At 34.3% G+C, this 144,179-nt stretch overlaps 2 pseudogenes; both read right to left on the bottom strand.

Annotated features, from left to right (window-relative positions):
• Positions 1–67,147: 67,147 nt before the first annotated feature.
• Positions 67,148–94,928, bottom strand: LOC110195953 (phosphoglycerate mutase 1-like; annotated as a pseudogene).
• Positions 94,929–105,711: 10,783 nt separating this feature from the next.
• LOC110195918 (S-formylglutathione hydrolase pseudogene) lies at positions 105,712–143,680 on the bottom strand (annotated as a pseudogene).
• Positions 143,681–144,179: the final 499 nt, after the last annotated feature.

The following is a 144,179-nucleotide window of genomic DNA, read 5'->3' as shown; positions in this document are numbered from 1 at the left end:
TAATATAATAAAAATGGTGGTGATACACACACACACACATACACACACACACATAAATATACATATACACATATATAGACACACATACACACACATGATGATGCTCCATAAATTAACTTATAAGACTTAGTTCTTTGCAATCAAACTGCCAAGGGTATGTAATAATGCAATTTATTTTGATGAATAAAAGATTGAGAATCCCCCAGAAAATAAAAGGAGAACAAATAGGAATGAACCTAGTATTACAAGGTTTCAGATCATATTACAATGAAGCAATTATGTATAGTATTGGTTAAAAAATAGAAAAGGAGACCAGTAAGACTGGCTTAAGAAAGGTATGTGACCCAGGATCCAATAAGCTTATTGAAGGACAAACAATTCAAATAACCCCCTGTTTGAGAAGAATGTTAGGAGAACTAGAAAGCAGTTTGTGAGAAAACATGTTTATATGAGCCATTTACACCACAGGGATATGAACAGTGATTGCATTGCTATTAAGGATTCCTAAATGAGGAAACTCCCTCCACCAAGAGAGGTTGGTGCCTTCTTTGCCAATTACATTGTAAAAAAGCTGCCTAGAGCATTGCAGAGTTAAATGACTTACCCAAAGACATAGCCAGTAGGTTGAACCCAAGTCTTCCAAGTTTATAGGCTAGCTATTCATATACTGTGACAGACTGCCTCTCAACAGTCTAATATATTCCACGTTATTTCATGATGAAATCTCTAATGAAATTGACTTACATGTCTATTGATTGTGTAATAACTGAACACATTGTGGTTTCCAAATGTAATGGAATATTATTACTCATAACAATAATATGAGGAATTCAGAGAAATGCATAAAGATTTGTATGAAATAATGTAGATGGAAGAGAACAGAACCAGAGAACAATATTTGAAATGTTTCAATAACGTAAAGTAAAATTGAAACAGCACATCCCAGATTAACTGAATTAGGCAATCTTGGTCTCAGAGAAAAAATGATGAAACACATTCCCCTCTTAGGGGAAGTCAGAGGTACAACACATTGCCTATTCTCAAGGAGCTTGAGAATATGATACAACACACTATAATATAATACAATATAATATAATACAATATAATATAATATAATATAATATAATATAATATAATATAATATAATATAATATAATATAATATAATATAATATAATACAATATAATATAACATAACATAACATAACATAACATAACATAACATAACATAACATAACATAACATAACATAACATAACATAATATAACATAATATAACATAATATAATATAATATAATATAATATAATATAATATAATATAATATAATATAATATAATATAATACAATATAATATAATATAATATAATATAATATAATATAATACAATACAATATAACATAACATAACATAACATAACATAACATAACATAACATAACATAACATAACATAACATAACATAACATAACATAACATAACATAACATAATAATATAATATAATATAATATAATATAATATAATATAATATAATAATATAATATAATATAATATAATATAATATAATATAATATAATATAATATAATATAATATAATATAATATAATATAATATAATATAATATAATACAATACAATATAACATAACATAACATAACATAACATAACATAACATAACATAATATAATATAATATAATATAATATAATATGATATGATATGATATAATACAATATAACATAACATAACACAATATGACATGGCATGACATGATGTAACATAATATAACATAACTTTGCTATGAAAGAGAGTAAATAAATGTAAAGAAGTCAAGACGCAGTGCTGTGAGAAAGGGAGTTATTTCATCTGTGAGTAGACGAAAGGTAAGTTTCAATGGAAGAGATTGGGGGGGGATGAATCCTTTCTGTACATGAGGGAGGAAAGAATTATATAGTAAAAGGAGGATAATGTAAACAGCAATGTCATACAGGTTGTTCCTGAGAGAGGGACATGTAGAAGATAGCTGTCATGTTGTTTTGGTGTTGTTAATTAGTTAGAAAGAGAAAGACAGAGACACAGTGGCTGTTTTCTTTTTATATGGCAAAAGAAAATTACTGAGTAAACTACCAAAGACCAAAAAAGGTAAAAAAAAAAATTAGTTTGCATTTCAAGTGTCTCTTGCATGAGGTGTACAAAACAATTAAGGGTCATTCAAACTTGTGCCAAAACCTTGAAGTTAAATCATGTAAATCCAAAATTAATTGATGGGTAGAACGATAAGGTTCTTTCTACATTTTGAGTAGGCAAAGTATTGTGCGAGATTCTGTATGGAATGCAAAAAAAAGTACAAGTCTTAATCCCTTATGAATTCTATAGTATAAAAGCAAAGAATAAGGATAAACACTGAACCTATGCTTTCTTTCATATACATAAAAAAACCCCACCCTCTATCGGTGTAGGTTGACACCTTATCTGCAATTTGTAGTGTTAAATATTACCTAAGACCCTGGGAGCTCAAGTAACTTGTCTGGAGTTATATAGGATGTGAGTCAGGATTGAAATCCAAGCATACCTACCTTATAACCCAACTCTCTAACTACTATGTCATACTATCAAAGCAAAATACATGGGACAATACTTAAAATAAAAGACTTTCCCCAACTCCACCTGCAGCTTACAATTTTTTCTTATCCTTAGATTGTATTCACTCTTATGTAGATGGGCACTACAGTTTTCAAAAAAATGAAAATAAGTATCACCCAGAGGATATTGAAAAACTGCATAATGGATGTGAGCAGGCTGAAACATCTGACAAGTAAGGAACTATGAAGAAAAACTTGTGTAAATGATGTTACCAAATATATACACAATCCTAAGTGTATGGTCTCCTAAGTAGCCAAATATTTTACTGATTATTATCACAATGTTAGGAAAAAAAGTAAGAAAGGTGCTTGGATTATTCCTTCCTGTGCTGAACTTACCAGAGTTCATGGACAGGTGTTGAACATAATAGGCAGGAATGGACGGCTGTTGTTTGGCCTATGATTTTGAAGAGGACCAATGAATCACAAGGTAAATTGGATTTAAGTAAGATAGAGTTGCACAAAGTCACTCTCTCTTCCAGAATTATTAAAATCCAGTGGAAGATAAAAGTCAAGACAATTGATGATGGCCTGGATATGGTGGATAACCTTGGAGTCTTCAATAACTGAACAAACTCTAAGCACTCCACAGCACTTGGTTCAGCTATCTTTATGGGTTTTGCATCAAATTATTTTCATCCACCCATTTTTCAGGAGGAAGTTTTCACATTTTTTGAGTAGACACCTCCTTAACTCACTGATGGCTTTGAAGCCTATCAGTTTCCCTTAACCTGGTTTAGCCAAGATGGTTTACTGGGGTATTACAAATTAAAGGATATTTTTTAATAAAATAAGTAATCATTATCTCTCTTTCAAAGTTTAAGACATTTTTATCATTCATATTTTCTTAGTTGTTTTTCTCAAAAAATCCACCCAACCTGTAGGTTATTGACCATCATGAGACAAAAAGGTAACTTTCTACAGAAATTTATCATATTCTTAGGTTACATCTTTCTCATGGAGAGAGGATTGAAATAACAAGGATTAAGTATCAAGAATTCAATCAGCTATATATTGGTTATAGTACACTGAGAAGCTTATTGAAATAGTTTCTAATGCCATACTCTCTCAGAGCAAGATTCAAACTTCAAATCTTTATATGACATATATGTTTACCAAAGTCACAAACTGTTGAATATGTGAACAAGTGAATATAATAATATTTATCTGGAAATGAATTTAATTTTGTCTCAAAGAATTCCTTTTTCTTTCTTCTTTTATTCCTGGTCAGAGTTGTAACAGGATTTGGAAAGCTGGAGTTTTGCTGCAAGTATTAACTTGTTGGAGTAGGTGAGGATGATTTTTCTTTAAAGAAATGTGCTTTTTCTGAACTACAATCCAGACAAGAACATCCCCATGTCTAGTGAATTGTGACCCTTTACCAACCTATGTGTTACAGGAGTTGGGATTTACTTTACAAAGCATGAATTCATAAAATGTTAGAATCAAAAGGGTCCTCAAACTTCATCTAGTCCAATGTCTACCTGAAGAGGAGTCCCTCCTACAACATCTGTATTCTCAGCCTGATGAAGATGTCACTGCCCCTTCAGTCAGAACTCTGGGATAGCTCTAAATGTCAGGGATTTTTCTCTATTGAGTCAACATCTTCCTTTCTGCAGCTTCCACCCATTACTCACAATTCTGTCCTTTGGACACAGCCTTTGAAATATATGAAGACATTACCAACATTTATAAACCTTACCCCAAAGCTCTTCTCCATCCTAGATATCACTGGTTCCTTGAACATATCCCTCTATAGAGTTCTTTAAATCCCAGGAAATTAACAGATCAGAGAAACATAGACAAAACTCAGAAGTCTTTCCATTTTTACAAAAAAAAAATGGAAATAAATTTTAAAAGATTTTTGAAATGAGAAATTTCATTGTCATATTTTTTAAATTATGACTAGTTAACCTCTCAAATCATATTTCTGTTTAAATAATTCATGAGTAGAAGTTTTTGTTAAAGGAGGGCAAAAGAATTTTTAAAAATAAAGATTTTATATACACATACAACTATTAGAACTAATCTAATGTTTGTGCCTGGTTAGGTTCACCTGAGACATGGAGCTAGCTTATATTTTTGGTGTTCATAACTAAGAAGTGGCAAAACACATGTTTTGAAAATGCATTTTTAAAAAGCCAAGAAACCAACCCATGGAATTTATTCTTCTCCCTGTGGTTGCCAAACTGCAAAAGCAGAGATCTATAATACTAAATGCCATTAGAAAGATTTAACTGTAGCAAGAACACAAACTGGTGGTATAATGGCATTTGCAGTCTAAGAGACTAAAGCCTCATTTATTTCTCATGTGCCTTGGAAAAGGCAAAAGGCTTTTCAAAGACAGATTTCATTACATGTGAGTCCTTTAGGAGTTTGCTCACTCTCTCAGCTTGGAGTAAGTTATAGGGGTGAAAAAAAAAAGCCTCTTTTCCCACTGAGAAGAATCCTCTAATACTTTGACTGAGCTGCAAAATCTTCTCATAAAATGTACTCTACATAAAAATGGACTTGCCATTTTCAGACCTTGGATATTTATTGGTTATTTCTACCATCAGCTATTGCTTTCAGTGGAATGCTCTATCTGCTTTTTTTTTCTCTAGTAGAATATTGGTACATAAATTCTGCAAAACTATGCAAAAGCCATATTTTAAACCTAGGCAGTATAAGGTGGTTTCCAGATTTAAATCTTGAACTGTCTCTCTGGGCCAAAAGGTTTTTTTTTTACATTTTTTGTTATTTTCTGTGTAGTAAAAATTCAATTGTTTTGGTCAAGCTGACGGACGTGTTTAAGGAAAAACATGTGATGTCCTTTAGATGTACTGTGGGCGTCCCACCCCAGAAATAAGGAATATTTAGTTTGGTTTGTAGCTGGAAAAATTGCATTCATAAGTTCACATGTAGCCATTCCCTTTAGCCTCAAGATCTTTCATCAAAGTACGTGGTATTTTCTGAAGAGTTAGGTTTTCTCCTTTTCTTTAACAAAACAAAACAAAATACAAACTAATAAAATGTTAAAGTCAATTTAAAAAATGATGTGTTTTTTTTTGTTTGAGTTCAAGATTTTCTTTAGAAATATATTTCTTTAGGAATGTAATAAATGTGCATGAAGCATTTATTATATTTAGATTTTAAAAAGTGGTAAGAATTAACATTCCGATTTTTAAAATTTGAGGTGAATTTACTATAATCTGATGAATGAAAAGTTATTTTATTATTAATAATGACATTTATAGTTTTTTATTATTTGAAAATGTGTGTTTGAATATGTATACATATATATATACTTTTTTCTCATTTGATCTTTACGACTGTATGAAATAGATATGATTAATATGGAAACCCACAGCTACTACATTTATGAGGAAGGATTTGATACCACATCCAAGGTTTAATTTACTATGACACCTACAAAGCATCATGTTTTTTGGGTGAATATAAATTACTAATTTCAGCACACTTCTTCTTTCCTCCCCCCCCCAAAAAAAATCAACAGAATCGATGTGTCCAAAAATGTATGTCTTATTCTGTACTCCTTTGTAACAGGTTCATAGTTACCAAGTTCCCCTCAGAATAACCTGTGTCCTAGTTTCATCTCTGTTGCTTATTGGCTGTGTGGCTAGGAAAGACACTAGCCTCTCAGTGCTTCTAGGCAGCTGTGTAAGATTACAATTTGCAGTAAGATGCTGACTTGAATTGGTAGAGGGACTTTCCTCATCACAGTTCCATATACTGATGAAGGAACATGACCAATTCATTGCTATGTGACCATTCATATTAATGAAACAAGATGATTTAGAACAGATTGTGATGTATAATATTAACTCTTGGTCTAATTCTGATTTCTGTCAAAATCATTTGTAGTTATTCTTATGTATCCTTCAACTCAGTACTTATTGTACCTAATGTTATTTAACCACATCTTACCATTTGCTTTGATTCCTTCGTTTCCAAATCTGTTCCACTGATCAACTTTTTTTAAAGTTTCTTTTATTGAAAAAGTATCTAATAATATTAATGATTATTATTTTAGAATAGAGTTTCAAATCTCATAGAGTTGATGTGTTTCATTGCTTCTTTTTAATTTTTTTCTTTCATTGCATCTTCTGAAATTCCTTATGTTTCACATACCCAGTTTAATTTTATTCTAATTATGTCTTTCTAGTTCATTAAAGTAATCCCATTGGTAGCTTGATAAGGATAACATTCAATATATAAATTAATTTGAATTGTATTTTTTATTTAATTGGCATGTGTCAACCATGCATAATTAATATTGCTCTAAATATGTGATTGTATCAAATATTTTTGCTTGTATTTATATATCTTGTGTTTATCTAACTCATATATTTTATGGATTGTGTACTTATTTTGAATGCAGTTTTTCCTCATGTCTCCTCCAAGGTTTGGTTGATTATGTACAGAAAAGCTGATATGTTTTGCATTTTTTTCCCTTTATATGCTCCTACTTATTGAGGAGTTATTGTTTCAATGATTTTTTGGTTGTGTGTTTAGGAGCAGCCAAGTAAAACTTCCTATAATCTGATGTGTGTGTGTGTGTGTATGTGTGTGTGTATGTGTGTGTGTATAAATAGTCTTTTTATCTGTCTCAATACTTTTATCTCATATTATTACATTCCTAAAACTAAATTTAATATTTTTAAAAATGTCAATACAGGGATGGAATCTAGATGGTGGATTAGTGAAAAACCAGCTGTACTCTTTCAACATTCCCCTCCAAACACCTTTAAAATAATGCCTCAAATCAAATTTTGGAGCAGCGGAACCAACAAAAGGTCAGGGTGAAGCAAATTTTCCAGCCTAAGAAAATTTAGGAAGTTAGCAAGAGAAATTTGTGACTGGGGCAAAGCATGTCAGATCCAACAGTGTACCTAATTTCCATGATTCCTTCTAGCATTTGTCATTTATGACAGATGTTAGGTTATATCTCAGAGTTTTTTTCATTTTCCTTTCTCTAATCACCAGTGACTTAGAGCATCTTTTCATATAACTATGGAGAGCTTTGGTTTCTTCTTCTGAAAACTGCCTGCTAATGTTCTTTGACCATTTATCTACTGAAGAATGACTCTTATTTTCAGAAATTTGACTATTTCTGTACACAGTATGTATTTGAGAAATGAGGCCTTTATCAGAGAAATTTACTATAAAGTTTTTTGGTTATTTCATTGTCTGTGTGACCTTATATCAAAATGTAGCTTTCTTGCTTATTTCTTCTTTATTTTATTTTATTTTTGCTTTTGTTTTGTCTGGGATCATGATTCCTACCCCTGCCCTTTTTTAGTTCAGTTGAAGTGTATTAGATTCTGCTAAAATCCTTTATTTTAACTCTATGTGTGTCTTTCTGTTTCAAGTATATCTCACAAATAAGATATTGTTAGATTTTGGTTGCTAATCTATTCTGCTACCTGCTTCTATTTTATAGATGAGGTTTTCTAATTCCCATTTATAATTAGGATTACTAACCACATATTCCATTCTATTTTCTTTGGGTTTTTTCTTCCCTCTTTCTCTTTTTACCTTGATCCTCCTCAAAAATCTATTTTCATTCTAACCACTGCCTGCCTTAATCCACCTTCCCTTTTATCCTCTCCACTTACCCATTCAAACATTGCCCATCATCCTCTCCATTTCCCCTCAAATGTAAAAGCTCTTACTTGGTTGACTTTCTTATATGAAAAAAAAAATTCTCCATTCTACCTCTACTCTTTCCCTTATTCCATTAAATCCCTTTGTCACTGATTCATATTTTTTCTGATTATCCCAAACTAATTGTCCCACATGCATATCCTCTGTTTATGCAAGCACATGTTAGCTGATCTAATAAGAAAAAGTTCATAGATATTACACAACATAGGAAAGTAAAAGTTTAAATTGCTGTTAGCTCAAGGCAGAAAATAGAGTTCAATGTAGATATCTGAGAATTATCTGCAAAAGGATGATAATATAAGTTGTGAAAGCTGATGAGACTACCAAGAGAAATAGTATCAACAAGTCCTGGAGGTGGTGGTGGTAGGAATCTGCCTTTTGTTGACATGGCGGATACTGATCCAGCAAAAAAGACAGAGGACTGGTCATACAGATAGAAGGAAAACCAAAAGAAAACATAATTGTGTTGTGAGGTAAGAAAACAATGAAAGGAATAGTTTCAGAGAGATTTAGAAAGACTTACATGAACTGATTCAAAGTAAAGTTAAATAGAACCAGAAGACAAAAAATACACACTAATGTGTGTATGTGTGCAAAAATCAACATTATATAATAAAAGTTTTGGAAGATTTAGAAATTTTGATCAATATAATGATTATCCATATCAATCATGATTCTCAGAGAACTGATTAGGGAGAATTCTTACCACTACCTGACAGAGAGGATATGGACTAAATATGCAGACTAAGATAAACATCTGTGAATCTATGGTCAATATGAGAATCTACTTTGGTTGATTATGCATAATTCATATTTGTTGTAAGGATTTTATTTTTAATTTATCTTCCCCATGTAAGAAGAGAGATATGGAAGGGAAATAAAGGTAATGCTTTTTAATTTTAAAAAAATTGAAAATAATATTCAAGAGGGAAAAAAATGGCCAACAGAGTCAGATGAGCAGAGAGAACAAGAACTTTGATGATTGATGAAAAGATTTTTGTAATTAAGAGAATATTGATAACTTTGGAAAGAGAAGTTCAGTTGAATTGTGAATTGAGAAAACAGAATGAATAGGGTTTAGAAGAGAAAGAGAGAAGAAGAGATAGAGGCCATAAGCCAAGAAGGCATTTTCAATAAATTTATCTGAGAAAAGTTAAGAAGGAGGACAATAACTATATTTCTATACTATAATAGCTTTTAAGGATGAGGGGGATGTGTGGACATGTTAATAGGCAGCAATGGACATAGAAACATTGAAGATTAGAAGGCAAATTGGAATGATAGTGGGGAGGGGGGTGAATGGAGCAAATGGAAAATAATGACTCTATGAGAAATCAAGGAATTATAAAACAAATCCAAAAGAATGGAAAAAAAAAACAGAAGGAAATGTGAAATATTTCATTGGAAAAACAACTAACCTGGAAAATAGATGCAGGAGAGATAATTTAAAGAATTTGGGACTACCTGGCTATGATGAAAAAAAGATTCTAGACATTATCTTTAAAAAAATTATCTAGTAAAACTACCCTGAAATTCTACAACCAAAGGGTAAAATAGAAATTGAAAGAATCCACCAATCACCTCCTGAAAGCAATCCCAAAAGGAGAGGACCCAGGAATATTATAGCCAAATTTCAGAGATCCAAATTCAAGGAAAAAATATTGAAGGCACCAGAAGGAAATAATTCAAGCATGGTGGAAACACAATCAGGATAACACAAGATTTAGCAGCTTCTACATTAAGAGATCAGAGGGCTTGGCATGTGATATTATACAGGGCAAAGGAGCTAGGATTAAAACCAAGAATCACCTACCCAGCAAAACTAAGTATAATTTTTCAGGGGAAAAATGGACACTCAATGAAATATAGGAATTTCAAACATTCTTGATGAAAAGACCAGAGCTGAATAGAAAATTTGACTCTCAAATACAAGACTCAAGAGAAGCATGAAAAGGTAAACAGGAAAGAGAAATTATAAGGGACTAATTAAAGTTGAAATGTTTACATTAGTATGTGGAAAGATGATATTTGTAACTCCTGAGACCTTTACCAATACTAGGGTAGTTGGTGGGTGTATATTACATGTGTGTGTATGTTTATATATATATATATACATACATACATACATATATATGTGTATATATACACACACATATAACATATACATATATATGCATATGTATATGGGTATATATATATGTGTGTATGTGTGTATATATATATACATATTTATATGTATATATACACACATATACATATACACATATATGTGTATATATATATATATATATATATATATATATATATATATATATATATATAAACATACACACACATATATGCAGAGGGCACAGATTGTGTTAAATATAACAGAAAATATCAAAAAAATAAAATTGAAGCGTGAGAAAGGGATGTACTAAGAGAAGGAAAAAGGGAGAGGTAGAATGGGGTAAATTATTTCTCATAAAGGAGGCACAAGAAAGCTTTTACAGTGGAGGATAGGAGAGGAGAGGTGAGAGGGAATGAATAAACTTTACTCTCACTGCATTTGGCTTAAGGATGGTATAATATACACACTCAACTGGGTATGGAAATCTATTTTACCATGCAGGATAGGAGGGAAGGGGATAAGAGAGGGAGAGATGATAGAAAGGAGGGCATATTGGGGGAGGGGTAATCAGAAGCAAACACTTTGGAGGAGGGACAGGGTCAAAAGAGAGAATAGAGTAAATGGGGGGGTGGCACAGGAAGGAGGGAAATATAATTATTCTTTTACAACATGACTATAATGGAAATGTTTTTTATGACTACACATAAATAATCTATGTAGAATTGCTTGCCTTCTCAATGAAAGTGGGTGGGGACGGAGGAAAGGAGATAATTTGCAACTCAAAGTTTAAAAAATGAATGTTAAAAATTGTCCTTACATGCAACTGAGAAATAAGATATGCAAGTGGTGGCATAAAGAGCTCTATCTAATCCTACACGGTAATAGAAGTGGAAGGAGATAAGGGGGGTGATAAGAGAGGGCAGATTGATAGAAGAGGTAATCAGAATGCACACTGCCATGGTGTGTCGAAAGGGGTGAGATGGGGAGAAAATTAAGAATTAAAAATCTTGTGGAAGTGAATGTTGAAAGTTAAAAAGAAATAAATTGGAAAAAAAAAAGAAATATAGTGGAATCCCTCTTCTCTATAGAAGGATTGGCCTGAGAATTCCTCTGATGAGTGGTATCTACCCCCCAGATAGATCTCCATCATTACACTGCTATTGCTTTTCCATGTGTACCATCACAGTTTCCTAGAGGGTTGATTTTCTAAATCTCAAGGTCAAAGGTTCTAAAACTGTCAGAGAAGCATAGATTTAGATCAAGAAGAGATTTTTAGGGCAACTACCCCAATTCACATGCTTATAATAGAGAAAAGTGAGAAGCAGAAATATTAAGTGACTCCCTTAGGTCACAAAATTAGTAAATGGCAGAGCTGGAATTTGAACTCATATCTATTGACTACAAATCCAGAACTCTTCCCATTGAATCATAACATACATATTTCCATCTCAGGAGAAAGAAGATTTCAAGAGTTAAGTTTATAGGGAAAAGATTCTTCCTGTCCTCCCCCAAGCCCAATCTCTGCGTGTAGCCCCCTTCACATTCAAAGTGTCTCCATACTCATTTTGCTACTAATAGTGCCTAGAACCTCACAAAAATCCCAGTCCTCTGCCACATCAGGGCATGAGAATGACCATGGGTTCTCAAAATCAGTCAATAGTCACTGATTAAGTGCCTACTATATGCAAAACACTAATCACTGGGATTACAAATAAAGGCAAAAATAAAATTATAAATCTGTCTACAAAGAGATAGATTAGATAGATAGATAGATAGATAGATAGATAGATAGATAGATAGATTTATAGTTGTATGTACACACACAGATACATTTCAGGCAGAAGGAACTAAGGTTAAGCAGGACCTGAAAGATGACCTACAGAAAATGGCACTTTACCTGAAACTTAGAGGAAGCACAGGAAGTCAAGAAGCATAAATGAGGAGGGAAAGTGTTCCAGGCATTGTATAAATCTAATGAAAATGCTGAGAGTTGGGAGATGGACTGTTTGTTCAAGGAATATCAAGGATATCAGTATCACTGGAATGTAAAGTATGTGGAGGAGTGTATAGAATAAGAAAACTGAAAGAGTAGAAAGGTGCAGGATCATGAAGAGCTTTGAAAGCAAGATGAGTTTATATTTATTTCATAGGTAATTGGGAACTACTTGAATTCACTGAATTTTTTGGAGGGTCATGTGATTGAATCTAAGATTTAGGAGGATGAGTTCAATAGTTGAACAGAGGAGAAACTAGATTGAGGATAGAGTTGAGGCAGAGACTGACAAGGAAGCTGTTAGAACACTGGACATATTGTGATGATGGCCTATATCAGGTTGGGGGTAGTGTCAGTGGAGAGAGGGGGATTTTATGATAGTAAGAATGACAGGATTTGGCAGCATAGTGGACTTGAGGTTGGGGATGAGAGAGAGAGAGAGAGTGATAATTGAGGATACATTTAGGTTGCAAGCCTGATTGCCTGAGAATATGAGGTTACCTTTAACAGTAATAAAAAAAAAGTTAGCAAGAGGAGGGAAATATAAATTCATTTTTGGACAAGTGATCATAAGATGTCTATGTAATAACTAGTAGGAGGTAAAAAATTGGAGGTCAGTAGAGGGTTTGGAGCTGAAAAAAAAAGAGAACTGAGAATCATGTACATAGAGATGATAATTGAATCCTTGGAAAGTGATGATATCATCGAACTAAATACTATATGGGGATAAGAGAAGAGAAACCAGGACAGACCTTTGGGGAATGCCCATGATTAGTGGGAGAGACCTAGATGAAGGAAGAACAAGGGAGACTGGGCAATGATCAGAGGGATAGAAAAGAATTCAGGAGAGGATATTGCCATGAAACCTGGAGAAAAGAGAATGTCAAGAAGAAGGTGATCATTAGTGCCAAAGACTTCAGTGTTCAAGAACAATGATGTCTAAGAAAAAGTCTTTTGATTTGCCAGTTAAGAGATCCACTGGCAAACTTGGAGAAAATAGTTTAAATTGACTGATGAGGTGAGAAACCAAACTGTACATCATTCTGAAGAGTAAGAGAAAAGGAATTAGAGGCAACAATTGTAGATTGATTCTCCAGGAATTTAGACATCAAAGGGTGGAGGGATATAGGATGATAACTAGCAGGAATGAATGATAGTGAAAGTAATTTTGAAGCAGCTTTTTTTTAAATCTCTCTTAGTTCTTACCATTCTGTGAAGATTGAAGCACTAGTGTGGCAATAGGCCATCCCACCTAAGGCATAAAAAGGCTCAACCTAGGGGGAATTAGGGTCAAAGGTTTTAGTGTGTCTCCTTCTGCAATGAAAGGAATGCATTACTGATCTAGCAGTGTTTACTTGCTATGATGACTGGAGGTGAGATAGCATTCTATTTCAGTCAATATTCTTTTTACTGAGCAATTGAAATTATATTATTTTAATTTCTTATAGTAGCTTGTTTTTATTGTATTTATGATCCAAGAGTGCTTCATTTTATTTTGCTCTCCAAATCCGAATCATTGTAGTGGTCTAGGTTAGGTGCAGAGCAGATGTGCTAAAATGTCATTACTCATTACCTTAATGTGACTTTTTTTTAAAGAAATGACCAAGTAAAATTGACATACTATTTGAGGAATGGAATCATATCAATACTTACCCATATGCCAAGACTTCTATCCCTGTATTTTTAATAAGAATATACAGAAGTATTGATAGCATCTGTCACGGAAACATGAAAAAGGAACCAATAGGCAAAGAAAATTTTAAAATAGCCTTTATCTTGCCCAGACTCACACATAGTAAGTGTCTGACACTGAATTTGAACCCAGGAAAATGAATCTTCTTGACTCCAGGCCCAGCACTCTACTTTTTTGAGAATATCCTGTTCAACATTTCTTATAACACAATAACATTCCATTACAATCATTTATCACAACTTATTCAGCCATTTCCCAACTGGTGAACATCCCCTCAATTTCCAATTAATTGACAACACAAAAAGAGCTTCTATCAATATTTTGTACACATGGATACTTTTCTATTTTATTTCATCTCTTTGGGATACAGATCTAGTAGTGGTATTGCTGGATCAAAAGGTGTTCACAGTTTCATCACCCTTTGGGCCTAATTCAAAATTGTTCTCCAGAATGGTTAGATCATTTTAGAAAATGTTGAATTTCTTAATTCGTTCTTCCATATACTAGAATTTACAGCTTTATCACTCTCTTAATCACTTTCTCTTTGAATTTATGTACTTTATTTTTTTAAGTATACCTAAAATCCAAGACAATAGACTGATTAAAGGAGAAAACAGAGGAATAGAGGAATTTTCTTCATTCACTTCCCTTTCCAAATTTTATCTGTATGATCTTAGGCTACACATTTTACCTCTCTTACCTCAGTTTCCTCAACTGCCATAATAAGAATTTGACAAGATAACTTTAGAAGTACCATTCAGTTGGCTAAGCAGAACTAACTTAAGACTCATTGCATAGAACATGTGATCTTAACTTGGAGACTGAACTTATCTCATTTTGTTTTGTTTCTTAAACTATATTTCAATATTGTGCTTTCTTTGTGATCCTTTGTATTTTATCTTATAGATTAAAAAAAAAATCTGAAGAGGGGTCCATAAGCTTCACCAAATTGCTAAATGGCTCCATTAAACACACAAACTTAAGAGCCTCTGCCTTAGAGAATGATTTTAGTATATATGAAGTTTAATTTGTTATCAATTTAGAAATGACATTCACTTTCTTGGGGGGGGTGAATAGGTGAAGCGCTGCATGACCATTCTCCCATTCATGTGCTATATAGTCATTTTCCCTTAATTGACTTTTGACACGTTTGAAAAAACATCACTAAAGATTTAATAATTACGGGCTTTTACATATTGCAGCTGACATATTTCAAAATGGAAATGGTGTATTTACAAAGTTGTAGCTTTTCTGCTTTCCTGTCACACACTGGAGGGTGGGGTGGATCATGGTCATTCAGGGCCTTAACTTTTATTTTTTTGTTTTTATTCTTTTTCTAATTTTCTTCTTATTAGTTCTGAAGAGTATTTTTAAAGCACATGCAAACATAGTTTTCAACATTCATTTTTATAATTTATAAGATTTTGAGTTTCACTTTTTTTATCTTTTACTCCATTCCATCTCCATTCCCCAAGACAGCAAGCAATCTGATATAACTTATAACCTGCAATAATGTAAACATATTTCCACATTAATCATATTGTGAAAGAAGGAGAACAAAAGGGGGGAAAGCCACAAAAAAGTGAAATAGTTAGCTTTAGGTTTCATTCAGACTCCATAGTTCTTTCTTTGGATGGGAATAGCATTTCCCATCATGACTCTTTTGGAATCATTTTAGATCATTTCTGAGAAGAGCTAAGTCAATCATAGTTGATCATCTCACAATGTTGCTGTTACTGTGTACAATATTCTCTTGATTCTGCTTACTCCACTTAGCATCAGTTTATGCAAGTCTTTCCAGGTTTTTCTGAAATCCACCTGCTCATCATTTCATATAGTCAAATAGTATTCTATTATATTCACATATGGCAACTTGTTCAGCCATTCCCCAATTGATGGGTATCTGCTCAATTTCCAATTCTTGGCCACCATAAAAAGAACTGCTATAAATATATTTTTGTGTGTTTGTGTGGGTCCTTTTCCACTTCTTTGTGTTTCTTTGAGAGACAGACTTGGTAGTGGGATTGCTATATCAAAAGGTATACGTAGTTTGATTATCCTTTGGGAATGGTTCCAAATTGTTCTCCAGAATTGTTGGATCAGTTCACAACTCCACCAATAATATATGTGTTCCAATTTTCCCACATCTTCTCCAAAATTTACCATCTTCCTTTTCTGTCATATGAGCCAATCTGATAAGTGTGAGGTGGTACCTCAGAGTTGTGTTAATTTGCATTTTTCTAATAAATTGTGATTTACTGCATTTTATATAACTATAGATAGCTTTCATTTCTTCATCTGAAAATTTCTTGTTCACATCCTTTGACCATTTATCAACTGAGGAATGATCAGTGTACTTATAACTTTAACTCAGTTATCTATATATTTTAGAAATGAAGCCTTTATCAGAGACATTGGCTTTAAAAATTGTTTCCCAGATTTCTGCTTCTCTTCTAATCTTGGTTACATTGACTTTGTGCAAAACCTTTTAAATTTAATGTAATCAAAATACTCTATTTTGCATTTCATAATATTCTCAGTCTCTTATTTGATCATAATTTCTTACCTTCTCCACATATTTAACAGTTAAACTATTCCTTGCCTTCCAAAATTGATCACCCTTTATATCTAAATCACATATCCATTTTCACCTTATCTTACTATGGGTTGTGAGATGTTGTTCTACACCTAGTTTCTGCTATACCATATTCCAATTTTTGCATTAGTTTTTGTCAAATGGTGAGTACAAATTCCAGAAGCTAGAGACTTTGGGTTTATCAAATAGTAGATTACTATAATCATTTATTACTGAATCTTATGTACCTCTGTTCCATTCACCCATCACTTTATTTCTTAGCCACTGCCAAATAGTTTTGATCATTGCTGCGTCATATATAGCTTCAGATCTAGTATAGGTAGGACACCTTCCTTTGTATTTTTCACTAATTCCCTTGATATTCTTGAACTTTTATTCTTCCAGATGAATCTTGTTATTTCCTTTTCTAGCTCTGTTTTTTTTTTATTAGTTTGATTGGTATGGCACTATATAGGTAAATTAATTCAGGTGAATTGTTATTTTTTATTTTATTAGTTCAGCGTACCTATGAGCATCTATATTCATTAGGGAAATTGGTCTATAATTTTCCTTCTCTGTTTTATCTTTTCCCGGTTTAGGTGTCAGCACAAAATTTTTATCATAAAAAAGAATTTGGACTCCTTTTTTGCCTATTTTTCAAATAGTTTATATAATATTGGAACTACTTATTCATTAAATATTTGGTAGAATTCTCTTATGAATCCATCTGGCCCTAGGGATTTTTTTCTCCTTAAAGAGTTCATTAGCAGGTTGTTCAATTTATTTTTCTGAAATGGGGTTATTTATTTTATTTCCTCCTCTGTTAATCTAGGTGATTTATATTTTTGTGAATGTTTATCCATTTCACTAAGTTTGTCAGATTTATTGCCATACAATGGGGCAAAAAAGCTAATCATTATTGTTTTAATTTCCTTTTCATTGGTGATCAATTCATCCATTCCATTTCTGACACTGGTAATTTGGTTTTCTTCCTTTTTTAAAATCAAATTAACCAAAAGTTTATCTATAATTTTTGCTTTTTCCCCCCACAAACCAGCTCTTAGTTTTATTTTTCAATAGTTATCTTACCTTTATATTTATTAATCTTAAGGAAGTTATAGGAAGAAATAGAAAACAAAACTATACTAGTGGGGGACCTCAACCTCCCCCTCTCAGAAGCAAATGAATGTAACCATGGAATAAACAAAAGGAAGTTGAAGAAGTGAACATACGGTAGATGGGATAGACCTCTGGAGAAAACTGAATGCAGATAGAAAGGAACATACCTTTTTTTTCTCAGTGGTACATGGCACCTACGCAAAATTGGCCATGTATTAGGGCATAAGAACCTCATGATCAAATGCAGAAAGGTGAAAAATTAAATGCAACTTTTTCAGATCATGATGCAATAAAAATTACTGATAATGAAGGGACATGAAAAAAATAAGCTTAAAAGCTAATTGGAAACTAAATAATTTAATCCTAAAGAATGAATGAATCAAAAACAAATCATGGAAACAATCAATATCATCAAAGAGAATGCCAACAATGAGACAACATAGAAAAACTAACAAGATGCAACAAAAGCAGTTCTTAAGGGAAATTTTATATTTCTCAGTGCTTACATGAACAAAATAAAGAAAGAGGAGGTCAATGAATTAGATGTGCAACTAAAAAAAGCTAGAAAAAGACCAAACTACAAAATCCTGATTAAATACCAAATTAGTAATTCTAAAAATTAAAGAAAATATTAATAAAATTGAAAGTAAGAAAACATTTGAGGTGATAAAAACTAAGAACTGGTTTTATAATATATGTATATGTATATGTATATGTGTGTGTGTGTGTGTGTGTGTGTGTGTGTGTATAATATATATACACAAAACTTTAATTTGATTATTTTTATAAGAGAAGAAAACCAAATTACCGGCATCAAAATTAAAAGGGTGAATTCAGCAATACTGAAGAGGAAATTAAACAATAATTAGGAGCTATTTTGCCCAACTATATATGAAAAATCAAACAATCTTAGTAAAATGGATGAATATTTTCAAATATATATATATATATATATATATATATATATATATATATATATATATATATATATATATATATATATATAAATTGTCCACATTAATAGAACAGGAAATAAATTACTTAACTCCATTTTAGAAAAAAAAAAAAGAAAGAAAGTAAAAAGCCATCAAAGAACTCCCTAAGAAAAAATCTCCTGGGTTAGATGGATTTGCAAGTGAATTCTACCAAACATTCAAAGAAAAAAAATAATTGCAATATTATATAAAATATTCAGAAAAATAGATAGAGCCCTATTAAATTTCTTTTATGGCACAAATATGGTGCTGATATGTAAACCAGGTAGAACCAAAACAGGGAAAAAAAGCTATAGAACAATTTCCTTAATGAATATTGTTGCAAACAATGTAAATAAAATATTTGTAAAGAAATTACAGCAATTTATCATGAGATAATATGGTATGACCAGGTGGGATTTATCTCAAAAATGCATGGCTGGTTCAATATTAGTAGAACTACCAGGATAATTGACCATATAAATAACAAAATTAACAGAGCTCATATGATTATCTCAATAAATGCAGAAAAATAATTCAAGGAGCATTTGATGGAAGTGAGATGCACACAGTGGAGGCAAATATTAAATACAGAAAGAGAATCACTCAAGGCCAGAAGAAGATTCAAGGAGTAGAAATCCTGGTCACAAAGAAGAAAGCTAGCTATGATCTCAAAAAATTCTTCTCCTGTCATTTGCTAGTTTAACTCTTTGATGAGTACATTAAGAGAGAAAGGTAGTAAGGTTTTAGATTGTGGGTTGCCTTAGCAACATATGTTCCCAAAATATGTGACTGACAAATTATATTCTAAGTTTTACCCACATAGTGACCATAGATGGTGGTCACTTTGTGAATGTGTGGGAATGTAGCTAAAATACATGCGGAGAAATACTATTTTAGTAACTATTTTTATTATGCTATGTTAGCAAATGACTGCTTTGAGGTAATTGTGTCTCCTGAACAGTTATGAGGAAGTGCACCATTGGAATACTTGTGAGATGTATTTTCAGAAATACAGACTCAGAAGCTAAGCCTAAATCTTGAAACTAGTAGCCATCCTCTGGGGGAGTGATTCACAGGTAGAGTTAGATAAAGATGATGCCACATTGAGAAAATAACACAATGCATGCAAAACATACATACACATAAATTTTGTTTTAATAAATGCAGAAAGCATAACATCTATCTATCTATCTATTTATTTATTTATTTTTTATTCATTCATTCATTTATTTATTTATTCATTTATTTATTTATTTATTTATTTATTTAATTTTGGCTAGGCAATGGGGTTAAATGACTCGCCCAGGGTCACACAGCTAGTAAGTGTTATGTGTCTGAGGCCGGATTGAACTCAAGTCGTCCTGAATCCAGGGCCGGTGCTCTATCCACTGCACCATCTAGCTGCCCCAACATCTATTTATTTTATAATTCATAAAAAGTATAGGCATAGAAGAATCTTTTTTGTTATGGTAAAAGTATTTATATAAAACCCAAACCAATTCTCTTTAAAATACATGAGTGTGAACTTTTAATAATCATAATTTAAAAGTTAACAGAAAGGATATATTGACTTGCACGCAAAACTCTCAAACTCACAAAAATGACATTGAAAAATTGTATAGTGGGTTTTCACGTGTGCATTTGATGAAAAGAGAGATTAATTTTCACTAATTCTCCATAAGCAGAAATAGTTCATTGGATCATATATTTGTAGATGGGAAGGACTTTCTTGGTCATCATTCTAATGCAATCTTTTCACGGTATATCTGAACTAAATGAAGCCTAAATATTAAATAACTTCTCCAAGGTTTCACTTGTATGAAAAGACAAATGTGGGATTTGAATCCAGACCTTCTGATTTGAAATGCAGCATTCTTTCCACTATTTGAATATTTACTACATGCTGTCTACTGTTATTACGTTCCATTCAAGATTAAAATATTATTCAATATGCCTGGTTTTTAAATTGTGCTTTAAAACTTAAAAACGTTTTGCAAAGGTTTACTATTTTTGTCATGTGGTTTTATCAATTTCATTGAATTTGTGACAATTCCAAAAATGTCAGACATGAATTTCTTCCAATTTAAGTATGAATGTTTTATAGTCAAATATTAATGATTTCTAAATTATTGACTCTTTTACTCAGATGTACTTTTTTCTCTTTAAATGGTACAGAGAAATTGAAAATCAACTGTAGTCCAGATTCCTCTTTTTTCCATTTTTAATCAATTTCACTTAAAAGCATTTTAAGTAAATGATTCATTTCCCAATTAACAAAAATTGTGATTATCATTCCAAATTCTCATAATAAACAATAATATAATTTAGTTGAATTTTGACTAAAGTCTGGTGTCTTGATTATATAGCAAATTTCAAAATGAAGTTTCATGTAATTATTTATCTTTACATCTACATCTGTACTTATATATCTGTCTGTCTATCTATCTATCGGTCTGTCTGTCTGTCTGTCATGACACAATGAATACATATTTGTACTCAAAGGAAGGAAGACCAAAATTCAAGTCCTGTCCCTGAAACATAAGGTCTGTGTTACGTAAGGAGAGCTATTCATACTCTCAGTGATTTGGGGTCAGCATGCTTTGGTGGAAGGTGTTTTCTCACTGAAAGCTACCTATACCAATGAAATGATAGATCTAGTCCTTATTTCTGTTATCATCCAGACAGATAATAGAGAGATTGATAGATAGATGGATCATGAATGGTTAGATGGATGGATGGATGGATGGATGGATGGATGGATGGATGGATGGATGGGTGGATGGATGGATGGATGGGTGGATGGATGGGTGGATGGATGGATGGATGGGTGGATGGACAGATAGATATGGTGGGTAGGGACTCGACCTACATATAGATAGATATATCTGTATGTGTGATTTTCTAAACTAAGCATCTATAAATTCCATATCTGAGTACCTCATGATGTCAGGGAAATGATATTGAGCTTATGGAGGCTATGTCAGTGAAATCCAAACTGTTAGTTCAAGGCAGGCTGGGAATGTGTTGTCCAAGGACCAATCCAGTGAAATTCCAAGAGGATCATATCCAGGCTGGCTGCATGGTGATGGACTTCTTAGCTTCCGTAGCTATTCAAGATCATTTGTTAAGTTATAGGAGGTTCAGTCTGTAACAATGGATTGACACTGCTAACTCTATATCTTTGAAATATGGAACCTAAATTAATGGACAAGGATTAACAATTGAAAAAGAATAATAACATACCTAGAGAAATGTAAACAATATAAAGTTTTTTTTTAATCACCCAATAGTTATTTATCCCCTAGTCTATGCATAAAATCGTATTAGGCCATGAGGAACGTGCAAAGTTGACATGACAAGGTCTGGACCTCATAGAAATCACAATCCACTAGGGTGATAGGATATAATCAGAGCTAACAAATTAACTATAATGTGATAAGGACCTTAGAGACTGAGGCAAACAATCAAATATTAGTACATTATAGAAAAAAAAAAGAAGAAAGAATATTGAACTTTGAAACTGTGTAATAGGTATAGGAATGATCTCATAGGAGGTGATCATGAGCACATTGAAAGCAGTTTTGTTTTCTCCAAGGAATAATGAAGAGAATATAATTAGTTAGTCAATAAACATTGATAAAGCACAAATTGTATGTACAAAATAGTGCAAAGAACTAAGGTGAAATATAATTTTTTATGTCATAAACCCTCATGTATCTTCCTTACATATAGCCCTGATAGGGATACATGATAGTATCATGGTTAGCTATAATACATTATATCACATGGAAAAGATGTTTAGACATCTACAAAACAAGGACATATTAGGTTAGAAAGTCTGCAATAGACGTCCTATTGATAATGAGGCTAGAGAGGAAATAGGCTAATGGATGATATTTTAGGATATATTAATGAAGACTTGTCAATTGAATGGCTAGATGACATGTTTAGAAGATAAAACCAACAATATCCCCAAATTTTCAACAGGGGACATTAGATGTATTTTGATGACATAGACAAAAATAATGAATTTGACATGAGGTTCAGTTTGCAGAAAAGGGAAAAAAAGACCATAAAAGGCTCATCCTATATTATCACCCCTTTCCTAGTATAATACAATGGCCTTCTAATTGGTCTCCTTGTCTTGAATCTCTCATAATCCAGTCCATCCTGCACAGAACTAACTAATGGGGATACAATTAACAAAAAGAAATAGAGTCCCTGCTCTCAGGGAGCAAATAATCTAAAGGGGGAGTCAACAAACAACAATAACAACAACGCTAAAAGGAGGCAGGAAAGCAAGGGTGAGAAGTACACAAGAATGTAGCCAGTATGAGAGCATCATCAAACATCAAAGCCCTGCTTTGTAGTATTCGCTGATTTCTGAGGTGTAAATGTCCAAACTGAAAGTTTAATAATCATTCTGGAAGAACTCATTGGAACTAGCTCCAGTACATTCCTAATATGTACAGAAAAGGGCAAATAGGTGGATGAGGGGACTTGAAATAAAGGGACCTTCATGAAAAAACCTGGAACTAAAGGAGAAGACTTGCAGGAATAAGGATGACAAAATAATAGTCTTCAAATATGTCAAAGATTATAATTGAGGAAAACAGATTAAAACATGGTTTGGACTTCTGCTTTGCTGTTAGGCAAATACATAGAAGTCACAGGAAAGCACGCTTTAGGTCAACATAAGAAAAACATTTCTAAATTACACAAATACTTTAAAATGAAAGTTGTTATCTCAGAAGTTAAGGGCAGGTAGGTGGTCCAATAGATAAGTTACCTGGGGCAAATCATTTAACTTCTGTTTACTTTAATCCACTGCAGAGGGAAATGGCATACCACTCCAGTGTCTTTGCCATAAAAAAACTCTATGGCATGCTATGGTCCATAGGGTTAACATGACTCAGAGTTCAACATGACTAAATGAGTACACAACAACAGCAATAATGTTCAGAAGTGTTCTCCATTCCATTCTTGGCCACTACTTCCTTAGGTAGTACAAACCAAGGAATTGTCCAGTTGTGGGAGCTTGAGGCCCAATGCATTCTAGTAGAGTATTATTCTTTAAGGGCAGAGATTATTTCATTTTTATATTTGTAACTCTTTTGCCTAGTATAGTCCCTGTCATATATTAGGCACTTAATATGTTTTGTTTTGTTTTGTTCTGTTTTCTGGCTGATTATTGACTGCAGGAACACAATAATATATGCTCTGTTTTTATCCAACTTCTCTAAGACTTGGAGTCTGCTCTGCCCTCGCATAGGTCCACTGTCATGAATATTATCATTTGTCCTCTCATCTCTATTCTGTCTGACTACATGTTAATTTCCCTTACTTCTTTCCAACAACTCCTATTTTTTTTTCCTTTTGTCTGAGACTTCCAGATTCAAGATTAACACACATAATCACTTAAGACATTTTAGCTGATTGAGGTCAGGGATGTTTTTTTTTCCTCTTTTTGAATGTCCAATGCTTATCACAGTGCCTGGAAAACAGTGGGTATTTGATAAATGTTTATTGATTGATTGAATAGCTGATTTTAGTTATATTGCTGTTAATTCTTTTGTTGTTTCAACGCCGTGATCCACATTTTTCACATGCTGAAATCAGTCTTTCTACATTGCTTCTATGTTGTTCTACCTTTCATAATAAGGCTTCTGATGATGAAGTGTGTTGTTAGAATGCATCCTCTTTATTAAGAGAAGTCTTACTATACATGTAGGAATATTCTATTTGCAAATATACCATAGACACAAATAAGTCATCTTTACATCCTTTCCTTTGAGCTACTCATACCAACATCCCTCCACCCTTCTTGTTTTACTAGTATATTTCAATAGGGGTTATCTGTTTGAGTCATTATGTCTTACAGTCTTTCTTCCACCTTAGTGGAATCACACAAAAACTATGCTCCCTGACTTTTCCTCTTTCTTCACTGCTACTCAATTAATTTTGCTTCTGACAATATCTTTCTCAATTCATTCTTCCTCTTATTCCTCTTTTCTTTATCCCTTTGAACTTTTGTGAAGTTACTGCAGGTCAATTTCTTCCTCTCTCTATTTCCTTTACTTCTAAAACAAACAAAAAACTAGCAAACCAACAGGATCATGACTGATCAATAGAAGAACAGAACTGCTGATAACAGAGGCTTTACAGATGGGAAACACAAAGAATTAGATTATTTTCTGTGTCCTACCAATATTTGAAGTGCTTGAAATTGCCCAGTGACTTTAGAATTGTCATAAAAACTCCTACTTTTATTCTAATTTTTTATTCAGCTTGTATTTTCTTGAGTAACAAAATTAAAATGTCATTAAAAGACTTCAGTTATAGTGCTTACTGGGTGTTATTCACTTGAAGGACATTTTTTGAGTACCTACTACAAGACACTGTATTACAGCAAGGCACTGCATTCTTTGTCTACAGGCAAAGAAAGGGGAAGGAAGAGAAAAGCAATTATATGCTTATATCTGCCTACTATGTTCCAGGTACTGTGCTCAGAATTTTTTTTAATACATATTATGTCATTTGTCCTTCACAACAATCCTGTCTGTATTTTGAAAACATTTTGAATCCTATAGATTGGAGATTACTGTTATTTGTTTTGACAGTATCTGTTAAAAAGTTATTCTTAATTTTTTATGGATCAATGTTGCATCTGGGTGATTGTAATCAACTTTTTCCTTTTTTTTTTCTTTAGGCAATTGGGGTTAAGTGAGTTGCCCAGGGTCACACAGCTAGTAAGTGTCAAGTGTTAGTCTAAGGCCGGATTTGAACTCAGGTCCTCCTGACTTCAGGGCTGGTGCTTTATCCACTGTGTCACCTAGCTGCCCCTTGTAAGCAACATTTTGTTTTATAATAATAGTTTGCTCTCAGTACAGCTTATTGGTTGAGTTCTCAAGGATATTTTGTGGTCTATTGTACTATGGGACTATATTATCCACCAGTCCATGAGATAGGTAATTCATGTCTTGCTACATATTGAGTACTTATATTTTTCCAGTTTGTAGTGATATGTAGTAACTTTAACATTTCCTTTCATAATCTACATTGATTATTAAATTGGGGCTCCTTAAACATAATCCTATTGTATTGTTTCAATGACTAAATCCTGAATTTTCATCACAAAACCTTCTATTCCTATAATATTTCTATAAATAAGAAAGAGAATATACAGATGTGCCTGGTGGCATGGCGATAACAAAGGAGTGTTGTAGAGGCTGGGTTGTGAAATAAAAGACCAAATATGTCTTATCAAATCCAGTAGTAGGGTCCAATTCTAGCTCCAGAAAGCTATACTATGCTTGATATTGCATAGAGTAAATTACTTTAAGTGTTTTTTTTTCCATTAAGCTTTGATTATTTTTTTTTTTTTTAGGAAGTGACCCATACCTTCCTCCTAAAGAAGTTTATAGTCAATATTTCTTGCCTAGAGAAGACCATGGTATTTGTAAATATCATCTTTGTCCACTGGTTCAATTTGTCCTCTATATTCAATCTCTAAATCTCTAGTCTTTGCATTCCCTTGATGTGAATTAAAGAACTTGTATTTGTCAAGTCCAAATGTCATTTTATATCATTTTACATCATATATTGAAGAAGCAGTTTAATGTGCTTGTCAGAGGAGCCATATGGCTTCAAGACTTCCATGTACTCCAAGTGATTAATAGGATAGTTTGGTCTTACTCCATCTTTAACTTGGAACCATAGTTAATTGTACTTAGGAAAGATTGTAATGGATTTAAATCTAGACAGAATCATAATGAGCTTAAATTGAGTCCCTGAAAAATACTACATTTTTAATCAATTGTTCTTGACATTTTTGAAGGCATATTATAAATAGAGAATAATTTTCCATCTGAATCTCAACTACTGCAGCATTTAAATACTACTTGTGTAATATTTGTATTACGTAGATAACCCATGAGTGAAGAACTCAAACTCTTAACTGTAATCAATAAAGAAAAAATATAATACCTTCAGGTAACTGGTTCAATGATTACTGATTCAATAATAAACTGATCATTATATTCCTAGAACTGTTCCCTGTCTCCTCTCCCCTCCCTGTAGAAGATATGCTCATAGATATTTCCTAGCTTATGTGAATTTTTCTGTGATACTTTTTACCCTGCTCAGCCTAGCATTCTTAAAAAGCCAGCTACAAAAATAACAAACATTTATACCATACTTTAAATTCTAAAATTACTTTGCTTATATATGTTATCCTATCACTTTGCTTACACATGTTATCTAAATTGAATCTCTCATTAAGCTTGTGAGATTGAAACTATATTCATTGTTATACTCACTTTCATATAAGTCCTAGGGGAACTGTGGAGACAGAGTTTAACTGACTTGTCTAGATTTACAAAGCCAATTTACAGCAAAGGCAGGGTTTGAACCCAGGTTTTCCACATTCTGAGAAAAGTGCTCTAACCATTCAGCAAACTGATGTCAGCACTTCTTGTCATGTATATATCATAGCCCCTCATCAACCTTCAGGATTCAGTAAAATCTTGAAGGCAGGAACAATACAATTTTCCATCTTTATTTTCATTATGAATAATGAAAACTTGCAAAGGGAAGAATGATGATTCCCCATTCATCTGATAGCAGTGACTCATTCACTTGGTTTTACCTGCTTTTTCAGACTGGTGCACAAATGGTCATTTTCTTGTGTGTGCTATCTTCTAGTGAAATGTAACATTTTCTGAAATAAATATATGGACTAATTGTTTGAAATCTCACATTTTGAAAGGAAAGAGACTTAGGGAAACACAATTATCAGATATGAATTAAGCTATATACCCAGAAATTTCTTTCTGAAAGATTTGAAAAATATCACATGTTGGAAGACAAATCTTAGCTATGAAGAGAAATCAAATATATATAAAAGTGAATCCCTCTAGAAAAATGCCATTTTATTCCTCTATGAGGAATGTGTGGCATACTTTACTCACTGTGTATAAGCCAAATTCAAACTAAAAAACAAACAGAGGACACTGTGTTGCGTGAAGCACCTGAAAAGAAAGCTTCTCATCAAGCCAAAATGTCTACAGAGTTGAGAAGATGCCCAGTCTGGTGTCTGAAGTTTAAAAAAAAATATTATCCCTTCAGCAGAATGTCCAATTTTTGGACAAAAGTACTTTTAGCAGGCCATGGTAAGTAAATATATTTTAGGACTTTATAACACGATGTCCTTTTAAGACAAATAGAAAGGAAGATACTTGACAAAACTAGCACACTTTCTTCTTATTATATGCTTGGTTGTAATAGCTGTTAAGGTCAAAAGACAAATAATAACTACAAAAGGGCCTATTAGCCACCCCTTATACTTTGCAGATGCCAGAAAAAGACTATAATCACAGATGTTAAATGTTTTCCAATTGGCTGGCTCTGAGAAATCTCCCAAGGAGAATTATAGGTGAAATACGAGCATACATATTGGAAAATGAAACCTTCAAAGAAAAACAAAACAATCACAAAATTTTTCATCAATTGAATTCTATTTAAGTGAATCTTGAATTTAAAGCTGGAAAGTTCTGTATATGTTGTAGATTAAAAAGTAGGCAAGCTTTTTTCCACACCCTTTTGCTTTTCTCAGATAACTAGAGATTAACCTTGCAGATGTTAGATAAAACATCTCCAGGGTAGCTGGGAGAAGCCATGATGCACCTGCAGAGGTCCTTCTGGGAGTTGAGAAAAGGATAATATCTTTTAAACCTTAATTCAAATTCCATCCTCTCAATGAAGATGATTAGTCTGGAAAGTTTTGGCATTTTCCCTCATCTTGAAGCCCTTATTTAATTTATCAAGTCTCCGGTACACTTGCCAGGTATTGGTTTTTATGATAGCAGTCTAACATATGTAGAATGTATCCTCTGGCAGGGCAGGAAGTGAATATTGATTAAACTTGATATTCTTCTCCATCTCTTGGTAGCATGGCATAGAAGACAGAGTGCCTGACTTGGAGTCGGGAAGATCTTTGTTCAGATCCCACTTCAAATTCTCAACAGCCAAGTGACCCTGGCCTCACTCACTTCCTTATCTTATAACTGAAGACATTGGAACTAAATAACTTCTAAGGTATCTTTCATCTCTAAATCTATGATCTTTCTTGAAATCTATGAACTATGCTTTGCAAACTGCAAACACCAAAGAAGTAGTTCTTCTCTTATGAATTAATCATAACTGGAATTGCCACTAAGGTTGTTTCAGGTAAATTCACTATCAGTAGCCTCTCTTTATTAAGCACCCACTATGTGTCAAGCAATATGGAGGAAGAGACAGAAAGTTGACCTTAGAATTAAAAAGTCTTGGGTTAAAGTATCACACATAACACAAGCTACCTGGGTGACTCTTGGAAAATCATTTAAATTTGCAGTCTGCTGAGCAGCAGAACAGTGGCTGATCTGCATTGGTACAGAGAATTTCCATTCTGGGAGGTCATTATATCCATGAGAGCATAGGTGAAAAAGTAAAAAAAAAAAAAAAGAGGAAGGTGCTGGGGATGAGAGGACAATAATGAACCAGTCCATACACTTGAAGGGATTCACTTTTACTTCAGATCAACAGTATGAATAGAAGCATCATTCAAACATAGCAACAAATAACCATAGCACCCAAAGCAAAATCAAGTATGTGTCCATCAGAATAAAAAATACAGAAAATAAAGGAAAAAATGGTCCTTTTCCTCCTCTCACATTCAAACCTTTCTACTCACACAGTTGCCATATTAGTTTAGACCAGGGCTGGGAAACCTGTGGCCTTGGAGCCACATGTGACACTCTAGGTCCTCAAATGTGGCCCTTTGACTCAATCCAAACTTCATAGAACAAACCCCCTTAATAAAAGGATTTTTTCTGTCAAGTTTGGATTCAGTCAAAAGGCTGCAGCCAAGGACCTAGAAAGCCAAATGTGGCCTTGAGGCCACAGGTTCCCAACCCCTGATTTAGATCTTCACCACCTTTTCCCTAGATAATTGAAATGCCATCTTAATTGGTCTCCCTTCATCAATTCTCTTCACCCACCACATATAGCTGCCAAAATGTTTTCCTTAAGAGCAGATCTTACTTTGCAACTCTCTTAGTCAACAAAGTCTGATGAATCCCTATTGTCTCTAAGGAAAAAAAAAATCAGAGGAATGAAATTCTGTATTCTCCTCTTTTCTCCTACCCTAGAGATCTTTGAGGAAAGAAAAAACAAAGTCAAGGGCAAAAGAGAAAGGAGGTGAGATCCCTTCTCTATATTACCCAATCACCATTCCCTGTAAATTTCAGGTCTTGACTGTATTAGACATAAAATCTTTTCCCATAGAATTTTATCACAATTTGGTATGTGTTATTACTGATTTCCCAATAAAAAAAAAGAGTACCTCTTCTTGACACTTCTCCTTGAATTTCCAATGGGCTTTTCTCTGACAAATACAATTTGTCTGCTTTTGGGGAAGTCTTATAAATATACACAAACCAACTAAATCTCTACTGGATCTCCATGTGTATGTGAACTCAAGCCACTCTTGATGGGCTGTCTTTCCCCGGGCATAATCAATGATTGTGAACAAGGCTGCTTGACTATTGTTAAATATTTCAGAGAGCTGTTGACTTCTGCTTTACTAAACCTAAGATCAGCCAGAGTTTAGCCTTTAGCTATGAAATATGTATTTGTAAATAGCAGTCCTTTCCACTCCCATAAGCCCCACTAATATTACCCATTATGCTTACTACCAAACATGTTGTTAGTACAACGGGAAGGCAATGTGGCTGAATCACGGAAGCAAGATTAAGTTTTATCCTAGGCTTTATACCAATATCAGGGGACACATTTCTGTCCTACACTAACTGCTTTCTCCACATATTATCTTGTGAAATTCTGGGCCCCATTACCCAGAACGTTCAGAGGAAATGACCATCCCATCTCTTAGCAAATCTCTCCCCATAGTCAGACTGTCCTCTTTGACATAATTACTTTGCCCTCAAATGAGATATTGTAAAGTGTTTATTTAGCATAGTGCTGTGTATAAAGTAGGAACCTTATAAACATTTATTCTCCTCCTCTGCCTACCCAATTGAAATGATTCAAGTAGAGTTGTCTCAAGTTACTTAAGAGTAACTCGAATGGTGGTTACTAGTAAAGGAACACTATAAATGATTCCTTTAAATAGCTTGGTCTTATGTTTCCTCTTTTACTGGCAAGTGAGCTTGACTTGATACAAGATTGGGCATTCTCCCTAGCTTTAAACAAAAGAGAGAGAGAGAGAGAGAGAGAGAGAGAGAGAGAGAGAGAGAGAGAGAGAGAGAGAGAGAGAGAGAGAGAGAGAGAGAGAGAGAGAGAGAGAGAGAGAATCGGAGGGACAGAGACACATGAAAAGACAGACAGATATAGTCATAGACAGAGAGAGAGAGAAGAGGGACAGAGGCAGAGAAATGTTATCTTCATTGTCCTTTGCCAACAAGAAAAGTACAATTGATGGATGCTGCTTTGATAATCAGAAAGGACCCAGAGAAAGTGGAAAGAGAAAGAGAAATCTCAAAAGATGTGTCTCTTTGTAGGCTACGAAGGTCAAATTTAATTATTTTGCTTCTTGCTACAGACTATGCCTGCCATTCAGCACTGTCTGTCTTGTGGTTATTATCATGAATATTACATTATAAGTTGTCTAACAAGTTTTCTAGCATACTTTCACGTCTAAGTTGTCCAAGAACTAGTAGAAGATTCCCACCGTCTTTCAAATGGCAAATTATCTTTTTATTCAGGGAGCTGTGACCCATTAATAACACCCTACACTTCCCCCTCAGCAGTCATAACTCAGTGGTACCTATTTTCCTGAGACCTATTTTTATGGCTGGACCAAAAGGGCTAGAGCTAAGTCCCTCTACCTCCCTTTCTAAGCAAAGAGAAGGTAGCTCAGGGATAGTTGACAATTGTGATATTGCCAATGATGGTGAAACAGGTAGGCATTTTCAGGCCTCTACAGGAACAATACTCTTCAGAATGGATAGCTACATGGCAGTAAGCAGGGACAATTCAATATACAATTTGAATTTAGTAATTTGAAAGAAAGTGATGTATTATACTTTTGAATTTTTAACACTTTATTTTGCTCCTCTGTAATAAATTTATTTAAAAGTTTACAATTACACATGATATTTTTAAGTTTTCATGTGATTTTCCTGAGACTATAAGCTCCATGAAATGAGGAGATATCAAATATTGACATGTCAATATTTGAGATATGTCAAATATTGATGCATCCTTAGCTATCTCTAGCTTGGTATTCTCTGCGCAGGAAATACTTAATAATCTTTCATCAAACTGAACAAATAAGTTGAATTCATTTTTGTATTTTTCTCAATATTTTATTAACCATTATGAGTTATAAATAATTCATTTTTTCTCATCTTTCAGATTTGTAAACTTATCATCTTCAACTCCTCAGTCTCTCTTGTCCCACTCATTTGTTAAATTTTGTCATTTCTATATCCACAAAGCTTTCATATTTAATCCTTTCTTTCTACTCACACAGCTGCCAGCTTTAGATCTTCATCACCTCTTTCCTTGATAATTACAATAGTGTCCTAATCGGCTGCATTGCTTCAATTCTATCCCTCCTCCAATCCATCATACATATAGCTGCCAAAATGTTTTCCTTAAGAGAAGATCTTACACTAGACTCTAATACTCCATGAACTTTAATATCTCCCTATTGCCTCTAAAGGAAAAAAAAAAGGTCTCTGTGATGTACACCTTTCTGTAACACTTAATAGCTGTGGGACCACAGGTAAGTCATTGAACTTCTCTTGATGTTAAATAGGCATAATAATAGAACTTAACACTTCTTCTTTTCTTCTTTTCCTTCCTTCCTTCCTTCCTTCCTTCCTTCCTTCCTTCCTTCCTTCCTCCCTTCCTTCCTTCCTTCCTTCCCTCCTTCCTTCCTTCCCTCCTTCCTTCCTTCCTTTCCTCCCTCCTTTCCTTCCTTCCTTCCTTCCTTCCTTCCTTCCTTCCTTCCTTCCTTCCTTCCTTCCTTCCTTCCTTCCTTCCTTCCTTCTCCTCCTTTCCTTCCTTCCTTCCTTCCTTCCTTCCTTCCTTCCTTCCTTCCTTCCTTCCTTCCTTCCTTCCTTCCTTCCTTCCTTCCTTCCTCCTTTCCTTCCATCCTTCCCCTCTCCCTTCCTCCTTCTTATGGAAAACGAAAGTATGAATTTGCAGCTAGTGTTCTTAACATTTCTTGTGGGTGATGGACTTCATTGGAAATCTGTTGCACCCTGAGGAGGTTGGAATACACAGTGTTATAGTTGTTAAGTATGTGTTTCACTCTGCATCTCTTCACGTAAATATTTTCAAGCATCTCTGTATTTATCACATACATCATTTCTTACTACACAGTAATATACCATTATATTCATAGACCACAATTTCTTTATCAGTTCCTCAATTTATGAGCATCTATTTTGTTTTCAATTCTTTGTTTTCACTAATTCTTTGTTTTCTTCTCATTGATGTCCCCTTGGTGTATAAGCCCAGTAATGGAATCACTTGTTCAAAAGTTATGAACATTTTTAATAATTTTATTTGCATAATTCCAAAATGTCTGTATCCTCTTATTTGGGATTCCTGGAATTTTCTTACTCCAACCCATTTTTTTTTTGTCAAGCAATTGATGTTAAGTGACTTGCCCAGGGTCACACAGCTAGTAAGTGTCAAATGTCTGAGGTCTGATTTGAACTCAGGTCCTCCTGACTCCAAGGCCAGAGCTTTATCTACTGCACCATCTAGCTGCCCCACCAATCCATTTTTCTATACACCCACCAAAGTACTTTTTTCTAAATCCCAGGTCTGATCATGCCATCCCTCTTCTCAGCATATAATTACTGTTAACTTTAGGGTAACTAAAAAAATTCCTCAACTTGACACTCAAACCTCTTTACAATGTGAATCCTTTACTTTCTAGTCTTCTAATTTTATATGTAATCCAGTCATACTCATTTATCTATATTAATCTTTCTCCCATCTCTGTTTTTGTATTTCCTCACCTCCAATTTTTGGAGTAGTGTTCAATTAACTCCAATATTTAACTGAGATGGTACTGTCTACAGAAAGCCATTTATTCTGAACCCCCTCGTTACTGGCAATTCCCTCCCGTAACATATTTTTATTCATCTTGCATATATCATATTTCTATGCACATGTATACATATATGTTCGTATATACATATATGTAAATATATGTGTGTATATATGTATGTATGCATATCTTCCCTTCTTAGAATGTAAATTCCTTGAGGGAAGGCATCATTTCACTTCTGTTTTTCTTTCCTCCTTGCTAAGTACGGTGCCTGAAGTAAATTACTAAGTACTTAATGAATGTTTGCCAACTCTCACACAATTTCCTGTTGACATCCATCCTTTATTCTTTGTTTTCTGAAGCTCCTTATCTATTGCATGTTGTAACCTGAGTACTCTTACACTGTATGTCAGATACCTTGCACCGCTCTATTATCCTCTGTGAGATATTAATTTTCAGTTCTTCAGACACTAGTGTTTCAGCCATTTATTACTGATAGAACATTGGTATTGCTTTAAATGGGATCCCATTTCTAGGAGAATTGCTGGAGTCAGTAAAGGAGTTTTACAATGTTCTAAAGAGAATCCAACTGCTTTCCTCCTCTTCCTTGATGCAGCCACTTCTTCCATTTTCCCACTTAAATGAACTGATTCATAACTCTAGAGTTTATCTGTATAACTGTATGGTATAGGTTTTGGTAATAGAGTATTTTCATTCACTTAATTTTCTGTGCTGTACGAAATTCATTTGAGTGATTACAAATTTCTTCCAGAAGGCTCTGCAATGTTCTAGTGTGTAGAATAGGCATAAGAGTGTCATTCACAATCAGCATTTTGTGGAGGGTCTCAATATGCAAAGGAAATTATTATTATTAGGATTCTCCTTGGGTTCACATCTATCATAATAAAGACACATTTGGCAAGCCTATATTTCCCTATTTTATGCTTCTCCTGATATTGATTAAGGAAGGTTCAAATCAAATCAGGTTACCTCTTGTCAAGTTTTTTCAAGAAATATTGAATAATTTTGACATATGGATGAGAGACATTGACTTGCAAGAGAGTTTTTAAGGTGGCATTTCATTCTAAAGAACCCATTTTATTTTTTATGATGAATAAAAGAAACATAGATTGTACACTGTCCTCAGTTTTTAATTGTATAAGAATAAAGATTTTAATCCACTGTGAAATCTGGGTTTATTTTTCACAAAAGTCTATCTTTTTGCAATTCATGACCTTACAACGATGTCTTTGTTGTGTATTATCATTATTCTCATTAAAAAAAATATGGATAGATAAAAAAAATAAGCATAGGACCATAGTTGCTTATATTTGTTGCATTTTTCCCATTTTAATATAGTCCATTATTTTTATGACATATTTTATTATCTTTCCCTCCAGCATATGTATTATGTAATAATCTTTTACCATTATAACATTCAACGTGGATTTCCTCCATGCATATTTTGTCTAATGCAGATGCTTTTGCAGTATATGAGCTCTTTAGTGCTATTTTTACTTCCTCTATAAAAAAATCTGGAACCATTATATTAGAGGTCAAGTATGGTAGTACAATTATCATTGATAGTAGAATTTGTCATTTCAAATATGTACGTATATATATATAATATATATATATATATATATATATATATGTATATATATATATATATATATATATATATATATATAAACATACTGATCTCACATTCATTTTTTCTTGTCCTTCTATTTTCATCCTTAAAAACCCTTAAGTTATTTGTTTTTATTTCCAAGTTTTCTTTCTTTGTCTTTTTTCTTATTAATGCATTTTGAGATATCAATAACTACTTCCATAAGCTTTTGAGTTTTAATTTTTCCCTCTCCCTCCCCACCTCTCTCCACAAGATGGTGAACAATCTGATATAGGCTGTACATATACATTCTTATTAAACATATTTTCACATTAGTCATGTTGTAAGTAAGAATTAGAACCAACAGGAGGAACCACCAGAAACAGTAAACAAAACAAAACAGAAGAAAAGAAAGAGCAAATAGTATGCTTCCTTCTGCATTCAAAATCTGTAGTTCTTTCTTTGGATATGGATAGCATTTTCTATCATGAGGCCTTTGGAGATGTCTTAGATCCTAGCATTGCTGAGAAGAGGTGAAATCTATCAATATTAGCCATTTCACAATGTGGCTGTTACTATGTACAATGTTCTCCTGGTTCTGCTCACTTCACTCAGCAGCAGTTCATGTAAATCTTTCCAGGTTTTTCTGAAGTCCACCTGTTTATCACTTCTTATAGCACAATAGTATTCCATTACATTCACATACTGCAACGGATTCAGTCATTCCCCAGTTGATGGGCATCCTCTCAATTTCCAACTATTTGCCACCACAAAAAGAGCTGCTACTAATATTTTTGTTTTCTTTGACCTGATTTTATCCTCCAGGATCTATCTCTGTTTTATGAATCAACACCACTCATAATCTATTTAAAAAAGACTTTACAAACAAGTTTATATTCTGTAGTGGTATTGCTTTTGGCTGACATATTTTTCTGCATAGACAATGTCAGACATTTGCTGTCTGAGATACTTTTTGCATAAAATTTTTATAAACACTGTTCATTATCAGTAACTACTTTCAAAGATCATTATTTCATTGTTGTGATGACTTGCCATATATATTTTTTCTTTTCTTTGTTTTGTTGTTATTGTTTAGTAATTTCAAATATTTTGTTGTTGTTGTTGCAAAAATAGTGGAGTGATTTGCCATTTCCTTCTCCAGCTCATTTTACATATTTACATATAAGTATATTGTTTACATATATATATATATATATATATATATAATATACATACCTATATATATACACCTATATATATGTGTGTATATATATATATATATATATATATGCATATACATATATATACATACACACACACACACACACACATATATATATATATACACACATATACACACACATATATAGATGTATGCATATATAGGTGTGTATGGGTGTGGGTGTGTGTGTATGAGGCAAAGAGGGTTAAGTGACTTGCCCAGAGTTACACAGCTACTAAGTGTCTGGGGACAGATTTGAATTTAGGAAGATGAGTCTTCCTGACTTCAAACTCAGCACTCTATCCATTTAGCCACCTAGTTCCCCCTGCTTTTATTTAGCTTTATTTTAATACTGTCTTTTCTCCTAATAAATCTGTGCTATGACTACACTTAAAGGGCTGATCCAGTGATCATTTCCTCATCAATGTGTATTATTATCTTTTCATTAGAACATAACCAATTTCATTTATATTATTCGATGCTTGTCATGTCCATAACTTAATTCTTCTTTAATAGAGTGTATTAATGATGTAAAATGTCATGTCTTCTGTGAAATATATATATATATATACACACACACATAATATGTATATATACATGTATATATATTATTAATAATATATATTAAATCTCTTTAATTTTTCTTTCTTAATCTATGCTTTCTATTTCATACCTATTTGGTAGTTTCGCATCAAAATAATCAAGCAGCCAAATACTTGTTGATTTAATTTGAAGAGGTTTATAAAATTCTTCATATAATTTCTCTCTTCAATGCATCATAAGATGCATTTATTTTCATGGTCTTTTGTCTACTAGTACTTATTTTAGGCACTGTTATATGAGATGACTAAATGCCTCTCAAAATATGTGTTTGAGCATTAGATAAAATCAACTCCAACAATTCATTTCTTTTTTTCTCTGAGAACTCCCTTTGGATAGGTTTTCACTTATGTGAAATTATATCCTTTCTTCAGAATTTACCTATACTAAGAATGTCAATATTGATATGATTCACTATTTCTAGTAATATATCAACTCACCAATAATTGGATGAAAATCTCACATTTTAGAAACAGCAGTCAAGGTAAAACATATAGATGCTCTAAAGAAAGCTGATAGGTAACGCATTTATTAAGTACTTGCTATCTCTCATATATTTTTCTAAGCTCTATAAATACAAACACAAGCATGCAAGTTAGCCATTGACCTCAACTTATTAAATCTTATATTCCAAAGCAAAAAGACAACAATTAATAGGGACCTGTGAAGGGAGGGAATATGTTGGTATTGTATGGAAATGTTGGGGAAGTTCTACTATTGAAACCCAGACCTGAACAAGAAAAGATCAAAAGATGCTTATCACAGCCCAGAATGTTCCCAATGCCAGACTCCAAATTCTGGATGGGGAAGAAAGACATAGATGTGATTATCTGAGTTGATACTGTTTGGCATAGTGATGACTGGAAAACTCTCACCTTCCCTCTGCTCACTTTCCCACCACTTCACCAATATCAGAGAACAGGAAGGAAGACAAACAAATGAGAGCATTTTGTTTTTTGAAATTTTTTTTTCATCAGTTGCCACGGTCAGAGAATTCATCTAAAAATGACCAGTGTTTTAGCAATGAGTCTCTCTATATGTAGATATGCTGCTCTGCAGCAAACTTAGTCTGTTGATGGAGACAAAGTTAAACCCTTTCCAGAACACTAAATCATACAGGCCACAAGCTTCAGTGGCAGAGTCTTTGAGTAGCTAAGGTTACACTCCAAAGAGAAGGAACACTGTATGGAGAAATTTAAGAATAATCACTATATTTTTGAAGTTACCACTTTTAGTTATACTGTATTAAAAAGAGTAAGAAGAAAAAAGAAGATGAGAAGAGGGAAGATGGGAGGAGAAGGAGAAGAAGAATGAAATGAAGAAGAAGAAGAAGAAGAAGAAGAAGAAGAAAAAGGAGAAGAAGAAGAAGATGATGATGATGATTAAGGAATAGGAGGAGAAAATGGTCATATATTAGAAATTATAATTTCAATATAAAAACTCACAGAAAAAATGATGATTGTCTTACTTTGGAAATGAAGGCTTAATCTATATAAATGGGAGAATATTTAACATATAAGTTTTTGTCTCTTTTTTTCTTTTAATGAGGCAATTGGGGTTAAGTGACTTGCCCAGGGTCACACAGCTAGTACTCATCATGTGTCTGAGGTCAAATTTGAACTCAGGTCCTCCTGACTCCAAAGCCGAGGCTTATCCACTGTCACATATCTTTAAAATTAACATTTTGCAATTGCTTATTTGCAGTACCATAAGCATTGTCTTTGAAATAACAGTGTATTTCTTTCAATAAATTATTTTGCCAAATACATGAATACCTAGGATAAGATGTACATCAGCCAGCAAAGTTTCAAACAGCCAATACAGTTTACCACTAGTAGCAGCAACAGGCAAAACCCTAGAGGTGAAAACCACACTTCCACGATTTCTGCCCAGCATGCTTGTCAAAGAGGAAAGTAAAAGCTTCCCAGAGAAAATACGCAATGAACTGGAATCCCGATTTCATTATCCTTGCAGAAGGAGAAAGATGACTGATATAGAAAACTCTGTTAGATTGATGAGATGACAGTTTCTTTCCTTTTTTTTTTTCCTGAACTTATTAGAAAATTTCCTTTACAGGGGTCAGTAAGGCAGCTGATTGTCCTCGGGTCAGATGGTGAATTTTCTGCTGAAGAAGACCGTGGTTGAAACTTGACACATATAGATCACCTCTGGTAAGAATGCAGTGAAGCAAACAAACAAAAAGCATTAATTATGCACTGTTTTAAGGATACCAAGTTCTGTGGTAGCACCTGATTCAATTTAGCATTAATACTCCTACGGGAAACATTGCTAGTAACAGTGTTCACTTGTTCAGTACACAGCAATAACAGTAACATTAAAAATATGCTAAGGTTTTAGCATATAAGACATAGGCTTTGAGCAAGACACACTTATACCGGGTAAAACTGTTGTTTACATATATAGAGTATAATCACCTTGAACACAGGGTTCATTGTGTATTTTTTTTTATCTCCAGCAACCAGTAAAGTAGGCACTAAATGAATGCTCATTAAATTGAATCCTGCTGATTAGCACTAAGCCATGAAGTTAGTTTGAAAGTATTTTAAAACAACTGAAATACACCATAATTAATGGCCATTTTGTTATTTCTTTTAAAATTCTGACTTTTTTTTGGCAAGGCAATTGGGATTAAGTGACTTGCCTAGCGTCATACAGCTAGTAAGTGTCAAGTGCCTGGTCTGAGACTGGATTTGAAATCAGGTTCTCCTGACTCCAGGCTTGGTGCTGTATCCACTGCACCATCTAGCTGCTCTAAAATTCTGACTTTGACAAATATTATGTACAATGAAAATTTCCACATATGCAGTAGGTCAGAGAGGACTGAAAATGAAACTGTGAATCTTCATCATGTAAAACTTGTTTTTCTTCTTAAATATGCAATATATTTAACAATAAACTATAAAATAATTATTTTACAAGAGTCTATCATCTCTCCTCACTGCCTCCTCCCCAACTGGACAATAAAAATTGTAAAACTAAATTCTTATAACAAATGTACATAATCCATCAAAACAAATTCCCCTTTTCTTCACTTTAAAAATATGTGCTTGATACAGTATTTTTAGAGTTCGTTGCTTTATTTGTAGGAAGTAAGTGGTGTGCTTCATCTTCAGTTTTCTCAACTCACGGTTTATCACTGCATTGATCAGAAATATAATCTTTCACTTTTTTTTTACATAAATATCTAAATTTTTAAACTCTTCCACATGTCAATGATTCTGCTTTTTATTTTTAACAAAGGGAAGATTTGAATATTACTTTTGATGTTATCACATACATGTTGCTACATATACATATAGATATGTATATCTATCTATCTATCTATCTATATGTATACACACACACACACACACATATACATATGTGTGTGTGTGTGTGTGTGTATAATGATAATCATTTAAGATCCGCTGAGCCCTAATAAGGGCCAAAAATCTGAATTAATCTTTTCTTCTTGAGTGAACTGAGAATGCCCCTTCCTGTGTCAACAGCTAAAGCTGATCAAGAGCATTCTTATGTTTATGACCACTAAGGGATCTTTAACCCAGACACTACCTTGATGGTGGTAAAGGATCTGACATTTGCCTATCTTATTTAAATGTCTTTTCTCGTGCTCTGGTTAAACATCTTTTATCTTTTAGATTTTTTAGATTTTTGATTTTAGAATAGGCCATTCTAAAATGTCTCGTTTGTGGTAGAAGCTGTCAAATCTTGCATGATCCTAACTGCATTTCCTTGGTACACAAATGGCTTCTTCCTGAATGCTTGTGCTGTAGCCATCAGAACTATTTTTGCAATGATATTTTTGCCACTTGTCCTTTGGGGGTTCTTTAAGGAGGTCATTTTTAACTTTACTTTCTAGTTCTAAAACATTTGGAAATTTTTCACTTATGATTTCTGGAAATATATTTTCCAGGCTTTTTTCTTTATAGATTTCAGGTAGTCTACTAATTCTTAAATTATGTCTTCTTGATCTGTTTTCTGGGTAACTTTTTTAAATATATATTTTGCATTTTTTTCTACTTTTTCCAGTTATTAACTATGTTTTTATATGTCTTCTGTTTCATGGACTCATTAACTTCTGTTTGGTCCATTCTAATTTTGAAGGAGACTATTACTTGAGTAATATTTTGTAACCCTTATGCTAAGATATTAATGTTTCTTTCAATGATTTCTTAATTCTTTTCCATTTCTTTTCTCTAGTGTTCTGTTTTCATATTATTATTATTATGTATTATTATAACAACAACAATAACAACAAAACCTTCCTTCATTTCTTCTATAAATTCTAATGGGTGCTTTGACCACAGTGTTTTTTCTTTGAAGCTTTGCTTTTGGAGATTTTGGAGTTATTTTCTTCTTCTCTTTTTGTGTCTTGAAATTAGTCAATACAATAATAGCTCTTTATCACAGGAATCTTTGTTTTACTTGTTAACTCATTTGTCTGATCTTACTTTCCAATTTGGAATCTTGTGTTAGGACCAGCTTCCAGTATTCCTAGAAGGAGGGTGAGGAACTTATTTGGTCCTGATTTGGGGGGGCTGTCCTGGTCCTTATTTTTCTGGATATTGAGTACTGTGTTCTTCAAGTATCAGAGAGACATCCTGGGCCAAGGAGCTGAAAAATTTCAGTGAGCCATTACATGTTTGATATAGGCTTTTGTCTGATAATTTTCCTGCTGGATTCTCCATATACCATGTCCAGTTTGGGTCTAAGACAATACAGCTGAAGACTTTCCCCTGGTTAGAGATCGAGTAGACATTTATTTTCCCTATACAATATCAGCTGGCTAGAAAGCTGTGGTTTAGAATGACAGCGCCTCTGTTATATCCTGGCTCTGAATCTATAAGATGAATCCTGAAGTACTACAGGTATTCAAAGACACATCCCTTCAGGTCTACCTTTGTTCCACATATACTGTACTGGTTCAAGATGAATCATTGTGGTTTCTTCTAATATTATTTTGGATCCATTGCTCTTATTACAGTTTTATTGGAGTAGTTTTCAGTGGTTCTTGGCTTCCTCTTACTTCACCATCTTTCTTAGCGCTATTCAACCTTTTTCCCATCTTCTCCTTCTAAAATTATGAACTGGCTTACCCACTTCTAAAGCTCTAATATCATTGTTGTCAGGAATTTGAAGGCCCCAGGGCATCTTTGTCTTATCTCTGTGGTTTTGATTCCCCTGGAAGAGCCACTGAACTTTGAAAATCTTATTTGTGTCAGGTATTACGAAGGATCCCCAATACTAGTTACCCACAGGTTGCACCCCTTGGTCTCCATGGATGCTTCCAATCTAGGCTGAATTTAGAGGATTGTAAGCATGCATGCGGGGATAGGATTAGAGACCACTTGTTTAGTGATTTATTGCAAGCCAATTGACACTTTCTGTGGCTCTAACAAGCCAGATTTATTATTCACACAGTTTTAGTCCATATTTACCAGAGATCAGACTGATTTCAATCCTTGTAGTATGCTCCTGATGAAATCAAACTTATGGCTCATCTTCTCATACTGCCCTGGAAAGGATAGAGGAACTATCTGGTATTTCTCATCAGTTTTATTGATCAACACTTCACCTACCCTTTTAAATCTTTGCTTGGTAATTTCCTGTTGCAGATTCACTTTGCTGTAACCTCTGTTATTACCATCCTTACTAGAAGTCTAGAATGGACATTCAGGGGAACTAGTGCCATGAAGACTTGTATTTCATAATACTTAGAATGTGATTGTCATGACTGAACTCAACATAAGTTTCACAGTCTAAATAAAAATAGCTGACATTTATGGCATATTTAACAATGTACTAAAGGCTGCTGCTGAAGTCCTGCCCTGTGGCTTCATCATGGTGGGGAAGTAAGCCTTGACTTTTGAAGGTGATACCAGTGAAATGCCATTTCTAGTATGTCTTATGAGCCAGAAAGGGTTCAAGTACAACTTGGAGATAGGCAATATTTCATTCATTGCAGGACTGGCACTACTAAATTCTGAGAGGCAAATTGCCAAGTTGGCTATAAGATGATGAAAATGTTCATCCCAAAACCTCTCAAAAATCAAAATTGGCTACGAAACTACAGATATGTAGCAATCCTCCTCAATAAAAGAGGTTCCCACACCAACGAAATACAGGATCCTGAAAGCCTTGAGTTATTTTTATAGAGAATAAGATGCCTTATGTATGTTATCTCATTGGAGATAAATTAATTGCTCAGCAGGAAACTCTGAGGATTTTATTCATGTGGATGTCTATTATGTTTTATTTTGCTATCTTATGTTTTGAATTATGTCATGTTACATCATAGTGGTACAATGTAAAGTTAATGGGATCCATAATTGGAAGACTGGGATTCAAATTCAACTTCTAATGTTGCTACCTGTATGTCCTTGGGCAAACTGTTTAATTTTTCCAGTCTGCTTATGCCTTATTCCCTGAAGCATTCAGTGACACTGACTTCCTGGCTTGTCTCACAAGCAAGACCCTCCATCTCTCAAATCCAAGTATTTTTTTTTTCCCTTTCTCTCCCCCATGTTCACCTTTCTCAGTTCTACCTACTAATTCCCACAGCTTCCTTTACTTTTCAATTAAAATTCTATCTTTTACAGGATGTCATTCCTATACACTCTTAATTCAAATACCTTCCCTCTATTATTTCCAATTTACACCTGTATATAGCTTACTTTGCATGTTTATTTGCATGTTGTCTACCCCAAGAGATTATGAGCTCCTTGAGGGTAAGGACTGTCATTTGTCTCTCTTTGTATTCCCGGTGCCTTGCATAGTGCTTGGTACATAACAGGCACTTAGGAAATATCAAGTGATTGATTAATTGATTTCCTTAAGCCTGTTTCTTTAACTATAAAATGGTGAGGTTGGAATATACAGCATGTGAAGTCTTTTCTAACTCTAAATCTATGATCCTATGAGCTAAGCATTTTCTTACCTCCTCCTCTCCACAGGAGGACCTGTCCTCCAAAAGTGCCTGTTTTCAGCTACTTTGTATATATTCATTTTTATTCACTTTATATCTAGGCTATATATACTTTGTACTTATTATCTTTTCCATTTTGTAAGCTTTCTATAAAGTAGGGATTGTTTTGTTCTTGGTACTTGTAGGCTTAGTACCTAGCACAGAATCTGGCAAATAGCAGGTTTTTATGAAATATTTTTGGTTGATTGATTAATGATTCATTCATGGATATGGAAGAGAAAGTGGAACATTTAAGTGAGTTCAAATCCTGCTTCTGATACTTAGTACTGGTTTAACATTGGACAAGTAACTTCACTTCTCCAGGCTTTAGTGACTTTATATACAAAAAGATGAGGAGGTGCAACTAGGTGACCTCTGGGGTCACTTGAACTAATATTACTACTATCCACAATAATATATTTATTCATTTTGGATGTCTATTTATGCTTTACCCATTTTGAGATGCTATGGTTGTATGCTGCTGTGGTTTCTAGGATGGGATTTTGGCCAAAGAATTTTTGCAGCAATAACAGGACTGTCATGTGAAAATCTACTTACCTCTTGGCTATTTACTGATCCCAGATCCGACATAGGAACAGACCAGACAGGTTCAGCCTAATTAAAAACTCAGACATAGTCTGCTGGCAGGGGAAATAGGAATGAGAAGGTAATGAGGCACTTTATATAGACCCATAGGTTAAAGGTTAGCAGGCAAGTCTTCAGCAACTTTATTAGGTAGACAAACACAATGGTCTAGTCATGCACATACATAGGGCCAATCTGAGGAAAAATTGTGAAGTAAATACAATTTTCTCTTATGCCTCAAGCTTCTCTCAATTGTCATATTTTCCCCTCCATCATCAGATATTAGTTATTGTTGTTGTTGTTTTTAATACCACAATGCTAGTTTTAACCAGTGTTCTCTCTCTCAAGGCTTTTGGCATTTTAAACTTACGATTGTGTAATTAACTTATATAATGCTTTGGTAGTCTAGATTTAGATATGAAGGTGAAGAAGCAGGGTTTACTAGGAATAGGATGCATGAAATTTGAGGGAACTCGGGGCCAAATATGCAGGCTCTGGGGATGACTACGCGTGGAGTCATTACAAGAGTTTGGCATCAGCTTCTATGACTTGTTATTTGGAGAGTCAACATGGCATAGCAGATAGATTTCTAGGTTTATAGTCAAGAAGACAAGAGAGCAAATCCCACATCTGAAATTGACTCCCCATGACACCAAGGATAGCTATTTTAAGCTCCCTCAGTCTCAGTTTCCTTATCCTTAAAATGACGGTCATTATAATACCTTCTGGGATACTTCCTAAAACTTTTATTCACATTAGAACTTTGGGTCCCTAGAAGGGTAACTACAAAATAAACATTTTTAATACCTCTGGGTGGTCAGTCAAAATATTACAACTTATGAGCCCCATCCCCATCAACAGTTAACCAGCACAAACCTCTCTCCTTTTTTAAAATTTTATTTCATTTTCTCAAATATATATAAGAAAAAATATTTTCAAACATTTGCTTTTAAAAATTTTGAATTCTACATTATTTTCTTCCTTCCTTTCTTCCCCTTGCCCTGTCAGAAGGCAAGCAATTTCATATAGATTATACTTGTGAAGTCGTGCAAAATGTATTTCCACATTATCTTGTTGCAAAAGTAAACTCAAACCAAAAAAGAATAAAGAAAGAAAGAAAGAAAGAAAGAAAGAAAGAAAGAAAGAAAGAGAAAAAGAAAGAAGGAAGGAAGGAAGGAAGGAAGGAAGGAAGGAAGGAAGGAAGGAAGGAAAAGAAAATACAGTAAAAAAAAAATGTATGTTTCAATCTGTATTCAAACTCCATCAGTTCTTTTTTTGTTTTCTAGAGGTGGTTAGAATTTTTATCATGAGTTCTTCAGAATTGTCGCAGATTATTGTATTGCTGAGAATATCAATATGACTCATTCATGGTTGATCATTGTATGATATCATTACTGTTTATGATGGTCTCCTGCTTCTGCTCATTTTACTCTCCATCAATTCATGTGAAATTCTTTCTTAACAAAAGATATTTGCTAAGGCGGCATAGTAATAATAGTTGCTACAAAACATTCCCCTCAGAGACTTGAAACACACTTTCCCATTAATACAAAAAGAATGGATATGAAAAGTGGGCACGCAATTAATGACAGTGGAAATGATGAAAGGAATGCATGCAGCCAAGGGAACTCCCAAAAGCTACATTGGAAGAGTGGAAGGACCCACTCCTTTGTAGAATTTACAAAGCCATCCCACACTAGGAGAAGCTTCTCTTCTGATCACCTTGATCTGCTGGCCTCTCAGTGTCTGCTCTCCACAGTTCTATCTTGAATCCACAGCTAACTCCTTTTTTTGGTTTGTTTGTTTGTTTGTTTGCAGAGAGGTCCTCCTCTCTGAGAGTCTTTGCCACCCTGTATAACTCCCTGCCTGTATTAGAGTTTGCATGGAGTTCTCTCTCTGTCTCTCTGTCTCTGTCTCTGTCTGCTTCTGTCTCTGTCTGTTTCTGTCTCTGTCTGTCTGTCTCTGTCTCTCTCTGTCTCTGTCTCTCTCTTTCTCTTTCTATATTTGTGCATATATGTTTATATAATCTATTTTTGCTCTCTTCTAGATCCTTGCTGGATTCAGGGATTCAGTGTTTCCCATTGGTTGGGAGCAGGGAGGAGATAAATACTCTCCCCTTCTTTACCTGAGGCAAGTCCTGCATTGTAAGTAAATTTTAAAAGCACTTAGCTCTTACAAACCTTGCTACGTAGGTCCAGTGCTTGATTTTAAAGTAGGATTGGCCCTTTCTTACTTATCAGTGAGAGGTGTTTTCACTTCCTAATGATCAAATGAGATAATAATTGTAAAGCATTTAGCAAAATGCCTAGAATATAATAGGTGCTTACTACATGCTTTTCATTTCCCATTCCCTTCATAATGGGATTATTACCTCTCTAACCACATCAATTATGAATGTGTATATGATGGAGGGGGCAAAAATTCTCCCTCTTTTGCATTTTAATAACTATAGAACCCACCTCAGGATTACTTTGGAAAATTCTAAAGTTTTCTGTCAATGTCATATATTATTTTTATTTGAAACATCAAGGAGCCATGAATGGAGGCATTTGGTGCATTAATGAAAGTTGTTTGGGTCCATAAATGCATTATGACTAAGTCGCCATTAATGGATTTAATGAATATTTGAAACCATTGCCTCATCCCAGTATGTCAGGAGATGACATAAGCTTTCTATGGTAATGTTCCTACAAGGCATCTACTATGTGTTTGGTATTTAGCGCTCTCCAGTGCCTGGGCAGCGAGGTCATAGAGTGGATAGAGTGCCAGTCCTGGAATCAGAAAGAATCTTCTTCCTGATTTCAAATCTAGCCTCAGACACTTACTAGCTCTATGTCCTTCAGAAAGTTACTTCACCCTGTTTGCCTCAGTTTCCTCATCCATATAATGAACTGGAGAAGGAAATGATAAATCACTCTGGCATCTTTGCCCAGAAAACCCCAAATGGGGTCACAGAGAGTTGAACATAACTGAAAAACAACTAAACAACAAAAGTGTCTAAGATCTCTGATAACCTGAGAAGAACCAGATGACTTGGGAATGAAATGTTTTGACGCTTATTCCTGAGGGATTATAGGAGTTATATTTAGGATAGGTGGAAAGGTTCTCTGAAATCACACTCTATAGCTACCTAGAGGGCCAGCCTTGAGCTTTGGAGGAGCATAGCTTAGTAATCAATTTCAAAATCTTCTGGGATGCACTGAATGTCTAAACTTTTTTAAGAAAACCCTTGAAAGAAAAACAAAAATGATTTGTTCAGAAAGATGTGATACATTTTTAAAAATTTTCCTGTACTGTCTCAATGTGTAATGGCTCTGCCCCACATTTCTTTTTCTTCACATAATTTCTGCTGTCAATTTCCATTTACATTTCTCTATCTTTAAGCCAAAAGGACAGATTTCAAATTTAATATAAATTCTTCAGCCAGAAAAAAAAAATGCTTGTGACATAGGAACATAGTTTATTTCATAATCATTCATATTTTTAAAGTTTTTCTTTTCTCCCCCATACACCCATCAACAAATTTTCCTTCGCTCTCTTCTCCTAGATTTCATTTCTATGTGTTTACCCTCCCCCCAGCTTTTGGATTATTTCACATTTTTATGTGGCAGTTTTCAATTTGTTTACTCATAGATTCATATGATTATAGCTGGAAGAGACTTTCGGGAGAAGAGGTCTATTCTGACCTCATTATTTTGAAAATAAGGTAATTGAGGACTAGAAAAGGGCAGCAATTTGGTCAGGGTCCTTCGAGTAATGACATGCACTGATTGGATTTGAACTGACATCCTTGGCTTCAAATCCATTCCTCTTTACCCTACACTAACCCTGTTTTTCTATGGCTACTCATATGCTCTAGATTTTTCCTGTCCGATTAATCTATCAAAAGATATAATTTATTTAAAAAGTATTTATTTTGTTCCCCATTTCCCAATATTTCAAAAACTTTCATTACTTCAGGCACCCTTCTAATGGATATCCTCCTTTTAACAACAAGAATGTAAAAGTTAGCACTTGAGCAAATATCCATAAAGTTCAGAAAAGTACTACAAAATCAACTGTGCATATGGCAAGTGATTCAGAAAATGAATTGCTTATGTACAGGTGGCCCACAGCCTAGACCCCTGTGCCTATAACCTACACATAATTTCCCATGGACCTTTTCCTTTCTGCCTAATAAGAGTCTTCCAGAATCTATGTAAGAAATGTATTGAGCACAAACAGTACAAACAACCTGAAAATGTATGCCATAGAGAAGAGGAAGCCTATTCATTCCTTTGAATGGAGAAATATTTTTTTTTTTGTTGTTGTTGTACATTGTAAGGTAGATCACAAGACTTTAAGTGGGGAAGGGAACAGAGTTAAATAGAATCTCCTTTTCCTTTCCAATTATCAACTGTTTGACCTCACAGCGAAATTTAGAGATACACGATGCTATCTATAAACATCCCTTCACTTATATTCTTTTCAATTTGGAAATTAAAATGATAATGAGATGACTAAAAAGAATAAAATTGCCAAATAGCTGAGCTCACCTTTACTTGGCTCAGTAAAAAAATTCTATAATCTTTTCTCTCGGCATTTCTAGATTGTTCTGGTTAACATGAGAATGATTCTTACCAAGTCAGTGAGGAGTGGTCGCAGTCAGTTTGTACTGATGTCTAATGACATATTTCAGTGGAGGCATTTCATTTTTTTTTAATATCCCTTTAAGCAGGTACAAATGGTATTCTTTGAGACCATGGCTGCAGTTTCAACTTTTGTAATGACTTTGCATTATGATATTCCTTTGGGGATTATAAATTGAATTGCATATGACTAGGAATCTGGGGTTGTGGTATGTCTGTCTGAACTCAATTTGGGGTGGGTAGGTGGCACAAAAGCAGTACAAACTGCCTGGAGTAAGAAACATGTAGAATGATAATAGGATAATAATATTAATCAAAATCATGATAAACAGCTAGCATTTATACAGCACTTTGAAGTTTGTAAATTACTTTACAAGTATTATCTCATTTTATCCTCAAAACAAACATGAAAGCTAGGTGCTGTTATTATCCATTTTACAGATAAGGAAAACTGAGGAAGACTGTGTTGAAATTACTTGCCAATGGTCACAGAACTAACGAGTGTATGAGGCTGGAGTTGAATTTAGGTTTTCAAGTGATCTCAGGCAATTCAGTTAACTTCTCTGATTACCATTTTTCTCATTTCTAAATTCAGAGGTTTGGACTACATGAGTATTTAATCTTTGGGAAGTCCTTTTATTTAATCATAAGGTTCTTCCTCTGTGAAATGATGGGGCAAGTTTAAACTCATCTTTAATATCCTTTCAAGCTTAAATCTATGATTCTATGAATTCTATGATGCTATGTAATTCTTTCCCATCCTAAATATACATATTAAAACATTATAGATTTGTTTCAAACCCTAAAAATAGTTGTACTGAAACAAAAAATAGGACTATGGGGCATTTAGCAATAATATGCTGGTTTCATATGGTGATTTTTTTCTGGATTGAAAATGTTCAGTTCAATAAACATTTACTTAGAGGAAGCATAGTCTAGTGGATAGTGGCATTGGGAGTCAGGAAGAGATGGACTCAATTCTACTTGAGATACATAGTATCTCTGTGACCACATCTAAAACACTTATCTTTTCATTGCCTTAGGGTACTCAATAAAATCCTAAGTTACAGATGAAATGTTGATATGTTTAGTGAGAAGATTTCCACAATGAGAGCTGAAACAAAACAAAGAGTTTCTCTGAATCAAAAGATTTAGTAAGTCATATGTCAGGCACTGTCTTGGCAGAGTGAACAAAAATGTGAAAAACATCTTTATTTCTATACCCCAAGGTGCTATGCTTTGGTGGAAGAGAGAGAGAACTGGAGAAAAGATTTATGCAGATAAGCATGTTAGAGTGAGATCTATTTAAGAACAACACAGATAAAGTATTCTAGAACAATTTGAGGAAGAAGATTGCAGTGTAGTAAAAAAAATAGTGAATTTATAATTAAGACTTGAGTTCAAGAACAAGGTGTCATAAGTACTATCTAAGTGGCCTTGGGCCAGAATCTAACTTCCTTGGACCTCTCTTTTTTAAAATGAAGATGTTAGAGTATTTAAACCCTAAAGTCCTTTCTGTATATTTACCTATTAGTATATGAAGTAATCTCCATCAAAGAAAACCAAGGGGGGATTCATGGAAGAAGGGTTAGAGCATGAAGAATAGAAGGATTTTCCTGGGCAGGCAGGAGGGGTGAGTGAATTCCAGATACAAATGATAATCTATGGGGATTCATGAGGAATAGGAAGGCATAGAATGAGATCAGGAAATATCTTGTAATCTAGTCTGCCTGGAAAATAGGGTATGTGAAGAGAAATGAAATAGAAAAAAAATGTTAAAAACCTAGGTTAAAGCCAGCCTGAAAAGAGCTGTAAATGGCAGGTAAAATATTTTTTTTCTTTCTTTATCATGAAGATAACAATAATGGGAGGGTGTACTGAAGGTTTTTGAGCAGGGGATTGAAATAATCAGGCCACCTTGTCAATGGCATTCTTATCTGTCATTCTAGATGAAATCTGAGGGATGAATGGCCAAATGACTGCTAGCAAATTTTTTTGTTCTCATCAATAAGACTTTGAAAATTGATTAACCTAGATGTAGGCACTTAATCAATATTTACTAATTGATTGATTGATTGACTGATGTACTATCAGTATATCATATAGGTGTAATACAGAGATGCTACATTGACTTTCAGGATCAAATGCAATTTTCAATTGCATAATTAACTGGTTTTGTTTTACTGTACTTTCCCAAATGTGCATATGCATACATCATTTTACATGTATTTAAAAAGGAAACCCTCAAAGAAATGCAAGATAGGAAAAAGGTGGACTGGTCCTATGGTGAGAGCAAGAGGTAACCAAAGGGCAGCCTGAATACCATATTGGTATCATTGTGCTGCCAAGAAACTCTGAAGTAAGTATTCTGAAAAGGTTAATCCTGTGAATAGCTTATGGGAAGACACAAACAAAATTTAACAGAGTGAGAAGGCATGAAACTTTTATAATTTGCATCGTTGAGGTGAACATTGACAAAAAATGAGATCACAGTTCCACTGGAACAATAGAGGACTTGATATATAGATGTGTATGTGTGTAAATATATGTGTATGTGAGAGAAAGGAAAGGAGAGAAGTGGAGAGGCAGAGAGGCAGAGCCAGGAAGGCTTGGCTTCAACCTCAGCTTTAGATTTATAGTGGCTGTGTCACCCTGGACAATTCATTTATCCTTTCAAAAGCCTAGCATCTGTAAGACTTTACATTGCAGAAGAGTTGCTGAACTGCATTGATTGAGAAACTCCTCACTGACAAAATTGCAGATTCAGATAAAAAAATACACACATTGAAGTTTCCATGTGTGTGTGTATATATGTGTGTGGTGGTAAAACAGAAACACTGGAAATAGGTTGTGCATCTAAATCTTAATGAATGTATCTTTCCTTGCTTTTGTATCTTTTTTTTTATATTTTTCAGAATATTTTCAAATTTATTTGATTAGTGAATCAATCAACTCCATTTAATGCAATCTTTACATTTTTTTTGTCAAAAGGCAAATGCAATTGACAAAACCCAAACAGAAAATGTGCAGGAGACCAAGAAATGCCAAGAAGACTTGAAATGGGATGTTAACACTCTATGTAGGGAGACTAAGCAGTTTCTATGGAAATTTTATGGGGAAGGCAGAGCAGTCCCATAAAACTTTATAGAGGAACAAGCATAGGAGGGAATAAAACCTTCCTTGAACACAACTATTGATGTTTCTCTCATATGTAGTGACTATTTTCCCTCAGTGGTAGTTTTCCTTCTATGGTGCTAAGAAACAAAGGGAAGGTAAATCTAATCAAAAACATATTCAAATTACATATTGTATATTTTGTATTATATAATATTTTATAACATATATTTATATATACTATTCATATGTAGATGTGTATATGTGCATATATGTATTAAAAAATCCTAAGTGCTATAAGAAAATAATAAACTTCTTTAATATTTTTATGCTGAAGATGTCAGCATATGGGATAAAAATTTCAGTAACTGAAAAACCTTGAGAAGATTTTTTTTTTCTGTTCTCTCCATAATAGATTTTCTTCCTTCTCAGAGATGTCCTGGCACTGAGAACGATTATGATTTATTTCCTGAAAATAAGCTGCTCTATATATTTTCAGGCAGTGAGGCTGTTATGTGATCAGCAACTACCTTGCCTCCAAGTCTAGAAATATGATCTGAATGTACACTTCCACTTATGTAGGTGGAAAAGTAAAAGTCTGTGATGGGTTGAACAATGAGAGTGGTTCCAATAGAAAAAACAGCAGAGTTTAAAGAGAGGAAAAGTACTACACCTGGAGTCCGGAAGAACTGTGCCCTAATTCGGCATCCTAAACTTGACAGCTGTGTAACCTTGGGTAAATCTTAACTTCTCTGAGAATCAGTATTCTTATCTGTAAAAATGGGGATAACTATTCTAACACCTCACTCTGAGGGCTGTGAAGATCAGAGAAGATAATATATGCAAAGAACCCAGCAAATCTTAAAGATCTGCTTCTTAGCCATTATTAATCCAGCAGGTAATGAAAAGGTTTCAGTAAGGTCTGAAACCCAAAACCCAGCAAAACTGAATTTTAGTTGTTTTTTTGTTTTGTTTTGTTTTGGTTTTTTTTTCTATCCCATGGCATTGTGAGTAAAGAGTTGATCATGCCAGGAAGTCATGGACACAAGGCCTGCCTCTAATACTGGTTGGTTGAACCTGGACTAAAATCACTTAACATTTTACATCTCTGAACAACTCTTAACATAATAAATTTCAGAGAAAGCAACAACCTTTATTGATGTAGGGAGCATCCTAAGCCAAGAGTTTCCCATACCAATTAAATGTCATCTCCAATCTCAATCCACCCTCTCCCTCATCTCTCAGTATCACATACTTCAATTCTCTTTAGAAATCCCCAGAGAACTACTCCATGAACATTAGTCTGATTACAATTTGTAAGTGAAGAAGAAATGGACCATACTTTCAATTGCATGTGATGTGATCTTTTTTGTAAATTTTAATGAGTTTTAGTTGAAAGCTAGGCTCAACTCCTTTTCAAATTAACTACCCACTACTTGTGATAAAAAAAATTCTTAATTAGAATATGTGTGAAAATGTCAATTTAATCAAAGTGAATAACTGATGAATTCAAGCAACTAAGTTCCATTTTGTCCATAATTATAACGAGTCACTGTCCTCTCATTCCCAAATATATGGATAAAATCACAGCCTTGTCACTTCATCTGTATAGTTTCCAAATATGACAAGCAAATACAATTTCTGAGTCAGTGTCCCCAAATTAATATGCATACAAAGGTTGCCTGCTTATTGCTGAGGGAGACTTACATGTGGGTTCCTCAACAAATTCAGAGAGCCAAATAGAGAAAAACAACCCTGGATAAATAAATAAATTTATTATATATAAAAAAGACAGTACCTAAAGGAGGCAAATCACAATGATAAAATTTGTGTTCTCTGCAGAGGGGTTGAAGAAACTATATTGAGGCTGAAGAAGAAGCAATAGTAAAATGGAAGGGAGCAAATAGAAGAAAGAAGTAAGAAAGGAGGGAAAGAAAGAAAGAAGACAGGAGGAAGGAAGGAAGGAAGGAAGGAAGGGGAAAGGGAGGGAAAGGAAAGGAAAGGAAAGGAAAGGAAAGGAAAGGAAAGGAAAGGAAAGGAAAGGAAAGGAAAGGAAAGGAAAGGAAAGGAAAGGAAAGGAAAGGAAAGGAAAGGAAAGGAAAGGAAAGGAAAGGAAAGGAAAGGAAAGGAAAGGAAAGGAAAGGAAAGGAAAGGGATAGGTAAGAAAAAGGATAGGTAAGTGAAAGGAAAGGAAGGAAAAGGAAAGAAATAAATATGGAAGAAAGGAAAGAAGGAAAAAAGGAAGGAAGGGACAAAAATATAGCATTACTAATATATTAGAAAAAGGGCTTAGGGGCAGCTAGGAGGTGCAGTGGATATAGCACCAGCCTTGAAATCAGGAGGACCTGAGTTCAAATCTTACCTCAGACCAAACACTTGACACTTACTAGCTGTGTGACCCTGGGCAATTCACTTAACCCCAATTGCCTAAAAACAATAACAAAAAAAAGAGGGGGGCTGATTTACCCATTCAGAACAGGATGGTACAATGGAAAGAATGGTCATCATGAAGTCAGGAAACCTAGGTTTGATTACTACCTTAAACATTTGCTAGCTACGTATTCATGGGGAAGTCATGTAACCCCTCAGAGGCTCAGTTTATTGAGATGTAAAATGGGGGCAATTCTATTTGTACCTTGTAAATACTTGACAATTATTCTCAACGTTCCATCATTGTAAATCATTCTTCCCCTCTTGAATCAACAAAGGACATGGAAATATAAATTTAATTTTAATTTTTAAATTAATTCTTGGAAAGTTGAAAAAGGTTTTTGTTTGTTTGTGTTTGTGTTTTCGACTGGAATTTTTTAAAAATGACCTAGCTCAAAATTGCTTACTGGTTTCACACAGAAAGCCATAGATGTAAACTATTGTGTACAGTTACAGTATGTTAGAGTTGTATAGTAAACATTTCCAATACAAGCTGCTAATCTTTCCCCCAGGGGAAATATCTGGTATAATAATAAATTTCTATTTAGTATACGCTTTTGGAAATAACATGAAAAAAATCAACGTCTTCCAAAATAGCACGTTTTTAATCTTTTAATGAGCAATGGTTGCTTTTCTCCCACTCCCTTCTCCTCCCTCCTTAAATTACATTTTTTTAATCCAATGTTTGGTACCTGGATAGACAGATACTTACTATCTTAAAAACAAAACAAAACAAAACAAAACGTTAGGAAGAAACAGTACAGAGCCACAAAATCATAGAATATCACTGGTACAAGAGATCTCAGAAACTCATCTAGTAAAATTCATACCTGAATAGGAAGTTCATCTATATTATCATCAACAAATGGTTATTCAGAATCTACTTGATGCCATGCAGTTATGAGGAACTCCCTGCTTCCTAAGACAGCCCATTCCACTTTTGGGCATCTCTGTTTTAAGAAAATTTTCCTTTGTATTAAGCCCAAATTTGCCTTCTTGTAACTTTAGATTATTCATTCTAGCTCTGTCATTTGGGAACAAATAATGCAATTCTAATCCATCTTCCAGATGACAATGCTTTATCTATTTATTAAATAGAATTATTTATTTGAATTCCATAAGCATCTGTCCTCCTAAGTCTCTCACAAAGGAAAAATTTCCCTAATTCACACAATGCATCATTAAGATGTGGCTTCTAGTCTCTCCCCCCACCCCATCCCCAACATTCCATCTGCTAACTTCCTTTGGACCTTGGTCAATCAATGAAATGCTTCAAGGATCTACGATTCATCATTTTGATTATTCCCTCTACCAATGCAGACTGCAAACATTCTATGACTTGATAATGCTCCATAGCTGCTCTAGTTAAAAATTTCAAAAAAAATCATGATTCCACAGCAAACCCTATAATGGTGAAGAGGCTATCCATATATAGCTAGGGGTCCTAGGATGATATATAGTTCCTAGGATGATATATAGTTCATTGACAAGGCCATCTTCAAAGTCTTTACTGTTTAGTAGAGCCTGTTGGGGCTTCATTCATGCATTCACTCAATCACTCTCTCATTCATTCATCCATCAAGCATTTATTGTTTCCTATGTGCCAGCCACTGTGCCACATTCTGGAGATATAAAAGCAATCACAGACCCCAAAATGATTTATATTCTATCAAAGGAAAACAGTGAGTCTGTTGTATATCATTGTTGACAATTTTATAAGCAAAATGTTAAATTGAAAATGTTACCCTCTTTTCTATTTAATAAGAAAACAACCTGTAATGTAACAAAAATTGATACTTTTATATTCAATTCTGTGTTTTATTTTCATTTTGGTGTTTTTCTTTCTTTCCTGCAATGTTTATTTTTGTGGAGAATTGTTACATAATTTCAAAAAAGTGAAAAGAGTAAAGAAAAATGTAAATACAAAAGGTATGTGGAGCAGGGCTAACAATTTGAGGTTGAAGTAGGGATATTAAGAGATTGATGTGATGAAGATGATTATTTGAAGCACGAGGGATTGTCTATGTAGAAGTTCAGAGCCAAGAGAAGGAAAATTGTGTATAAGGATAAGCAAGTAGAACAGTGTGGCTTCTGTGAAAGAGAGTAATGTACAATTAGCCCGGAAAGCTATACTGGAAACAGACTGAAAGAATTTAAAGTCCAAATATAAGAGTTTGTATTTTGTCCTAGCATAGTCTTCAAAATTTGTCATGACACATTAGAGTAGGCATTAATGAAGTGGCCCACCAATGCCACTGTAGGTGCTAAAAATCAGCACCATTCTCTAGATATAGTCTGAGTAGGAGAGGAGCAGTGACATCATCACCACCTTTATTCTAGACACTAAGCTTTTATTCTTACATGACATGACATTCATTTCTATTAATGCTCAGTTTCTACGTTGTTTCAATCCATACGTTTCTACAAAAAAACCTATGTAAGATAAAGAGTTAGTTAGAACTATATTTAAATTTTCTGATCACTCCTCCAATCTTTTTCCTCTATTTTGTGAATTTTATTTATATTGTGAGGATCTTGGTCTTAACATTTTATTTTCTCAGGCTGACTCTTCCTCTGTATAATTTTAGACTACAGAACCATTTTTGCTCTCTCTGAGTACATCAGAATGTATCCTATTTAAAAATAATAACAACAAAACAAAATGAAAAAAGTTGCTATGTCAGGAATGATAGTGTAACACCCCAGTCCATATAGTTTTTGAGACCTCCCTCAAGATTTGCTTGGGATCCCTTGATAGGAAACTAAAAGAGCAAATTGGTGATTTTAAAAGCTCATTACCTGAGTACAAATAAGCTACAATGAGCTCGAGGATCTCTAAGAGTCTTGGATCATAATGAGAGCTTTACTTAGCTGAACCAACTTGAGAGTTCCTTATTGAGTCAGTCAGTTCATAAATATTTATTAAGTACCTACTATATGCTCACCACTATGCTCAATGTTGGAAATACAAAAAAAAATAAAAAATAGTCCCTGTCCTTAAGATCCTCACAATCCATCAAGCAAAGATAGATAGATAGATAGATAAATAGACAGACATATGCACACACAAATATGTGTATATATATATATATATATATATATATATATATATATATATATATATATATATAAATAATACAGAGAAGGCAGAAAATAACTAATAGGAGATGGTACAGATTTTAGGAATTTTAGATGGGATTTTAGAAAGGATTTTAGATGGGATTTAAAGGAAGCCAGGGATGTTAGGAGATAGAGATGAGGAGAAAAAACATTCCAGTCATGGAGTGGTTGAGTGTGGGGATAGCCAGAGATAACACATGTAGTGAAGAAGTAGACATTATGAAAGAGAAGGGAGGACAGTGTCACTGGATTGAAATGTACATCAACCAATCAATAAATACTTATTAAGCTCCAACTAACTGCTAGGTATGGGGCTAAAATGGGATTTTAGTTGGGATTTAAAGGAAGCCAAGGGAGTAAGTAGATGAAGTTAAGGGTAGAATAAGGTTTAAGAAGACTTGGATGAAATTGTCAGGCCTTGACAACAGATAAGGGGTGAGAGATAGTAAGAGAAAACAAAAGAGATAGAGCTAAGGTTGACACCTGGGACACCGGGAGGATGGTGGTGCCCTTAACAGTAATAGGGAGATTTGGAAGGTGGAAAGTTTAGGGGAAAGACGATGAGTTCAATTTTGGACGTGTTTAGCTTGAAAGATCTACAGGATATCTGAAAGGCAGCTGTCTCATGTACTACTAAGTTGATTCCCTGGCCTCCATCAACTCCAGAAACTCATCATTTTGTAAGATGAAATGAACTTGGAATTGTATGTCTTAAGATCATTTTCTACCGTAGCTGCATGATTTCATTCCCCAGAGCCAGGTGACCTCCTCCTCCTCCTTCTCCTCCTCCTCCTCCTGCTCCTCCCCCCTTTTCAGCTTCCTTGTATGTGTTGTCTCCTTCATTTGATTTGTGAACTCCTTCAGGGCAGGAACTCTCTTTTGCATTTATTTATATCTCTGGAGCTTAGGACAATTCCTGGTCCATAACAGGCAATAAATGTTTATTGACTCCAACTTTGAGTTAGAGGCATGAAAAAGTATATCAGCAGAGGAGTTAGGAAAAGCTAGATAGATTTGAGAATCAGTATCATAAATAATACACTGGACTCCATGGGAGGGGATGAGATTACAAAGTGCAGTAATATAGAGGAAGAGGCCCAAAAGAGAGCCCTGTGGAATGCCCATGGTTAGAAGGCATGACCTTATTGAATATTCTTCTTCTACTTTGGCTAAACATCTCTTTTCATTACCTGTCAAATGATCTACAAGTGTCTTGTTTTGTTCCAATATTGTACCTAAACTACTTGGGAACAGGACTGAGTCAAGCTCACCAATCCTGGTTTAGCTCATACTTGGAGATGGAATGGTCATTTCCTCCAGTGTTCCAATTATTTCTTCTTCAGGAACTAATTCCTCCTTGGTTGTCAGAATCATCTTCAGTCACTTTCTACACCTACAGAAGAATGGATTTATCAATAAGCTCAGACAAGAATTTGTCAGCTGCTCTCTTCTTGGTATAAGGAGATTTCCAAAATATTTGGGTAGTTTAAATACACCATCATTGCTATGTGCCTTTTCCCTCAGAAAGGTTTGTGATTTCTTTTCTTGTCCTAGACAACTGAGCTGTCCTTCTTTTCCTCCCCTGTCTCACTAGATTCATCCATATTCTTTTTCCTAGTCAATCACATCAGTGATGATGTCTTTTATATTTCTTATTATGAGACAATTATAGAATCATGGAATCATAAAGCAATTTTAGAGGCCCTCAAATACAAATCCAGTTATTTTACAAATAAGAAAACTGAGGCTGGCAGTGTCTAAGTGACTGGCTCAAGGTCACACTGATAGTAAATGTTTGAGGAAAAAATTGCAACCATCTATGCCTTAAGCCAAATCCCATGTCCAGTCTACTACACTAACCTGCTTCTCCAAGTCATTGTTTGTAATGTACTACAGCTTACTTCCAGCACTCCTCATATATCAATCCAATGAGGCTTCTGCAATTTCAGTAGGTCACTAAAAACAAAACAAAACAAACAAAAAAACCCCAAACAACAACAAAAAACCACCTCACTTTATTTTCCATTCTTACTCAAACTGAAATTCTCAGTTCTTTCTCTCACTAATTCATTGCCAACTGCCCCAACAAACTGTTGACTTAAGCTGAGTACCATGTGCTATGTTGCTGTTCAGTCAGTTTTTAGGCAAGTCAGACTCTTTGTGATCTCATTTGGACATTTCTTGGCAAAGATACTGGAATGGTTTGCCATTTCCTTCTCCAGCTCATTTTGCAGATGAGGAAACTGAGGAAAACAGGATTAAGTGACTTGCCCAGGGTGACACATCTAATAAGTGACTCCAGCCAGATATGAACTAAGGAAGATGAGCCTTCTTGACTCCAGGCCTGGCATTCTATACACTGTGACACTCAGCACCTTACTCTTCTCTGGTCTCTATCAAGTAGGACTCCTTAGGGGACTCTTTTCATAGGCAGATTTTTCACATTTTTTCTGATGTATGTAGACAAGTCACTTTTTACAGGTATACAACCATCAGTTAGTAGCTTTCAGCTAGTGACTCATTACAAACAACAGTTGCAGTTAGTTTTCTACACAGATCTTCAAAAAAAAAATTCCAAATTGCCATCTACTTCCTGCCTTTTATTATCTTTTCTTCAGGCTGACCAGAGTACAGTTGTTAACTAAGTAAGCCTTAACTGCACCAATGACTTCTGTATATGAAAACTGTTTAGATAGACAAATGAATATTTTTTTAATTAATTTGAATTGAAAATCTTAGAATATCAGACAAATATTTGAAAGCATCTAGTCCAAATTAGAGATAAGGAACCTGAATGTCAAAAAGGCTAAAAAGCCTGCCCAGGGCTGCACAGCTAACTAATGGCAGATCTGAAACAATCAATAAAAACATGGAGAGTTGGGGAAAAGCATTTATTAAACACCTGCTGTATGTCAGGAGCTTTTAAAAACTTTATTTCACCTGATGTTCATAGCAACTGTATGGAATATATGTGACTATTATCCCATTTTACATTTGAGGAAACTGAGGCAAACAGAGATTAAATGACTTTCTTAAGGTTAATAGCTAGTGTCTAAGGCCATATCTGAACTCAAGTCTTTCTGACTCTGGGGCACAACATTATCTACTACACCACCTAGCTGTCTCAACAGCAACATCAACAGAATTCCATTGATAGTGTCTTAAATTTAATTCATAAATTTACACACAGCATTTTTATAACAACAGCCATATTTGTTGTATTGTATATGTCAGCATTCTGATTTCTAGATAAAGAAATAATAACACAGCTATCATTGTCTCTGATTTTAAACATAAATGAGAAAATCTATTGGTGAAAGGTAGATGATATTTAGTACTAATTTCATTTACCAGGAGATCATGATACCTTATTTCCACTAACAATGGACGTTCCATCTTGTTTATGCTCATTTTATTAAGATGCTTAGATATGAAGGCATAAGTTCACATACAGCATTAACTAAAAATGTAAAGTCTTGTTGTATGCAGGCAGGAAACTGGAATGGTTGATAAAGGGTTAACCAGGGAAGGCAGGTTGAAACAGTGAGCCTGCAAGGAGGATGAGGGAGATAATTGTGATGTATCCTCTTGGTTTTATGGAAATGAACAATGAATTTTCTTTTCTTTCTATAAAAACAAGATCCTTTTAAGATGTCTCTTAGATGAATCCACAAGGAGTGACCATCATCCTAATAAGAGAGGATTGGCAGGCCTGTGTTCAAGCCCATTCCCTGCTGTGACAAACAACAGAGCCTGCATTTAGTACCTGCCTGTGCTGTCTCGATGAAATTTGTCATGGCACATGCCATACAACTCTTGATTTTGTTTATAGTGTGGAAGAACTCTAATGAGTTTCCTTAGAACTGCAGTTAAATGCTATTCCCGACTATCACAAACCACCAAATTACTGGCTTTTTTGTTTCTTTTTTGGCTTTTTTTTTTGCAATCATCCACTTCTAACAGTTCTCCTAAGACCCTTCAATGTCTGGTTTAGGTGTATAGTAATTTTCTTAAAACCTCACATCAACTTTGTCCACAGCCAGGCCTTTTCTTCTATTGTTGCAAGGAATGTCATTACAAAAGCCTTTTATAAGTGTTACCTTATTTTTTCTTTTTTAAAAAGAGCTATTTTGTGGCTTTGTTGGCCCTCCTTCTTGATCAAAGTTACTTCAAACAATTGTCTGATGATGTGTTTGCTTCCCCTTCTCTGCACCAGGATTTTTCCTCCACTCTCATTTGCTCAGGAAAGAACTATTGTGAGCCTATCATTCCTTTGTTCTTTGAGTCAACTGGCTGATCGACTACTTCAGTCTTAATTTAAATCTAGTCCTGGCTCACATGTCTTTGATATAGTCTTTTTATGTTTTGAAGAGGAGAAATTCCTTAAAGGATCACCCACCATTTTTTCTTAAGATAAATTACTTTTTGTATAATCTCAAACCTGCCATATTATCATGGATTTATAGCCTGATAAACTTTGCCCATCAAATCCAAGTCCCTTATATAGCTGAGGAAACTGAGGCATAGAGAAGTTTAGTGACTTGCATAAATCTAATGAATGTCTGACTTGGGAATTTAAATCCCGGTCTTCAAGATACCAAGGTTAGGGTCCTTTCCTCTGTATCTCTGTATCCACAGCATGCACATTTTAAGAGGAAAAATGCAAGTTGTGAAAATCAATGGAAATGTATTTTATGATTAAGAGCCCTATGATGAAAATAGTAGGCATCATTTATAATTCATACTGTGTATCTTGTTTATCTCTGATCACAGTTCTACACACACACACACACATTTTTTCTTTTTGATGAGGAGGAAGTTTATTTGAACTTGTAATTTCATCTATGTAGGGAATTTCTTGTATGGAATTCTCTTTACTGCTCCAGAAAAGCAAGTTGTTGCAATATATAATCTTAGTTTTGCTTTCAGTGCTAAACAGTTAAATGACTTTTTTTTTTTGGTGAGGCAATTGGGGTTAAGTGACTTGCCCAGGGTCACACAGCTGGTAAGTGCCAAGTGTCTGAGGCCGGATTTGAATTCACGTCCTCCTGCCTCCAAGGCCTGAACTTTATCCACTTTACCATTTAACTGCCACCCAGTAAAATGATGTTTTCATGGCCATGGTTAGTTGCTATTGTTGTTCAGTTCTTTCAGTCTCATCTGACTCTTTGTAACCCAATTTTTTTTAATTTTGGACACAAGTACTGGTGTGATTTGTGATTTCCTTTTCTAGCTCATTTTATAGATGAGGAGACTGAGGCAAACATGGTTAAGTGACACAGCTAGTAAGTGTCTGAAGGCAGTTTTGATTCAGGAAGATGAAAATTCTAACTCCAGGCCCAGCACTCTGTCCACTGCATCGCCAACCTGCCCTTTATCCACAGTAGGTAAAATCTGGACTTACTGATCCAATCCCTGTGTGTAGTAAGTTCTTAGTAAACATAATTGAATTTAACATCACCATAGAACACTGTATGTATGTGTGTGTGTGTGTGTGTGTGTATACATATACACACGAACATATATATTCATACTACCTCACCCATTTCTCTATTCTCTCTATCCCACTTATCTCCTAAACATTTCCTGCTTTACCCTATGCTAATATGACTTACTCCAGTATTGCAAAAAAACAAAAAGATATTTAGTTTCTAAGCTTAAAAAAAGCTTTCTTAGGAAAGAAGACAAAAATATAATAAAAGCCACATAGAAATGGGATTATTTAGGGCCAAGCACAGATCAAGGTCATTCAAATGCAAATCTTTGAAATCAAAGAAAAAAATACCAAGTGAGTAGTCATTAATATGCCCACAGAATAAATGCAAATATGAAGAAGACATACAATTCCTTATAGGATCAGAGATTTATAACTGAAGGGATGATAAAGGCCAACGGATTTAACCTTCTCCTTTTACATGGAGGTTAGGTGACTTTCCTAGAGTTGTACAGTTAATTATTTTTTTCCTTCTTATTAATTTATTTATTTTTAGTTTTCAACATTCACTTCCACAAGATTTTGACTTCCAAATTTTCTCTCCATCTCATCCCTCCCCCCACCCCAAGACTGCGTGCATTCTGAATACCCATTTCCCTAATCTGCCCTCCCTTCTATCTCCCTGCCCTTATTCCCTTCCCCTTCTATTTTTCTATAGGGCAGAATAGAGTTCTACACCCCATTGCCTGTATATTTTATTTCCCGGTTGCATGTAAAAGCAATTTTTAACATCTATTTTTAAAACTTTGGGTTCCAAATTTTCTCCTTTCCTCCCTTCCCATCCACTCTCATTGAGAAGGCAAGTAACTTAATACAGGTTATACAGGTGTAGTCATGCAAAACACTTCCATAGTAGTCATGTTGTGGAAAACTAACTATATTTCCCTTCATCCTATCCCACCCTCCATTTGTTCTATTCTCTCTTTTGACTCTGTCCCTCCTAAAAAGTGTTTACTTCTGATTACTCCCATCCCTAGTCTGCCCTCCCCTTTATCATCCCCTCACTCTCCTATTCCCTTCCCCCCTATTTTCCTATAGGGTAAGATAAATTTCCATACCCAATTGAGTGTGTATGGTGTTCTCTTCTTAAGCCAAATCAGATGAGAATAAGATTCACTCATTCTCTCTCACCTTCCCCCATTTCCACTCCACTGTAAAAGACTTTTCTTCTCTGTTTTATGTGAGATAATTTGCCCCCTTCTACCTCTCCCTTTCTCCTTCTCCAAACATAATCCTTTCCTACCCCTTAATTTTATTCTCCAGACATCACCCCTTCACATTCAACTCATGCTGTGCCTTCTATCTATCTATACATATAATCATTTTTCCTCCAACTACCCTAATACTGACAAAGGTTTTATGAGTTACAAATATAACCTTTCCATGTAGGAATGTAAACAGTTCAACCTTAATAAGTCCCCTATGATTTCTCTTTCCTCTTTACCTTTTTATGCTTCTCTTAACTGTGATATTTGAAAGTCAAATATTCTATTCACCTCTAGTCTTCTCATCAAGAATGCTTGAAAGTCCTCTATTTCACTGAATGTCTATTTTTTCCCCTGAAGGATTATACTTAGTTTTCCTGGGTAGGTAATTCTTGTCTGTAATCTTATCTGCTTTGACCTCTGGAATATTATATTTTAAGCCCTCGGGTCCCTTAATGTAGAAACTGCTAAATCTTGTGTTATCGTGATTGTGTTTCCATAATACTTGAATTGTTTCTTTCTGGCTGCTTGTAATATTTTCTCCTTGACCTGTGAACTCTAGACTTTGGCTACAATATTTCTGGCAGATTTCATTTGCGGATCTCTTTCAGGAAGTGATTGGTGGATTGTTTCAATTTTTGTTTTATCCTCTGGTTCTAGAATATAAGGGCAGTTTTCCTTGATAATTTTTTTTTTTTGGTGAGGCAATTGGGGTTAAGTGATTTACCCAGAGTCACACAGCTAGTAAGTGTTACATGTCTGAGGGCAGATTTGAATTCAGGTCCTCCTGAATCCAGGGCCACTGCTCTATGTAATTTCTTGAAAGATGATGCCTAGGCTCTTTTTTTGATCAAGGCTTCCATAGGGGCCCCCATCACTCTTGACTACAAATTGACTTAATTTTAACATATAATGTTATTTAGGTTTTATAGTAATATTTTAATTAAATATTTCCCAATTACATTTTAATCTTTCCTAGGTGTGGACCACATGATCCGCATATTTGACACCTCTGTCCTAGTCAGTTGATTAGTACCAGATTTTAGATTACAGCCCAGGTCTTTTGAAATTCATTCTAGCATTCTTTTCATTATGCTTGTGGAGATTCCATTTTCTAAATAAAAATATTACTCCTTGAGTTACCTAATCTGAAACAGGATATTCCTTTTGAGAAACTTCATTTTAAAAGTGTCTTATTTTTATTGAAATTTGATTAATGTCCAGAAATATCTAAAAAGGTCAAAATGCCATTTACTCACAAATCTACTAGTATATGGTTTGGAAAAGGAGATGAGCTGGTTAAACTATCATGGATAGATAACAGGAAATTTATGATAAAATCTGTAATTAAGTAATTTTAATTCATCTTTCCATAGAATATAACTTATTGCTGGAATGGATGACTACAGAGAACTGCCTACCACTTCACCATGCAACAGATTTCTTGAATTGTGCTAATTCTGGAAAACAGCCTTTTTTTTTAATTACTCATCACTCCTTTATTGTAGTGAACAACAAATGGGGGAAGGGCAGGGTTAGCACAGTTATGCTAAAATTGATGAGGACCCAGGTGGCTGGACATGAGGGCAAAGGCAATGGGACACTGAGACACATTTCAACATAATCTAGGGGCATTTCACTGCCACAGAACAGAGCAGGAGCTATAAAATACACAGTTGGATATACTCATCCAAAGAACTCTCCCTTCTCTGATTCTGCTTGAGATCTCTAATGACTACCAAGTGGGAAAGTTTAATTTCAAAAGCCAGTAACAACCAGTATATAAGGATCTTCTGTGAAAGCAAATGCAACAAGTAAACATTAGGACATAATCTTAACTGCTCAAATGTATTTTTCTTGGGTTAGGAAGGAAACATCCAAATGAGACTTTTACGTTATGTTAAATGATCATCCAGGTTATAGGCAGCTTCTTACGATAGCCCCAGAGAGGGCTGCCCTACTGGAAGGACTGGCTCATAAGAATAATTGGATCAATTGCCTCTTTCAACTCCCCACATCAGTCACTTCTTACCAAATCTTTATCCCTAACCCCTAACCAGCTCTTTATAGAGCCAGCCACCCAGGAGGCATTTTGACTAATGTGATTGAGGTCAGGGGCAACAGGAGAGAAGGGAATTAGTCTCAAATAGGGAGGAAGAAATGAGAAAAGGAATCATCATTCCCCCACCTGCAGCCCTGTTTGGTGATCCCTAATGCAATGGTCATTGTGTGGAGCAGGCAGGGGAGATGTGATGGAGAGAAGGAGAAGGGAAGGACCTGACTTACTGCTGGCACCTGCTGGTAGCCTGCTTTCAGTTCTTGGTCTTGTCTTGGGCTACCACAACCTCCATGGCTTTGCACGTGGTCTCTTCATTCCCAAGGAACTGCATGGGCTTGATGGGTTTCACATTGTTATCTAACTCATAGACAATGGGAATGACAGTGGGTAGAGTCAGAACCAGGACAGCTTCTTCAGACAGACTCTCAAGATGTCTGACAATCCCTTGAAGACTATTGCCATGTGCTGCAATCATAACATGTTTTCCTTCTTTGATCTGGTGGATGATTTCCTCATTCCAGAAGTGTAGAGCCTGGACAATAGTGTCTTTCAGGCTCTTACAGGAGGGCAGCTGAACCTCAGTAAGTTCCTCATAGTTTTAGTCCTTGCTGATGTTGCTGTAGAGGGAGTGGTCAGGCTACCCTGGAGATAGCCAGGTTGTCATAAAATCTTCACCTGGGCCTCACCATGCTTAGCAGCTGTCTCTGCTTTGTTGAATCCCATCAGACCTCCATAGTGCTACTCCTTGAGGCACCTAGTCCTCACTACAGGAAACCACATCTGGTCAGTGAAATCTAGTACTGCCCAAAGGATATGAATTACTTTCTTCTGGACAGGTGAAGGAGTTATCAAATCCATAGGCACCATCTCTCAGTGCTTGGCCTCCTTGTGCCTGGCAGGGCTGAGATCTGCATTGCACCAGCCATGGAAGCAGTTCTCCTGGTTTTGTAGGTGGCCATGGCATGGCAGAGGCCTGGGGCAGCAGGCATCAAAGAGACTAGCAGACAGACAAGTGTGCACTGAGCAAAAAGAGTAACTAAAAAAAATTGCTGATTTATTAATATCTGCCAAATGTACATCTGCTGGTAGAAACAAGGTTTTAGAAAAGGGTAACATACATAATTTTTAGCACTTGGTAAGACACTGAGTTAAGATTGTGTAAACATATTTTAACTTGCAAAAGATAACAGTAAACTTTTGCAAGAACTTGCCATTTTTATCTTTTTGAGTAGAATTCCTCCCAGATACTAAGTCACAAGAATTAAGAAGATATATTAGGGGCAAGTGTTTTTTTTTTTTCTTTGGAGGGGGTGTTTGGTGGCAGTGGCAGTGGACTATATCTGTCAAAAAAGAAATATACACCACAGAGATAGTATAAGACTAGGCTATGAGAAAACTTTTAAAAAATAGCATGTAAATAAATAGCTAAATACATGAGCAACGAACAGATGAGTAGATAGATGGATGGATAGATATAAACATACAGATAAATGACAGATGGATAGAAAGATGATAGATAGATAGATAGATAGATAGATAGATAGATAACAGAAATAGACAGGAGCTCTATCCTGAGACTGTGTCTGAATGTAAGCCTCACTTTAATGAGTCTGTGATTCAATGTGAGTACTCCTCTTCCAAGTGAAGACTGTATTCCTGTTTTTTTGTTCTGTATTATTCTTATCCACATTGTCCTGGATATTCTCTATAAAATGTCCACATACTGTGCTAAGGGACATTAGTCTAATTTTTTTTTTAATATGATATGGATACCAGTTCAATGTTTTGTAATGTCCATTAAATATTCCTTCATTTTATTACATAACCAGACCAGATCACTTTCCAGTCAGTCATTTAGGATCATAGATTTAGAGGTATAAAGGGGCTTTAGGTATTATCTGGTCATTTCCTTTCCTTTTATATGGACAGAAATTAAGATTGTAGTCAGAAGATCTATGCTCAAATCTTGTCTCTGTCACTACCTGTGAGGACTTGAGAAAGTCACATGGCATCACTGGATCTCAACTGCCTCATCAAAAAAACTAAAGGACTTGGACAAGATGACCCTTAAATCTTTTTAAGTTCTAGATATATTATACTATGAAAAACTTTTGTTATTCTATGTGATTTGTCCAAGGCCACAAGGGAAATAACTTGTAGAACTGGGATTTGGACAAAGGTGTCCTGTCTTCAAAGTCCAGCATGTTTATTTTTTTATGATATGTTTTCTTTCTCACGTCTTGAGTACAAGTTATCACAGAATGATTAGATATAACAACCTATTTACATACATTATACATTTTCTGTTGTCCTTTGGGTGACCGATATCTTTTATCCTTCAAATAATATGATATTCCATGGTCCACAGCAAGAATATCGCTATAGATAAGAAAAAATTGGTATTCTTCATCCAGTTGTTTTTTCCTATGTGAATTGTTAAGCCAGTCCTTTCCGAGTGATTATAAGCTTTTTTCAAAAGACTCTGAATATTCTTGTGGCTTAATGCATTCAACACAATGTAGTTTACAAAAGGTAATGTCTGAAGGACATCATCATCCTTCAGGACTCATTTCAAACTCCATCCTCTGTAGGATACATTTCATAGTTGACTAAATGCAAGTTACTTCACCTTTAAGATAAAATTCCTCCTATTTCATGTGTATCTTGTATACATCTAACTATGTACATGTTCTCTACCCCATTAGTATATAAGTTCATTTACACCAAGGACTGTTTTTGCTCTTTTTTCCATGCTCAGTGCTTATCATAGTTTATAGATCATAGTAAGAGTTGAATAAATTATTGTCAACTTACTGGTCGATTGAGTCATCATCTGCAGGAAAATCCTCTTTTATTTGGATTCTAGGGCACTGTCATAATTATTTTCCATGATAGAACACCCTGATATCTATTTATAAGTTGTTTTTCAGTTGCCACTAGGGTATACAAAACATTTAATTTCTGGTTTGATAGAAGACCCTGTTTCCCTCTCCCTTCCTTTGTAAATAGCGAACTTGGTGATTTTAAATAGCCAAACTAACTTGATCCAAGCTCCTACACTGGTGATAAAATGCAAAGTTGAAGGAAAAGAGTTATAAAAAGCCTATTTTGTATTCTGTAAAGAAATTCATACATCATGTGTATATATATGTATATATATATGTATATATATACATATATATATATATATGCACACACATATATATGTTTTGTTGTCTAGACAATATGACTCATTTTTCTGCCTCAAAAAAAGGCCTAAAGTGTTCACAAATTCAAAGAATTATTAAAATATGTATCAACTGAGGATCTGAAAAGGGGAATAAATGTTGACTGAATTATTTATTCCCTGTGGTCACAGTATATTCAGTTTTAGTTCTACTATTCAGGCACTGATCAGTCCTCTTTACTCTTTGAAGCATCAGAGAAAAGGGCAGCTCAGAACTTCAAAGAGGAAACTTCCTCTTTCTGGTTGGTGGCAGAGAAGAGAAGAAGGAATGGCAGTCAGTGTAAGTGTTAGTCCATTTATGTCTTTCTGTAATTTTTCACCTCAAATATCTGTATTAACATCCTTTTAATTTAATTTAAAATAATGGAGTACAGAGGATCATATATAGCTCTTTAGTCTACCCCAAAATTTGTAATGCTATTTCTATTTAGAATTATAATGAAGGTACTGGTCATTAGGTCTACTGTTTAATGGATGTACCACATGCTATCAAGCCATGTGGAGGTCTGGTAAGCCTGTTTCTGGAAAAAAAAAAAGTATTATGTGATTGGATTAGAGGGAGTACTCTTTCCCCATCTCAGAAGATGGGTATGGATCCTGTTTCCATTTGGTTTAATGTATTGTAAAGTCTTTTAATTGCCCTCTGAGAGAGAAGAGAGAATGAACAAAAACACTGAGCAGACAAAAGCTGTGTCTCTTCCCTGGTGTCAAGAGCAGCAAAAATTGTTTTTAGCCTGTAGGTGAGGAGGGAGGCAGTAAAGGAAGATCAGCAGCATGTGACTGGTCATCTGCTCTATGTCTCTAACTGCCCTCAATCCTTACTAGGGCTATGATTTGGCAATGAATGCATTTTGTATCTGTTGTATATGATCTTTACTGATTCAGGGTGAATGAGGTTTGGAGGCAGATGAATCACATTCAAACCTTGTGAGCTTCAGAAAAACACAAGTGCCACCTGAGGCCTAGAAATAGAATCCATAGCAAAGTTTGCTAGCAGCCACAACAGCTTTTGGGGAGAATGAGCCCAAAGCCCAAATATGCCTAAAAAACAAACTAGGCCACATCTGAAATGGATATTTGGTTCTTCATATTTCAAGGAAACTGCTGTAGTGATTTTCCACTTTGGTCTCTCTAATTTTTAGAAGCCATCAGGAAAAAAAAATAATTATTTTCTTTTTGTTTTAGGCTGCAATTGTATTTTTCGTTTGTAAATGTAGCTTTTCAGCATTTTCCATAAAAGTCAAACCAGTTCCTTGAATATAAACTTTTGCTTATTTAAATGCTTATGAAATGACATCTATGGTATTGATGTACCCAATATGAGTATTGCAGCCACTATGAGAATTATTGCTTTGGTATCTGTAAGATGCTGGTGCCTAGCTCATGAATGCTTTTCTGTTTTTGTCTTTCACCTTTACATAGACCTAGACTGCTTCTATTACTATGAAATCTTTATCTAATGCCAGTCCAAATGATGAGGTTTACCTCATGGCCTAGAAACTTCAAGTGCTTTTTGTTGTTACTTTTTTTGAGCTTCACATTTCTTTCTGGAGGTTCTGACCTTTTAAAACTCACAAGGTTGTAACCTAGTTTGATCTAAAGTATGGCAAGAGTAAAGAAAATGGAAAAAAAAAGAAACAGGGACAATGTGTTTAAAGTCACATGGTGGACACAGAAAGCAGATTAGGCACTTGGTAATTGGTAAGAGGTAGCAGACAGCAGGCTACTGCGCATTTGGCCAAGACTGCCTAACTCCTCATCTTAGAGGAATACAGCAATTCTGTGTGATGATCAACTTTGAGAGACTTGGCTCTTCTCAGCAATACAATGATCTAAGAAAATTTCAAAGGATTCATGATTGAAAATGCTAGCCACAACCAGAGAGAGAACTATGGAGTCTGAATACAGATTGAAGCACATTATTTTCATCTTTCTGTTTGTTTGCTAAATTTTTTATTTCCTAAGATCTTTCCTGTTTGTTATGATTATTCTTTTACAACATGACTTATGTAGAAATGTGCACAATACAATTGTACATATATAGTTTATATCATATTAGGGGGGGAGGGAGAAAAAAAGTTTTGCAACTCAAAATCTTATCAAAGTGAAAGTTACATGTTCTTTACATTTAACTGGAAAAAAGGAAATAGTATTAAGTGGGAAAAAGAGAGAAAATATATTAACTGTACTAATGTCTATTTGATGTGTTAATTAGAGCAAATTATGTCCTATCATTAAACCCTAGTTTATTTCTCTGCAGACTGGGAAAATAACTATTTTTATACCCGAAACAGCATTGTTTTTAGGTTCAAAATCATTGAGAAAAGATAAACAAGTGTTATATATTGCAAAGTGTAATGTAAATGTGTGTATATTATGATTAATAATATGCCCCAGTTAATTGCAATCTATATTGCCTCCATCACCTCACCACAAATATTCTCACAATGCAGTCAGTTTAGGACCTTTGTTGGCTCAAGGATCATAGCAGGAAAGTATGAGAAGTCATAAGAATAGTGAACAGTACAGACCTACCATGCTGTATATTGAAGGCAAATTAGTGAAGTGATTAAAACATTCAACTTGGAGTTTGGAAGAATGGAGATTTAGACAGTAGCTATGTAATCTTAAGGGAATTATTTAAATCCTCTCAGATTATGTTTCCTCATCTGTAAAATGGGGATAATAATACGATCTACCTCACAAATTTTTAGTGAGGATTACAGGGGACTCTCTCTTTCTCTTCATATATATAGATATATATATCTATATATATCTATATATATAGATAGATATATATAGATATATATGTATGTATATGTATATGACTTGACCAAGGTAACACAGCTAGTGTCTAAAACAGCCTTTAAAACCATGTTCTAGGGCATCTAGATGGTGCAGTGGATAGAGCACCGACCCTGAAGTCAGGAGGACCTGAGTTCAAATTCTGCCTCAGACCAAACACTTGACACATTCTAGCTGTGTGACCCTGGGCAAGTCACTTAACCCCAATTGCCTAACAAAAAAAAAAAATAAAAATCTTCCCAATTTCAAGCCAGTCCATTGCTAAATCCAATATGCCACAGATATCAACCCTAAAGCTACCTGCAAACTTCCCAAGTGGCTGTAATTGGGAAATGTTTTAAAAAAACACAAATACAATGAATTATAAATGTTAATTTATGGTTTTCTAAGTCAGTATATAGCCAGCAGGGCTCCATTTCTACTTGGGTTTGACACTACTGGTGTCAGATTGACTCTCATTTGTTGAAAAAAAAACTACCTTTCTTTTGATAAGCTCCCATTATGTTCATATATAGTTGTGTCCAAGTTGATCAAATGTTTTCTATTAGTTAATATGAATCTCTTGGATTGTGTCATACCCTGACTAGAACCTTTACTAGCCTAAAGGCATTCATTCTATTACAAGTCCAAAAATTCAAGACTTTGTCACAAACCACATTTGAACAAGAAATATTATATTTTATTATCTGAGCATTAAAACACATGAGACACCTTGAAATGTATCCATGTTAAACACTCATATATCTCATGTGCTTTTATTGCTCCTAAACAATCTTCCAATCTTCTCAAAAATGTGAAATCTTCCATACTTTTTAATATATAAGTTATCACAATAGTATGCTCTTTTAACAAATAAGATCTTCTCTTACTGTTGTTTTTTCATAAGAATGTCAATTAAAAAGAATATCTCCAGGTATGAAGAAAGCACCTATTATGATAGATTACTTTCTATGACAATGAATTAAGTCCTGATCCCTGTATGAGAGTGCTTTTATAGAACATTTAAGGTTTACAAATACTTAGTGATATTTCATCATTACCCTCTGTATCTTAATCTCAGCAAATGGAGTTCTTTATATATATATACATATATATATATATATATATATATATATATATATATATATATATTATTGTTCCCAATTGCATGTAAAAACAATTTTTAACATTCTTTTTTTAGTTTGATTCCAAATTCTCTCTTTTCCTCCTTCTCCTCACTACTCCCTGAGATATAAGCAATTTGATATAGGTTATACATGTGTTATTATGCAATACATATTTCCATATTAGTCATGTATTTATGTTGTGAAGGAATGCATAGACAAAAAAAGAGAGAGAGAGAGGAAACAGGAATTCTAAATGAAATATTTAAGCAAACAATATATTTAACATACTTAATATATGATGTACACTTATATATATTTTGCTACACATGATAATAAATGTATATTTATGAGAAAAAAAATTGAAATTAAATACTAATTAAATGGAGAATATGAGGCATAAATATAGACACGAAGTATACATTTAGAATACTAGACATCTTAGCATCATAGTTCCACGCTTTACTCAAAATAATTTTGGTTCAAAAGGACTTCAGAGTTTTTTTGTATAGTTTAGCCTTTTCTTTGTAGCAATGATGGTATTGAACACCAATGAGGTAAAGTGATTTGCCCAATATCTCACAGCTGTTTCATGGTAGATACAGTGGAAGATTCTGGATACGATTCCAGGTCTCTTGACATGGAGTCTAATAATACTCTCACTACAGCAAGATTCTGGAAACTTATCTAGTCCATTCCAATCCAATCCAATCCAATCTAATCCAATTCAATTCAACTGAGTCTAACAAGCATTTGTTAAGGAACTACAATGTTACACACAGTGTGCTAGGTACACTAGTCAAAATACAAGCAAACAAACAGAAACATTTTCTGCCCTTAAAGAGTGTCCTTTTTATTGGGTTAACAAATCATGTACATAGGTAAGAATATACATTAGATATTAAAGAAAAATGAGAGAATGAGAAAAACTGGTAGGATGTGAAAGGTTTCCTCTTGGAAGTGGCACATAAACCAACCCTTGACAGAGACATATCCAAGTTTGTGGTGAAGTTCTGAAGAATGAGAAAAAAATAATTCACTTACTTGGTGGTAATCTGCTCCCAAAGTCCTCCTTCTCTTTGATTGGTCTCATGTTCAAATGAAACACCAAAATCAATAAAAGCATTAGCAGCAATCATTAGCAGTATCCATCTTGAGCCTGGCACACAAAGGCCCAGACCATGTAAGCCAAAGGATTCTGAGGATATTATCAGGTAATGCGGTTCTTTATCATTTATTCAGAAATTTTACATTTTATCTTAGAGATTTAGAGAATGCAAAAATAATCTGCCATTTTCCTCTTCTGACAATTAAAAATATATTTTAATCTTATCAAAATGTCACAGAAACAGAAAAGAATAAGGAAAGAAAATAGGAAAATTTCATTTTATGCCTTTTGCTTATTTGTCAATTGAAAGGTTTCTAAAACTTGTTTTGTGTTATGGACTTCTTGGTCAGTCTGGTGAAGTGTACAGACACTTCTGAGTATAATGTTTTTAAATGAATTAAATAATATTAATAGGATGACAAAATAAATGAATTATGTCAAAATATTGTTGTACAATTTTAATTTTTTTCATGACAAGTCAAAGAGATCCAAGCTCTCTCATATGATCTATAGAAAATATTTGAAAAGATCACAGAAATACAATTGTTATAGAATACAAAAAAAATTAAATTGAAGTAAACCCCTCTATCAAGTACATAACTGCATAGATAGAAGACAGAAGAGGTGACTTAATTAAATTCACATTAAATTATTAGAATAAATTCCACAGCAATGCCAGTATGAACACAGTTAAAGGTGGAAGCAGCCGTATACTGTGTGTAGACATACATATGCACATACACATAGGTATGTATTTTTTAATTTTTCTATAATTATATCTTTATAAACACATATACAAATGTAAACATATTCTGTTTTTGTGCTGTTGTTGTTTAATCATATCCAACTCTTTGTGACCCCAATTGAGATTTTCTTGGCAAAAACACTGGAGTGGTTTTGCATTTCCTTCTCTAGTTCATTTTACAGATGAGGAAACTGATGCAAACAAGGTTAAGTGGCTTTCTCAGGATCACATAGCTAGTAAGTATCTAAGGCCAGATTTGGACTCAGGTCTTCCTGACTCTGAGACATCTAGCCTTATATACACATATGCACATATGTACATTTGCACATATATTCACATATATCATTTATGTGATATATGCAAATATATGTGCAAATGTACATATGTGCATATGTGTATATAAGGCCAGATTTGGACTCAGGTCTTCCTGACTCTGAGACATCTAGCCTTATATACACATATGCACATATGTACATTTGCACATATATTCACATATATCATTTATGTGATATATGCAAATATATGTCTATTTAAACACACACACACACACATATATATATATATATATATATATATATACATATATATAATTACATGTATGCTTAAGTTTATGTGTATGTGTATCTCACAGATAAATACAAAGAGAAAGTCACCCAAGGAAGGAGGCAACTTTAAGTACCATGATCTAGCTAGGTTTGGATTGAAGAAGAACTAGCCATAATGATTAAGAGTTGGGCCACAGAGACAAAAAGATGTATGTAACTATGTATATATATATTTTTTTCCAGTCACACATTTTGTAATGGCAATATTTGTGGGAAAACTGGATGTCTATCAATTATATAATGAGATATGAATGTAATGGACTATAGGTTTTAAAATAAATTCTCCCTTGAACTTAATATAATTTCATTTTAAATATTTAGGTGCTATAAGCTTTGGTGCAGAAAATTAAGTTTTGAATGGATACATAGAGAGATGTATATTTACATATACATTATGTGTGTGTGTGTGTACAAATACAAATATGTTAGAAAAAAGTAGTTGATATAAGTGGAATCAAAAAGCCATTCACCTGAACTTTACCAACATTCCCCTCCAAACAACTTTAAAATAATGCCTCAAAACAAATTTTAGAATGGTAGAGCCAACAAAAGTTTGGGGTGAGACATTTTTTTTAACCTAAGAAAACTTAAGAGGTAGGCAGGAAAACCCTATGGCATAGGAGTGGAGCCCACACACCCAGAGGCAGCAATGGTATTTGCAGCAGCAGGAGCAGAACTTTTGGGTACTCAACCCAGAGTTGGTAGGGGGGTTGGAAAACTGGTTAGAAAGAGATTAAAGGGCATCCTTTTATAGTACTCAATGCAGCAGGTGTTGATTGGCAGCTCTACTGGACATATGCAGTTCTGGATTGAAGTTTAAAGGCCAAGAGGAACACTGATGGTCTGTCAGAAGGGAGCAAGGGCCATGGTCCCAGTTCCAAGGTAAAGGGAATGCTAGTTCTTGCAGCTACAGAAGACCAGGTACAATTCTTAGGTAAAGACTAGAGTGCAGAACAAGAGAGTAAAGATCATAACTTTCTGAATATCGCCAGAAATAAATATGAAAAAAGTAGTATAAAAGAGCCTGAAGCTTGGTACAGTGCCTTCTTACCCCCAAATGAGGAGAGTCTTACTTTAATGTAAAACTCAAAGTCAAAAAATTGACTGCAAAAATGAATGTACATGGGGGCAGCTAGGTGGTATAGTGGTTAGAGCACCAACCCTGGAGTCAGGAGGAACTGAGTTCAAATCTGGCTTCAAACACATAGTACTCACTAGCTGTGTGATTCTGGGAAAATCACTTAACTCCAATTGCCTCAAAAAAAAAAGGAAAAAAAATGAGTGTAAAAAAAGAAATATAAAGGCCATGAAAAGGTACTACTGTGGTGAGGAAGATCAAACCATAAGCTCAAAAGACAACAATGTAAAAAGAGCCATAAACAAAGTCTTAAGGAAAAATGCTAATTTGACCCAAACCTAACAAGAACTCCTGAAAGAATTAAAGAAAGATATAAGATATATAAAAGATATAAAATCAAAAAAAAAAAAGACCAAAACATACAACTAGAAGAAGACAACAAAGTGAAAGCTTCTACATCCAAAGCCTCCAAGAAAATGTGAATCAGTCCCAGGCCATGGAAGAGCTCAAAAAGGATTTTGAGAAACCAGTAAGAAAAGCAGAGGCAAAACTAAGAATGATGCAAGAAAATCATGAAAAACAAATCAGCAGCTTTCTAAAGGAGACCCAAAAACATACTGAAGAAAATAACACCTTAAAAAGTAACCTAACCCAAATGGCAAAAGAGGTCCAAAAATCCAATGAGGAGAAGAATGCCTAAAAAATCAAAATTGGTCAAATGGAAAAGGAAGTCCACAAGCTTACTGAAGAAAATACTTCCTTAAAAATTAGAATGGAGCAATTGGAAGCTAGAGACTTTATAAGAAATCAAGACACTGTAAAACAAAACCAAAAGAATGAAAAAAATAGAAAACCATGTGAAATATTTCATTGGAAAAACAACTGACCTGGAAAATAGATCCAGGAGAGAGAATTTAAAAATTGTTGGACTATCTGAAAGCCATCAGCAAAAAAAAAAAAAATAAATAAAAGCACCCAGACCTCATCTTTCAAGAAATTATCATGGAAAACTGTCCTGATAATTTAGAACCAGAAAGCAAAATAGACATTGAAAGAATCCACAGATTGCCTCCTAAAAGAGATCTCCAAAGGAAAATTCCCAGGAATATTATAGCCAAATTCCAGGGTTCCCAGGTCAAGGAGAAAATATTGCAAGCAATCAGAAATATACAATTCAAGTATTGTGGAAACACAATCAGGATAACACAAGATGTAGCAGCTTCTACATTAAGGGAGCACATGGCTTGGACTATAATATTCCAGATGGCAAAGGAGATAGGATTACGACCAAGAATCACTTGCCCAGTAAAACTGAGAATAATCCTTCTGGGGAAAAATTGTCATTCAGTGAAATAGTGGACATTCAAGCATTCTTGACGAAAAGACTACAGCTGAATAGAATATTTGACTTTCTCATACAAGACTCAAGAGAAACATGAAGATATAAACAGGAAAGAGAAATCATAAGAGACATATTAAGGTTGAACTGTTTACATTCTGCATGGAAAGATGATATTTGTAGTTCCTGAGTCCTTTGTCAGTATTAGAGTAGCTGGAGGGAAGAATTATATGTATTTATATATAGCTAGATACATAGATATTTAGATAGATAGATAGACAGACAGAGGGCACAGAGTGAGTTGAAGATAAAGGGGTGATATCTGGACAATAAAATTGAGGGGTGAGAGAGAATCATATGGAGAGAAGGAGAAAGGGAGACATAGAATGGGGTGAATTATCTCATAAAAAAGACCAAAAAAAAGGCATTTACAATGGAGGGGAAAAGGGAGAAGGTGAGAAGAATGAGTGAATCTTATTCTCATTGGATTTGACTGAAGGACATAATAATATATACACTCAATTGGGTATGGAAATCTATCTTACCCTGCAGGAAAATGGGGGGCCAGGGACAAGAGAGCAGGAGGATGATAGAGGAGAGGGCAGATTGGGGGAGGGGGTAATCAGAAGCAAACATTTCTAAGGAGGGACAGGGACAAAAGAGAGAACAGAATAAATTGGGGGGGCAGGATGGGATGAAGGGAAATATACTTAGTTTTTCACAACATGACTACTATGGAAGTGTTTTGCATGACTACACATGTAAAACCTTTATTGAGTTGCTTGCCTTCTCAGTGAGGATGCGTGGGGAGGGATGAAAGGAGAAAATTTGGAACCCAAAATTTTAAAAACAAAAGTTAAAAATTAATTGTTTTCACATGCAACTGGGAAATAAGATATACAAGAAATGAGGTATAGAAATCTATCCTGCCCTACAAGGAAATTGAAGCGGAAGGAGATAAAAGAAGAGGAGGAGAGATAGAAGAGAAGGTAGATTAGGAGAAGGGGTACTCAGAATGCATGCCAACTTGGGGTGGGGGAAGGGACAAGATGGGGAGGAAATTTGGAATTCAAAATCTTGTCGAAGTGAATGTTGAAAACTAAAAAAAATTAATTAATTTATAATAAAGAAGAAGAGATGCTAATAAATTGGAGAATGGCTGAACAAGTTGTGGCATATGATTGTGATATAGTACTACTGTGCCTCATTTAAATCCAATTGACTTGCAATTCAAAACATCACCTCCTGATGTCATTGATCTTTGAGAAAGAAGGATGGACAACAATCTGTGAGTTAGTAGCTGCCATCTGCAGACCCAATTAGGAAGTTCCAGTTGGGTAATGCTGTTGTTTCTTCCTCATCCTCCTTCTCCTGCTCTTCTTTTTCTCTCTATATCCATGTGGGGAGTTATACTCTTACATGTGGGTACTCTGTCCAAAGGAATATGTGTTTTAATTGTTTGTACTTTGCAAAGTATCTTGGGGTTTGGGGGTAGATTTTTTTTCTTATTCCCTATTTAGTCTATCTTTTTTTTTAATTTTCTGAAAAACTGGGACAATTAACTCTCTTGTCTCATGTAGTTTTCATCTATGATTTCTTGAAATGTAGCTTCAGGAAGACATCAAGTTCTTTGCTTCTTAGGATCTATCCTTGTTCTTTCTTCTAATACAGCTCCTGCTGTGGCTATCGAGAATATTAGGTTACCTACCCGAGTCCTGTATAATATAAAGACTACCTAAATATAATCTATTATTGTAACTAACAGCTATTCCATAATTCACTTAACTCATCAATATTATGCATGCCAGTTCTACTGTGCAGTGTATAATTTAAGATTCCCCATACTGCAACAATTAAGATAACCATTAATAGCTTAATTATTACTTATTTATTTTAATAAGTTCACTGCAAAAAGGAAATCCCACACAGGCTGCTCCTGAAATAGATGACAATTAACATAAAGTTTTTAAAATTACTGTAAAAAAGATGAACAATTAATCAGACCCATGTTTCATGCTAACATATGCATGCCCTAATGCATTGCTTTCAGCAAGACAACAGCTGTTCCTTTATGCACTTTTTTATAACTTCAAGTAATTCTTTCATGATGAATTATGACATATTCAGCCCAACTTAAAAATGCAACCACCAGAATTGAGTCATGTGTAGAGAATTAAGCAAAATCTTTGCAAAAATAAAATTTGATATAGGATCTGAAAAATTTGAAGGAAATTCACATGAGTGTAAGGGAATCTGTCACAGAGCAGTAGAAGCACTCAAATTCAACCACAAGAGATGAAGATAACAAGTCTGAGATCTGTTCAGCAGCCAGAGGTTAGAACTCAATGACTTATCCAGGACAAGAACAAAGATTGATTGACTAAGGTCATAAATCAAAGTTACTATCTTTGACAGGATGTCAGTAGTATGGAGGAGAGCAGGAGAATCATCATTGTGGAGACAGAATAGCTCCAATTCTATTCCCAGAAGCTGACCTATGGCACTGTGCCTTTTGAAAAGTGTAAGTAACAACTCCTTGAAAGAATTGTGAGATGCTGCTAGCGTTTCAGGGAGTGCCTTCATCACTTTATAGCTATAGGAGTATAATGAACTAGGTCATACAATGGAGCATTCTCAGAATAGCTATTCCTGGTGCTAGGTGACTATACGCAAGTTCTGGGGTGGAAGTGGAGTGGGGGGAGTAGGTGGTGGTGGAGGAGACTTCACTTCTTCCCATTTGTGACTTATCAACAAATGGCGTGTACTGATAATGAGGCATACTTTGATTGCCTCTGAAGCTAGAGGAGTTGATGACTCAATGAACGTATAAAAGAGAATAGACAATCTCTCTTAGTTTTCTTTTCCTTTTTGAGTATAAATCATGCAGAATTATCTGAAGCTTTTTTTCCAAAGAGTAAAGGTAAGTAGAGCGAAAAGAATACATAACAACCATCCTTTCCCCACACAGACACCACCACCATCACTACATTTAAGGAAGAATACTGACAAATTCAAATATCTCAAAGTTGTGCAAACTAGAATAGTGAAAGACCTCAAGTTCATACCTAATTAGGATTGATTTGAGAAATTGGAAATGTTGGGTAATTTGGGTATGCCTCAAAGCCCCATTCTATTAATAATTATGAGAGTTGATGAACTTATACTACTTTATTTTTATTTGGGTAAATAGTATTCTTTTCAATTATATATGAAATATTTTTCAATATTCATTTTTATGGGATTTTGAATTTCATATTTTTCTCCCTCTCTCCTTCCCATCCCCCTAAATCAGCTAACAAATTTATATGGATATATCTATAATTGTTTAGAATTGATATTTAAGACTTGCTCCAAATAGTGTTACATGGTAGGTAATCCAAATATTCCTACCCACATATTCTCTAGAATAGAATAGAATAGAATAGAATAGAATAGAATAGAATAGAATAGAATAGAATAGAATAGAATAGAATAGAATAGAATGGAATGGAATGGAATGGAATGGAATGGAATGGAATAGAATGGAATAGAATAGAATAGAATAGAATAGAATAGAATAGAATAGAATAGAATAGAATAGAATAGAATAGAATAGAATAGAATAGAATAGAATAGAATAGAATAAGAGGACTTAGAGAGACTGACAAAGCATGCCAGAGTCACACAACTAGTGGTAGATGTTGGATTCAAACCCAGGTCTTTGACCACAAGCTCAGTGGCTTTTTTCGATACTTTCCATTTCCCCTGAGTAGGTACTTAATCTGTTTATGAATATGACTAATCATTATGTCTAGTAGGCAATTCAGCAGGCTAGTTTAGAGATAGATAAAAACTTGTCACATAGAGGGATGAGAGTGAAGTCAAAATATAGGCAATGGAGAGACATGGAGATTATCAAGTAGATTATCCAACTGATGGAGCTATGTGGGCATGGAGGGAAAAATCAAATAGGGAATGAACAACTAGAAATCAGGTGTATTCATTCCTAATTCAAGGTCCTTAATATGATATCAACATAAATGTAAAAGTACTTACTCCTGATATTTCCAATATGAATATTGAATTGATTTTAATAGGTAGTTTACTAGTTCATTTACTCAGCAATTTTTGTAGGTTTTTATTTATTAACCTTCACTGGAGGTTTCACCAACTCAGAATCTATCCCCAATCATATTTTGAAACCCTATGTTCACTAATTTTTATACCACTTTATTTTTTTCTATTTAGTATTTTAGTTTCTGCAATTGCATATAAAATAATTTTAACATTAATTTTTTAAAATTTAAGTTCCAAATTATCTCCCTTCCTTCCTCTTCACCTTACCCACTCATTGCAAAGTCAAACAATTCAATATAAGTTATACATGTGTAGTCATGTAAAACATGTCCATAATAGTCATGTTGTGAAAAAAAACTAAAAAAAAAAAACTCAAGAAAAATTAAGAAAATAAAACAATATGTTCCAATTGGTATTCAGACACAATCAGTTCTTTCTGTGGGGATGGATAGCATTTTTTAATTATATCTACATCTCTATATATTCCATATAGAAGCTGTGTGTGTGTATGTGTGTGTGTGTGTGTGTGTGTGTGTGTGTGTGTAGACAGAGAGAGTGAGAGAGAGAGAGACAGAGAGAGAGAGAGAGATTGAGAGCTTATGCCCTAAAAATGAGAAAGTTCTTATGAGTTACAAATATCATCTTCCCACGTTGGAATGTAAACAGTTTAACCTTATTAAGTCCCTTATGATTTCCCTTTCCTGTTCATCTTTTTATGCTTCTCTTGAGTCTTATATTTAAAAACTCAAATTTTCTGTTGAACTCTGGTCTTTTTTTTTAATCAAAAATGCTTCAAAGCCCTCTATTTCATTTAACATCCATTTTCCTCCAGAAAGATTATACTCACTTTTGCTGAGCAAGTGATTCTCGGTTGTTATCCTAGCTCCTTTAGCCTCTAGAATATTATATTTCAAGTCCTCTGATGTTTTAAGGTAGAAGCTGCTGAATCTTTTGTTATCTTATCTGTGGCTCCATGATACTTGAATTTCTTTCTGGCTATTTACAACATTTTCTCCTTGACCTGGGTACTCTGGAATTTGACTATAATATCCCTTGGAGTTTTCATTTGGGGATATCTTTCAAGAGGTGATCAGAATTCTTTCAATTTCTATTTTGACATTCAGTTCTAGAATATCAGGGCAGTTTTCCTTGATAATTTCTTAATATATGATATTAGGTTCCTTTTATTTGTTCATGGTTTTTAGGTAGTCAAATAATTCTTAAAGTATCTCTACTCAATTTATTTTCCAGGTCAGTCAATTTTACAATGAGATAGTTCAAATGTTCTTTTCTTTCTTTGTCATTCTTGTGGTTTTGTTCTATTGTTTCTTGAAGTCTCATAAAGTCATTAGCTTCAACTTGCTCAATTCTAATTTTTAAAGAATTATTTTCTTCATTGAACTTTTGTATCTCCTTCTCCATTTGACCAGTTCTTTTTTTAAACTCATTTTTCTCCTTCTTGGCTTTTTGTACCTCTTTTACTATTTGGCCTAGTCTGTTTTTAAAATGTCTTCTTTAAGGTGTTATATTCTTACTTCTCTTACTTGATTTTCAAATTTATTTTTGAGCTCCTCCATAGCCTGAGACCAATTCATATTTTTCTTGGAGGCTTTGGATGCAGGAGCTTTGACTTTGCTTTCTGATTCTGAGTGTGTGCTTTAATCTTCCTTGTAACCACAGTAATTTTCTATAGTCGGAATTTTTCTGTTGTTTGATCATTTTTCTAGCCTATTTCTTGACTTTTAACTCTTTATTAAAGTGAAGTTCTGCTTCCAGGGTGGAAGGCACACTGTCTCTAGCTTCAGCGGTTTCTCACAACTATTTTCAGAAATATTTCTAAGGATCTGTAAGTTGTCAGTTATTTCAAGGGAATATGATCATGGCAGAGGTGGGTTTACTACTCTCCTGGCCTGTGCTCTGGTCTGTGAGTGACCGCAAGAACTCTTTACTGCCCTAGAAATGTAATAAGGGTCCCAGCTCCACTACCTCAAGCTGCCAGTTCTCCTCCTTGCCCTGGGACTGCCACCCAGGATTGTGATCTGGATCCAAGGATGGGCAAAGTAACAGAGTCCTATCTCAGTGCTAGCCAAACGACTGCTATAATCTCCTTCTGACCAGTTGTTTGACCCCTTTATGTTCTGTGGCATGAGAGCTCTGGAAGTTGCAGCTACAGCTACTAATTTAGTGGTTCCAAGGTGAGTTCATGGTTTGCTGGGTCTGAGACTGTGCTGGCTTGGCCTGGAAAATAAATTGAGGAGAAAAAATTTAAGAATTATTAGGCTACCTAAAAACCATGATTGAAAAAAAGAGAGCCTAGATGTCATCTTTCAAGAAATTATCAAAACTTGGCTCTACTTTTATCCAGGTACAGCAGACCTTTCCTGACAACTTTCTCAGTTGTCTTTGGCTAGAAAATTATTTCACCCCGTCCTTTTTTTGGGTTCTGCCACTCTAGGAATTTTTATGGCATTATTTAAAGATGTTCAGAGGTATTTTGGTGACAGCTCAGGCTAGTCACCACATTTTCTTTACCATCTTGGCTCTACCTCCCTGCTCAACAATTTTAAGAAATGAGTACATGTTCCAGATATTTGTGTCTTATATCTTAAATTTTTTCATTCATACCATCCAGGAGAAGGTCAAATATGAAAGCTGAACCTTAAATACTTTTGCTAAATAGTGAGAAGGCAGGACTCATTGGAAAAGACCAATGTTAGGAAAAATTGAAGGCAAAATGAAAAGGAGACAGCAGAGGATGACATGGATAGATAATATTATGGAAACAATGAACATGGACAGATTTCATAAGTTAGTAAAGGACAGAAGGGCCTGGCATGCTGTGGTCCATGAGATCATAAAGAGTTAGACATCACTGAACAACTGAACACAAACAGCAACATCTTTAATATCCTATTTTAAAATATTTCAGATGGGAATCTTTCTAAAATGTATTCTACACTTTGCCACTTTCTGAAATAGAAGATATTGAAAATGACATATTTTTCATGATTAAGAGTGGCCAATTAGGGGCAGCTAGGTGGCACAATAGATAGAACACTGGCCTTGAAGTCAGGAGGACCTGAGTTCAAATCTGGCCTCAGACCAAACACTTGACACTTACTAGTTGTGTGACCCTGGGCAAGTTGTTTAACCCCAATTTCAAAAAAAAAAAAAGAGCTACCAGTTCCAATTCCTTTCATTATATGGCAAAATTATATAGCTCTATATTTGCTTTTTTAGTGTTTTGTCTCATTTCAATGTCATGCTATCTAATATGAGACAGCTAGTTGACATGGTGGATAGATCATTGGGCCTACCATCATGAAAATCTGAATTTAATTGAGCCTTAAGCATTTACTATATGTGTGACACTGGGAAAGTTTCCAATTCCAGTCTGCCTCAATTTCCTCATCTGTAACATGTGGGTATTAATAGCACCTACATCTCAGGGTTGTTATGAGGATGATCTGAAATAATATAGAGTGCTTTGTAAACCTTCAAGCACTGGACAGATGTTAGATTTATCATCAAAAATCATCATAATCCTCATTATTATTGATAATTATTGTTATTATAGAATTGTAGAATCTCAGATTTGGGAAGGGCTTAAGAGTTCATTTAGTCATGCTCAAACTTTGCCAAGTAAGCCCTTCTGCCACATCCCTGAAAAGTTTTCATCTAGTCTTGGCTAGGAAGAAAAAAAAAACTAGAAATAATGGTAACATTTGTAACTTTAGAAGTAGTAGCCTATTTTATTTTATTTTTTGTAGTTCTACTCATAGGAAAGTTATCCTGTATGTGGTGAGGAAATTTTCTTTACAACTTTCAAATATTGCTCCTAGATAGTCATTTTGGGGCCAAGGAGAACAAGTCTAAATCATTGTCCAAATGACAGACTATCAAATTCTTGAAGATTCTTAACTTGTCCCCAATTGTCTTCTTCTCCAGACTCTATATCCCTAGTTCCTTCAGCTGGTCTTTATTTGGCAATTTATGTACTCTGTCCAATATTTTGTTCACTCTCTTCAGCTTATTCCAGACTTAACTATAACATTCCTAAAATGATGGCTGTACAGAACTGAGCGTAGTTGGCCATAAATGGTCTGACCATAATAAAGTAAAGCAAACCATTCAATCCCTCCTTCAGCAAGAATCTGTATCTTAAATATATATATTTTATGCTCTCCTTTTGTACTTCCCCATTATCTATATATTTCATGCAACTTTTAATTATCTATAAGCTAAGAAATATGCTAATAAGATTTTTTAAAAATGCATTTTAAAGGACAAGGCATAATGTATCAGGGTTCACTTGATTTCTAATATGAGTATTCTATGACCTTTCACAATTACTTCTTACTTAGCATCTATGTTCCCAAAGAGTTGAAGTTACTGAAAATGTGTGCTCCAGATAAATTAGGGGATATTATATTCTAATACAAATTTTTTAAAATTCAAGTATTCTTCAGAATGATTTTTTCTTCTTTTCAAAAATAATAATTAGTCTTCCTGACCTTCTTTTGATGTTTCCCTCCTTCATTTGAGAGTCCCTAAAGTAACAGTAATAATTCACTCTTAACATCTCAAGAACTGCACCTTGAAAAATCATAAAGCTCTTTTATGTGAATCACATAATTCAAATAACAGGAGTAATAGAGTGTCATTTTGATTTCATTAACTGAAAGATATGTTCATCACTTAATTTTCATTTATTAAGGAACCATAAAATTATCATTATGTTATGGGATATATGTATGTATATACACATATATCATAAATAGATACATAACTGACAGATAAGAGAGATAATAACAGCTGTAACAATAACAATAACTAACAACATATAGGAACAACAAGTAGCTTGCATGGTGGATAGAGTCTTGGACTTAGAAGACTTAGAAGGTAAAGACTCAGGTCTTTACCTGAGTTTACATGCAGCTTCACACATACTAGCTGTATTAACCTGAACAAGTCACTTAACCACTACCTGCTTCAGTTTCTTTGTCTGTAAAAGTGTTTATAATAATAGCACACGCATCTCTGGGTTGTCATGAGGATAAGACAATATTTGTAAAGTGCTTGATAAGCCTGGAATTGCCACATTAACGATAGCTTTTAATAATGTTAATATCATTGTTATTAATAATTCCTTTAAAGTTGAACTGTTTACATTTCCACATGCAAAGATGATATTTGTAACTCATGAGACCTTTTTCAGTATCAGGATAGTTGGAGGGGAAATATAGAAGGATAGACAGACAGATAGATAGATAGATAGATAGATAGATAGATAGATAGATAGATAGATAGATAGAGGGCACAGGGTGACTTGAATATGAAGTGATGATATCTAAAAAAGAAAATTAAAGGGTAAGAAAGGAGTGTACTGGGAGAAGTGAAAAGAAGTAGAATGGGGTAAATTATCTCACATAAAAGAGGCAATAAACATAAAACTTTTTCAGTGGAGGGGAAGAGGGGGAAGGTGAAAAGGAATAAGTGAACTTTAATTGAATTTGCTTTAAGGAGGGAATAGCACACACACCCAATCGGGTATGGAAATATATCTTACCCTACAGGAAAGTAGGGAGGAAGGGGATAAGGGGGGGGGTGAAATAAGGGAGGGCATATTAGAGGAGGTAGTAATCAGAACAGACACCTTTGAGGAGGGACAAAGACAAATAAATGGGGGCTTGGATAGGATGGAGGGAAGTAGATTTAGTCTTTTACAACATGACTATTATGGAAATATTCTGCATGACAGAACATGTATAGCCTATGTTGAATTGTTTGCCTTCTCAAAGAGGGTGTGTGGGGAGGGAAGAAGAGAGAGAACTTGAAACTGAAAGTTTTAGAAACAAATGTTCGAAATTGTTTCTGCATGCAACTGGGACATAAGACACACAGGCAAAGGGGTATTGCAATCTATCTCACCCTATAGGAAAATAGAAGGAGAAGAGGATAAGACTGGTGGTGGTAATATAAGGGAGAACAGAGTAGATGAAGAAAGAATCAGAATGTAGGTCATCACGGGATGAGGAGAAGCAAGGGATGGGGAAAAATTTTGGAACACAAAATCTTGCAGAAGTAAATGTTGAAAACTAAAAATAAATAAATTGAAAAAATAAATTGCTGATTTTGGCAGAGAAAAAAATAATCCCTTTATTAACTGACTACTATGTGCATGGTATTGTGCTCAGCTCTAAAGATACAAATACAAACAAAAGCAATCCAAAGAATGTTGGAGAGTAGCTTTGGGGGTAGGGTGAGAAATGGAGCATCTCTAAGGCTCCTAGTGAATGAGTAGATTGGGCAGACAGTCATCAATTAGCACAGCAGGATAGTAAGAAGGCTTTCAAGGAGGAAAAAAATATTCCAGAAAGTAGAGTCAAACATGAAGGCAGGCAGTGGGAATGAGGCTGATAATGCTAAACTCAATCCGGCAACCTTCCCAGCAGATTCAAAGGTATCCTTCCCAGAATAACAATAACACAATTATATTCCATGCTTGAAACTTTTCACTAGGAAAACATTTTGTTTTCTCATAGCTGAGGTGGAAAACAGTCACTAGCAAACTATAAAAAGGAGTGGGACCAAAGGGGCAAGAGTAGAGACAACAACAAAAATAACAAGAACAAAGCCTCCTTAAAGCTTAATCTCTTGTCCATTGCTTGGGTAAGGGGACAGAAGCAATAGCTAAATAGTGGAATGTTGGCTACAGGGAAGTACAATGAGAGCCTTCTATGACCTGACACCAATGTGGTATCCATGAAGATCTGGCAGACATTGTAATGCTACAGAATGTTCTCTGGAATAAGTTAGCATCTCTCTCAAGAAGATGTAACTTCTCAAGAGTAAAAGAAATAGTAACTGAAGAGTTTGAGCTAGAATCCAGAAAAGAAAAGCCTGAAAGACAAAGGTAATCATTACAAATATTTTGAATAAAAATTGCTCCCAATAAAGAAAAACAGTTGGGTTTAATCCTTTCCCCTCAGCCTTTCCTCAAGGCAAAAAACCAGGAGCAATCCTTCCTCTACAACCAGAGGAAGTAGAAGCAACTTTGAGATCCAACATTAGTGGTGTGTCTATCATTAACAGGAGAAAAGTCAGAAAGTGAATATTGGGAGGATGTAAAAAACAATATAGCATAAATAAAATATTTTTAAATAATATTAAATAAAAGATTAAAAAATTCTCATTAAAAGTCCAGGGTGCCAAGAAGTAAATCAATAGATACTTTTAAAATCAGAATTAAGGAGAAATAATGAATCCTCAGAGAGATTATGGAATTTATTAACAAATATTGTAATATAAAAGGAGGCCTCCTGATAGCTGCTAATGAACTTTAGAGATTGCAAAGAGAACATGGGGAAAAAAAAGTATCTCTGATTGGTTCAGCAGAGAAATGAATTTTATAATAGAATGAATTAAGAATGAATATAGCTCAGAGCTTACAGTTTTCAATGAAGAATTAAAAAACTCAAATATAAGATGAAATACAAAAATGAATCTACATTGTACATTCCCTCTGAAAAAATTAAAAAGGAAGGGGCAGCTAGGTGGTGCAGTGGATAGGACTCTGGCCTTAGTGTCTGGAGGATCTGAGTTCAAATCCAACCTCAGACATTTGACACTAGCTGTGTCACCTTAGGCACGTCACTGAATGCCAATTCCCTCACCAAAAAAAAAAAGAAAAGAAAGAAAAGAAAAAAGACATTAAGGGATTTGGAATACAAAAATACAATATGAACAAGAGAAAAATCTAGAAGCAAAAGGAGATAATGTTAAAAGAACAAATATCTTCCATACAAGCCAAAACAAATAAGTTTGAAAATAACATGAACAAAGGCAACTTTAAAATAACATGGCTCCCAAAGAAATGTGACAAATTACCAAAAAAAAATCTGAAATAATACTCCAAGAAAAACTTCCCAGTGCTTCTCAATACAGAAGATAAAATACAAATTAAAAGAATTTGTATTGCAACAACACAATGCTCTTCAAACTCCATGTTCCAAATTGTACAAACAGATAGGATCAAGTCCCTCAAATATAAAGGGAAGAAATTTGAAAAACACAAGACTTTGAACAGCAGTCACTGGAGGGAATGGAATAGCATAATCTAAAAATCAGAGAAACTGAAGTTGCAACCTAAAAGAATACACCTCAAGTACGGATCTTAGTCATTTGTGAAAGATGTGTCCATTCAACTAAAGGGAGACATTTGAGTCATTCAGAGAAATTTTTAAAAAATAGAAGATCTGGTTTGCAGACACCTCAAGCAATAAGAAAACAAAATAGGCACAGTTACTAAGGAAAGAATAATGAAATAAATCACTCAATGTTTACAGATTATTTGAAGAGAGAGATACAGAGACAGAAAGAGACAGAAAAAGAAACACAGAGACAGAGGGACAGAGAAGTACAGTGTCAGAGATGAGGATGATAATGATGATGATGGTAATGATAATGATGATACCTACAATCTATTAACAAGACGAGGGGCTTCAGGAGAATTATAGAAGCTACATAAAAGAAAAATTAAATAAATAATCATCATTGAGAACAAATAATTATTGCAGCCAGAACTCCTATCCATAATTACTCTGTCATAGCAATGATCCTTAAAATTAAAAAAAAAAAAGTTTTTAAAAAATTCATATCATTATACCAAACACTCATGATCTCTAACTTATGTGGAGCAAAAACTAAAATTAGACTTAGTAGAAGAAATTTTAAAAAATATTTAGAAAACAGAATAGGGATTAACCTCATAATCCTGTCTGCTCCTAGAGTTTTCCTTAAGATGTTTTCAGTGCAAGTATGGGAAAGGAGATCATATTTCAATACTTTTATTGAATATAAAAAGCAGCATTTTTCCACCTGCAATATACTTTTTGGAATATTATATATAAAAGTATAATAGCAAGATAGAGATTTGTCTGTAGTTACTTTCCCTGTGCATTGCATAGAAAAAATATAAAGAGAAAAATTTATAATAATTATAATTATAAAAACAATAATAATAAGTATTACAGGAATCTAAAGAAGAGGGCCCTACATACCAAAACTTTGATTCAATGACAAATAGCAGTCATATTACCCATGGACAGGTACAGTAGTTTGCTAAACACAGACATAAAAGAATAACCATAGCATAGAGACCTATTGGAGACTTTTTTTTTCTCATCTGATCTGTAATGAACAAGATGTTCTCCAGGTGAGAACAGGAAATAATAAAGATCATGCTAATGACACGATGATAGGTTTCCTTAATAAGGTGCTTTAAGATTTGTACAGAACTTTGCATATATTATCTCATGTGAGATTTACAATACTGTAAGGTAATTATTATTATCCCCACTTAACAGATGAGAAAACAGCTTCAGAACGGTTGTGGATTGATCATATATGTGTAATTGTTAAAATATAAAGGACAGAACAATTCTACAAATATGGAACAAAGAACATTATGCATAAAGCCTCACAATTCTTGAATTTTATTTCTAATTTGTCCATGATCTGTGACTCCTAGTAACTTAGAGTGCTTCTCGGGTTGTAGGATTTGTTCATAACCAAATAGTTAGTGGGTATCAGAGAGAAGATTGCTTTTTTTTGAGTCCAAGGGCCAGTTCTTTTTCTAATAGGCAACAGTGTCTGAAACTGAAAGACATGAAGAACATTAGCAAGAAATTCTTAGTGTGTTTGAAGGAGGGCGAATCATATCCACACATCACAATATTTGCAGGCATTTACAAAAAGTCTATTTGAACCTATTAAGATGATAATCACTAAGAAAAAAAGCACATTTGCTGAAACAATTGAACTATTAAATGGATTCAGAAATTTTATAAGCCATTATTGATTTACTTGGATCACAGATATCTTTTCCTCATTACAGACTGTAATAAGTTTACCTTCACCTGAAAATCCTCCCTGTAAGGCCAAATACCTATTAGCTACCTCTAAGTGCCAGAAAACTTTACATGTTGCTTCATAAGAGATTTTGAATCATCAATTAGTACTTAGGTTATACTTAACATACACATACACACACATGGACAAACACATACATACACACAAATGTATAGATATGTATTTGTATGTGTATATACACACCTATACATATGTATGTATTTTTGTATGTGTATATATACATGCATGCCTGCACACGTCTACCTTTTTCTCTCCCCCTCTCCCTCTCCTTTCTACTACCCATTACCTCCTCTCTCTATGCCTCTCTCCCTCCCTCCCCCTAAATTGATTGTAAATAATGCTCATTCCCACCTTGAACATAATATACAGCTTTTGAATTAGATTGGAAATGGACTTCAGGTTTAAACAGACTTTTATAGGTGTAATCAAGAATTAATTTATAGCATAGATCATTGGATTGAGAGGTGCAAGTTTCACTTTAGATATTATCTATCTTAATCTCATTTTAAACCCTTGAGGAAAGTGAGGCTCAGAGAGACTGCAGGACTTTTAAAAGATCATACAGGTAGTAATTGGCAGGGCTTGGATTTGAACTCAGATTCTGTGACCCCAAATACTGTGGTATTTGTGCTATATCATTCATCCAGAGTTTACAATTGTTAATTTTCTTCAAAAAAATTTTGTAGAAATAGTAGGAAGATGGAAGAGGGAGGCAACCTAGTTTGTAGCTTCTGTCTTTCCTTCATAATGTAAATAAGATGGGGAGGGGGAAGGTAGGGAGAGAGATGCTTAAATATAGCAAATATGGCAATATCAGAAAGGAAGGAAAATACCCCAAGGTAATTCTCACAGAAACAATAGCTGGAAATCAGCTCACTTTCCATCTCTCCCAGTGTGCCCATCCAGGACCGTAGTAAGATTCAAATGAGATAATGGACATAAAGTATTTTTCAAACCTTAGCTCCCTGTTTTTACTGTCACTATTGTTGCTTTTAGCCTAAGGTCACTATGCCTCCAGTCCATTCATCATTTCACTCCTTGATCTTCATATATCCTCCCTGATATTGCTGGGTTCAACCAATGTTTATAAAGTAAAACTCTGGAGTACTGGTAAATGTTCAACCACTCCAGTATCTTTGGCAAGAAAACACCATCTGGGGTCATGAAGATTCAAACATAATGGAAACAACTGAACAATAATCATCTCTAAACAGATGTTTCCCAAAGCTGTGTATCCAGCCCTAGCCTCTCTCTTGAGATATAATCATGTATCACCACACCCCTTCGGACATCTAGAATTGAATGTCCTCTAGGGAGTTTTAAAGCAACATATCCAAAATAGAATTCCTACCTCACCCAGGCTCACAACTGCAGAGTCTTCAGCTCTTCACTCTCATTCACTGCACAAATACAATACATTGTAAAACTTTGTCATTTCTTTCTTCACAATATCTCTTCTCTCTCTCTCTCTCTCTCTCTCTCTCTCTCTCTCTCTAATATATGCCTAATCAGAGATATTTAGATCTCTCTCTCTCATACACACACAAACACACACACACACACACACACACGCACACACACACACACACACACACTACCTTTTGCCTTGATAATTGCAATGGTGCTTGAATTGTTCCCCTCACTCCAAGTTTCTTTCTCCATTCTAATCTACTCTCATTTCACTGACAATTATGACTTTTTTAAGTACTAGATCTGACGATGTCATCCCCCTATTAAATGAGTTTCTGTGTTTCCTGGTACTACACTTGCCATTTAAAGATCTTCAAATCTTTGCCTGCCCAACTTTCTACTCTTCTTACATTTATCTTCTCACATACTTTATGATCTTACTACACTGACCTATCTATAATTCCTTAAACATGACTCCTTTCTATAGTTTTGCTCTGGATATCTTCTGTGCCTAGAATAAACTAACCCCTCACATCCGCCTCACTTTCTATGACTTCTTTCGAAACAGCTGAAATTATACCTTCTGTAGAAGGCTTTTCTCTGTCTCCCCCAGATGCAAATGACATCCTCTCAGATCATCTTCTACTTATACTGTATATATCTGGGATATGCCTAGTTATTGAAATATTTTCTTCCTTATGAAAATATAAGTTCCTTGGAGACAAGGACTATTTCTACCTTTTTTTTGTATCCCAGAACTTAGCACATTGCTTTATGACTGTTGTACAATTGATTCAGTCATGTCAAATTCTCCATAACCCCATTTCAGGTTTTTTTGGTAAAGATACTGGAGTGGTTTTCCATTTACTTCTCTAGTTCATTTTACAGATGAGGAACTGAGGCAAAGAGTGTTAAGTTACTTGACTAGGGTCTAGTTAGCTAGCTACTAATTATGTGAAGCTGGGTTTGAACTCAGGGTCCTTCTGAGTTTAGGATTGGCATACCATCCACTGCCCCAGCTAGCTTCCTCTAGCACAATGCTGGGCATATAGGAAATGCTAAATAAATGTTTGTTGACTGAATGAATGACAACTATAAATCAAGTCCAAAATAAAAATAAATCTTTAAAAATAAAATATAAAAATAAATTAGAAAATAAAAGACTGTAGTACCGCTAAACAAAACTCTGGTTAAAACAAAAACTACTAGCAAAATCAACAAACCATTAACTGGCTTAATAAAGGAAAAGAAAGTTGAATATTAACGTAGCAATCTGAAGAAAAAAAAACCTCCAGATGTAATTCTCAATGTAGTAGAAATAAATGAAAAATTATATGCAACTAAATGCCAACAAGACATAAAATTCAAAGTAAATGGGTTATGTAATTACAAAAGCACAAAATATATAAACTAATAAATCCACAAAAAACAAGAGATTACGAATAATCCAATGGAGGGGAGGGAAAGAATCGAGGAAGTCATATAAGAATTGCAAAAGAAAAATCCCCATTTGGTGAAATAGATTTTCACTTCAAAACCACTGACCATTTAAAGAGCAATTAATCTCCATGCAAAACAAAGCAAAACGAAAATCTTAAAAGAAAACAGCAAAAAAAAAAAAGACAAACAGCAGCAATACAACTCAAGTAATCAAAAGACACTCTAACAAACTTTTTTATGAGACAAATATAGGCTTGACACCCAAAGCACATAGAAATAAGCATTAAAAAAGAGAACTATAAAGCAATTTATTTTAATAAAAGTTGATGTAAACACATGAAACAAAGTTCTTACCAGAAAGCTACAGCAACATATTCAGACTATTATTCACCTAAGTTAAGATAGGATTCATACTGGGGATAAAATCTTACAAATATGGAAAGCAATTATAAAAAAGCAACAACTATCCCCAGATGATTAATAGATGTTCAAAAAGCCTTTGATTAAATACTAAACTAATTTAGATTTAAAATCTTAAAAAAGCATAAGCAAAGAAAGGCCGTTTTTAGTAAAGAGTAAAAGTATTTCTCAATCCAAGACTTGTTATTATTTGAAGTGGAAAAGCTGTAGAAACTGTAGTGAAGCAAAGATATCACCTTCCCTTACTATTATTTCACTTAATTCTGCAAATGCTAGTTTAAAGAAATGAGACAAAAGAATAAAATTAAGACATAAAAATTAGGAAAGAAGAGATAAAGTTATCCCTGTGTGCAGATAGCATACACAGTGTTTTGCTTAGAAAACCCTAGAGAATTGTGAAGATATTATTTGAAATGATTTATAGCTTCAGCACAATACAGGATAAAAAAAAAAATTCAAAGAAGTCATAAGCATTTCTATAGAGTACTGACAAAATCCATGAAAAAATGTTATTACATTTCTATTATGTTTATCTTATTAGATACATCTTATTCAAAATAACTACAAAATGTACATATTTTGGAGTTAGCCTACCAAGACATACTCTTGGGTTATATAAATTTAACTACAAAATTGTCTTTATAGAAATAAAGGAAGACAGACAATTGGAAAGATATGAAATGCTTGGGGGTGGATCATTCCAATATGATAAAAATGGAAATACTACAAAAATTTATTTATAAATTCAGGGCTATACCAATCAAATTGTAAATAGAATGCTTTGTAGAGCTAGAGAAAACAATTTTAAATGCCTTTGGAGGAGCAAAAGTTTTAAAATCTCAAGGGGAAAAATACTGGAAAAAGAAAACTAGAAATAAAGAGGTCATTGCCTTACTAGAATTCAAACTATATTATAAAGGAATAAACGTTAAAACTTTTTTGGTACTTATTAAAAAACAGAAAAGTAGAACAAGGAAACATACAATGTAATAAAAAATAAGCAATTAAAACCAAGTAAACCAGTGGTGTATAAACCCAAGAATATAAATTAGTAGAAAAAGAACTCCTTATTTAGCAAGAACTGCTTGCATAACTTGAAAGTAATTTGGCAAATAAAATGTTTAGACTAACATCTTCATAGCATTCATCAATGTACTCCAAAGCATCAATGTACTCCAAATACACACATCCTAAATTTAAAGAAACATATCATAAAAAAAAAAATTGAAGAGAATGGAAACAGGCATTATTCCCAACTTTGATTACAGACAGGAAACTTAGGAAAAGAAAACGCACACACACACACACACACACACACACAATCTATATATCTGCATATGTGTGTGTATACACATAAGTATAGATGCATACATATATAAATATACACACATACACAAGGATATATATTGTATACATACATACACACATACATAGAAACATGTGTACACAATAGAATACATGTGCACACATACACACAAATACATATATATGCATATGCGTGAGCATAAAGGCATGTATATACATACACACATACACATACAGGCACTCTGTGTGTGTGTGTGTGTGTGTGTGTGTGTGTGTGTGTGTGTGTAAACATTCTTTGTAGAAAAGATGAGGCAGGCAAAGAACCAATACCCATATTCATAGGGCTACATATTGGCCTCACAGAAAGACGGCCAAATCTTTCCCCTTTATAACAATGTCTCTCAACAGACATTGTCAGAAAATGAGTCAAATAAAGAGCAGTCGAATCAAAAGAGAGCAGCCAAGGAGAACGTCCAAGTAAAATCTTTTAAAATTATTTTCTGGTTCTAGGTCTACAACTGAAACCATTTAAAGAAACTTTATTCATTCATCCATTTATTTATCCATCCAGCCAGCCATCCATTTATTTATTTATGTATTTTTAGTTTTCAACATTCACTTCTACAAGATTTTGAGTTCCAAATTTACTCCCCATCTTTCCCCACAAACTCCAAAATCGTGTGCAATTTGATATAGGCTCTACATATACATACATATCGAGCCTATATTCACGTTAGTCATGTTGTAAAGAAGAATTAGAGTCAATGGATGAAATCGTGAGAAAGAAGAAACAAACCAAAAAAAAGAAAAAAAAGAGAGAGAGGGTAAATAATATACTTCAATTTGCATTCTGCCTCCATACTTCTTTTTCTATTTATGGATAGCATTTTCCATCATGAGTCCTGAAAGGGACTTTTGTTATCCTCATGGTCAGTAGAATTGAACTGTTTGTAGAATACGTGTAGACATTCTCCAATAGCTTCAAGGAACTTCCATGACTCTCTTGGAAGTAGGCTAGTCAAGCTCTTTCAGTGGTAGGATGAGGTTCTATTAGCAGCATGCTGTGCATGTTTTTGAACATGTCTTCACATTTCAGCTCCAAAACAACCCTGTGAGATAGGTGCTATTATTATTCCTTTTTCACTGATGAGGAAGTTTGCACATTTTTTTTCTTTTTTCTTTTTCTAGCAGTCTAGCAGTATAGCCTCCCTCAGGTGCCTAAAACCCAGGGTCAGGCTCTTCTAGGAAGGACACTTTTTTTTTATTGTCATACGCTTGGAAGTTTGACATTTTTGCTGAGTAGAGGGAGAGGGAACTTCTCCTCCATCCCTCACATTCTAAAGAAGAATGTCAGATACAGAGCCACTGTCTTTTTAGAGGAGTGTGTATTATCAGATTTTCCTGATAAATAGCCAGTGAAGATATTTCATCATCAAAGCACTAAGCCCTTCATTGTTAAATTATGCAAATGGACAATAAGCTCCATTAACATGGATAAAAAGAAACCAGAGGTTTCATCATCCCAAAGACCCCAAACATTAAGCTTGTAGTAGTTATATTTGTCTAGATGTAGGGAAATCAACTTTTTACACTTTCCATATCATGACCATGTTACAACAAAATAGAACAAGAAACAATGGGAATAGAAGAGGACTTCAAAGAAGGCATGTTTGTTTTGCTAAAAGGAGTAACTTTTAATCAACTTCAGCTGCCCCCAAGACATCATGGACTTCCTCAAGTAATGAGAAATTCAGTGGAGGTGTTCAGGCAAAGTACAGATGAACATGTACCCCAAATATAGTAAACAGATTTCATATATCACTTAAGGAGCTGGATTTGATTTACTTCAAGATCACTTTTGGGCAACTAGATGGTGCAGTGGTTAGAGCACTGGTCCTGGAGTCAAGAAGACTCATCTTCCTGAGCTCAAATCTGGCCTCAGATATTTGTTAGCTGTGTGATCCTGTACAAGTCACTTAAACCTGCTTGCCTCAGTTTCCTCATCGTTAAAATGAGCTTGACAACAGAATGGGAAACCACTCCAGTATCTTTGCTAAGAAAATCCCAAAAGGGGTCATGAAGAGTAAGACACGAGTGAAAAAATTACTGGGAAAAAAACAACAACAACAAAAAATCACTTTCAGTTGTAGTATTTAGTTGAAAAGGTAAAATTTCAACCAACCCTATTTGTCTTGTTTATACTTCAGTTGATTTAACTATCTGATTATGTTTAATATTGGGTTAAGTTGGTTAATTATTGTTGTCAATAAATTCAGTTTGGTGCTTTAGAATAGTCTTGTAGACATAGCCTAGGACTGCTATATATACTGTGCAGAAACACAGTATCTTTAACGAAAAGAGTTTTTGTTTATTATGTTGATCTATATTGCCATCTCAAATTCACAATGCCTTTGAAGAGTAAACTCCTTAATCAAAAGTTCAGATGAGACTGCTCAATCTGAAACAAGTCCATCAGCAAACTAAACTTTTATATTGGTATGTCAGAATGCTTAAGTTCATTAAACATAACTAAATGAGTGGCCTGGTGTATTTCTCTAACTCTCTTAAGCAGAATACCATGAAATTGCATCTTTGCTAGTTTGAAATGCAAGGTTCCTTTTTAGAACTGATGTAAACAAAATGAAAAAGACATTAATTAACTTATTGCTGACAGCTTATTTGTTTGCAGAGATCATCCTTACTCCTCCAAAAGCAGAACTGCAAAACCAAATGGAACCTAGTGTTTTTTTTTTCTACTTGAAATTCAGGTGCTTGATGAATGCATATGAATAATAATGAGAAATACAATTTATCTGGTATGGTTGGAATCTAGAGACATCTCTGTGATGTAGTGGAGAGAGGATTGGGCCTAGAGACATGGAGATTGGGGGTGAGATTCTATATCAGACACATACCAGCTTTTAGAGCCTGGCAAGTCACCTAATCTATCTGGTCCTTAATTACCTCCTATGTAAAATAAGGAAGTTGGATTCAGGGACCTAACAATTTACTTCTAGGTCTCAAATCTATCGTTCCATGATTTGAGAGTAGTAAGAACATTGGATTTATAATCAGAGAACCCAGATTTCAATCCAAGTTCTACTACTTGGTACATGTGTGATCTTGTGCATTTACTTAACCTTCACCTGGCTTATTTTCCTCATCCATAAAGGGAAAAGGTTAGGTTAACTGACCTCGAAAGTACCTTTCATTTCTAAATCTCCGATTCTAATAGTAAACTGTTTTTTCCCCCTAAGCAAGCGCAAAAGGTAGGTATTAAATGATTGTACTCACATATGTTCACTGTGAGTAAAAATTACGGCATACTGAAAGTTTGAAATAAATATCAATCAACACGGTTTGAGGTTATTTTTATAGAGGTGCCAAGTCATGGAATTACCCTTTGTTGACTGTCTTTGCTATCTTTGATTAATATGTAAAATGCTAATCAAATTGAAAATCATTTTTGTAGACTATTTAAAACTATATTCCTTCAGTGCATGTCTTATTGAGACTTTGGAAGAATGCATTGAACTAATTCAAACTATCAAAAGAAAGATTAAATTCCCCTTTAATCAATTTGCCATCATTTTAGGGTTTTGCCTGGATTTTGCAGCTACCCTGTGAATCTCAGTGCATGGGTTCACCACTGTACATCACCCCAGCAGGCATTCTACTGCCTTGGTGTTCCCTTACTTTTCTCATCCTCGTGGAATTAACAATTGTTTCAGTTGTTCACCATCGCCATACCACCACTACTAATATCACTACTACAGTTGCGGCTGTTATGATTATTCTTTATATTATTATTATTATTATTATTATTTTAAATTTTGGTTTGGACCTGAACTTTTATCCAAATGCTCTTTTATAGTGAGGAAACACAATTGACCTATTGGCAATTGGATAATGACATCATACCTGTAATTCTAAATCTTAGATTGTTGCCTGGTACACTGAGAAATTAAGTGACTTGTCGGTAGGCAGTATATCTCAGATGCAAGACTTGAATACAAGTCTCATCTCCAAGACTGGTCCTCTATCCAATATGCTATATTGTATAACATTCTTCTCCTTCTCTTTCATCATCATCGTCATCACCAACACTGAAAACATGGCCCTTCCTACTCACTAGAAAAAATGTGGTATATAGTATTAGAAAAGGCTATATTTTCCTAGAAAATATCACAGCCATTTCTTAACTTTCCTAACTTTTCAAGGGCAGCACCATGCTCTTAGTCATCCAGGGTTACAACCTTAGATTCAGCCTCAAACAACCCCATGTTATTATTCTACATAAATAACTTCAACCTTGTATCTGTAAGTCCTATCTTAAAGACTTCTTTTTACTCTCATTAAATCAGGACTTCGGAACATTTGTTTGTATGCGTCATGGACCCTTTTGGGAATCTAGTGAAGCATAAGATTCTTTGGAATACATATTCCTATTTTTCTCAGTGTCAGACATAGACTGACATTATACTTCAGTTCTCTTGGTTCCTCAGTTTTCTGGCTAAATATTAGCACAGTAAGCTTAATGGGACAGAGTTGAATTCTGTCGTAATCCCATGAATCAGCTTGCACAGCCCAGACAGAATCTGGTGGCTACCGGGGATGCTGAGTAAGAGATTTAGGGGTTAGTGATTAGCTTTCTATTCTGTTAGTTTATTAGATTTTGTTTCATTTGGGTTCTTAGTATTTTAAGTCTTAGACAATGGAAAAAATTAAATTGTTTTATCTTTTGCTCATAATTCCTATTTTGCAGAGGTCTGAGAGGCTGTGAGAATCTCTCTCTCACACACACACACACACACACACACACACACAGTATAATCATCTTCTTGTTGGTTTCATGATCCGAAAGTCCTAAATCTTTATTTAAAAAAATTTTTTTGACATAATTATCTTTCTTTGTAATCTTATATATTTAATTTTGCTCATTGTTAAATTCAAGAAGAAAAAAATAAGTAAATTACAAGAAGACATAGACAAATACAATAGTGGCAGGAGATATCATTGTCTCTTTCTCAGGTTTGGACATTTTTAACAGAATGGTAAGAAAAAAATGGTATCAGGAGCTTTGATTTCCCTTCTCATGAGGCAGGAGGAATGGTTTTCTATGTACCAAATCTTTTCAGATTATACACTTGGTAATATTACCATCTTTGTTTATAAAATATTTCTCTTCCCCCAAGAAAGTTTTCTTCCATAGGACTTCCTCACACCACTGACTTAAATAAGATTTATCTATTTCTTCCCACCTTTCTCAATGCCTTCCTTTGCCTTCTCACCTATCCTCTGACAAGCCCTCTACTTCCTAAGAGACTAATGGAATTATTTTCCCTTCATTGTCCATTTCCAATCAACATTTGAAAGGGGAAACTACAGAATTGAACAAACTGCTAAAGAAACTAGATTTAAAAGACTTATGACATTTTCTAAATAGAACTGCTAAAGAATATATTAATTTCTCAGCATGATATGTAACTTTTTAATAGTGATATAAATACCTAGTATTTATATATCAGGTTAAGATTTGCAAAGTACTTTATAAATATTAGCCCTTTTGATCCTCACAACCAGCCTGCAAAATAGATGTTTTATTTTTCCCATTTACAGATAAGGAAACTCAGGCTGAATAAACTTAAGTTACTTGTCTAAATTCTTACATATATTAGGATGAAGAAATATTGCATGTAGATGTAAAAAAAGAAGAAACAGTATATACATTCTTTATGGAACATAAAATAAAAAAAGAAACAGTAATTGCTTCAGTGACCATAAAAATAGACACAAATGGAGATTTAACAATAAAGTCAAGAGGAAGAGCCAAGATAGTGGAATAAAGGCAGGGACTCACCTGAGCTTTCCCTCAAATCCCTCCAAATCTCTTTAAATAAGAAATTGCTGCAAATTCTAGAGAGATAGAAACCACAAAAAGATGGAGGGAAACAATTTTCCACCCCGACAACTTAGAAAGTCAGGAAGAAAGGTCTGTTATACCAGGGTGAGAGAAGAGCACAGTCTAACTCAGACTGCACCAACTCAGACCTACCCCCAGCAAACCAGGAGCAGGCCTTGGAAGCCATGGAATCAACTGTATTAGTGGCTGCTTCCAGGATACTCAGCCAACAATACTAAAGGGGCTAAACAACTGGTAAGAAAGAAATTACAGGAGTATCTTGGCTAGCACTAATCCAGAACTCTATTACTTTGCCCATACTCAGATCCAGGTCACAGTCCTTGGTCTCAGTCTCAAGGCAAGGAGGAGCACTAGCACACCAGGGCTTGTGGCCCCAGTGGAGCCAGGTCCAGGGCAGAAAAAAGTGCTTGTAGTCACTTACAAACTAAAGCATTGGCCAGGAGAGTATTAAACACCTTTCCTTAGATCCTACCATCTTGGAAGAACTGAAAACTTACAGGTCCCCAGAAGTATCTCTGAAAACAGTTGCAAAAACCCCTGGAGATTGGGAAGGGTGCCCTCTCCACTGGAAGCACAGCCCTATTTTAACAAAGAATTAAAAGTCAATTAATAGGTTGGGAAAATGAGCAAACACTAGAAAAAATTTTTACTGTAGAAAGTTTCTATGGTAATGAGGAAGACCGAAACATTCTCAGAAGAAGATAACAAAGTCAATGGTCCTACCTCCAAAGCCTCCAAAAATATGAATTGCTCTGAAGCTATGGAACAGCTCAAAAAAGATTTCGATAATCAAGTCAGAGAAGTAGAGGAAAAATTGAGAAGAGAAATGAAAACAATGAAAAAAATGCAAAATGAGTCAACAGTTTGATACACACACACACACACACACACAATACTAAAGAAAATAATACCTCAAAAAACACTAGGTCAAGGGCTAAAAGAGGTACAAAAAATCAATGAGAAGAAACAAAAAAATTAATGAGAAGACACAAAAAAATTCTGAAGAAAACAACACCTTAAAAAGTGGAAAAAGAGGCCAAAAAATTCACTGAAGAAAAAAATAGCTGCTTAAAAAGTAGAATTGGGTAAATGAAAAAGGAAATTCAAAAGCTCACCAAAGAAAATAATTTCTTAAAAATTAGAATTGAGCGTATGTAAGCTAATGACTTTATAGAAATCAGGAAACAATGAAACAAAACAAAAAGAATGAAGAAAAAATAGAAGATTATGTTAAATATCTCATTGGAAAAAACAGGTGATGTAGAAAATAGATCCAGGAAAGATAATCTAAAAATTATTGGACTAATTGAAAGCCATGATAATAAAAAAAAAGTTTGGCATCATATTTCAAGAAATTGTCAAGGAAAACTATCCTGATATTCTAGAATCTGAGGTTAAAATACAAATTGAAAGAATCCACTCATAATGTTCTGAAAGAAATGCCAAAATAAAAACTCTCATGAATATTATAGCCAAATTCCAGAGCTCCTAGGTCAAAGAGAAAATATTGCAAGCATGCAGAAAGAAATAATTCAAGTATCATGGAGCCACAGTCAGTATAACAAAAGATTTAGCACCTTTTACCTTAAAGCATCAGAGGGCTTGGAACATGATATTCCAGAGGGCAAAGGATCTAGGACTACAACCAAGAACAACCTATCAGGCAAAAGTGAGAATAATCCTGTAGGTGAAAAAATGGATATTCAATGAAATAGAAGACATTATTTCTTTTTTTTAAATGCATTTTGTCTTTATCCTGTTATTGATATATAATTTCAGAATTTAGTTCTCTGAGAATTGATGCACCCAATGACCAACAACTTATTGTTATATCCCCAAGTGCATCTGAATCACTGTATTCTTTACAGTCAACTATGATCATTTATATATTCTGTGATCCTTTAAACTCTATTATCATTATTATTGCTATTATTTTTGGTGCGGCAACTGAGGTTAAGTGACTTGCCTAGGGTCACACAGCTAGTAAGTGTCAACTGCCTGAGATCAGATTTGAACTCGGGTTCTCTTGACTCCAAGGCCATATCTCTATCCACTGTGTCACCTAGGTGCCCCTAAACTTAATTTTGCAAGGATTTCAAAGTGCCCCTAAGTTATGGCATGTCTTCTACCAAGGTACTTATGGGGGACAAAAAGGAATCAGAGTGCTTCATTTTATATATTTATTCAGTACGTGGTAAACCTTTGATAATAATTATAAGTGAATATTCACAGGCAGCAATTTTTCATATATAATTCTCTCTTTTCAAAAGTTCAGGTTACATGTAACTTTTATAACTGTGAGATTACTTGTATATGAAGCTTTATGAATTCAAATACTTTGCATGATATCTGATGTGATCATTAACAAAATTTCAATGAAGTAGTAGGTATGACCATATCCCTCTTGCAATCAAAAAACAGTTGTAATTTTCCATTCTGCACACGCAACTATAAAGTTGTCAGGAAGTAATTGCCCATCTTTAAGTAACTGGTTATCTTTTCCTTGATTGATTAATATGTCCAACTGAGAATCTGGATAAGAGTTCACAAAATGAGTTGTGTTATATGCCTCCCATTTACTTTGATCTGTTCCTAAATGTCCATTGAAGGACTCCCCCCACCCAAGAATAGAACATTGGATTGCAGATTGGAGAGAATGCTGACACAGATTTGTATTTTTTAGAATTCTTCAAAGCACAAATCAAAGTTCCATGGCCTCCCATAGAGTGGCCAAAAATAAACATCTTCTCTGGGTCATTTGGAAAATTGGCATTTATCATTTGGGGTAGCTCATCTATTACATAAGAGTGCATCTTATAGTTGGTTTTCCAAGGTTCTTCAGTGGCATTCATGTAAAAACCAGCACCGGTACCACACTCACAGCTGACATCTTCTTTAATATTATAGCCATGTGGACTGGTATTTGGTGCATTGACAATGAAGCCACATCTAATGCAGCTTACTGATAACCAGATCTTATGATAAAATTTTGTTCTGTGTAAATTAAACCAGACAGCTAGTAAAGTAGAGGACATTTTCCAGTTTCTGCCTTCTGTGGTAATTAGATTCTAAATTTCATTTTGCATTTTAGTTCCACAATGTCATGCTCATAAGCTTTCTGAAATCCCTCAAAGTGCTTGTTGCTGTAAATTTGTTTCAAGTGTATAGTTACTTTGGTATTCAGTTGCTACTGTTTTCCCACTCACAGACATAAGGTGATTGAGAGGTAGATGATCTAGCTGTGTAATTATTGGCAAATCACTTAACCTTTCTGAACCCCATTTTCCTTATCTAGGTCAGTGTAGGCAGCAGTAGAGTGAAATAGAGGACTTTCATGAATTCTTGATGAAAAAATCAGAGCTGAATAGAGCATTTGCCTTTCAGATACAAGACTCGAGAGAAACATAAAAAGGTGAACAGGAAAGGGACATAATAAGGTTAAACTGTTTACATTCCAACATGGGAAGATGATACTTGTAACTCACAAAAAACTTTCTCATTATTAGGGCAGATAGAAGGAACATATATAGACAGAGGTCACAGGTGTGAGTTGAATATGAAGGGATGATATATAAAAAAATAAAAATAAGGGGTGAGAGAAGAATGCACTGGGAGAAAGGGAAAAGGAGAGGTAGAATGAGGTAAATTATCTCACATAAAAGAGGTAAGAAAAAGCTGTTACAGTGGAGAGGAAGGGGGGGAGGTATGGGGGAGTGAGTGAGCCTTCCTTTCATCATAATTGACTCAAAGAGGGGATAATGTACACTAAACTGCAGGAAAGTAGGAGGTGAAAGGGATGAGAGAAGGGAGGGTGATAGAAGGGAAGGCAGAGTGGGGGAGTGGTAGTGAGAAGCAAAACACTTTTGAGGAGGGAAAGGGTGAGAGGAGAGAGTATAGAATAAGTGGGAGGGTATTGGATGGAGGAAAATACAATTAGCAATAGTAACTGTGGAAACATTTTTTTTTTTTAGTGAGCAAATGGTGTTAAGTGATTTGTCTAGAGTCACACAGCTAGTAAGTGTTATGTGTCTGAGGCTGGATTTGAATTCAGGTCCTCCTGACTCCAGGGCTGGTGCTCTATCCATTATACCACATAGCTATCCCACGTGAAAAAAAATTTGAAACAAGTTTCTCTGACAAAGTGCTCATTCATTAAACATATATAAAACTGAGTCAAAGTTATAAAATTAGAGCCATTCCACAGTTCATAAATGATCAAAAGATATCAATAGTTTTCAGATAAAGTAATCAAAGCTATCTATGACCATATGAAAAAATGCTGTAACTTACAACTGACTGGAGAAATGCAAATCAAAACAATTCTGAGGTACTGCTTCATATCTATTAAATTGGTTAATAGAGCAGAAAAGAAAAATGACAAATGATGAAGAGGATGTGGGGAAAATGGGGTATTGACACACTGTTGGAAGAGTTGTGAACTTATTCAACCATTTTGTAAAATAATTTGGAATTATGCCCACAGTGCTCTAAAACCATGCATACTCTTTTATCTATCAATACTACTACTAGGTCTGTATCCCAAAAGAGATAAAAACAAAGAGGAAAGGACTTACATACACAAAATATTTATAACAGCTCTTTTCTGGTGGCAAAGAATTGGACTTCGAGGAGATGACCATCAATTGGAGATTGACTTAACAAGTTGTGGTATGTGATTGTGATGGAATACTATTGTGCAATGGAAAATGATGAGCGGGATACTCTTGGAAATGAACTGATGCAAAAATGAAATGTGCTATGTACCATTATTCTCAGCAATAGAATGATTCAAAACAACTTTCAAAGACTTACGATGAAAAATGCTATACATTCCCAGAGACAGAATTGATGATGACTAAATAGAGATTGAAAGTTTTTTTAAACTTTATTTTTCTTGAGGTTTGTAGTTTTTTTTGTTTTTAGTGTGTTTGTTCTATGTTTTAGTTCACAACATGACTATTATAAAAATGTTTTGTATGACTACACCTATATGACATATATTGAATTGTTTTTCTTCTCAATGAGGATGGGAGTGGAGAGGGAGGAAGGGAGAGAATTTAGAGATCAAAGTTTCAAAAACAAATGTTAGAAATTGTTTTTACATGTTATTAGGGAAAAATAAAATACTAAATTAAAAGAATTTGGAAAAAAATTTAAATCCCAAACAATGAAAGGATCAAAGAACAAATCTAAGAAACAATTAATAATCATATAGTAGGGAAATGCTAATGATGAACCAACATACCAAATTTTTGATATTCAGCTAGAGCAGTCCTCAAAGAAAAAAAAACCCTACAAACCTACATAACAAAGTTTTTTTAAACAAAATATGTGCTTAATGAAGTGAATATTCATGTTTTAATTACAAAGCCAACAAATTAACTTAAAATAAGCAGCAAAAAATTAGATTATTTTAAAAGAAGATAAATAAATGGCAAACCAAACCAAAAAAAACCCTATAGAAATGATAAACTCTAAGCTGATTCCTTGAAAGAACTAATGAAACTGCTAAACCTTCAGACAATGAGTTTAGAAAATCAGATTAACAGAATAGCAAATGATTTACATATAGAATACCAGAAAAAAAACACAAAGAATTATCAGAACTTGCTCTGTAGCTATATGCTACAAAAATTGAGAACAGAAAATAAACAAAGGAATACTTTCACAAATATAAAATTCCCAAATTCACAGAAGACCAAATAGAAATTGTAAATAATTCTATTTCAGAAAAAAAAGGACTGGATGTAGAGGAATTACCAAAGAAGTAGACACCTTCTTCTGATTCACATGAGAATTTACTAAACTTTTAAAGAAACAATTCTTATTAATATTACTCAAATTATTCCCCCAAACTAAGAAAGAAAGCACACTAACCGAATCTTACTTTTTATGAGACATTTATAGGACTAATACCTAAGCCACCATTGCTTTACAATCAATCAATATCATTATTCAATACTGATTCAATTTTTAAAAATAAAATCTGGTCAGACCAAAGTAACTCATCCAAGAAACCTTTTATCATGAAAGAGTTGGATTTATACCAGAGATGAAAACATGGTTCAATATTATGGGAAAATCATCCATGATCAACCATAATCAACACTTAATCATATTTTTAAAAATTATCCATACCACAGTATTATTTCAATACATTCAGAAAAAGCCATTCACAAAATACAATATTTATTATGTTAAAAAAAACTATAAAGTACAAGCACAGAGGGACCTTTCTGACATCTATCTATCTATCTATCTATCTATCTATCTATCTATCTATCTATCTATCTATTATCTATCTATCTATTATCTATCTATCTGTCATATCTAAAAATCAAAAGCAATTATCATTTTTCCAAATTTACATGTATCAAATTTTAAGTGATATTACATGCTTGAGAACATTGTTGTTGTTTGTAGGGTCAATTAAAGATAACCTTCAGGCCCAAAATTGCTTAGTAGAACCTTAGTACCTGCACTGAGTCCAGGAAACTACCTCGTAGTTCATTTAAAGCCATATATTATATTTAATGTGCATCATGATTGGAGTTAGGATTGAGGAAGTTCAATTACTAATTTCACACATTTAGATGACCATAACTGCTTTAAGTTATCTCCATACACTCAAAAGATATGTTCAGCTTTCTTATTTCCAGCTCTAGCCCTCTTCAGATAGTTCTTGCTGAATTCAAGAGCCTGGCTCTTCACAGAGGCCACCATCGAAACCTCATATATGCCCTGGTGGAAAGGACTTTGTCCACTACAATAGGGTCCCATGATAAGATCCTCTTAACTCGAAAAGAATTGAATCTCTAGTATTACCCTGGGAGTGCAAGCTATATTGGATTATGTGTATATCCACCAGAATCGCTATCACACTTCCATGCTGACTTTGTTGGTTACTTTGTTTAGCCTGCAGTCTTTTTTTAAAGGAAGAAGAAGAAGAAGAAGAAGAAGAAGAAGAAGAAGAAGAAGAAGAAGAAGAAGAAGAAGAAGAAGAAGAAGAAGAAGAAGGAGGAGGAGGAGGAGGAGGAGGAGGAGGAGAAGGATGAGGAGAATCTCTAATGCCTCACTGCTGGTCTGGCTGCAATGCCTGGTCTGGATTCCTGAACTCTCAGACACCTGAGAAAATATCAAAGATGTAGTCCTATTTCTTGGGACCACATGACCTAGGGGGAAAAGAGAGGAGGAAGAACTAAGGCCCTCTCTCCTTATCATATGTTGTGACGAAGTAATCACCATCACTGGAGAAATAAAAATCAGTTTAAAAAAAAACAGATTTTGTCAAACCTTTTTAAAGATACTGAAAGTCCAGATCCATCCAGTGTTATCCCAACAATATACTAAACCAAAATGAAACATCGGTGAATAAAAGACTCAGAGAAGCAGTATTTTTTATAGCACCGTTTCAGATTATAATAACAGATAATAATAACAATCAGCCTTTATGCAGTCCTTAAAGGTTTGCAAAATGCTTCACAAATATTATCTCATCTTATCCTCCTGACAATATTGGGAGAAAATGTTATTATTATTCCTATTTTACAGTTGAGGAAACTGAAACAGGCAGAGGTTAAGTGACTTACCCAGGGTCACAAAGCTGCTAAGTATCTGTAGCCAAATTTAAACTCAGGTGTTTCTAACTGAAGGTCCCCTATTCCATCTAATTTCATTGCCAGACACAATCTCTCCTATTGCAATTAATTATTCACTCTGCAGTGGATTTATATCACTTGATTTATATGAATATAATAAGGGCAAAAAAAAATACTTTTCTCCTCTAATTTTCACTATTGTCATTATTTCAGTTCTCTGTACACCATCTCACCAAACACAAAACATACTTTCTATCACTGAGTGGATAAAAATCATAAAAACATTTGGTTTGAGTAGGTCATAGGATCCATGTGGAAGTATAAAGTCTTTTACATGAAGCAGAGGAACACAAAGAATTTGTTTACCCACTACTTAATAAAGTCAAAAGTCCATTAGAAATAGTGCTTTTCAAAAACATCTTCAAGGTGATAAACTCTTTCTTTTTTATATCTCTCAGTATCTTTTTTTTTTTCAAATTCTATCATTGCAGTTGAAAACATTTTTGTTAAAAAAAAAATGTCCCTCAGGTCCACTCAGACTTTCCATCTAGCACTTAGTTTTCAAATAATAGGTTAAAAAATATATCCCTCAGGTCCACTCAGACTTTCCATCTAGCACTTAGTTTTCAAATAATAGGTTAGCTTATTTGATGTGTCAACATTTTGTAGAATCCAAATGCAGTAGGCTATTCCAGGGCTGTTGACAGTGAAGTTAGACATTAGCATTAGATACTAGAAAATAGACACTTATGGGTTTTGTCTAATAGTTCTGTAGAAGAAAGTAGAAAGAAAATTAACAGTAGGAAATAAATACTGGGAATGCATTACAGAGGAGCATGAATAGTGAAGTGCTATATTATAAATAGAGCTCACTAGTGTCAGGTAGGAAACAAGCATTGATTATTACATAACAGGCATTAGGTTAAAGTCTGAGAATACACATTCAAAGAATAAGTATGCCAGTCCTTGTCCTAACAAAGCTTACATTCTAGTGGCAGAAGATAATACATGAAATGGAACTGATAATTACGATTAAGAGGTGAGCAGGTATCAAGGAAAGAATATTACTTCAGAATCCAGAAAATCAGAAGGGGAATGAAAGATCATCAGCCTGGGTTCCTCCCTACAATAGGCTCTGGATGGAACTAACCAATGGGACACTGAGGCCAGAGTGGAGAGATATTCCAGGGAAAGAAGGTGTTAGGCACTAAGTGAAATTTGGGTTTGATAGGGTAGCTGCATGAGGGTCAATTATAAAGTCCAGAATCAGGAACAGACCAAGCTTAGAAGATTTACTAGTTTTGGATTTAGCCATATCGTTGTACAAAAATAGTTCATTTTAGCTTTCCTAGGACAGGACTAGAAGAGATGCACAGAATGCAAATGAATCATAGGGTTACCATTTGCATTTGGAGAGGGAATGCCCGTATTAGTAAAATCGCAAATTCTTCTAAGTATAAAATGTCTTATCTGGTCAACAAATTGAAATGTGTTTTGTTTGTCGTTGCTTATTTTTGTTTTAATGTTTCTTCCTGTAACTACAAGGTATAATGATAAACATGCCCGAGGGGGGAAAAGTAATCATGGGAGATTATTTTCTCTAAAGAAAAATTACTTTTGAATGCGTAGACCTGGAACACTATAATAATATATTTAAAATGGAAGGGTATATTACACAAGTTATGAGATTTGGCTCCTAGGCTCAGTTCTGTTGCCAACTGTATGCAGCACATTAGGAAATCATAATTCTCTCTTCACTATGCCTTCACAGGTAAAATTGAAGGAAAATACTGCCTAATGTGCCCCAGAGCTCAGAGATGAGAGGATAATGGTGAGAAAGAGATGTGAAGTACTTTGTGACTTTGTGCTTTGGGTGCAGAAATATGACATATATATCCAAGAAGTTATTTTGGGAATAATTGTTATTGCTATTGTTATTATTTTTTGAATTATCAAAAAAAATTGAAAATATCTGTTTAACTCTTGCAAGTTGGCATTATTTCTATCACACCTGCTAAGGCTGAATGGAAACAAGAAGTACAGCTAATTTGGTAACATCCCATTGCACTTTACAACTTTCTTGAATTACGGTCATTCTGTCTTTAGTGTTGCTAAAAGAGGTATTTTAGAGGAAGGCAGGAAGATATCACAATGCCATTTCATGCAATTTAGCTGTCACTGGGATATCAACTTAGAAAGCATTCTCGTTTTCATTTTTGCCCCAAAGGGAAAAAAAACTGCCCTCCTTTCTCTGCTCCAAATTCCTATAGATGATTCAAGAGATTGCTTGGATAGTGACTCTGTACTCAGTGATTCTGCTTTGTACTATCCTTAAGTCATTTGATCTGTGTACATACTGTCTCCCTAGCTAAATGGTAAATATTCACAGATTATATAGTCTGTAGACTAAATTTTCTATCCCATTTGTATTTGCTTGCCCATAAATGACTGCTATTGCTGTGGTCTACACCTACTTTGAATGATGAATATTTAATTTCATATAGGAATAACATAGAGAAGCAGTCTAGCATAATTGATAAAGTGCTGGTTTGGAGTCAGAAAGAGCTGGATTCAAATCCTACTGTTGATATTTGCTGTGTGCTAACTAATTTGAGTACCTTTAACTCTCCCTAGGACCTGTTTACAAAGTCAGTAAAGAAAGTTGCAATTTTCTATGGTGGAGGGAGTTCCCACACCAGGAATTCCCACATTGGATTAAAAAAAAAACTCCTCACATTTAAGTAGGGAAGGAGAAGGGAATAAAATATAGCATTTACTATGTGCCAGGCACTGTGCTAAGTACATTTTTTTTTACAAATGTTATTTTATTTGATCATCACAACAACCCTATGAAGTAGGTGCCACTATTCTCTCCATTTTATCACTGAGGAAATTGAGGAAAACAGAGATATAGGGCTATCACACGTTTATATTACATGAGAAAACAAACTAAATTGACCACATTAGCTTATAGAGCATACATGATAATAATAACTCACAGTTATATACAGTAACACATTTCTCATAAACACTCAATGAGTTAGGGATGTTATAAATTGTTATTACCATTGGATAGATCAGGAAACCAAAATCTAAACAATTTGAATAACATAGCAAAGGTCATATGACTTGGAGGGGGCAGAATTTTTTTGATTTCAAGCCCAGCACTTTTTCTTCAGCATAAAATAAGGTAACTAAACTAAATCCATTCAATATTGAACAATTATTGTCTAGTATGTATGATCCACTCTGCTAATTATATTCTAAATTTAATTTTACTAAATAAGTCAATCACAGAGCATCTAAGCACTTACTATATACTAGGCATTGTTTAAAGCTTGAGATAAAAGCCCTTGCCCTCAAGAAGGTTACTTTCTAATGGGGGGAAGATAATGCATAAAGGCATTTGACAAAGTAGGGACAGGAGGAAGAGTTGAAAATATCTAACTGAAGACAAAACAACAACATAAACAGTACAAGATGGAAAAGCTTTTTTACAAATGAAACCAATTCAGATGATGTCAGAAAGGAGTTAACTTGGGGGGGGGGAATTACAATAAATTTATCTGGTAAAGCTCACATTTCTAAGGTGTATAAGGAATTGATTCAGATTTTCTAAGAATATGAGCTGTTCCTCAATTGGTCAATGATCGAATTTTATGAACAAGCAATTCTTAAAGAAAAGGCTTTCCAAACTATTATCAGTCACATTAAAATGATTCTAGTCCCTAATACTTACAGAAATGTAAATTAAAGAATTTCTGAATCAGATATGCATGGATTTCCAAAAAGAGAAAGGAAAGAAAGAAAGAGAAAGAAAAATGGAGCAATAAAGAAATAAAGGGAAAGAAAGAAATAAAGGTAAAGGAAGAAAGGAAAGGAAAGGAAAGGAAGGAAGGAAGGAAGGAAGGAAGGAAGGAAGGAAGGAAGGAAGGAAGGAAGGAAGGAAGGAAGGAAGGGACAGATGTTGAATGAGCTTTGTGAAAGTAGTCACATTTCTACATTGTTGGTGGTAGCTGTGAATTGGCTCAGCCACTCTGGACAACAACTTAGAACCATACCCTAAAAATCCAAGAACTGTACATGACCTTTGAGCCTGTCACACTTCTACTAGAGTAATTAGAGCTAAACCCTAAGGAAATCTAAATAGGAAACATATGTATAGCAACTCTTTCTGTAGTGACAAATAACTGAAAATTAAAAGGGTACCTATCTGTTAGAATGATAAAATAAAAGTTGGTATATGAATTAAATGAAATACTACTGTTCAGTAAGAAATTATAAAAGGGACAATTTCAGAAAAGCTTAAGAAGACTTATATAAACTGTTATAGAGTGAAGTGAGTAGAAACAGAGCAATTTGATAAATAACAACAGCCATGTAAATACAAATAATTTTGATAGATATAAGAAGTCTGACCAATAGAATGACCAACTATGATTTCTGAGGACTGATGATAAGCTATACTACCTATCTCCTAGAGAAGCAACACATTTAAGACACAGAATGAAACACGCAATTTTGGACATACTCAGTGTGGGAATTAGTTTTGTTTCATTACTCTTATTTGTTGTAAAGTTTTATTTTTACTTCTCTTTTAATTTGGAAAGGAAAAATAGTAAAGATTTTAATTTTCTCTCTTTAAAGAGAGAAAAGAAATACTTTTTTTTAAATTTGAAAAACAAAATATTTTTTTAAAGAAGAGAAAGTATAGATATGTAATAGGGAATTTGAAATTGAGTCCAATCTTTATAAGCACACAAAGGGTACCTCTCATGCAACTCTGAATGTGGAAGAGGGTGAGGAACCAACTTTTATAAAAGTCTTAATGACGTGTAATGGAAGAGATTTAGAACATATGCCAATATTCAGCAAATCTTTCAAGCTGTTAAACACTGTGAATATTAGCTTCTTTGAGTGGCTGCAGCTGTGTGGCAGGACTTGAGGGTGGCCTTGTTTTGGGATAATGAATCCACAGAGTTCTCTCTACAAGCATAAGACATATGGAATAGATAAAAGGAAGAAGACTCGGGAACTGATTTAATGACATGGTTATAGAGAGGAAAGAGTTGGAAATATTGATATTTTTATTCCAAGCTACAGAGAGGATGGTGAGCCCATTAGCAGGTCCAGAGGGGATAGGTAGAGGAACTGCTTTGAGGCTGACATAATGGTAGGGAAGATGATTCATTCATTACTGGATAAATTGAGTTTGAAGTACAGGTGGGATATTCAAGAAGAGCTGCCCATCAGTCAGTCTTTTTTCATCTCAAAACAAAATAAAACAACAGTAACAACCACCTTCACCAAACCATCACAGACATCCTGATATATTGATTGTTGAAATCAGATAGATAAAATATAGATAACAGATTTAATAGATCATCTTATTTGAGCAAAAAAAGACCCTGTTATTCAAAATATGGATACTCTCTAGTACACTGAACAATCTCTACATATTCTTTACAGTATGCCTTGTTTACAATTGAAACTTTACCTGATAATCCTGGTTATGAAGGATTCCCATGGATCTGACCTCAAACAGCATTGTGTTTGATAGGTCTCTAAAGTACTCATCCTGTAATGGTGTTTATTATAATAATTTGTATCTGCTTCTTATTTTTGTGCCAGATGGTAGTAATAGTAGCTCATATATATATATAGCAAATTAGGTTACAGAGCATTTTTTTTATAGTAAGATGGTGAAGTATCTAGTACAAATAGTTTTTCCCCTGTTGAACAGATGAAGAAACTGAGGTTCAAAGAGATGAAATGAACACTCACACTGTTACCACCCAGGCATCCTCATCACCCTATACCCTGCCTATTTAAATAACCTCTTAATTGGTCTTCCTAGATCATGTCTTTCTCCTTTCCAATCCATGTTCTACAGAGTTGCAAATGTGATAATCTTACTAAATAGGGCTGACCCTGTCACTACCCTCTTCAAGAAGCTCTAATAGCTTCCTATTGCCCTAAAAATAAAATAAAATAAAATAAAAATATTTCTTTGGGAAATTTTAAATCTTTTACAATCTGTCCCTAGGCTATCTTTCCCGGCTTATTGTATGTTATCCCCCATCACAAATTTTACATTCAGTTAAGTTGGATTATGTGTTGTTCATATTACAATATTCCATCTTCCATCTTGTTCCTTTCACATAGGCTATCGCCTGTGTAGATATTCTTTCCTCAACCCCACCTTTAAATACCTAACTCTGTTCAAGGTTCACCTGAAATGCATCTTCTACATGAAACATTTACTCACCATCTTGGGTCACCCTAGCTGCTAGTGAATTCTTGATATTGATTTGCAATTATTGGATATGGATCTCTCTTTTTCTTTTATATGCTTTTTTTCTTTCATTTGTCTTCCTTCTTTCTTTCTTCTCTCTCTCTCCCTTCCTTCTTTTCTTTCTCATATAGACTAACAGTTAAATATATAGCTATAAAGATAGATAGAGATATCACAAAAAGTTGGACATAACTGAAATGACTCAGCAACACTATGTATATTATATGTGCATCTATATATACACAGAATTTATTTATATATGTAGATTTTGTTACTTTCTTCCCTGACTCCCTCTACCATACATTATTCCATTATGCATAAATATAAGCTCTCAGAAAACAAGGATTATTTCAATTTTATTTTTATATCCTAGCATAGCACCTTACACACATAACATACTTAATAATTTACTTATTAATTGATTGATTGTGTTGCCCCAATTCAAATAACTGGTAAATCGCAGAGTTGAGGCAAGCACAAATCCTTTCAAATCTAGTTGCTTTTCCTCTTGACCAGAGTTATTAAACTTCAGGGTCACATTCAGCCTGAAACACTCTCCAGTTCTACTGGAACCAGATTAAAAAGCAACGAGGAAATATTTAAAGAAACATACAAAAATATAATAGAACATATATAATGGTAATTTGTGGTTTTCTAAATGAATATGCATTTCAGGGATCTTTATGTAGATTAGTGTCTCTTGTTTCTTCTTGAGTTTGGCATCACCGCTCAGAGTACTCTGTCTTACATATATAAATGTATAAGTTGGTCTTTGAAAGCAGAAGTTGTGTCTTAATCTAATACATATTTAATAAAGAATATTTATGGTATGAGTGAATAAATGAATGAATTCTAGAGACTGTTAAATTAGTTTAGAGTTTACAAACTTTAAAAAAGGTCTAATCTGCCATTTTTCGATGCATCTTATAAAATCTTAAGACATTTGGAGTGGAATGTTATTTAAAAAAAAGATTATAAGCAAGTTCTTGAATAACACAACCTCGAATAATTAATGAATGAACACAAATTAATATTATGCAGAAGGTAAGTGGTAAGTGTGAGCAGTCTGCAACATATTAGAAAAAATTACAAGAAGCGGAGTAAAATGATGTCATCATTGAATTATATGACCTAATAAGAAGAGAGGGAGGGAGAGGGAGAGAGAGAAAGAGAGAGAGAGAGAGAGAGAGAGAGAGAGAGAGAGAGAGAGAGAGAGAGAGAGAGAGAGAAAACAAGACAAATAGGAAATAATCAATAGAAGGAAGCCACTACAATTAAGAAGGATTGGGAAAGCCTTCATGTAAAAGTAGGATTTTAGATGGAACTCGAAGTATGCCAGGAGGCAGAGATAAAGAGGAAGAGGAAGAGCAATCCAGGTGTGAGGGATAGCCAGAAAAAAAAGATGTCCAAAAATGAGAACTGAAGTGTCTGTCTTGTTCATGGAAAAGCCAGAAGGTTCTGGACTGAAGAATATATGGTGAGAAATAAGGTGAAAGAAGATTGGGAAAGGCTAGGTGGTGGTTAGGTCATGAAAGACACCAAGTAGAGATAGCTCTCTAGATCACAAACAACAACAACAAAATCAAGGAAGGCCCCCACTAAACACTACTGGGATCTCCAATTACAAACAAAGGAAAACATGGATAAGAGTTGCATGTATGAACACATACACACAGACACACAGAAGTCACAGACAGCCACAGTTCGTTGTAGAGTTCATTGAGCAAATAAATAACATGACTGTACCTGTTCAACATTATGACTGGAAGCTATATAAAGGACAGACTGAAGAGAAGAAAAGATTGGAGGTAGTAAGGACAATTACAGAATAATTTGAATATTGAGAGCCAGAGGTGAAGATGCCTTGAACTAAAATGGCTGCAATAGTTTAATAGAAGAGAAAGGGACAGATGTAAAAGAGATGGAATTCACCTTGTAACATCCTTCACAAAATATTTCTTCTGTGGAAAATACAAATTGACATTTTTTCTTCTACTTTTATTCCTAGAATGAGGCAGCAACATATTTTCCCTGAGAATATAATGCTAAATATTTTTTTTACATTTTTTTAACCTTTCATTTTTTTAAATAAATGAATTCTTTCCAAGAGCCAAAAGTTGGTTGATTACATTTTCAAGATGAAGATGTTTGATTTATGGCAAACATTGCAATGGAAAATGTAAAACCATGTACTTCAGTGCTGAAATATTCAACCAAGAACTTTTCAAAAAGGAGATGTTTCCCACCAGTTTTTAATATGTGAGTCTGAAGTTTTTCACACCTGAAAGCATCTCATTAGTAGGAGTTATAGCAGTTGAATATAAGGCCAGAGAGTTAGGCTTTTATATGTTAAATGTAACCATTTTTTTTTTACTTACAATATCTGGTATTGTAAAGTTGAGAAAAGGTAAGAGAAGTATAACACCATTCTTCTGATGCAGCCCAGATGTACTAGATGAAAAGTCTATTGCTGGGTTGCTAAATACTGAAGAAATTGATGTATTATGCTTGCTTGGAAAAAAGAATAAATTTATACCTATTTATTTATAAATATAGATAAATAGAAATATATGTAAAAAGTATATGCATGTGATATAAAATAAAAGGTCATTGTACTGATGTGCAAACTTATATTAAGATATATGAGCTTTTCCTCCCTTCTTTTGTTCATTTGATTTGATTATTTGCTCACTTATCATTTATTTATTTATTTATTTGGCTGTTTATTTGTTTGTTTGTTTGTTCAATTATAATTTTTGAGGTACCAATGGGTGATATCTAGGTATTATATATGGGAAGAGAGTGGGACCCAGAAGACCATCCTATTCTTCCCCTCCTTCCCCAGGCCACCCAGACCTCATGGGGTACTGAACAGCATAAGCACCCTTGTCCCTCTTCTGCCACCACGCTAAGGTTCCAGGCTACCTAGAACCCTTCTAATGCACCTAGACTGTACAGTCTTCTAATTGTTTCTTTCTTTCACAATCTTCCTGCCAATGATCTTTTTCCCTTTGCCTAGCTTGACACTGACTGCTCACATCCCCAACTATGAAGCAGGAAAAAGAGAAAACTTGTTGCACTTAGACCTCTAGGTCCATTCCTCCTTTCCAGTTGTGGGAAGTCTGTCCCCTTCATAACTCTCATCCAACAGATAGGCCCTAGCTGCTTAAGCAGATTAGAAGACCTTGGAGTACCAAACTAAAATATCATTACTTGGAAGACCACTAGGACTTACCATTTGCCCTGCCACTGTTGTTACGGTCCTCTGTGCCTTACTATTTGACAGGTGACTGTGCCTTCCCAGATACCTATATAATTCTATCTGACTTGTTTATATATTCGAAGGACTCCTGGGTTGTCATCTGCCTTTGGGATTCAAATCTTTCTACCATTTGTTCCACAGCTGAAAGCTTCCTTATGTCTTGGCTTCCTATATTAGATCATGTATTCCTTGAGAGCAGGGATTATCTCATTTTTATATATATATATTCCTACCACTTACTATAATGTTTGGCACATATTAAACACATCATACTTTTTGCTATTCACTTTCATTCGAGGGAGCTGTCCATCTACATACATACATAGATGCATACGTACATACATACATACATAAACATATACACATATATAAGTAGTAATAGAAATATATTTATAAGTCAGGGTAACCAGGGTGAGGAAGGGAGAGAGAGGAAGAAGAAAGAGGAGAAGGAGAAGGAGGAGGAGGAGAAGGAGAAGAAGGAGATGATGATGGTGACAATCACCATTATTTACTTTCAAATCCTGACCTTGACTCTTTTTAGCTCTATGACACTGTCATTTGACCTTTGTGTGCTCAGAAAGCAACATTATAATATTCTTTCTATATTTATATTTATATAATCTGATATCTACTCTCTCTTCCTCTCATCTCTTATTTCTAACTGTTAAAATATAGATAATAAGCATGGCATATTGGATGGAGGGAGGGATGGACTTGGAGTCATGAAACTCCTGGGTTTACATCTTGACTGACACTTAAGCTCTCTGATACTCAATTTCTTCTTCTGTAAAATGGTTATATTAATACCTGTATCAGCTACTTTCCTGGTCTGTTTTGACAATTTCATGTAATAATTTATATAAGGCATTTGTAAATTCCAAAGTGTTATGACAACAATAAAAATAATAAATATATTGCTACTGCTGTTGCTGCTGCTGCTGCTACTACTACTACTACTACTACTACTACTACTACTACTACTACTACTAACATCACCAATGATAAGAAACATTAAAACAGAACTTTAAGGTTTACAAAGCCCTTTACAGATGCCATTTGATCTAATCCTCACAACAACCTTGGGAAGCATGTGCTATTGTTATGCCCATTTTACAGATGAAGAAACTGAAGCTGAGGGAGGTTGACTTTCTCAGGGTCACACAGCTATTATATGAAGTTACATTTGAACTCAAGACTTTCCAATTTCAAAGCCAGCTGTTCCTTTTAATGTATACAAAATCTTCTTCAACACATCATTTTGCCTTCCTGTCATCCATAGTTAAAGGATATATCCTTAGCTGTGGGATTCACAAACATTGATTTTCTTTGATTCATTTTATAATATAAATCCAAAAAAAATTGTATAGATGATTAATTAAAATACAAAGAGCCTATGGGGAAGTAATAGAATCTTATATTTAAAGCTAGACTGGATCATAGAATCATTGCCCTTCATAATTTTCAGAATTAACCAATGCATATTGTTTTTAATTTTCAAGGCATACATACCATTTGTCTTATTCTCTAAATTATTCCTCCACTTTCACTCCATGGGATGACTCGGTGTTGTGTTTATTCCCTCAGTATAAATCCATCAGTTTTTTTGAAATTACTCCCTAACCTGAAAAAAAGAGATTGGGCCAGATTGCTTCATTTCAACATGAGGACCATAAAATTCTATTTATGTGATGAAGTGAGCATATGGATATAAATATAATGTGGAACAAGTGTGTTATTGCCTGATTACTTACTTCACCCACTGATATTTGTTGAATGTAAACAGGTTAGGTTCCTTTAAATTTCTGTTAGCTATAAAGGTAGAAGAAGATTTCTGAGTCAGTCATACTAATTAACATTACAGAAGTACTTTTTATATAATAATTTCAAAGGGAATGTGATGGCTTTTTATAGTTACTATTCAAATTTTCTATACCTGATAACCATTTTATGTAGAGTATTAAAACAATTCTTTACTTATAGGTTGAGTTGATTTTTTCCCCCTTAAGACATATCAGAATCCCGCTGTTTGAGAAACTTTTAATGATGGCATTCAGAATACATAATTAGTGGTACTAAAAGGGACAAGGGCAAAATGTGTTGTGAATCCCCAGTATGTTTGGTGACAGGCCCCATCACATGCCCACTCTCTTAGCCTCTAGCAACAAGATGGGTGAGATGCTATTGCAGCCCTGTGAAGCAGACAGGACATGAGTAAAGGGGTAAGAATTTAGGGAGAAGACTAGGGAAATTCTTATGATCACTATAGGCCCAAATCTATGGGTTTCCATAGCTTCTTTGATGTGTAAGCTTTTTAGAAGTTTGGAGATTTATTAATCCATTAGTCTGAATTCAAATGTGAAGTCTCTCATGATATTAGAGGTCCACTGGACATCAACATCAACAATGAATTGGATTTAAATTAGGGAGAGCTATGCAAAGTCACTTGCTTCACATTCTCCTCCGGGCTCTCATTGATTAGCCAACATTAGGTCCCAGGCCAAGCCCCACTTGGTCATTGTTTCGGCCCTGACTGACTCAAAGTGAATGTAAATAATTATTTTTGTTTTGGCCAGAAACCCTGAGGGTTTTCCCTTCCCAGACTGATTTTTTTTGAATAGGTGAAAGAAGCATTTCTCTACTCATTTCTTACCTAGCCTTAATCATTGAATGGGCATTGCCTCAGTCAAACTGAGACCTGTTAAAGACCTTAGCTTAAAAAAGCCAAGGTCTTCCACTGCATGCAGGGACATGTCTAGTTCTCTTGATCTACACCTTGCCATTGGACCCAGATGGCTCGAAGGAGAAAGTGAGGTAGGTGACTTTGCATAAGCATCCCTCACTTAAATCCAATCCCCTTGCTTATCAGGGCATCACCTCTCTGAAGTCATAGCCCTCTTCAAGAAGAAAGGACAAGCAACAACAACAGCATCAACAATTCTGTGCTCACCAGTCATAGCCAGGTCATTGACTAATCTTATCAAGTCTTTGATACCATGATTGCATTCCAGGGTATTTCAAAGAACCAATATGCTGGGTGGCCCTTCACTAATCTGAAAAGGCTTACAAAAGAGGCTACAGAGGATTAAGAAGCAATAAATTAATTAATTCCCTATTCTCAATTACAAAAAAAGTGAAAAAATAACAGAATATGAAACAATTTAAACTATTTGGAAATTATCTTGGGGTAGCTAGGTGGCACAGTGGATAGAGCACTGGCCCTGAAGTCAGGAGGCCCTGAGTTCAAATCCGGCCTCAGACCAAACACTTGAAACTTACTAGCTGTGTGACCCTGGGCAAGTCACTTAACTCCAATTGCCTAAAAAAAAAAATCTTGCTTCCCTATAACCTCTTTCCACCAAAACAAAATAAAAGCAAACAAACAAAACAAACAAACAAGAAAACCTATAAAATAGATTACTTGCTTCTTTCCTATCCAGATTCATCATGAGTATATTCCAGGGTGAAACCCATGGCAAGACAGAGGCAGCTAAATTCATATTACCAGGCACTGAGATGTTCTTTAATTTTTCCCTTCCCATGTCATCTGCCTATTCAATACAGGATTAAAAATCAACTTTCCAACTCATTTTTAAAACCATTTGGATGCCTAGTGATTACACTGAGTAGACAAGTCTTACTATTTCATAAGAGAAGTTAACTGTTTCCACATTCTACTTGGTAATATATAGATCAAAGCTGATTCTCAAGATATTTCTCTCCATGTCATTTGATAGTACATGGAATTGAGCTGAGTAGAAGCAGAAGAACTTTAGGCCTTAAAGCTCAACCATAAACTGAATATGTGAATCTCCTTGTTCCTGTTAAAGCCATTTTATATTTGAGGCAGTAGAGCAAATCATTGACCCAATACCTTTTTGCTATTGACTGAGACTGCTTAGGTGCTAAGAACTCTGGAAATCTGGAGATAAATTAATTGTAGAAAAAAATGAGCTTAGTATCTGTCCCTAATGGCAACAAAATCTTCAATAGCTTCTTATGCTAGTTATTCATTTATGGATTGGAAATTCAACTAAATTCCAAAATGATTTTTTACATGCTTATTAAATGTCAGGTTCATTGCTAGACTTGGAGGAAACAAAAACTAAAGTTAATCAGTCCCCATCCTCACAATGCTTACTGAATTAATTCAATTATTCTGGTGTTTAGGTCATCGGGATAGATTCCAAAATCATAGAATTTCAGAGTCGTAAAGGAGTTCAGAAAAGAACTATACAAATCCTATATGATAAGAGTATCTTTTATAAATTATCCTGATCATGGACATCTAACCTTTCCTTGAAGACCAAAAGTAAAGGAATGCATGATATTTTAAGACACTTCATTCCACTTTTGCTTATCCCTAAATTATAGGAGGTGGGTTTTCTTTGTTTCTTTTTACATCAAACTTAAATATTCCTTACTGTATCTTCACTCATTCCTTCTAGTCCTTCTCTTTGAGTCCAAGGAGGACAAAATTCAATATTCTTTGTCTCCCTTAACAGCTGACCATTTAATAAAGAGTTTCTACTGGAAACATTTAAGACACAAGAACAGTAATAAATAAAATATAAGTCCAAATGTCAAAAGAACTAGTCTTCTGTTTTCTATATATCCATTTGCTCTTTTATCTGTTCATTCACTTATTTAGATTGGTTGGAACCAAGTTTAGCCAGAATGTACTATTTAAGACAAGTGCTGAAAATGACTTAGTACTTTAAAATGTCATTACATAAAATGTCATCTTTCATGAATGCTAAAGAATAGTAAGACTAATAGTGCTATTGTTTTTTATTCTTTCTCCATTTTATCTCCATTTTGGGGCTTCTCTCTTAAAGTTTCTGTTCAACTTTAGAAGTCAAATAATGTGAAAAGTATAGTATATGTTATCACTTATATTTTCAGCATAAAATATCTACGGTCAGTGATTTAAATGCCAAGACGCCTTTGAAAACTATCTACATTTTTTTTAGTTAAGACTGTGAAAAAGAAAATTACACAGATACTGTTACCTTTTTCTTTTCTCTAGTGGAATTCATTAAATATCAGCATTCTGGGGGAATTTTCTGTAAGAAAGTTGTCAATCCTCCGTAGGGTAGCAACCTTGAAAGTCCATGTTGTGACTTTCCAGCTACAAATGTTTGCCATACTAATGATATTTCTTTGAGTTATATTGGAATCCCAGACTGGATGGATTGAAGGACTTAACAGAAAAAAAAATCAGACTGTTTCCTTAACAGCTTATATTTTGGACTTCCAAAACAGAAAAAAAGGATAAATGTTGAAATAAATAACCTTATTATCCAAAAATATCCTGTCATTCAAATCAGTATCACAAAATGACATCAAGAGATAGATTCTTAGTGCTAAGTGCCATTACCCAAATGGAGATAGGTAAGGTAGGAAGGTGGAGCAAGCAGTTTTTTAGGCAGCAATTTGGTGAAAAAATTCCATTTTTCTTTGAAATTTTCATCTTTTTGCTCTCTTGATATTAAAAAAAGAACAATTTATTATACTTAGATATTTGAAATGAAAAGAAATATGTAGAATAAATATGCTTTACAGAGAACTTCTACTTCACCAAACACTTTCTCCCAATAACTCTCAGTAGGAGTTGTGTAATTCAAGTGTTAGCAATATCTTTTTTGAAGATAAGTATGGGGAGGTTTCAAAGTATTGAAGTTTTTATTTGTTTTGTCTTTAGAATCACAATCAGTAAATGGCTGATTTGGGCTTAAACTCAGGTCTTCTAACTCCAAATACACTATTTTTTCCCACCAGGTGACATTATATATGGTACTTATATCACTGTCTTTCATGTCCAAAGTTAAAACTTTCAATCCTTAACAAGATAAAAATCTTTTCATAATATAATAAAATTTAGTCTTTTGCCCTCAGCTCCATTATGTGACAAGTGGGAGGTAATGTGGTATACTGGAAAGAGTAGTGGCCACCAAGTAAGATCACTCAAATTCAAATTCCAACTCTTAGACCTACTACTAATGTGACCCTGGGCAGATCACTGCACATCCCTTGATGTCAGTTTCTTTATTTGTAAAATGAGAGTAGTAATACATTACCTCTGCCATCCATTTTATTACTAGGCTGATTATTAAAGGGAATGATGTATTTATTTCTAAAAGCAAATTATAATTCTGAGCTCTGGAAGATTGTAAATTGCTTGATGACTCTTACACACTTCTGTTGATTTGGCTGAGATATTCAAGTCATCCAGTAAGAATGAAGGAGTTCAACTCTGTTAGCCCCTTTGTGGCAAGTAATGGATTTGAGACCTCCATATCAGACCCTTTGGACATTAACAAAATTAATTTTAACACAGGGAAAAAAAGTATTTTTAATTATTTTTTTAATAAAACTAAATTGAAATTTGGAAGACAAGTTTGTGTCAAACAGAGGTGAAGAAATCACCAGTCTCATGTACTATCATTAGCCTGAAGTAATCACAATAACAAATTGTAACATCATGTGTGTATACATGTCAATATTTATGTACATATATACATATGTATGCAATACTAACACTCATTTTTTATATTATGGGTGCACACACATGTATATGTGTGTATGCATATATATGTATATGTGTGTGTATACATACACAATTGTACCTTTGCTCTCAGTTATTTTAACAAGGGTGTCCACTATGATTCACATTCCTACTATCTATACACTAATTCATCTTTTACCTTGACTCCATACCTTTCACTGTTCATCTTTTATATACCTACACATCCCACTACCCAATCCTCTTCCATTTCATTTGTTTCATCATGAAAAGTGTAAAGTCATGGGAGTATAAAAAACTGTAAATGTCCTATTATGGAAAAAAAGATATAATATTAAGGGAGAAGTATACAATATAACATGAGTAGAAAAAGGAAATGAATGACAAGTTAGTCAACCATGTCACCAACCTGACACAGAGGCAAGATTGGGTAATGATACATGATTGCAACTATCCAGATGTCGGCTAAAATTTTCTCAGTATTAAAAGCAGAGCAGATGATATATATTTTTACTTGTTTTAAAGATTTTTTTTCCAAAAAAGGAGGAAATTATGAGGGTCATTGTTATCTTAGAAGGATGAAATGATTATCAAAGCAGAAATGACAGTAAGTTGGAAAGAAGTGATCACCCTTTCTCATATATTTTAAGACGTGAAAAAAAGTATTGGATGTGAGTGTAAGACAAATTTCAGGAGAATGGATTTCAAACTCCTTTGAATGAGATGGTAAATCCTCTCTGTTTAAAATCTTAAAAGAAGAAGGATGAGATACTCTGAAAAATGAAATTCTGATAACAGAAATATGAATATTTTCAATGAAGGGGGAAAGGATCACCTCTCTAAAGAGACTATGTGAATGCACAGGAAACTCATTGATCATTTTTTAAAGGTGTGTATTGAAGACAGAAGCAAGGGCAAGTAGCTGAGTATGAATACAAATAAGTGTCATGTTGCTGTAAAAATAGCATTAAGAATGCTAAAACTCAAAATGAGCAGATGTAGGAAATGAATGCCATGATCAACATCATGGCTATTTTTAGTGTAGTTGCTGTGGCTTGTGATGTTTGGAGGAATAGTTTAGCATAGAGAAAACATGTATTCTGAAAAGTTATACTAGTGACATTCACTCTCTAGTAAGTCCTAACCAGCTGGAAGGACTTTAAGTAATGACCTGGAAATAAATTATGTAATCTAAGAAACAACTAAGCTAAATTTATGAAAGGCCAATCTCAAAAAGATTAACAATGAAATTATTCATGTGTGTGTGTGTGTGTGTGTGTGTTACCTACTACTTACAATGATCATCTACTGATATGTAATCAGTTGTGGTTTACATTGGTAGAAGGAGTGCACAAGCATGCACACTGTCAGAATCACTAGTCCTTGAGGTATTGTATTGAAAACAGAAAGAAGATGATCAAAAAATTGATAGGAGTGGTTCATTTTTATGAGTGGATGTAGTGAAGATAATTAGCACTAGGAAGAAGAAAGAACTATTTACCTGTTTTCCCCCAAAGATAATAATCTTCACATGAAAGAATTTTTTTTAATTGTTAACAGGGAACTAAAATTCTATATAATTGAGAACATGGAAAGTGAGCACCTAATTGTCCTGACCAAGTTCAAGCAACCAAACCTGAACCAGCTATATTGCCATCAGAAAGAAAGAACTTTTACATGTGATTTCCAAGTCAGAAGAGGATTTATTGAAGTAAGTTGAGCCATGTCATCTTTATGGAGCCATGAAAACCACCTACAATATTTAGAAGTTTGACATGCCAAACTTCAACATTATTGTTTCCTGTCTGAGCGGGTAAAAAAATTGAATTGGATGAAAGGTGCCAAGGGAAAGATTGTGGTTTAGTCTAATACTGCTATATGAATTTTGCTTGCAGAAGAGTGTTTCAATTTTATTTAATCAAAGTTGTTTATGTTGCATTGAATAATGTCCATTCTCCTATGGCTTATTATCAATTCTTTCTTTACCCGCACTTGTAAAAAATATGACTTTGTAATCCTCTCATACTTTTTTTTTACATGCCTGGTCATAAATGTAATATTTGTACTTTTGGAATGAAGGTTAAATTTTACTTCTTTTTTAAAAAAAATTATTTCTAATAAACTGTTCATCACCTTTCCCAAAAAGTTTTATTTAATAAAGGAAAATCTAAATAATAGGAGAAATTTATAATGGTCATGGATACATCAAGTCAATTTAAAATGTCATACCAAGAGAAGTACTAAGGGAACAATATATAAAACTTGGTGAAGTTACACAATTTATAGGGAATAATAAAACTAAGTAATTTCAATAGAAATGATTAAAATGTAGAGATGAAGGAGTTGGTATTAATAAATCTCAAAATATATTACAATGTAATGATTATGAAAACTATCTAAGAAAACTTCTGGTTCATATGACCAGAAAGATGAAGGATTAGTCATTTACTCTTTTCAATTTTCTCCAACAAAATGATAGTCATGTTTTCATATAAATAAAATCAATATAGATCTTAGACAATTTAAAATTTAATGAATATTTTATGAATTAATACCTGAGTACCTTTATTCTTAAATCACTCAGCACTCTTCCCCAAAGAAAGGTTTTTTTCTCATTTCTCATTTTGGGTTTTCTCCCATCAAATGCACTTAAGTATATTTGAATAAATCTGTGTGTTCATAGGCTCAACAATCATGATCTTAAGAAATGATTAGAATTAAATTCCCCAATAAAAAGAAAAAGAACACAGGCATAAATAAGAGGTGAAACTCCAGCAGCATATGGTATTTAACAGATATATAAAAAAGAGCTGCTATTAATATTTTTGTACATATAGGCCCTTTTCCTTTTTTTCTGATCTCTTTCAGATACAGATGTAGAAATGGTATTGCTGAGTGAAAGGGTATGCACAGAAACCTATAAATTTGAATACTTGAAATAGGACCTAAATGTAGCAAAGAAGTCCTTTTATTCCTCCCTATTAGATTTTCTACCTCACTTTCTGCAGCTTTTTTCCCTAAACTATCTCTTCCCTCCTTGATCCTCTTATATCTTCCTCTCTCTCCCTCATTCAATTAAGAACCTCACACCTTACTAATAAAATAAACTGGGGCTTCCCTCTTCATTCATTTTTGTCATTTCAAAGCCTCATCATCACTCATTCTCTGCTATTTTCTCTTATTCTCTAACAGTGATGTGCCTTTTTCTTCTTGGCAAAAAGAAATCCTCTTCCTGGGCCCTTCATGCCATCTTTTCCAGTCTTTTCCAAATTAAAAACCCAAATCCCCTCTTTCTCACTTACCTTCAAGCTCTCTCACCATCTAAAATAACAAAAACCCATCACTTTACCAGATCCACAAATTATGATAATATGAGTCTCTCCTCCCTTTCTCAAACAAAACTCCTAGAGAAAAAAAGTGGTCTATACTCTGTGATGCCAATTTTCCTTTCATTTCTCAACTCTTTATAATCTGGCTTTTGACCCCATCTCTCATCTAAAGCTGTTCTTTCAAAAATTACTTAAGACTCTTACTTGCCAAGCCAGATGGTCTCTTCCCAATCATCAGTCTTTGAATCCATCTCCTAAACTTCATATTATTGAATACTCTCTCATCCTGAATAATCTCTTCTGTCATTGTGTGTGTGAGTGTGTGTGTGTGTGTGTGTGTGTGTGTGTGTGTGTGTGTGTGTGTAACTGTTCTCTCCTGATTCACCTTCTACCAATCTGAACAGTCCATCAAAGTATCCTTTGCTGGCTCATTAGTGGCATCACATTCCTTCCCTGTGGGTGTTTCTCAAGGTTCTATTCTAATCTTTCTGCTCTCTTCCCTCCCCTCCCCTCCCCTCCCCTCCTCTTCTCTCTCCTCTCTTCTCCTCTCCTCTCCTCTTTTCTGTCCTTCTCCTCCTCCTCCTCTCCTCCTCCTCCTCCTTCTTCTCCTTCTTCTTCTCTTTCTTCTCATTCTCCTTCTCCTCATCCTCCTGCTCCCCCCTTCTCCTCTTCTCCTCCTCCTCCTTCTCCCTCTCCCTCCCTCTTTCTCTCTTTCTCTCTCTCTCTCTCTCTCTCTCTCTCTCTCTCTCTCTCTCTCTCTCTCTCCATCTACTCATTGTCTCTATATACATGACTCCGAAATCTTTATATCCAGATTCAGTTTCTCTTCTGATCTCAGTACCCCAGAACCAATAGATAATATACACATACCTAAAACTCAACATGCTTATTTCTCCCCAAAGTTTCCCCATTTACATCTCTACTTTTGTCTTTAGACACCAATATCTCTCCTGTTTCCCAGGTTTAGAACCTTTTCTTTATCTTTATCCTTCCTCCTAATCTTCCCCCTTCTTCATTTAGTTTTCAGATATTGCAGTTTCTTACTAAACAACATCTCCCAAATCCAAATTCTTATCTTTATAAACAGAGGATATACTACAGTTTAATCCCTCATCAGGTCTCCTCTGAATAACTGCAACCACCTCATTATGGTCTTCCTATCTCAAGTCATTGCCAATTAGAGTTCCTCCTAGACCCAGACACAATGGAATTTTCCTTAAGCACAGGTCTTATCATCTCTCTTCTCTGATCAATTGACTTCAGTGTCTTTCTCCTCTTGTCTAGACAAAGTAAAAACATCAATACTTAACTTTAAAAGCTCAGCATAACTTCAACGCCAACCTATCTTTTCAGCTTCTTTTTACATTATTCCTCATCCACATTTTGTATCCCAATAAAGTTGCCCTTCTCCCTGTTCCTAAAACACAACAGTCAGTCTTACATTTTAATGACTCTGTTCTGACACTTCCCACATCTTGTAATGGTTACATCTTCGCTTTGCTTAAAATAAAATTTTCTTCTCCTTCAAGATATAATGCAAGCACCAACATCTACATGAAACTTTTCCTGAATCTTAACAACTATTATTTATTTTTTTCATGTTTATACTTGTTATCTCCCCCATCATAATGTAAGCTCTTTGCAAATAGAGATTGCTTAATTCTTTTTAATTGTTTCCTCAGAAATGGACATGGTGCCTGGAACATTGTATGTGCTTTTGAAATGTTTGTTGTTTGATTAATCTGATGATTAATAGAGAATTAACTCATCTGAGTTAAGTGTGCTTGGTGGCACAATGAAAAGAATGATATGTGGAGTCAGAAAGACCTAAATTCAAAACTGACCACAATTATTTACTACCTGTGTAGCCCTGGACAAATAAATTAATTTCTGTCTATCTCAATTTTTCCTTTGTAAAGTAAGCATGACAATAACATTGTATCCAAGGATTATGAGGATCAAATGAGAAAAATATTTGTAATGTGCTTTATAAACCTTAAAAGGCAACATAAATATATAAATCATCATCATTATCATCATCAGAAGCCACAGCATCATTGCTTTTAAAGGTCATGGAGGACAATATGTAAGACCAAGAGATGACCTGAAGGTGGTTTTATTCTATTTTGATGGCCTTAAGAAAAGGAAGAATTGAGAATGAAAAAGCTATGTTGGGAAAGAACAATGAAGAAAATGGAGAAAGAAATTACTATTTTTCATTTTTGTGGCATGCAAGGAGAATACACAAGCATGAAAGAAGGAATAGGACAGCATATGTACATCACAGGAACTTTACTCCTTTGAATTGAACAAAGAAAGGAACATCAGTGTGCACACATACAGACACACACATATCAAAATATAACACTCTATACTGGGAAAGAGGTAGGGACAGGACATAACATTAGGGGTTTAATAGGGAGAATAGATTCTTACTTTTACCACCTTCTTCCTAGTAAAGAGGGCATTGGGGTGTGGCAAAGAGAAGATACACACACACACACAGAGACACAAACACACACAAATACACATATATGAGAGAGAGAGAGAGAGAGAGAGAGAGAGAGAAGTAGCAATATACAAAATTAGCAACCATAATTGCATATGATAACAGCACAAGCCCAAAAAACAGAGGATCACAAAATGGATCAGAAAGCAGGATTTATCAATATACTCCTTAATAAGAAATACATATGAAACACAAAATTACATTTTAGTAAAAATGAGAGGAAGAAAATTTGCTATGCTTCAGGAAACTCTAAAGAGTAAGGGTAGTAGTAATCAAAACCTTTGACAAGGCAAGCATGAAAGCAGAAATGATTAAAAGAGATAATCAGAAAAACTTTACCATTTTGCTCAAAGCAGTACTGGTAATAAAATAATACCAATAATTTCTATTCATGTCCTTAATTGCATATCTAAATACCTAGAGAAAAAAAATCCTCAATTACAAGGTGAAGTAGAAAGGAAAACTACAAAATATGGAAACTTTTATGTACCTTTTTAGACCTAGACAAATAGAACAAAATTATATGCAGAAAGAAGCTAAGGACTCTCTTTCCACATTTAATATAGGCTAGAGCGAAAAATTTAATGAACAGAAAGAGAAAATCATAGATATTAAAAGCATATATAATTAACACAAAAAAACTTAAAAGGAACAAAGTTCCTTCCAAAAATCATCCATGCATAAATAAAGACTGATTAAATCTTTTTTTTTTTTTAAGACTGGTTAAACCTTAAAGAACTTCTCCACAGATGAGGAATATCTACATCAAATGATAGTCTTCTTTTTTTTTTTATAATTTCCTTTAAATAATTTCACATTTCTTTATGGAATGTTTTGACCATTTCGAAGACACACAAAAGTTTATCAATGTGCCTCTTTTCACAACTGGGTTCACATACACTGTTCTCATTTTTCGTCATGCTTGAGAATTTTTTAAGTATGAAGATACAGTCAAAGTTGCTTTGAATTGAAATTCTCTAATTGGTGATTTGAAAAATCATACATATTGATTTTTATACTTTGTTATTCTACTCTTGAGTTTTTTTTTTTAATAAATTTTGCCCACTTGCCTACTAGAAAATGGCTGAGGGGAATGGCTTCCAATTTTTTTTTTGTATGTTGCTTCTTTATATATCTTCAATACCATTCTTTTGAGGGGAAGAGCCAAGATGGTGAAGTGAAAGTAGTGACTTCATTGAGCTCTCCCCCCAAACCCCTCCAAATACCTATAAAAATGGCTCTAAACAAATTCTAAAGGAGCAGAACCCACAAAAAGACAGAGTGAAACAAATTTCCAGCACAAGACAACTTGGATGGTTGATCAGAAGAGTATATTGGGCTGGGCTGGGAAAAGAGCACAGTTTGGCATAGGTGCACTGGCTGCAGTGAACCTGGAGCAGGTCTCAGAGGACTGAATCACAGGCAGCTGTGGTGGCTTCCAAACCTCTCAACAAGCAAATGCAAAAGACAACATAGCAGGAAAAGTCTGTTTCTGTGGAGAGAGGGAAGCTTGGTCCCAGTTCCCAAGGATGGCCCTGGGGCGGCTGCAGTTTCCTGAGCTTCCAGCCCACAGACTGAGGGGGAATTGAGTGGTTCATAGGAGGGGGATTTCAGGGATCTCTTTGCCAGTGCTGAGGCAGAAATCTCTTGCTTTTCCCGGGCTTGGATCTGGGTCACAGTTCTGAGGGGCAGTCCTGGGGCAATGAGGAGCAGTGGCATGGTGGAACTCATAGTGGCAGTAGAGACAAAATCTTCCTCACAGTTCCAAGACAGAAAAGGCTGCTCATGGTCACTCATAGACCACAGCACAGGCCAGGAAAGGAGTAAACACCTCGCCCCTTATCATACCACTTTGGAAAAACTGAAAATTTACTGGTCCCTAGAAGTATCTCTGAAAACAGCTGTACAAACCCCCCAAAGCTTGGGACATTACATTCTCCACATTGGAAACAGACCCTTAATAAAGAGTTTATAACTCAAGTAATTGGCTGGGATCATGAGCAAACCTCAGAAGATGTGTCAGACCATAAAGTCTTTTTTTGGTGATAAAGAAGATCAAACCTTACAACGAGAAGAAGACTGAAAAGTTAAAGCTCCTATATGCAAAGTCTCCAAGAAAAATATGAATCAGTCCCAGGTGTTGGAAGAGCTCAAACACGATCTTGAGAAGCAAGTAAGAGAAGTAGAGTAAAAATTGGTAAGAGAAATGAGAGTGATGCAAGAAAATCATGAAAAACAAGTCAATAGCTTGCTAAAGGAGACCCAAAAAAATACTGAAGAAAATAACATCTTAAAAAATAGCCAAACCGAAATGGCAAAAGAGGTTTAAAAAGCCAATGAGGAGAAGAATGTCTTAAAAAGCAAAATTGGCCAAATGGAAAAGGAAGTCCTAAAGCTGACTGTATAAAATTCTTCCTTAAAAATTAGAATACAGCAACTGAAAGCTAGTAATTTTATGAGAAATCAAGACACTGTAAAACAAATCCAAAAGAATGAAAAATTAGAAAACAATGTGAAATATATCATTGGAAAAAACAACTGAAATGGAAAATAGATCCAGGAGAGATAATTTAAAAATTATTGGACTATCTGAAAGCCATGTTAAAAAAAAGAGCCTAGACATCATCTTTCAAGAAATTATCAAGGAAAACTGCCCTGATATTTTAGAACCAAAGGGCAAAATAGAAATTGAAAGAATCCACTGATCTCCTCCTGAAAGAGATTCCCAAAGGAAAACTCCTAGGAATATTGTAGCCAAATTCCAGAATTCCCAGGTCAAGGAGAAAATATTAGAAGCAGCCAGAAAGAAACAATTCAAGTATTGTGAAAACACAATTCGGATAACACAAGATTTAGAAGCTTCTACATTAAGGGACTTGAGGGCATAGAATATAACACTTCAGAGAGCAAAGGTGATAGGATTACAACCAAGAATCACCTACCCAACAAAACTGAATACAATCCTTCAGGGGAAAAAAATGGTCATTCAGTGAAATAGAGGACTTTCAAGCAGATGAAAAGATCAGAGCTTAATAGAAAATTTGACTTTCAAATACAAGACTCAAATGGAACATGAAGAGGTAAACAGGAAAGGGTAATCATAAGAGACTTATTAAGGTTGAACTGTTTACCTTCCTGCATGGAAAGATGATATTTATAACTCATGAGACCTTTGTCAGTATTAGGGTAGTTGGAGGGAAAAAAAAAATTATATGTATGTCTATATATACATAGATACAGATACAGATACAGAGATATAAATATGGATATAGATATAGATAGATAGAGGGCACAGGGAGTGTTGAAGATGAAGGGATCATATCTGGAGAATAAAATTAAGAAGTGAGAGAGGATTATACTGGGAGAAGGAGAAAGGGAGAGGTAGAACAGGGTAAATCATCTCAAAAAAAAAACAGAAAAGAAAAGGCTCTTAAAGTGGAGGGGAAAGAGGGGAAGGTGAGTGGGAATGAGTAAATCTTATTCTCATAGGATTTGACTTAAGGAGGGAATAATATACACACTCAATTGGGTATGGAAATCTGTCTTACCCTACAGGAAAATAGGGTGAGCAGGGGACAAGAGAGCAAGGGAATGACAGAAATGAGGGCAGATTGGGAAATAGGGTAATCAGAGGCAAATACTTCTGAGGAGGGACAAGAGGCCAAAAGAAAGAATAGAATAAATGGGGGAGGCAGGATAGGATTAAGGGAAATAGAGTTAGTTTTTCACAACATGACTGCTATGGAAGTGTTTTGCATAACTGCACATGTATAACCCATATTGAGGTGCTTGCCTTTTCAGTGAGGGTCACTGGGGAGGGAAGAAAGGAGAAAATTTGAAACCCAGAATTTTAAAAGCACATGTTTAAAAAAAAATGTTTTCATATGCAACTGGGAAATAAGAAATAAAAGAAATGAGGTACAGAAATCTATCCTTCCCTACAGGAAAGTAGAAGGGGAAGGGGATAAGAGAAGGGGGGGGGAGAGATAGAAAGGAAGGCAGACTAGTGAGAAGGATATTCAGAATGCATGCCATCTTGGGGTGGGGGAGGGACGAGATGGGGTGAAAATTTGAAACTCAAAATCTCGTGAAAGTAAATGTTGAAAACTAAAAATAAATAAATTAAATTTAAAAAAATAAAGTAGCAAAAAACCGGGTCTTTGTCCTCCCATTGGTTCTATTTCTTCTTTACAACACGAATAATAGGAAAATATGTTTCATATGAATATATATGTAGGGCCCAAATTAGATTGCATGCCATCTTGGGGTGGGGGGAGGAGAGGAAGGAAAGAAAATTTGGAACTCAAAATCTTATGGAAGTGAATGTTGAAAACTAAAAATAAATTGATTAATGAAAATAATTTTAAAAATTAAAAAAAATCGTCCTTTTGTTAGAGATATGTGAGCAAAATATATATTTTCCATAAATTGCTTATCCTTTTATTTTAAATGCATTGAAATTTCTACCTGAATTATACTTGATGAAACTCAAAAAGGTAGTAATAATCATAATCTCTGACAAAGTATTCATAACAAGAAACATTTAAAAGACAAAACCCAGAAAATCCATTATTCTTAAAGGCACCACAATGAAACAGTGAAGTAGTGAAGGTAGCACATTTAGTGATTACAATGAAACAAAATTACAATCTGTAAAGGCTATTTGAAGAAATATTCATTTTAATAATTAAAGGTGGAGAAGCTCAAGAAGAAATAAAATAAATTATTAAAATATTTTGTCTTATGTGTCAATTAAATTGATAAATGAAATAAAGTAATATTTTCCAAAATACAAAATGTCTTTATTTTCAAAATGAAATAATTTAAATAAACCAAATTCAGAAATAGAAATTGAACTTGACAAAAATGTACTTCTAATGTCAAATGAAAACTCAAGCCCTTTTGAATTTGTAAGTTAATTCTGTATTTTTTTCAGTGCAACCAATGACCACAGTATTTATAAAAATAGAGAAAAGTGTAACCTATCAAATTTCTCACAATAAACAAAGATATCACTGTAACCCAGACTAAAAAGAGGTAAAGCAGAGGGGAAAATAAATACACCTTTAGAACATCATCTGTAATGCATATCAATGCCAACATATTAAAAACAACAACAACAAAACAATTAGCAAAGGTGATAGGGGATTGTTTTAAATTATTTCAGATTATAAGCATGTTCAGTTTGCCAGAATTGAATATTCTACATTGAGAATTTTATAAACATGATAGAACATATTCATAACAGAATAAAATTACACAATTGCATCAATAGATGCAGAAATAGCTTAGGAAAAATATAATACTTTTTAAAATTAAAACCAAAATATAATAAATAGACCATTCCATTATATAGTTAGCAATATGTATCTAACAGTGAGAACCATCATTCCAGTATAGTTGGAGGTAAACCACCGATGTTCATTATCACTAATATTATTTGATATTATTCTCAAAATATCAACTACAATAATAACATCAGAATAAGAAATGAAGAGAATAAGTTTAAGGAAAAGAGAAATATACTTTTGTTTTTGCTTTTGGATGGCATAAGGGTGCTTTTAGAGGGACCTGGAGAGTAATCTAAAAACTCCTGAAGCAATTAATAAATTCAGTGAAATAACAAGGTATAAAATATACCAAATAGCACATCCCTTTATCCTTTGTATAGTACAAAAGAAGTAGTCACAGGCACAAATAGTTTGAGGAAACCTGCTAATATTCCCAAGAGGCCCTGGCAAAGGAATAAAGAGGCCTTTATTTACTCTGATATGGTCAATTAATGGATAAATAATTATTTTATGTATTATAAGAAATCCTGATGAGTTGGCAAAGCTATCAACTAATAGACACATTTTGTGACTGATGTAGAAATGAATAATACAACAAAAAGATATCTGGTGAACATGTATAAGGAGTATAATCTAGGGAATAGGAAACTGAAGGACTTATGGGCACAGGTGTTTCTTTTGCTTCCTTTCCATTGAAAGTCGGGATTTAGAAATCAAAGAATATATGGTCAGCAAGCAACTGGCATTCTAGGTGGTATTAAAGAATAATATTTGGTTTATGTATATTAGTGCACTGGTATGAATAGAGACAGAATGCATCGTGTGACCAGTGAAAAGAACCTTTTTGGCTAAAGACAACCATGACATTAATCATGAAATATTTAAACTGAAAATAGCTGAGAGGAAGAAAAGAATCAGTATAAAACAGTAAAATCAGATATTATGGAAGAAACTAAGAATGACTTTGAATCATAAACACTAGAAGGATAATATTATATTCACAAAGTATAAAAAGAAACAAAAGGTATAGAAACAATAGTTTTTTAGCTATAGATATATATATATATATATATATGTCAATGAACAACGTATTGGCATCAAGATGAAATATAGAAAAATATTTAGAACCAAATATAAATTTATGTAAGTTAAGACTTTGGAATGAGATTCAACTGGAAGACAATTGACGGATAAATACATGTTCATATAGATACATGATCTCATCAACATAAATGTTCCTTCATGTAATCCAGCCAATCTAGCCCATTATGTAATTATGTAATAATCCCGCTCATGTGTCCCATCATCTAACCTGTGATATTGATGGGGAAGATACCAGTAGAATACAATGATTCATTTGCTATCTCTTGCTTTTCCCAAGTGATCATCCTATCTTTCTTTTTGCTCATACATTTATCTTACTATATCTCCTATATTGCTTCTTCATTATTTTATATGTGTGTAATAAATTTCTGTAATATAAATTATAATATTAGTTTATGTACATTCTATTATATATATATTATAAATTGTATAACATATATACGTACATATATATGTGGAAAGAGAGACAGAGTTGGGGAGAGACTGGAGGAAGAAGTTTTACCTTGGATCAGCTAGTGTTAAAAAAAAAGCCTATGAGGAAAGAATAAGAGAATTTAAAGGATGAAAAAACAAAAGCAAAAATCAATCACAGACAGTCACTTCAGTTAGCAGAGCCCTAAAATGGGAGAAAATACTTTGTAGGGAAGCTGAAGGAAATGTTGGTATTCATTTCTTCAGTCTATTATGTTCCCTTAGTTGAGGACAATTGGCACTTATTTCCAAGTGTGTTATTTTGTTCTGTTATAAACTGTATCTGAATGGTCTAATTATAATTTAAGACACCTGAGGTTGACTTGTCTTGTGCTAATTTCCCTTGTATTCCTTTATTTGAGACATGATGGTTCAGGACAGCCCTGGCAGCTACTTAGAAGAAAGTGATCTTTCTCAGTGTAAGTGCTCAGATCACACAACCTCCCAGCCAATTGTTATAGTTTTGGGGCTTCTAAATGAGGGCATTAGCAATTCCATTGTTTCCTAACTACATTTCCCTTCAGATCATGGGTCTAACTATTTTGCTAGTATTAAAAATAGACTAGACAAGCACAGAATTCTAAAGGCAGAAGGGACCCCATAGTCCATATAGCTCATCAATAGACCAAAGGAATCTCTAGTCTAAAATAGCTGATGAGTAGTTGTCCAGCCCCTGAACAAATATATGTTAAAAGTTGTCTGAGACAGCAGTTTGTTAGGAAGACCTAAGCATGTGTATAAAAATATTCCACCCAGGAGAGAAGTGAAAGTGGGGAGATGGGGGTAGGGGGCAGAAAAGTTAAAGAAAAAAAATTGAAAATGTGAAATAAAAATGAAGTGATATCATTGTGGCTATGGAAGCTAGAGATCACTCAGCCAGATATGTGAAACATATGATGAGTCTGAGATAGATCACACAGCTGTCTTGGAGAGATAGATGGTATAAAGAGTGGCTGTGAAGGAGTAAGGAAAATCTGAGTTCAAATCCTATCTCAATGTTTAGCTTTATGACTGTAAGACAGTCATTTAATCTCTATCAGATTCAGTTGCCTCTTCTGTAAAAGGACAGTGATAATAGAGCCTATTTCCAAGGTATGTTGTGAGGATTAAGTATCAAATAATATATTTGTGTTATATAAGGTTGTGGGGGTTAAATATTAAGTATATGTGTGCATGTTTATGTGTGTATATGTATAAATATGTGTGTATACATAATAAAACATTATATAACACAAAAATTATACATACACACCTATACTCATAGACGAGTATGCATGTATGTGTATATATGCATGCACACACGTATACATGTATATATATGAACACAACATATGTATTGTATTGCATACATATATACACATACATGTATATATACACATATGCATGTAGTGTGTGTGTATATATATATATTTGTATGTATGTGTATATATATATATATATATGTGTATGTATGTATGTATGTATATATATATACACACATACCTGCAAACTACTCCAGTATTTTTTACAAGAAAACCCCAAATGGGGTCACAAGGTGTCAAATGCAACTGAAAAATTACTGAAGAGAACAATACATTCATAAATACACCCATACACATATACACATATATACACATATACACACATAATATATAAACAAATACACATATACATACAAAAACAAATGCATATGTGTGTATATATATGTATATGTATATGTATATACATACACATAACTTACATATCTATCTTTATCCATATCTATATTTGCTCATTATTAAGGGAATTTTAATTGCCAGACACATTATTCCTCTAAAAGTAAAATGTGTATTAAGTTTTTCCCTTTTCTTAATGACAAATTCATCCTTCAAAATGTAAAAGAAAAGATGAGAACTGCTTTTGTCAACTTAATTCTTAATTAATTAGGAAAATGAATAAAATGCAAAGGGTCAATATTTTATAACAAAGTTCAACCAAAGGGAGGGATATTGAGCATAGTCAAATATGTGTCCCAAACTTTGAGATATCATCAGTTCATAAAAACTGGTAAGTCTAATATCATGACTAGAAATTCAAAAAGAAATACTACTTTCCAACACATGGCTGATTTTCATATACGGTTGTAAAAATACAGTGACAATGATTAAGATGAAGAAATAAAGCTTTCTGGTGCAGCTATTGGAAAGGGTAAATAGAATGATCTGTGAAACCAGATTAAAAAATCACATTTACAAAGAAGGAGGCAAAGGTACATACCCTCCCCCAAATCACATTAAAAAGTGGCACAAGGAAGTAAATGCACCCTTCACAAAGCTAGAGCTTGTCAAACTAAAATTCTAAGGATGAAATAAAAAAGGTCTTTTGAAAGAATAATTGGGGAAATAAAGGCACAAAGAAGGACCAGATCCATAGCATAGGAGTGGATGCTGTGATGTTAAATGGAGGCCAATGAATAAGCAGAAATGCCTAACTACTGTTTTGCTTCCATCTTCCCCTTTGAGAAGAATCATGTTCCTGTAGGAAAAGGAATAGAACACAGAGTTTAAAAGGACTGGATGCAAAGATACATGAAGAAGTCATAAACATACACCCAGAATTTTGTGTGAATAGATCAGAATGTTGAAAGAATTCACATTTATTGGGAAATTAAAAAAAATCTTTTGTAACTCATGAAGAACAATAGATATACCAAAATATAGAAAGCAGATGTTGCCCTTATATTCAAAATATAATCATCATCATCATCACTATTTTATTATTATTTTACAGATGAGGCAATGGATTCTATTGGTTGATCAGCAGATGATTTTTGAGTTCTTGAAGAAAATAAAGTGATATCTGGACTCAATATGAGTACTCTCAGATCAAGTCTTTTTAAAAACCACTCAGCTCCCTTTACTAATAGGGTAATCAGAAGTGTAGATCAAAGGTATATTATATACAGCACAGCTGGATTTATCAAGGTAATTGAGAAAGTCTATCAAAATATTTGCATGCAAAGGTTTAAAAATTGTATAATGAATGGTAATACATTGAAATGTATTCAGAATGGTTTAAATGATGATATATTTTATAAAAGAATTAAATTGCACTTAATTCAATTTATGTATTAAATTTAGAGGTGAGTTCTAATGTTCCTGATGACATTTTTTTCTGTTCAACATTTTATAAGAGCTATAGATTAAGACATTGGTGGCATGCTTACCCCCCCCCCCACACACACAAACTGTTATGGTAGAATTAGATTCCAAAAATCATTCATCTCAAACAATGGATTGAATGGACATTTATCTATAAATGGGAAAATTCAATAACTTACTTGTTCCCTGAAGTGACTGCCTTTCTGTGCTTTCTTCTGTCTGGAACATATATACCTGCTCCTTCAAATGTTCCTCAAACTCTCTTATACTAATAAACTCTTGTTTAGGCTATGATCATATTTCCTTTAATTTACTCATGGGAGCTATTCACAAAAGTTTACTGACCAATAAAGAATATGATCTGATGTGGTTATCATATTAACTCCTCACTACTTATTTTATTATTTCAGCCAAACTGGAGGAAATAACATTCCCCTTTTAATCTGTCAAATATAATTTTACTAAATTCTTACACCCAGGTTTAAAAAAAATCAACAGCACAAATACAGGACAAGAAATATATAACTAGATAATTGTCCTTGTGAAAAAGGAAAAGATTTTAGTTGTCCCAGTGTGCTCATAGCTCATCCAAGGAAAATTGGAGGGTTCTCCCTAATGCTAATCCCTTGCCAAACCTCCTTCTTTCTTCCCTCTCTTGGCTAGACACTGACTCTCAATGTCTTCACTCATATGGAAGTGAAAGTAGAGTCCTCATCTTTCATGAATCCTGAAGCTCACTTTACCTTTCCCAGCATGTGGTTTGTCTGGGCTACACTCCCGTAAAGTCATTATGAGTGCTCATGTCATTCAGATGAACTGAGAGTCACCAGATAGAATCTTTCCAAATAATGAGGAACTCCAGACCTTAGATAAAACCTTATCAACTCTACCATAATTTTGCTTTCTAGATATCTAAGCACTTCTATCAAACTAGGTGATACACTCTAAAGATCCCCTGGGCCTTGCCATTTGGCCCACAAATGAAATATGAAGACCTACAGGTCTTTCTATGCATCCTTCAGTAGAACCCTCTTATATGTGTTTTTGCCTCCAATTAGAGTGTGAGCTGCTTGGAAAAAATGGTCTGTTCTGATTTTCTATTTGTATGTCCAGGATATATCATAATGCATATAATATGTGCTTAACACATTATATTTCCTTCATACCCTCCCTTCCTCTCTCCCTCCTTCTCTCCTTCCTCCTTTGATATTAGAATGCTTCAGCATAGTTTTTCCTTCCTTCCTTCCTTCCTTCCTTCCTTCCTTCCTTCCTTCCTTCCTTCCTTCCT

The sequence above is a fragment of the Phascolarctos cinereus genome, unplaced genomic scaffold, assembly GCF_003287225.1.
Source record: "Phascolarctos cinereus isolate Bilbo 61053 unplaced genomic scaffold, phaCin_HiC Scaffold_1;HRSCAF=81, whole genome shotgun sequence".
Classification (NCBI taxonomy): domain Eukaryota; kingdom Metazoa; phylum Chordata; class Mammalia; order Diprotodontia; family Phascolarctidae; genus Phascolarctos; species Phascolarctos cinereus.
This window is presented reverse-complemented; position numbering and strand designations above follow the sequence as displayed.